Consider the following 144,179-nt stretch of genomic DNA (forward strand, 5'->3'; position numbering starts at 1 on the left):
TCCAGCAAATCTTGCATTGAAAAGTCAAATGGCGCTCCTTCCCTTCCGAGCTCTGCCATGTGCCCAATCAATGGTTTACCCCAACATGTGGGGTATCGGCGTACTCAGGACAAATTGTACAACGACTTTTTTGGTCCAAATTCTCCTGTTACCCTTGGTAAAATAAAACAAATTGGATCTGAAGTAAAAATTTTGTGAAAAAAAAGTTAAATGTTCAATTTTTTTTAAACATTCCAAAAATTCCTGTGAAGCACCTGAAGGGTTAATAAACTTTTTGAATGTGGTTTAGAGTACCTTGAGGGGTGCAGTTTTTAGAATGGTGTCACTTTTGGACATTTTCTGTCATATAGACCCCTCAAAGTCACTTCAAGTGTGAGGTGGTCCGTAAAAAAAATGGTTTTGCAAATTTTGTTGCAAAAATGAGAAATCGCTGGTCAACTTTTAACCCTTATAACTCCCTAACAAAAAAAAATTATGTTTCCAAAATTGTGCTGATGTAAAGCAGACATGTGGGAAATGTTGTTTATTAACTATATTATGTGATATAACTCTCTAATTTAAGGGCATAAAAATGAAAAATTTAAAAATTGCTAAATTTTCATAATTTTTGACAAATTTCTGTTTTTTTCACAAATAAATGCAAGTCATATCGAAGAAGTTTTACCACTATCATAAAGTACAATATGTCACGAGAAAACAATCTCAGAATCACCAGGATCCGTTGAAGCGTTTCAGAGTTATGACCTCATAAAGTGACAGTGGTCAGAATTGTAAAAATTGGCCGTGTCACTTAGGTGAAAACAGGCTTTGGGGTGAAGGGGTTAAACTTTTACATATTTTTTGTTTTTATAATATTTTTAAAACTATGTTTTGTAAAGTTTGGCTAGAAGCTGTCATAGCCCGATCAGCTCTGCTACATAGAGGCGATGATCAGATTGCCTCTATATAGCAGAATTACCTGCTATGAGCGCCGACCACTGGGTGGCACTCACAGCAGACCTCCGGTTGTCATGCCAACACATCGGTGACCCGCGATGACTTGACGGGGTCACCGGTGTGCGTATTTTTGGCGCGATAGGCGGAAGCGCTTGTTAAATGCCGCAGTCTGAATTTTACAGCGGTATTTAACTAGTTAATAGCCGTGGGTGGATCGCGATTCCATCTGCTGCTATTTTGGGCACATGTCCCGGGAAAGATGTGGGATCACCGCCAGAGCCCACATCAAAGGAAGGGAGTCCAACATGAGCGTACTATTACGCCTGATGTCAGAAAGGGGTTAAAAATAAAAAAGTAAACAAGAATATCTTTTTGGTGAATATATTAATATTAGTGTGTTCTTTGGATCTCTTAGTACATTCCTCTTGTGGTTGATATTTTAATTTTGGCTTCTGCTATATAAGGTCCCATCACAGTCCCCTATCATGTTGGACTGCTCATTCAGGCCCGAATATATATCAATGGCCTGATTGCAGGTGTTTTGTTGTAGTAATAGGTTGTGTTATTGGGTACGTTACTACAAGTTAAGTAGGGACTTCGATGGTTACCAGGGTGAGCCACCATTGAGCGGGGGCGCCAATTTGCATTAGAGGAACTCGTCCAAGCTGCTGGAAGTATTGAGACTAGGGTTGAGCGAAACGGATTGGACAAATTCAAAAATCGCCGACTTTCGGCAAAGTCGGGTTTCATGAAACCCGACCCGATCCTAGTGTGGGATCGGCCATGCGGTCGGCTATCTGCGCCCCAAAATCGCGTTTCGTATGACGCTTTCAGCGCCATTTTTCAGCCAATGAAGGAGGACGCAGAGTGTGGGCAGCGTGATGACATAGGTCTCGGTCCCCACCATCTTAGAGAAGGGCATGACAGTAATTGGCTTGCTTTCTGCGGCATCACAGGGGCTATAAAGGGGCATGCACGCTGACGCCATCTTACTTCTGCCAATCTTAGCATAGGGAGAGGTTGCTGCAGCTTCATCAGAAGAAGGGATATAGTTAGGGAGGGAAGATTAACCCCCAAACTGCTTGTGCTGTAGTGATTTCCACTGTCCAACACCACCTTTTTTTTTGCAGGGACAGTGGAGGCTATATTTTTGTGCATCAGCTCTGTAGCTTATTAGGCTGCCTTATAAGGCTCCCTGATAGCTGCATTGCTGTTTGCACGCTGCTGTGCAAACCAACTGCTTTTTTAAAAGCAAAAATCCTGTTGCTCCTTTCTGCACAGTTATCTTGTTTATTTGTCCACACTTTTGTGTGCAGCAGTCCTTTTTATTGCTGCCATACTTGCCCTCAGATCATTGTAGGGAGACTGAAATTGTACTACAGTCCTTGTATTTTTTCATATACCTTCCAGTCACTTTCTGCCACTTACATTGTGTTGTTTTATACACTGTGCCTGAGTTTTGGTTCAGTCTCCCCCCAAAAAAAGTGAGATTCAAATTCTCTCAAAGTGGATATACTTCTGTCCTGTTAGTTTGTTGTATATCAGCCAGCCACTTTCTGCCACTTACATTGTGTTGTTTTATACACTGGGCCTGAGTTTTGGTTCAGTCTCCCCCCAAAAAAGGGAGATTCAAATTCTCACAAAGTGGATATACTTCTGTCCTGTTAGTTTGTCGTATATCAGCCAGCCACTTTCTGCCACTTTCATTGTGTTGTTTTATACACTGGGCCTGAGTTTTGGTTCTGTCTCCCAAAAAAAAGGTAAGATTCAAATTCTCACAAAGTGGATAAACTTCAGTCCTGTTAGTTTGTCGTATATCAGCCACCCACTTTCTGCCACTTACATTGTGTTGTTTTATACACTGGGCCTGAGTTTTGGTTCAGTCTCCCCCCAAAAAAAGGTGAGATTCAAATTCTCACAAAGTGGATAAACTTCAGTCCTGTTAGTTTGTCGTATATCAGCCAGCCACTTTCTGCCACTTACATTGTGTTGTTTTAAGTTAATATACACCTTCTACCTTGTTTTACAGTACCATATAACAGTTGTTATTTTGGTTAGATTTTCCAAAAAATGAGGAAGTCTGGTGGAAGAGCCTGTGGGCTTAGGTCGCCAGCTGGTACTGATGGTGGTGGTGGTGGTAGTGCATCTGGTGGTAGTGGCAAAAGCACTATAGCACCTAAGGCTGGAGGTGTTGAGCCAGCATCATCGTCTGGCTACACAAGGCCTCGAAGGCTCCCTTACCTGGGAGTAGGAAAACAGCTTTTAAAGCCGGAGCAGCAGGAAAAAGTTTTGGCTTTCCTTGCTGACTCAGCCTCTAGCTCTTTCGCCTCCTCTTCAGAAAGTTCCAAATATAAAAGCAGCGAGTCGTCAGTGGATGCTCCCGGTCAGGAACAAGACGTTTCCTTGTGTCCTTCACCCAAACCAAAAGTGAAGGATGCATCAGGCGACACTACAGCTTACTCCATGGAGCTCTTTACACATACCGTGCCTGGGTTAGAAAGGGAAATTGTTAACTACCCATTACAAGATGAATCGGACATGGAGTGCACTGATGCACAGCCACAGCTAGATTATTATGCTGTTTCATTGACTCAGATCACTACATTGCCCTCGCAGTGTACTGAGCCAGAATCTGACCCTGATGAGACTATGGTGCCCCATCCCGAACGCTATAGCACCTTACACGGTGACACAGAGGAAGGTGCACATGACATTGAAGAGGAGGTGATAGATGACCCAGTTGTTGACCCAGATTGGCAGCCATTGGGGGAAGAGGGTGCCGCTGCCAGTAGCTCAGAAGCAGAGGAGGATGATCTGCAGCAGCCATCTACATCGCAATAGCTGTCATCTGGCAGGCCCGTATCAGGCCAAAAACGTTTGTCAAAAACAAAAACAGTTTTAGGACAGCGTGGCCATCAGGTGAAAGTAGCACAGCGTGCAATGCCTGAAAAGGTATTCCATAGTAGGAAGAGTGTAGTGTGGCAATTTTTTAACCAAGATCCGAATGATCAGTGCAAAGTTATCTGTAAGAAATGCTCAAAGACCTTTAGCAGAGGGAAGAATCTTCAAAATTTAAATACAATGTGCATGCCTAATCATTTAACCAGCATGCACTTGCAAGCCTGGACTAACTACCAAACGTCCCGTACCATTGGTGCACCTGCTCAGAATGAAGGTAGTCAGCAACGCTACATTGCTTCCCTCACTGTAAGCCCACCGGTTAGGACACCACCAGCAGCAAATGTGGAGGTATCGTCGCAAGGCCAAATCAGTCGGAATCACAAGGTTATAAGTAGGAAACACTGTATGTAGGCCAACATCAAGAATACCATCACCAACCCACTCTCAATCCGCCATGTCCACAACCACTACCACCGCTAGTTCCACCATATGCAGCTCTCCAGTCCAGCTCACCCTACAAGAGACTCTCATTAGGAAAAAAAAGTACTCATCCTCTCATCTGCGTACACAGGGTTTGAACGCCCACATTGCTAGACTAATCTCCTTAGAGATGATGCCCTACCAGTTGTTTGAAAGCAAAGCTTTCAAAGCCCTGATGGCCTACGCAGTACCACGCTATGACCTACCCAGTCGACACTTCTTTGTGAGAAAAGCCATCCCAGCCCTCCATCAGCATGTCAAAGACCGCATTGTCCATGCACTGAGGCAATCAGTAAGTAGAAAGGTGCACCTCACAACAGATGCATGGACCAGTAGGCATGGCCAGGGATGTTACATGTCCATCACGGCGCACTTGGCTAATGTGGTGGATGCAGAGTCCACAGGGAACAGCAATAGTGGGACAGTTCTGCATAGCCCACGGTCTAGGAAACAGTTGGTTGTAGGCATTCGCCACCCCTCCTCCTCCTCCAGAAGCGAAAGCTCATCCACACAGCACAGTCGCATGACCACTCCATCCGCAGCTGCCAGTGTTGCACATGAGGTGTCCCATTATGGAACAGCTAATGGTAAGCGTCAGTAGGCTGTGTTACAAATGAAGTGTTTGGGCGACAACAGACACACCGCGGAAGTACTGGCCGAGTACTTGCAGCAAGAAAGTGAGTCATGGCTGGGCAGTGTACATCTTGAGGCAGGCAAGGTAGTCAGTGATAACGGAAGGAATTTTATGGCTGCCATAGCCCTTTCAGAACTGAAACACATACCTTGCCTGGCTCACACCTTGAACCTGGTGGTGCAGTGCTTCTTCAAAAATTGCAACAAGGTGGAACTCCACACTGCACATGGTTCAGAGGCTGTGCGAACAGAGGCATGCTGTAATTAATTTGTGGGAGGATACACAAACACGGGCAGGCACTTGGATAGCAGACATGGAGTTGTCTGGTGTGCAGTGGTCGAAGCTACAAGACCTCTGTCAAGTCCTTCAGTGTTTTGAGGAATGCACACGGCTGGTAAGTGCAGACGACGCCATCATAAGCATGAGCATCCCACTTATGCATCTGCTGATGCAAAGTTTGACACACACTAAGGAGCAGGCGTCTGCTGCCGAGGAGGAGGGAAGCCTTGATGACAGTCAGCCATTGTCTGCTCAGAGAACTCTCCTGGACGAAGTGGGGGACAAAGAGAAGGAGGAGGAGGATGATGGGGATGAATATTTATGGGAGGAGGATGCTTCTCAGGGGGCAATAGAAACTGGTGGCGTTGCAAGGTCAGGTGCAGGGTTTTTGCGGGACACAAGTGATATTGATTTGCAAGAAAGTGCTCCTCAACCCAACACAAGCAGTGAATTGACACCTGGAACATTAGCCCACATGGCTGAGTTTGCCTTGCGTATCCTAAAAAGGGACCCCTGCATTTTCATAATGATGACCGATGATGATTACTGGTTGGCCTGCCTCCTGGATCCACGATATCAAGGAAAATTACAAAATATCATGCCATATGAGAACCTTGAGCAAATATTGGCTACCAAACATGCAACTCTTGTAGACCATTTGGTTCAGGCATTCCCAGCACACAGCGGCGGTGATGGTTCTCACACGAGCCATAGGGGGCAACATGGCAGAGGTGTTAGAGGTGCACAAATCCAAAATGGCGTTGGACAGAGGGGTTTTATGACCAGGTTGTGGAGTGATTTCGCAATGACCGCTGACACGACAGGTACTGCTGCATCGATTCAAAGAGATAGGAGACAGCATTTGTCCAGTATGGTTATGAACTACTTTTCCTCCCTTATCAATGTTCTCCCTCACAGGTCATTCCCCTTTGATTACTGGGCATCTAAAATAGACACCTGGCCTGATTTGGCAGAATATGCATTACAGGAGCTCACTTGCCCTGCTGCTAGTGTGCTATCAGAAAGAGTCTTCAGTGCTGCTGGTTCAGTACTGACCGAAAAAAGGACACGTCTGGCTACCCGAAATGTTGATGATCTAACCTTCATTAAAATGAACCAATCATGGATTTCAAATTATTTGGCCCCACCTTCCCCTGCTGACACGTAGCTTGCCTGAAAAATGTCTTGCTTTTGGCCTCCTCTTACTGACTTCTCCAATTCCTCCTTTTGCAGCTGCTGAATGTTCACCATAGGCCATTTTCATACCTCCCTAAATGGGCTGACTCCCCCCACAGGGCCATGGTCACCATCTGGCGCAAACACCCATGCAAGTGCCGTTTGCCTGGACAGGTGGGTGTGCCCACTCTTGGGCGACAGCACTGGCACAGGGTCCCTCATAGTACAATGAAGTGTCTCTGATGGTGGTGGTGCACAACCAACGTCAGACACACCGTCGTAAAATGAGGGGCCCTGTGCCAGTACCGCCGCCCATGAGAGAGTATTCCCCCCAGCTTGAACAGTACCTTACCACTTGCAATACTTACCTCTCCCTGCTCCACCACTGTGTAGTCTGTGCTGTTAAATCCTTCAATGGCACTGCCAATACAAATTTGTTGAAATGATAGATGTTAGTTAAAATATACAGGGGCCCTGGCCTCCATTTAGACCAGTTAATAATTTGTGCCTACTACCACCGTCTGCTACTCAGAAGAGGAGCCCATCCCTGTACCTAGCTTTGCCACCTGTTTATTTATGAACAATTTTTTGGCAGACATTTAGCCCACTTTATTATTTGGGCCTACTAGCTGTGTCTGCCACTCATTACAGTTGTCCTCCACTGAACAAAGCAATGCCGCCTGTTTAGTCCTGTTACTAATTTTGAACTGCATTTAGCCTACTTTATTATTTGGGCCTACTAACTGTGTGTGCCACTCATTACAGTTGTCCTCCACTGAACAAAGCAATGCCGCCTGTTTAGTCCTGTTTCCAATTTTGAACTTCATTTAGGCTTCTTTATTATTTGGGCCTACTAACTGTGTCTGCCACTCATTACAGTTGTCCTCCACTGAACAAAGCAATGCCGCCTGTTTAGTCCTGTTACCAATTTTGAACTGCATTTAGCCTACTTTATTATTTGGGTCTACTTACTGTGCCTGCCACTCATTACAGTTGTCCTCCGCTGAACAAAGCAATGCCGCCTGTTTAGTCCTGTTACCAATTTTGAACAGCATTTAGCCTACTTTATTATTTGGGCCTACTAACTGTGTCTGCCACTCATTACAGTTGTCCTCCACTGAACAAAGCAATGCCGCCTGTTTAGTCCTGTTACCAATTTTTAACTGCCTTTAGGCTACTTTATTATTTGGGCCTACTAACTGTGTCAGCCACTCCTTACAATTGTCCTCTGCTAAACAAAGCAATGCCACCAGTTTAGTCCTGTTACCAATTTTGAACTGCATTTAGCCTACTTACTTATTTGGGCCTACTCACTGTGTCAGCCTCTCATTACAGTTGTCCTCCGCTGAACAAAGCAATGACGCCTGGTTAGTCCTGTTACCAATTTTGAACTGCATTTAGCCTACTTACTTATTTGGGCCTACTCACTGTGTCAGCCTCTCAATACAGTTGTCCTCCGCTGAACAAAGCAATGCCGCCTGGTTAGTCCTGTTACCAATTTTGAACTGCATTTAGCCTACTTACTTATTTGGGCCTACTCATTGGGTCAGCCTCTCATTACAGTTGTCCTCCGCTGAACAAATCAATGCCACCAGTTTAGTCCTGTTACCAATTTTGAACTGCATTTAGCCCACTTTATTATTTTGGCCTATATCTGTGTTTCCTCCTCATCCTGCCCATTGCCCAGCCACTTCTAGATGAGTCTGCTTGTACATTGACCCAGACCACTACATTCCCCTTGCACTCTACACAGCCAGAATCTGACCCTGCTGAAAGTCAGGTTCCCCTTCCCGCATACTATACCACCTTACACGGGGACAAAGAGGAAGGTGCAGATGAAAGTGCAGTTTCCTTCATCAGGTGGGGGGGCATACTCATTGGCGACGTCACTGGCACAGGGCCCCTCATAGTACACAAAAGTGTCTCTGCTGGTGGGAGGCGCCACCCACCGTCAAACACACTGCCGTACTATGAGGGGCCCTGTGCCAGTGCCAATGCCAACGAGTGCCCCCCCCCCCGCTTGCTCAGGATCACAGCACTTGCAAAGTTGAAATACTTACCTCTCCCTGCTCCACCGCCGTGACGTATTCCGCGTTTCCTGGGCCCATGAAAATCTTGAGCCAGCCCTACCCCCCCCCACAACTTTAGCCAAATGACCCCCAGTTTTCAATGCCTAACTATTATTATAAAGTAAATTAAGATTGACAAGCTTCAGTAATAAGAATTGATGTTTTTGGCATTAAAATGTGCACTGTAGGTGTTTTCCTGTCCTCCACTCACTGCCGACTTTGATTCCCCATTGACTTGCATCGGGTTTCGTGTTTCAGTCGGCCCCCGACTTTTCACAATAATCGGCCGATTTCACCCGACCCGACTTTTTACAAAGTCGGGTTTCACGAAACCCAACTCGATCTGAAAAAAGTAAAAGTCGCTCAACTCTAATTGAGACGTATATTCCAGTAAAGTTAAAATAATCTACGCGTTTCAAAGTACAGAGTTACTTCTTTTTTAGGAAAGACCACTTCAAAACACTTGGAATAAACCACTACTTATTTTACCTTTACTGGAATATACATCTCAATACTTCCAGCAGCGCGGAAACCATCCACTGATCTCTTTTATTCTTGATCTCAGAGTAATCCTTTGACAGGAGGCTTCCTTGCAGACAGAAAGAGCTTTTGCATGTACGAGCACTTTAGTAAATATGTTTAACACTACCCATGCGAGATGGTAAAGACTGTCACAAAGTGAAGCATACTGCATGCCTACAGATAGGAGAGAAAAAAAAAATATTATTCCCTTGTGAGTATTATGTGTTTTGAAACAATTGGTCTATTTCTGTAGTATAATAATTAAATAAAAGTTATGTTTTATTAGGGGCTGTAAGATGGCCGCTGCACAGGTCCTTTAGGGGAGATATGTATCATCGAGGTTATGGCCAGGTTTTACGAGCAGTCAAAGAGATGGGTGGCACTGACTGCTCACATGTGTCACCCCTGGGGCATGGTATGGCAGATAAAATGGAGACCAGTTTTCTCATTCAATGTCTGTGACTGGAGCTCTGGAGATATTCAGTGTATTTTTTAAAGAATTCTGAACTGAGTTATCTCGCAATGCTGTATGAACTATTTACTTTGTTTTATCACTATGTGCAGGAAAGGCTGTCTTTTTGTTTACTTGTGCTGAGCAGTTTATAAACTCTTAAATAAACCATCCTGGACATTTAAAGGAAACTGCTTCCCAAGCCTACATCAACAACAACTAAGTGAGTAGAAACCCTACAGATCTTTAATAATGGATCTTTAGTTGCCTTAGGAAAATTGTGTGTAATTATAAATAATTTTATGCTGACCCCTTTAAAAATATTCTTCTAGTAAATGTGTGTGGTTGGCACCTGAGAATCATGGTCATCCAGTTTCCACCTCACCCCCTTGCAAATTAGCCAAGCAGTCTGAGTCTCAAGTCATGCAACAATCTCTTTTGCTTTTTGATGACTCTGCTTACTGGGGTTCAGTTGTCCATCTGCCCGCCCTTGGTCCAAAAGTGGAAGAGAATGAGTGCACTGATGCCCAACCATATATTAGGTTGGATGATGAGTAAGTGGGATGGCTAGTACACACCATCAGTGGACCACCGCAGTACTTGTCACATGATCACACAGCTCAGTTGCCAACTGCAACATCTTTATGCAGTGTGCAGATTGACAAAGAGGGCAGTGTTAAAGAGTTGGTGGAAGATGATGAGTTCCTAGACCCCGCATGGAGTGAAGGCCATCCTACTGATGTGTACAGTTCAAAAGGAAAAGAAGATTGCCACACTGCCACTACAGCACAGTAAAAGAGGAAGAAGGACAGACAAAGACACAGCGGGTAGCCCCTAGCCAGTACACCTGCTGCTAATTCCCACCATGCTGCTGCTATAAGCACACCAAAGACAGCTCAAAAAAGCTTCCTGGAGTTACATTCCTTTAGTGAATGTGCTGCCAACAACTGACAGGTAGTTTGCACTCTGTGCCGTCAGACTCTGAAGCAAGGCATAAATGTTCTGAACCTGAGCCCTACCTGTATGACGAGGCATCTCAATTTCAAGCACGAAATACAGTGGTGCACACAACTTATGAACCATGATAGATCTGAGCCTCCTCCTACTCCCTTCAACAGGAACACCTGTCTTCCTACATTTAGAGGATACAACAGCATCACCACCACCACAAGTGTCATCAAGCATCTCCACACCATCCCAAAGAAGTGTTCAGCTTTCCATCTCCCAAATCCTTGAGATAAAGAGAAGATATTAACCTAGCCACCCACAAGCCATGGTCCTGAATGGCAACATTTCAAAATTACTGGACTTTGAAATGTTACAATTCCGGCTGGTGGGCTTAGACAGATTTTTAAAAAAATTATGTTGGTGGCTGTCACCCAGTACATTGTTCCCAGCCACCACTACTTTTCTTGGAGGGCCATCCCTGCCCTGCATATGTTGCAGACCAAATCAAGTGTGCACTGTGCAACGCCATCAGTGGCAAGGTCCACATAACAATTGATACGTTTACCAGAAAGCATGGCCAGGGACATTATATTTCCCTAACTGCCCACTGGGTAAGTGTAGTGGAGGCTGGGGCAGAGGCAAAAGGCATTCTACCTTATGTTCTACCACCCCCTAGTCTTGTTGGACATTCACGTGTACAGATTACCTCTTCCTTCTACTCTTCTTCCTTCACCATCTCCTATCCTCATTCAGTCATAGGAATACTTGCACCTCCAGCTTGATTACAACCAGGGGAATAAACAGCAGGCTATTCTTAAACTCCTCTGTTTGGGGAACAAATCTCACAACGTGCAGGAGTTGTGGACTGGGATCAAACAGCAGCCAGATGAGTGGTTACTGCCTGTAAACCTCTTGCTCAGGCCTGGTGGTGTGTGATAACAGAATACTCATAGCAGCTCTGGGCCCAGCTATTTGCCTGGTGCATATGCTAAACATGATGGTGCAAAGCTTCAAAAAAAACTATCCACACATGGTGGAACTGCTGCTGAAAGTGCGGGCAGTGTGTGCACAATTTTGGTGTTCTTATCCTGCTGCTACTCACCTGTCTGGGCTGCAGCATCAGTTCTGACTTCCTGCTCGTCACCAACTGATATGCGACATACCAACAAGGTGAAACTCCACCTTGCATATGTTGGAGAGATTGTGCAAATAGCTGCAGGCAATAGTAGAATTTCAGCTGCAGCACACATGGATGAATCACACTGTAGAACAACACTACTTTACCACCAATGAGTGGGTCTCCATGTGGTGCCGTTTTGTGCTGCTTTGAATATTCCAGCAACATGACCAGTGCTGATGACGCCATCCTCAGAATTATTATACCACTTATATGCCTACTGGAAAAACAATTCAGCTGATGATGGATGAGGTGGTTGCACAGGAGTAAAAGGACCAGATCCAATTCACACCGCTATCAGAGCTGTCATCCACACATGGCTCGGAGGGTGGGTTTCTATCCCAACATTGGCCAGGTACTCAACTGTACAGGCAGGGGACAGTTTGAGAGGATGATGTGGAGGAGGCAGAGTGGCACTTAAATCAGCTGACAGGCATCGCTGGATCATGGCCAGGGGATGCAGAGTACCCAGATGATAAACCTCCCACCAAGAACACTGTTGTGAATTTACCTTTTTGGCTCCCTCTAGTGGTTACTAGTGATTTGACTCTGGGAATGTCTGCCATCCCTTGTATGCTCACCTGGGTCGTTAGGTCAGGGGTGTTGCTATATAAGCTCCCTGGACCTTCAGTTCAATGCCTGGCAACGTTGTAATCAGAGCTAATCTGTTGTGCTCTTGTCTACTGATCCTGGTTCCTGCTAGATTAAGCTAAGTCTGCTTTCTTGCTTTTTGCTATTTGTTTTTGTTTGCATTTTTGTCCAGCTTGTACATAATCTGTATCCTAACCTTGCTGGAAGCTCTAGGGAGGCTGGAGTTCTCCCCCCGGGCCGTTAGACGGTTCGGGGGTTCTTGAATTTCCAGTGTGGATTTTTGATAGGGTTTTTGTTGACCATATAAGTTATCTTACTACATTCTGCTATTAGTAAGTGGGCCTCTCTTTGCTAAACCTAGTTCATCTCTGTGTTTGTCATTTCCTCTTACCTCACCATTATTATTTGTGGGGGGCTTGTATCCAACTTTTGGGGTCTATTCTCTGGAGGCAAGAGAGGTCTTTGTTTTCCTCTTCTAGGGGTAGTTAGTCCTCCGGCTGGCGCGAGACATCTAGCGACCAACGTAGGCATGTTCCCCGGCTACTTCTTGTGTTGGCGTTAGGAGTAGATATATGGTCAACCCAGTTACCACTGCCCTATGAGCTGGATTTTTGTACTTCGCAGACTTACTTGTTCCTCTGAGACCCTCGCCATTGGGGTCATAACAGAACACGTTGTCATTTTCTCTGGGCAGCCTGGCATGCATGAGCCAATATATGCTGCATTGCCTGTGGAATGACCTCCAAGTTGCCCATATTGTTACCAGTGCAGATTGTTAGGTAGCCACCCTGATGGATCCCTGCTACAAGGACAATATACTATCATTACTTCCATCACTGGAGAAGGATCATAACATTTGCGAATGCAACCAGACGCTAGTAGAAAATTACCAATGGCTTTCCCACCAGACAGCAGGGGCTCAGTGGAACAGCAAGGTGGAGGAGGTAGTCCCCAGCACAGCTGGGATACCGCCAACACCTCGGAATGCAACGTTAGCATGGCCGAAACGTTGAAAAACTTTATGAGCACACCACAACATTCATCGCCCCACCATATGATAGGGTCCATATTAGCAGTAGGCCATATTACAGCAACATGGCGGAAGACTACCCCATGGCCTGTGGGTGAAATTTGTAAGCTGCTTCTGAGGGGGGATGCTGCCCCATGGTCTGTGGTTCGAATTTGTAAGCTGCTTCTTAGGGGGTACTCGGTACCATGGTCTGTGTTGGAAATTTGTAAGCTGCTTCTTAGGGGTAGTAGCTATAGCAAAAAAAAGGGGAATCTTTAAAACATAACTTTAATATGCTGGTTTAAAGATTAAAAAGAAGACACTCACACCATCTACTATATAATTTTCTAAGGGGTACTTCCGTCTGTCTGTCTGTCCCGGATATTCATTGGTCGCAGCCTCTGTCTGTCATGGAATCCAAGTCGATGATTGGTCATGGCAAAACGCCCACGACCATTGCCACGACCAATCAGCGACGGGCACAGTCCAGGCAATGGCCGCTCTTTCCTCCCTGCAGTCAGTGCCCACTCCATACTCCCCTCCAGTCAGCGCTCACACAGGGTTAATGGCAGCGCTAACGGACCGCGTTATGCCGCAGTGTAATGCACTCCATTAACGCTGCTAATAACCCTGTGTGACCAAATTTTTACTATTGATGCTGCCTATGCAGCATCAATAGTAAAAAGATCTAATGTTAAAAATAATATATATTATATACTCACCTTCTGCCGCCTTTCCCGCTCCTCGCGACGCTCCGGTGACCGCTCCATGCAAGCGGCAGGTTCCGGTGCCAAGGATGATATGCGAGAAGGACCTGCCATCACGTCATGGTCATGTGACCGCAACGTAATCACAGGTCCTACGAGAAGGACCTGCCATCACGTCACGGTCATGTGACCACGACGTCATCACAGGTCCTGCGCTCATACTAACCCTAATTCTTTAGCCTTCTGACCGAGCACTCCGCCTCCTAGTCACAGGCGTCTTAATTGCAGCAGGTCCAGTACCCCTCCACAGAGAGAGAGAATGTTGTCTAAGAAGAGGTTTTCATAGGTACCTATTCACATGGAGACGTTTATTCTCAGCGAGTAAGGAAAGCATAGGACCTGGTATAAGAGAGATGCCGTAAAGTGGCTACCAGGTACACATAAAATTGGCCTTTTTTATGCGCTAAACGCTCTCGTTTTTCATATTTCTAGTGTAGTAAAGCAATTCAATTTATGTGTTTCATGTTTGCATGTGTTAGTGCTGCAGTGTGCTGCCTTTTTTCCTTGACTGTAGCTGCAGTGTGCTGCCTTTTTTCCTTGACTGTATAAGAGTTGGTGACTCTAAGGTTCAGCACCTGTTCACACTTAATCTATGTTTGGATGTGACGGTCAGTTTTTTGAAATATATTCTTTAGCCTTCTGACCGAGCACTCCGCCTCCTCGTCACAGGTGTCTTAATTGCAGCAGGTCCAGTACCCCTCCACAGAGAGAGAGAATGTTGTCTAAGAAGAGGTTTTCATAGGTACCCATTCACATGGAGACGTTTATTCTCAGCGAGGAAAGAAAGCATAGGACCTGGTATAAGAGAGATGCCGTAAAGTGGCTACCAGGTACACATAAAATTGGCCTTTTTTATGCTTTAAACGGTCTCATTTTTCATATTTCTAGTGCAGTAATGCAATTCAATTTCTGTGTTTCATGTTTGCATGTGTTAGCGCTGCAGTGTGCTGCCTTTTTTCATTGACTGTATAGGAGTTGGTGACTCTAAGGTTCAGCACCTGTTCACACTTAATCTATGTTTGGATGTGACGGTCAGTTTTTTGAAATGTATTCTTTAGCCTTCTGACCGAGCACTCCCCCTCCTAGTCACAGGTGTCTTAATTGCAGCAGGTCCAGTACCCCTCCACAGAGAGAGAGAACGTTGTCTAAGAAGAGGTTTTCATAGGTACCCATTCACATGGAGACGTTTGTTCTCAGCGAGGAAGGAAAGCATAGGACCTGGTATAAGAGAGATGCCGTAAAGTGGCTACCAGGTACACATAAAATTGGCCTTTTTTATGTGCTAAACGCTCTCATTTTTCATATTTCTAGTGCAGTAATGCAATTCAATTTCTGTGTTTCATGTTTGCATGTGTTAGCGCTGCAGTGTGCTGCCTTTTTTGCTTGAACATACTAACCCTGGGACCGGAAGCTGCCGTGTGCACCGCACACAGGTCCAGGACATCAACGGGCCTTCGGAAGGTGAGTATATGTTTATTTTTTATTTTAAGTCTGTATACTAGGTGGCTCTGTGCTGTATACTCCATCGCTGTGCAATATACTACGTGGCTGGGCAATATACTACGTGGCTGGGCAATATACTACGTGACTGGGCAATATACTACGTGACTGGGCAATATACTACATCGCTGGGCAATATACTACGTGACTGGGCAATATACAACGTGGCTGGGCAATATACTACGTGACTGGGCAATATACTACATGGCTGGACAATATACTATGTGGCTGGGCAATATACTATGTGGCTGGGCAATATACTATGTGACTGGGCAATATACTATGTAGCTGGGCAATATACTATGTGACTGGGCAATATACTATGTGACTGGGCAATATACAACGTGGCTGGGCAATATACTACATGACTGGGCAATATACTACGTGGCTGGCCAATATACTACGTGGACATGCATATTCTAGAATACCCGATGCGTTAGAATCGGGCCACCATCTAGTATAACATGAACGTCCTTGATCCAGTAACACAGACTAGTGCCACTACATGGCAATCAGAGGAAAGGACCTATAATACTATCCCTCACCTTCTGATTGCACATGATCTATGAAATATGAGGTATAGTGAGAAAATATGTACCACTTCCCTTAGCCAAGTATCACCACTAGTGTTGAGCGATACCGTCCGATACTTGAAAGTATCGGTATCGGAAAGTATCGGCCGATACCGGCAAAGTATCGGATCCAATCCGATACCGATACCCGATACCAATACAAGTCAATGGGACTCAAGTATCGGACGGTATTCCTGATGGTTCCCAGGGTCTGAAGGAGAGGAAACTCTCCTTCAGACCCTGGGATCCATATAAATGTGTAAAATAAAGAATTAAAATAAAAAATATTGCTATACTCACCTGTCCGACGCAGCCTGGACCTCAGCGAGGAAACCGGCAGCGTTGTTTGTTTAAAATTTGCGCTTTTACTTGGTTACGTGAAGTCCCGGCTTGTGATTGGTCAGGGCGGCCATGTTGCCGGGACGCGGACCAATCACAGCAAGCCGTGACGAAATTACATCACGGCTTGCTGTGATTGGTCCGCGTCCCGGCAACGTGGCCGCCATTAACCAATCACAAGCCGTGACGTCACGGGAGGCTGGACACGCGCGCTTTTTAAAATACGCGCATGTCCAGCCTCCCGTGACGTCACGGCTTGTGATTGGTCCGCGTCCCGGCAACATGGCCGCCATTAACCAATCACAGCAAGCCGTGACGTAATTTCGTCACGGCTTGCTGTGATTGGTCCGCGTCCCGGCAACATGGCGCCGTGACCAATCATAAGCCGGGACGTCACTGGAGGCTGGACATGCGCGCTTTTTAAAATACGCGCATGTCCAGCCTCCCGTGACGTCACGGCTTGTGATTGGTTAATGGCGGCCATGTTGCCGGGACGCGGACCAATCACAGCAAGCCGTGACGTAATTTCGTCACGGCTTGCTGTGATTGGTCCGCGTCCCGGCAACATGGCCGCCCTGACCAATCACAAGCCGGGACTTCACGTAACCAAGTAAAAGCGCGAAATTTAAACAAACAACGCTGCCGGTTCCCTCGCTGAGGTCCAGGCTGCGTCGGACAGGTGAGTATAGCAATATTTTTTATTTTAATTCTCTCTTTTACACATTATTACATTAATGTTGTTGCGATACCCGATACCCGATACCACAAAAGTATCGGATCTCGGTATCGGAAATTCCGATACAGCAAATATCGGCCGATACCCGATACTTGCAGTATCGGAATGCTCAACACTAATCACCACAAACAGTCAGAGGTCTCTCAGCCCTTGCTATGCTGTAATTACAGCTGAAAATGGAAACTTAATGGATTCTAACAACTTTTTCCACAATAACTTGCATTTGAGACCCAGAAATTCACATAAGTGGTATATGGCTAATAATTAGGAATAGATGAGTATTACATTACTCAATAAACACAGAACAATCTCACCCATGTTTTGATTGAAGTCCTGTTTCAAAATATACCAGCCCCTATTAACAGCCCATCAGGGTGCAAATGCCAGCAGATATCCGTTTTTTATGCATTCATTCTTAAGGGCAGTATAGGGGTAAATTCTTTTTAGCAGCTATCAGGTCATGAGCACGCTCAGACTCACCATAGATGTATAGACCTGAGTCACATCACTTTCGCCATTTGTAATGCAAGCACTGCACGATTGAGCCACACAATTTCTATTATCATACTGAGGATTTCTTATTGCAGAATTTAATTCTCAAAACCTGAAATTGGGCATAACGGTCATCTTAATTAAGGAGTCTGCCCCATGGTCAGTGAGGGAAATATTTAAGCTGCTTCTTAGGGGATACTCTGTGCCATGATCTGTGGGTGAAAATTATAAGCTGTGTCTTAATGGGTTCTTTGCCCCTTGGTCTGTAGTTGAAATTTATAAGCTAGTTCTTTGCGGCCTGGTCTGCAGTTGAAATTGGCAAGCTGCTAATGTAGGAGTTTAGGCCCAATATTTGTGGGTAAGATTTTGAACTGGACTGGAAGTAGCTAGCACAGTCTCTGAACCTTTTACTTTATGTTAATCGAAGTTGAACATCCAAGGGTTCTCTCGTCTTTAATGCTTATGGAACCTTATTTTGGATTCACACAGTAAGTACACTGTAGTACATTTTTGTACCAATCATAAACAGAATCACTGAATGGGAAGATTCATTTTCACAATGTATTATTTTCTTCTGTAATATAGCAAGAAATGTTGCACCTTCTCCAGTTTTATCAACCACAAAAAGCTTCAAGTTGTGCTATTTTGGATCCTTTAACTGTTTGACATTACAGGCAGTCCCCAACTCATGCACATCAAACTTAAGTATTATACCTAGTTACAATTGTTTGATGTAAAAAAACCCTCATATACTGACCTTTATAGAGGTTGCCAAGTCCTCTTCTTTCCTCATTCACATGCCGCATCTCCAGCATCTTCATAAGGTTGTGTCTTCATTCAGAATATTCTGGGCTGGATGGAGCCAGAACTCCTGGCCTATAGTGTAGAGGCCATAAACGCAGAGCATCTGATAATGAAAAGAAGAGGAATTGATAGTGTAGTGAGTATATAAAAAAAAAATTACTTCTACGGCCACCCCATTGCTCTCCAGCTGACCCTATTTTCTCTATCCCCATGATGGCACCACGGAGAGAGGGGTCCGCCCCCAGGGACAGGAAACCTACAGGTGAAAAAGGGCGTACCTCTCTCCCACATCAGTTGGTTTCCTGTCCCTGACGGGGAACCTACAGCACGTACCTAAAGGATCTTCGTGGGATTCCAGGAGCTGGTACAGTCGACTTCATAACAGGGAGCGCCCTGTTACGGCTGGATCAAGCGTTTTTTTCCCCTCTTTTTCTCCCTTGCCTGAAGCACCACCACAGAGGTCGGCGGGCCTCATGGGTGAGTGGAGGGAAGGTAGTGAAAGGAAAAAGTCTGCCTTCCTCAAAAAAAAAAAAAAAAGGGGGGATGAAGGAGCGGGTGACGGCGGTCACCGTAGGGCTCTACAAATAACATGGAGGTAGCGGCGGCTATCTTCCATAAAGCCCAGCTGAGTTCGGGGAGACACCCGTGGGCAGAGACGCCGGCGCCATCACCGCCAAGTCAGGTGCAGGCGCCGACAGCAAGCGCTGGTATGCACTCGCAGGCGCCATTACCGCAAAAGCGCCGACAACTGAACGCTAGTGCGCGCTCGCCGACGCCATTACCGGCGACAACTGAACGTTAGTGCGCAACGGAACGCTAGTGCGTGCGCGCCGGTGCCCCAGCGTTTACATCCCCTCATATGAGGCTGGAACCGGAAGTTGGGCGGGCGCATGCGCGGACCGTCACTTCCGGTGTCGCCGGCACAATACAATAAAAGAAGCGCCTAGCAAACGGAAAGTGTGGCAAATTCAAACTCCAGTGCACCAGACAGTGCGGAGGCCACTATGAGCGAAAACGAGGAGCAGGTTATGCAGGAAGCTGTCCAGCGATTACCTGAGCAGACACAAGTGCAGCGGCGTCTGCACTCACAGCATCAGCGAAAAGGAAACGCTTCCTCTGTACAGCGCAGTAGCAGCGGACGATCAGAGTCTCAACGCAGTCGGGGGTCTGCAAAAACCACACGGCCGGCGGCGATTCCAGCGGATACGGTCCCCAGGCCTGAGACGGTATCTCTGATCCACAGGGGGTGAGTGATCTACGTGAAAGTGCTGAGTTTAATACCGGGTTACTCTTTTTTCCTAGGGGAGAAAAAGTACAGGCAAAACTAAGCACAGGGAATGTGCCATATGTTCAGACGAGCTGCCTTCCTCCTGGGAGAAGAGACTATGCAGCGACTGTATAAAAAAGACGATTCAGGAGGAAACCCCATCATTTACCTCAGAATTAAAGTCATTGATAAAAAGCCAGGTAGAAAGTGCCATTAAAGGCATTAAAACCGCAAAGAAAAAACATATAAAAAGTCCCGAGTTCCCTGAGTCTAGTGCGGACGAGTCGAAAAGCGAGTTATCAGACTCGAATAATTCATCAGCCTCTGACACCTCTTCAGTATCCTCAGAGGGGGGGCGCAGTTGCTTCCCTATCGAGGAAACAGACGCTTTGGTAAAAGCGGTCAGAGCAACAATGGGGCTAGTAGATGAGCGACCTAAAAGAACAGCGCAGGACATAATGTTCAGCGGTCTGGAACAAAAAAGGAAAAGAGCATTTCCCGTAAATGAGAAAATTCACTCTCTAATCAAAAGAGAATGGAAAAAGCCAGACAAAAAAGCTCTCCTGACCCCCAAAAGGAAGTACCCGTTTGATGACCCAGCCTGCTCATCCTGGAGTAAGGCACCAAAGTTAGATGTGGCCATAGCAAAGGCCTCAAAAAAGTTTGCCCTGCCTTTTGAGGACATGGGTACCCTAAAAGACCCGATGGACAAAAAAGCCGAGACTTTCCTAAAAAACTCCTGGGAAGCAGCAGGAGGCGGGCTTAAACCAGCTGTCGCGGCCACCTGCACGGCCCGCGCGCTAATGGTGTGGCTCGAGCACTTGGATTCCCAATTAAAGGAGAAAGTCTCAAGAGACACAATTCAAAAATCAGTGTCCGTAATGAAAGGTGCAGCAGCTTTTTTGGCGGATGCATCTGTAGATTCGGCCAGACTAGCAGCCAGGGCTGCCGCCTTCTCAAACGCCGCAAGACGTGCTCTGTGGCTAAAATGTTGGCCAGGGGACCTTCAGACAAAAACAAGACTGTGTTCAATACCCTGTGAGGGTGAATTCTTGTTCGGCGCAACGCTAGATGATATCCTCGAGAAAGCCGAGGACAAGAAAAAATCTTTCCCTGGTTTCTCCAACCAGTCTTACAGACGTTCCTTTCGGAATAAAAAATTCATGCGGAGAAAACCTCCGAAAGGGAACAAAGAAACATGGGAGGACAAAAGAAACAAAACTAGAGGTTTTCTATTCAACAAACCCACTCCCGATAATAAAAAAACTCAATGAAGGTGTCCCCCAGGTTGGCGGGAGACTGACCGGGTTTCTTCCAGCCTGGGAAAAAATTTCAAGCAGTCCCTGGATACTAGGCATAGTACGAGAAGGACTCAAGCTAAAGTTCCGCATTCCCCCCATCAACCTCTTCATGGTGACACCACAGAGACAGTCTCAAGAACAGTCGGCTCTCCAGGAAGAAATTCTAGGCCTAGTTCAGAAGGGAGTCTTACAGGAAGTCCCACACCAGGAAAGAGGCATGGGCTTCTACTCTCCCCTCTTCCTCCGAAAGAAGCCAGACGGATCATACAGGACGATAATAAATCTCAAAAAATTAAACAGTTTTCTCGAGATCCCACACTTCAAAATGGAGACAATAAAATCTTGCGTAAAAATACTCTTTCCCAGGTGTTTCATGACTGTTCTAGATCTACGAGATGCATATTATCATGTACCGATCCACAAGGATCATCAAAAGTACCTCCGGCTAGCAGTGAATATCCAGGGGGAGGTGAAACATTATCAGTTTCGGGCCCTCCCATTTGGGTTAGCTATCGCACCCCGGGTATTCACGAAAATAATGTCGGAAGTGATGGCTCATATACGGGAACAGAATGTCCTGATAGTTCCCTACCTAGACGACCTCCTGGTAGCAGGGACATCATTCCATCACTGCAAACAACAGTTGGATTTGGTTATGACTTCTCTGTCAAGCCTAGGTTGGCTGTTGAACCTTACCAAATCAAAAGTGGTCCCATCACAGGTACAGGAGTACTTAGGGATAGTCCTCGACTCAACCACACAAGTGTGCTATCTTCCTCAGGGGAAGATTCAAAAAATGACACAGGCTGCGGTGCACTTGTCAGCATCTCCAGTCACCACGCTCAGGAAAGCCATGTCCCTGCTGGGCTCCATGACAGCCTGTATCCTGGCCGTACAGTGGGCACAGTGCCATTCCCGGGACTTACAATGGGAGACTTTAAGTTCAACCCTGTGTCTGGGAGGAAATTTAGACGGGCAGTTAAGTATATCACCAACTACGATACACTCCCTACAGTGGTGGGCGGACCCGATAAATTTTACCAAGGGGGTTCCTTGGGCACTGCCGATAGAAAAAATCCTGACGACGGATGCAAGCCCCTGGGGGTGGGGTGCTCATGTAGACGGTCAGGTGGCACAAGGAAACTGGAGCAAAAATCAAGAGCTAACCTCATCAAACATGAAAGAACTGCTAGCGGTAAAACTCGCCCTAACACACTTCCTAAAACTCCTCCGCTCCTACCACGTAAAAGTCTTCTCAGACAATCAGGTAGTGGTGGCATACCTAAACCACCAAGGGGGTACCAGGTCGCAAACACTGATGGAAGAAACCCGATCCATCTTTCATATCGCAGAACACAATCTGAAGTCCCTAACAGCCCTTTACATAAAGGGTTCAGAAAACCAGACCGCAGACTTCCTCAGCAGAACTTGCTTGAAACAGGGGGAGTGGGAGCTGAAACAGTCGGTGTTCAACCAAATAGTGAGGCGTTGGGGAGAGCCAGAAATAGACCTATTCGCGGACTATCAAAACCGGAAAGTGAGAAAGTTCTGCTCAATCGATCCCCGGGGAGGGCCAGTAGCTCTGGACGCTCTTACAGTCCCCTGGAACTATCGTCTCGCCTACGCGTTCCCTCCAATATCCCTCATTCCCCTAGTCTTGAGGAAAATTCGGGAGGAGGGGGCAACAGTGATAATAATAGCTCCATTCTGGCCTCGCAGGATATGGTTTTCTTGGCTGAGAAAGATGTCCATAGACAGCCCGTGGGTTCTACCAGACACAAAAAATCTGTTGTCCCAGGGCCCAGTGTGTCACCCCAGTGTAAAAAGCCTACATATGACAGCTTGGCTTTTGAAAGGAAGCTATTAAGCAACAAAGGGTTTTCATCCAACCTGGTGTCCACATTGCTACAGAGTAGGAAACTCGTAACCACCAAAATATATGGCAAAGTGTGGAAAAAATTCATGTCTGTATCGGGGGTTGACCCAGGGGGGGAAATCCCAATAGGGAAAATTCTTGAGTTCCTGCAAAAGGGTTTGGAAAAAGGTCTAGCTACAAGTACACTAAAGGTTCAGGTAGCAGCCCTGGGGGCGCTGTATAATTATGATTTAGCCAGAAACCGATGGATCGTGAGATTCATCAAAGCCTCGGGTAGATCAAGACCTGTTTCTTTGCATAATGCCCCTCCATGGGATCTAAACCTTTTTCTAAATGCGCTAACCAAATCTCCTTTCGAACCCCTGGCAGACGCACCCCTAAAGATTCTATCTTTAAAAACAACACTCCTAGTGGCCCTAACCTCAGCCCGCCGTGTTAGTGACATACAAGCATTGTCCGCGTGTCCTCCCTTCACTCAAATTCTCGAGGACAGAGTCATTCTAAAAACAGACCCGGCTTACCTCCCAAAAATCGCATCACAATTTCACAGGGCACAAGAGATCTCCCTGCCCTCATTCTGTCCCAACCCCAAGAATGAGGGAGAAAAAACACTACATACCCTTGATGTTAGAAGGTGCCTACTCCAATACTTGTCAGCCACTAGGGAGTGCAGGAAGGATAGGGCTCTGTTTGTCTGCTTCCAGGGTCCACGGAAAGGACAGAAAGCGTCAAAAGCTACGCTAGCGAGGTGGATAAGAGATGCCATCGCCTTATCCTACTCATCCAGCGGGGCGGCCATCCCGGAGAATATAAAAGCGCACTCGACCAGAGCAGTAGCATCATCCTAGGCGGAAAGAGCTGGCGCTTCAATACAACAGATATGTAGAGCGGCCACTTGGTCTTCCCAGTCTACATTTTTCAAACACTACCGCTTAGACTTGACCTCCTCTGATCTCACCTTTGGTCGAAGGGTTCTAGAGGCAGTGGTCCCTCCCTAAAAAGTTACAAATCTATGTAAATCTCTCCGTGGTGCCATCATGGGGATAGAGAAAATTGTAGTTACTTACCGATAACGGTATTTCTCTGATCCCATGATGGCACCCGTATATTCCCTCCCTTTTCACACACAGGTGTGCACATTATAATAATATTGATAATTAGTTTAGTCACGGTGCCTCTGTTAAGTTAAAATTGTTAAGCTTAATTTGTGTAAATATTAAGTTGCAGCTGAAGTTCTGTATAAGGCTCTGTAAACCAACTGATGTGGGAGAGAGGTACGCCCTTTTTCACCTGTAGGTTTCCTGTCCCTGGGGGCGGACCCCTCTCTCCGTGGTGCCATCATGGGATCAGAGAAATACCGTTATCGGTAAGTAACTACAATTTTTTTCTGCAATCGTGTACCTTATCTCCAAGACTTCTGGATGTGTCAGGACCCTGGAGGTCACATAGACATTGCAACCTAATGATGTTCAGTAATCTTTGAGGTTTAATTTAAAGTTTAATGAGACAAAAACAAAGAGCATTCAAAATCTCGAAGGCTGAGAAAACAGAAATTGCATTCCAGGAGTATAAAGATCTAAATAATAAATGTAAAAAAGAAATCAAGCTAGCAAAGTTAGCTACAGAGAAGCAAAGAGCCAGCGACATTAAAAGCAATCCCCCAAATTTTATAAATACATCAATTACAAAAAGAAATAAAACAGATGGTATTGGCCACTTAAAAGATAACAATAACAGAATAATTCTAGAGGACAAAGAAAAGGCTAAGCTATTAAATAGACATTTTTCATTAATGTTCACCAATAACCTGTTTGTTCGAGTGATCTTTCAACAAGGCAAAAATCAATGTTCACCACCTGATATAACTAGTTCAAGAAAAAGAAGTACGCTTGTATCTGAGCAAATTAAACATTGACAAATCCACCGACCCAGATTACATTCATCCAAGGATACGGATGGAATTGAGCTCAGTAATAGAGAGACTGCTGTATCTCTTATTCTTAGACTCTCTTGTAACGGGGGGTACCACAGGATTGGAAGATGGCTCATGTATTACCAATAATTAAGGAATGTAAGAAGGTGGATCCTGGTAACTACCATCCGGTAAGTCTGACATCAGTAGTGTGAAAAGCTTTTAAGGGCATCACAAGAGGTTAACCACAGAGATATATTGCAGACATTAATATAATATATGACAACCAGTACGGATTCATGAAAGATAGGTTGTGTCTAACCAACATGTTGGCTTTCTATGAGGAGATAAGTGTAAATCTGGATATTGATAATGTGGCTGATGTGATTTATCTGGACTTTGCAAAGTGATACTGTACCATATAGCATCCTTATATTAATTCTACAGAAGCAATTCAGGGACACTGTACACAGATGAGTAAGCAAAAGCAAACAAAATTTTACAAGTTATAAAAAAGAGAGAAAATCCTGCGATCCCAGCGTATTGTTATTCTTCTACAATTCCCTTGTAAGGCCACATTTAGAATATGGAATCCAGTTTTGAGCTCCACATTTTAAAAAAAGATATTCAGAACTAAAAATCAGTTTAAAGGCAGGAAAATAGATTATTACAAGGAATGGAAGGCCTCTCATACGATGTGAGGTTGGAAAAGTTGGGCTTGTTTAGCTTAAAAAGAAGACTTCTCAGAGGAGATCTCATGTATAAATATATGTGTGGTCCGTACAATGGACTTGCACATGACTTATTCCTTCCAAAGACCATACTAAAGACCAGGGGGCACTCATTATGGGTGGAAGAAAGGCAATTCCTACAGCTAAATAGGAAAAGGTTCATTACAGCTAGAGCAGACTGTGGAATGCCTTACCACAAGAGGTAGTACTGGCAGACACTGACAGTTTTTTAAAAAAAAGGCTGAATTATTTCCTTGATACACATAACATTATGTATGGGTTAGAGTTAAATTAGTGACAAAATGAACAGTGGGTGGAGAAAGGTTGAACTTGATGGACCTAGTTCTTTTATTAAAGTATCCCACTAGGTAACTATGTGGCACTGTAATTTTATCAGTTGATGGTGTGTTTTACTATTGATAAAGTATTTGTTCTTCAACGCTTCAATAAGTCTTAACTTATGTCTTACCCTTCCCATGTGGTTTTGTCAGTTTGTTTTCATCTCATATGCAAGTTACATTTACAAGTTTATATCAAGGAGAAAGAAACATATGCCTCCTTGAACACCAAATTTGATGTGAGGTCAAATATTTAAAGGATACCTGTCAGCTAATTCATTCAGCCAAACTCCTGATGGGATGAATCAGAGTACGACTGCACAAGGAAGCCAGGCACTGTGTATTCTGCAATGCACCAATGTTTCAGAAAAAATATTGTTTGAGGATCAATCATCCCTAACAGGTCTGGGTTTCTCCTCATGCTATTAGAGGTGACTGACAGGTCTCTCACATAGCAAGAGGCCTGTCAAATGCCTGAAATGGCTCTGGGAAAAACAGCTACCGGACTAATCTTAAAATCATGAAATGCCAGAGCATTTTAACAGAAAAATATACCTGGCTGCAATCATGCAGCCAGGCTCTCATTCATGCTGTCCGCATTTTGGGCAGCATCAACAAGCTGACATGTTCTCTTTTAATTTCTGTATGTAGGGCTCAAGGAACAATTATCTCTAAATGTCTTGATTAATAATATTATCTATTTGAAAATACAGGAGATCCATTTTTTGGGCCACGTAAATTTTAATATTCTGTCTTTTTTCATATTTTTATGTATAAATTTAGAGCCTCCATTGAATTCTTTGAAACAGTTGATATGAACTATGTGCGACATTATTCAGCATGTCTATCTGCTAGGTAGTTTACTAGAAGAGAGCTATCATTGCTTGTCTTTATTCTACGCTGCCTGTTCTTTCAATACATACATACATTATTTATGTGAATTTTATATATTTAATTATTTACAGGGTATCTGAAAATGTTGTAGAACTATTGGGCCCAACAGGCTGTAACACTTTTCATTGTATGCTGCCGTGCTGAAGATCAGCAGGCAGTGAACGATATAGGAATGTACACACCTCACACATTAAGAATAGTATATACTTTGGCCCATATTTTCAATATCTCACATTTGTAGTGATGAACAGTTATGATAAACTTTAGACAGGACAGGTATACATAATATTTGGCATTTCTGTAAACAGTGATAAGGGAAAGTAGTCAATACGATTGTAGTTGTGAACTACGATTAGACTCCAGGATCGACTATATAACAAGCTTAGAGGTTTGCCTTTTGGACAGTCAAAGTGTCTAGAAAACTCAATCTGATGCCTCAGGATTTCGTAGCTCAATGAGTTCTGTAATTATGCATGATTACCTCGTCATTGTTCAATGGATAATATGGCTATATGTAAAACACAATATATAGTATGCAGATATGATGAGGTAGATGAGAAGTGCACAATATGCTACTGTTAAGCACTGAGATTTATGGCCTGTATGAAAGTGATGGATCATTATTGAGCAAAATGGCACAACAGCTTTCTGCGTTCATTGTATAATGACAGAAATCTGCTAATCAATGCTAGTAATGTGCCATGGATCATAGGCCCATTGCAAAATGGGCCTGGTTTACCCTGGAGGGGCATAAGCAAGAAGCTACCTGTTTTTCACTGGAGACTCTGATGGTTAGGTCAGGTTTAAGCTGCAAGCAGCCACCAGGCACCACCCCAGTGCAGGGTCCGGAGCTGTAGTAGGTGACACAAGTGTCAGAGATGCTGGTATAGATTCGGAGTTTCAGGCAGGGCCGGATACTGGTCCAGGTACAAGCAGTGTGGCTTATAAATTTAAGACATGATAGCTTCTGGTATGGCTTCAGACTTTGCGTCTTTTTCTAGATACAAGACAGGATGGTAACTGGTACTGTGCGGCTTCGGGATACAAGATAGGACAGCTCCTGTTATGGATTCAGACTGTTCGGCATCTGAATAGAAGACAGGATAGCCACTCGCACAGGTTCAGACTGGGGAGCTTCCAGATACTAAACAGGCCTGGACAAGACCGTTTCAGGTTCGGGACTTGGTAATGGAAAGTCAGGTACAGGAACAGGTTAAGACAGGACGGTACAGGATAAGGTTCAGGTAGGATGAACACAGGGACCTAAGAACAAGGAAGCGAGTACAAAGTAATAATGTACTAAAGTTGCTGAGGAACATTCCAACAGTTGAAGGTGCCTTAAGTACTAAGTGCCTCCCAGCTATTATGAACACAACAGGTACCCACGCGCTGTCACTTTAAGAGCCAGGGAGCGCACAAGAGCCCTGAGTGTGTGCAATGCCAGGAGATCTGCATGGTGTGCGCATGGTTCCGGGGCAGAGGACACAGTTGGGCTGCTGGGGAAGTGATTATAACTGTGTCTCTGCCGGGAGGGAAGAGAGAATGCATGCAGGGACACCAGCATCACATAATGTATAATACAATAGCAATAGTTGTACACTATACAGTGATGTTATCTGGGTATTGTATTCTAATATTATTTTGAGTTTTTGGTTGCTATAAAGCAGGTTGTATTATTTAAAAAATGTATCACATAATTATATTTTCAATGTATACAGTATACAGCCTCTTCCCGTATGTATGATTCTCTATTTTTATACTTCTGATCTTATCTCTGCTTCTTGTGACATTCATATCTTTTGGTTGTTGTGGGATTAGCAGAAGAGATGAGCAAGCACTAAAATGCTTTGATGCTTGTTACTCGAACTGAGCAATTCCTAATGCTCATTTTGAGTAACAAGTATAATGGGAGTCAATTTTTCTGGCAGACCCTACAAAGATGTATGGGGGCAGTGAAAATGTTTAAATGGATGGAAAAGTGCTGAATGGAAGGAGAGCAGCATTAGGAAGATGCCTGGAAGCATTTCTGACTCCCATATTGTCACTGAGAACAATGGTGTCACACTTTTACTCCACTAATTTAAGTAAACCAAAACTGAAATACATTTTTAGTTAAAAAATTGTACATTTTAGTGTAATTTATGAAGGAAGCAAGAATTGCTAAATGTGATGTAATACGGATTCAGATTCAACCTGTATTTAACATAAAGAAGGGTCTCACATAGTTCAAATTGTCATGTAGTGGTACTCCTAGACTCATAAAGTCTATGCACTAAGTGCAAAGTCTTTCAAAAATGACAAGTAGGATCATCTATACTCCCTTGAAGGACACAACTGGATGGCCTCATGAAAATTTTCAGAAAATGTACATTTGTAGCAGACCAATTTTGGTTTTTATTTTAATCCATTGAAATTTCATGCAAAACATATACAGTAAATATGACAATAGATAATTTTTTGACCAAAAATATGTTGTGAACTGTATCAGGCCAAGCATTTTTTAAACATTTTTAACCCACCATAGAATTATACAAAGCACCTAAACAGTATGCATGAATCATTGAATCCATAAAATTTTTTGTACCCTTTCTTTTTAGAGTTTATTATACCAGCAAAAAGTAACAAGTAGTGTTGAGCGATACCGTCCGATACTTGAAAGTATCGGTATCGGATAGTATCGGCCGATACCCGAAAAGTATCGGATATCGCCGATACCGATACCCGATACCAATACAAGTCAATGGGACACCAAGTATCGGAAGGTATCCTGATGGTTCCCAGGGTCTGAAGGAGAGGAAACTCCCCTTCAGGCCCTGGGATCCATATTAATGTGTAAAATAAAGAATAAAAATAAAAAATATTGATATACTCACCCTCTGACGCGCCCTGGTTGTAACCGCCAGCCTCCGGTCATAAGAATGAGCGCTTGAAAGTCCTTAGATGACGTCGCGGCCTGTGATTGGTCGCGGAGCGGTCACGTGACCGCAACGCGACCAATCACAAGCCGTGACGTCATCTAAGGTCTTTCAAGCGCTTGAAAGTCCTTAGATGACGTCGCGGCCTGTAATTGGTCGCGTTGCGGTCACGTGACCGCTCCGCGACCAATCACAGGCCGCGACGTCATCTAAGGACTTTCAAGCGCTTGAAAGACCTTAGTGTTGTGAATTTGGATTCTGGGCTCCCCCGGTGGCCGCTTGTGGAATTGGACTTGTCATCCTCTTTCCTGTTTCACCTGGTTCCATCAGTAGTGGGTGTCGCTATTTAAGCTCATTTCTCTGGTGGTTTCTTGCCGGTCAACAATGTTATCTGATGCCTCTCAGTGCTTGTTCCTGCTTCTAGACTACTACTAGATAAGTTGGACTTTTGTCCTTGTTTTGTTTTGCCTATTTGTTCCAGTTCACAGCTGAAGTTTTGTTACTGTGTCTGGAAAGCTCTCGTTGATCAGGGATTGCTACTCTGGCGTTATGAGTTAATGCCAGAGTTTAAGGTAATCTCTGGATGGTGTTTTGTTAGTGTTTTTCTGCTGACCATGAAAGTATACTATCTGTCTTCTGCTATCTAGTAAGCGGACCTCAAATTTGCTAAGACTATTTTCCTGCTGCGTTTGTTGTTTCATCTGAACTCACCGTTATTATATGTGGGGGGCTACTGTCTTCTTTTGAAATATTTCTCTAGAGGTGAGCCAGGTCTTATATTTCCCTCTGCTAGCTATTTAGGTCTTAGGCCAGAGCTGGGCATCTAGCGATAAATAGGAAATGCTACCTGGCTATTTCTAGTTGCGCGGCAGGCTTAGTTCATGGTCAGTATAGTTCCATCTTTCGAGAGCTTGTCCCTCTATAGGCTTGCTATGATCTCTGCCTGCAGAGATCATGACAGTTTGACCGGCCACTAAAGTGTTAAAGACCCAGGTTTAGAAAGGAGAGTTATAAGAAGTCTGCTGGAATTTTTTTTTTTTTTTTTTTTTCCTCCAGTCTGCCTTGCTGCAGTCTTTTTTCTCTCTCTCCTCCTAATCTCTGTATGCTCTGTGTGCACCTGACAATAATGGATCTCCAGAGTGTAACTGCGGGTTTGAATAATCTCATCACGAAAGTACAAAATTTACAAGATTTTGTGGTACATGCTCCGGTATCTGAGCCGAGAATTCCTTTGCCGGAGTTCTTCACAGGGAATAGAGCTAGCTTCCAGAATTTCCGAAATAATTGTAAGCTTTATTTGTCCCTGAAGTCTCGTTCAGCTGGAGACCCTGCTCAGCAGGTTAGGATTGTGATTTCCTTGCTCAGGGGTGACCCTCAAGATTGGGCCTTCTCATTGCCAGCAGGGGATCCTGCGTTACGCGATGTGGATGCGTTTTTTCTGGCCTTGGGCTTGCTTTATGAGGAACCTCATTTGGAACTTCAGGCAGAAAAAACTTTGATGGCACTATCTCAGGGGCAAGACGAAGCTGAAGTTTTCTGCCAAAAATTCCGTAAATGGTCTGTGCTTACTCAGTGGAATGAGTGCGCCTTGGCGGCAACTTTCAGAGAAGGTCTCTCTGATGCCATTAAGGATGTTATGGTGGGGTTCCCTTTGCCTGCAGGTCTGAATGAGTCCATGACAATGGCTATTCAGATTGATAGGCGTCTGCGGGAGCGCAAACCGGTGCACCATCTGGCGGTGTCTATGGAAAAGACGCCAGAAAGTATGCAGTGTGATAGAATTCTGTCCAGGAGCGAGCGACAGAATTTTAGACGGAAGAATGGATTGTGTTTCTATTGTGGGGATTCTACTCATGTTATTTCAGCATGCTCTAAGCGTACAAAGAAGCTTGATAAGTCTGTTTCCATTGGCACCATTCAGTCTAAGTTTATTTTGTCTGTAACCCTGATTTGCTCTTTGTCATCCATTGCCACGGACGCCTATGTTGACTCTGGCGCCGCTCTGAGTCTTATGGATTGGTCCTTTGCCAATCGTTGTGGTTTTGATTTAGAGCCTTTGGAGACTCTTATTCCTCTGAAGGGGATTGACTCCACCCCATTGGCTAATAATAAACCACAATACTGGACACAAGTAACCATGCGTATCAATCCGGATCACCAGGAGATTATTCGTTTCCTGGTGCTGTATAATTTACATGACGATTTGGTACTGGGATTGTCATGGTTGCAGTCTCACAACCCAGTCTTGGACTGGAGAGCAATGTCTGTGTTGAGCTGGGGATGTAAGGGTATTCATGGGGACGTACCTTTGGTTTCTATTTCGTCGTCCATTCCCTCTGAAGTCCCTGAGTTCCTCTCTGATTATCAAGACGTCTTTGACGAACCCAAGCTTGGGTCGTTACCTCCGCACCGTGAGTGCGATTGTGCCATAGATTTGATACCGGGTTGTAAATATCCAAAGGGTCGTTTGTTTAATTTGTCTGTGCCGGAACATGCTGCTATGCGGGAATATATAAAGGAGTCTTTGGAAAAGGGACATATTCGTCCATCTTCTTCTCCCTTGGGAGCTGGGTTTTTCTTTGTCTCAAAAAAAGACGGCTCTTTGAGACCATGTATTGATTATCGGCTTCTGAATAAGATCACTGTTAAGTATCAATACCCATTGCCATTGCTTACTGATTTGTTTGCTCGTATAGAGGGTGCTAAGTGGTTCTCTAAAATTGATCTTCGTGGGGCGTATAATTTGGTGCGGATCAGGCAGGGGGATGAGTGGAAGACCGCATTTAATACGCCCGAGGGCCACTTTGAGTATTTGGTCATGCCTTTTGGTCTTTCTAATGCCCCTTCAGTTTTCCAGTCTTTTATGCATGATATCTTCCGCGATTTTCTGGATAAATTTATGATAATATATCTGGATGATATTCTGATTTTTTCTGATGACTGGGACTCTCATGTCCAGCAGGTCAGGAGAGTTTTTCAGGTTCTGCAGTCTAATTCTTTATGTGTGAAGGGGTCTAAGTGCGTTTTTGGGGTCCAGAAAATTTCCTTTTTGGGGTATATTTTTTCTCCCTCTTCCATTGAGATGGATCCCGTCAAGGTGCAAGCTATTTGTGACTGGACTCAGCCCTCCTCTCTTAAGGGTCTTCAGAGATTTTTGGGCTTTGCCAACTTTTACCGCCGATTTATTGCTGGTTTTTCGGATGTCGTTAAACCACTGACTGATTTGACCAGACAAGGCGCTGATGTTGCTAATTGGTCCCCTCATGCTGTAGAGGCCTTTCAGGAGCTTAAGCGCCGTTTTGCCTCTGCCCCTGTGTTGCGTCAGCCTGATGTGAATCTGCCTTTTCAGGTTGAGGTGGACGCTTCGGAGATCGGAGCTGGGGCAGTGTTGTCGCAGAAAGGTTCCGACTGCTCCGTCATTAGGCCTTGTGCCTTCTTTTCTCGCAAATTTTCGCCCGCAGAGCGGAATTATGATGTTGGGAATCGGGAGCTTTTGGCCATGAAGTGGGCGTTTGAGGAGTGGCGCCATTGGCTCGAGGGGGCTAGGCATCAGGTGGTGGTATTGACTGACCACAAAAATTTGATTTATCTTGAGACTGCCAGACGCCTGAATCCTAGACAGGCGCGCTGGTCTTTATTTTTTTCTCGCTTTAATTTTGTGGTGTCATACCTACCGGGTTCTAAGAATGTTAAGGCAGATGCCCTTTCTAGGAGTTTTGACCCGGACTCTCCTGGTAATTCTGAACCCACAGGTATCCTTAGGGAGGGAGTAATTTTGTCGGCCGTTTCTCCTGATCTGCGGCGGTCCTTGCAAGAGTTTCAGGCGGATAGACCGGATCGTTGTCCGCCTGATAGACTGTTTGTTCCGGATGATTGGACCAGCAGAGTCATCTCTGAGGTACATTCTTCTGCATTGGCAGGTCATCCCGGAATTTTTGGTACCAGGGATTTGGTGGCAAGATCCTTCTGGTGGCCTTCCCTGTCACGAGATGTGCGAGTCTTTGTGCAGTCATGTGACGTTTGTGCTCGGGCCAAGTCTTGTAGTTCTCGGGCTAGCGGACTGCTGTTGCCCTTGCCTATTCCTAAGAGGCCTTGGACACACATCTCGATGGATTTTATTTCAGATCTGCCTGTTTCCCAGAAGATGTCTGTCATCTGGGTGGTCTGTGACCGTTTCTCTAAAATGGTCCATTTGGTTCCTCTGCCCAAGTTGCCTTCTTCTTCTGAGTTGGTTCCTCTGTTTTTTCAGAATGTTGTCCGATTGCACGGTATTCCTGAGAATATTGTTTCTGACAGAGGTACCCAATTTGTGTCTAGATTTTGGCGGGCATTCTGTGCTAGGATGGGCATAGATTTGTCTTTTTCATCTGCTTTTCACCCTCAGACTAATGGCCAGACCGAGCGGACTAATCAGACCCTTGAGACATATCTGAGGTGTTTTGTCTCTGCTGACCAGGATGATTGGGTTGCTTTTTTGCCATTGGCAGAGTTCGCCCTCAATAATCGGGCCAGTTCTTCCACCTTGGTGTCCCCGTTTTTCTGTAATTCGGGGTTTCACCCTCGATTTTCCTCCGGTCAGGTGGAATCCTCGGATTGTCCTGGAGTGGATGCGGTGGTGGAGAGATTGCATCACATCTGGGGGCAGGTTATGGACAATTTGAAGTTGTCCCAGGAGAAGACTCAGCGTTTTGCCAACCGTTATCGTCGTGTTGGTTCTCGGCTTTGTGTTGGAGATTTAGTGTGGTTGTCTTCTCGTTTTGTCCCTATGAGGGTCTCTTCTCCTAAGTTTAAACCTCGGTTCATCGGCCCTTATAGAATATTGGAGATTCTTAATCCTGTTTCTTTCCGTTTGGACCTCCCTGCGTCCTTTTCCATTCATAACGTTTTTCATCGGTCGTTATTGCGCAGGTATGAGGTACCTGTTGTACCTTCAGTTGAGCCTCCTGCTCCGGTGTTGGTTGAGGGTGAGTTGGAGTACGTTGTGGAGAAAATTTTGGACTCTCGTGTTTCCAGACGGAAACTCCAGTATCTGGTTAACTGGAAGGGTTACGGCCAGGAGGATAATTCTTGGGTCAATGCATCTGATGTTCATGCTTCTGATCTTGTTCGTGCCTTCCATAGGGCTCATCCTGGTCGCCCTGGTGGATCTGGTGAGGGTTCGGTGCCCCCTCCTTGAGGGGGGGGTACTGTTGTGAATTTGGATTCTGGGCTCCCCCGGTGGCCGCTTGTGGAATTGGACTTGTCATCCTCTTTCCTGTTTCACCTGGTTCCATCAGTAGTGGGTGTCGCTATTTAAGCTCATTTCTCTGGTGGTTTCTTGCCGGTCAACAATGTTATCTGATGCCTCTCAGTGCTTGTTCCTGCTTCTAGACTACTACTAGATAAGTTGGACTTTTGTCCTTGTTTTGTTTTGCCTATTTGTTCCAGTTCACAGCTGAAGTTTTGTTACTGTGTCTGGAAAGCTCTCGTTGATCAGGGATTGCTACTCTGGCGTTATGAGTTAATGCCAGAGTTTAAGGTAATCTCTGGATGGTGTTTTGTTAGTGTTTTTCTGCTGACCATGAAAGTATACTATCTGTCTTCTGCTATCTAGTAAGCGGACCTCAAATTTGCTAAGACTATTTTCCTGCTGCGTTTGTTGTTTCATCTGAACTCACCGTTATTATATGTGGGGGGCTACTGTCTTCTTTTGAAATATTTCTCTAGAGGTGAGCCAGGTCTTATATTTCCCTCTGCTAGCTATTTAGGTCTTAGGCCAGAGCTGGGCATCTAGCGATAAATAGGAAATGCTACCTGGCTATTTCTAGTTGCGCGGCAGGCTTAGTTCATGGTCAGTATAGTTCCATCTTTCGAGAGCTTGTCCCTCTATAGGCTTGCTATGATCTCTGCCTGCAGAGATCATGACACCTTAGATGACGTCACGGCTTGTGATTGGTCGCGTTGCGGTCACGTGACCGCTCCGCGACCAATCACAGGCCGCGACGTCATCTAAGGACTTTCAAGCGCTCATTCTTATGAACGGAGGCTGGCGGTTACATCGGTAAGGTCCAGGCTGTGTCGGAGAGGTGAGTATATCAATATTTTTTATTTTTATTCTTTATTTTACACATTAATATCGATCCCGATACCGATTCCCGATATCACAAAAGTATCGGATCTCGGTATCGGAATTAGCTTTTCACATATTAGCGAAATGTAAATACAACCATGTTAGGGTGCATGGATGAATCATTGAATCCATAAAAAATTTTTCAAGGTTTTTATATATAAAAATATATATATCAACAAAATAAAACAGAAAACATATAATACTGTGTCGAGCAGTAATTAAATCAATAGCAATATTTTCAATGTTTTTTTGGAGTTTATATAACACTGATGTCATGTGTTTACTGCAACAGAGAAGAGTCAGAAGACCACAACGTCTGATTTCTACTATTCCTTCATTGATTAGAAACATTTCACCTTCTTATTAAAAGGTGTAAATATATTTTGGCAGTGCAGGGGGTAAAATGCTCCATTGAGAGATCCTGGAGCATTTAGGCTCTCAGCTGTGCACTGTTATTCCCTCCCATCTCCTATATATAATCTGGGTCCTGGCCAATGCCAGAGTAGGAGCAATAAGACACTGCGGTCTTTTGGCTCCACACTGTTGCAGAAACCCTGCGACAGTACCACCTCTTCAGCAAGGGAGCTCCGGAACCTCAGGGCCAGGCTTATCAGGGTGTGCCACGTGAAAAGCCTGGACCAGTCTGGCTGTATGAACATCAGGTTGCAGATGCTGGTACACACATCCTCTCCTCAGGACCATACTCCCTCCAATGTACCAGATACTGAAGCGACCGGCAAACAAGATGAAAGTCCAAAGTTTTCATAATCTGAAACTCTAAATTACCATCGACAATGACAGTAGATGATGGTAGAGGTGATGGTTAGTGTTGAGCATTCCGGGTATCGGCCGATATTCGCTGTATCGGAATTCCAATACTGAGTTCCTATACTTTTGCGATATTTGATACCGGAATTGGAAGTTCCTATAGTGCAATTATGCACTATAATGGAGTGTGGGCAGTGTGTGGGTGGTGCGTAGGTGGAGACTGTGTGTGTGTGTGTGTGTGTGCGGGCGGGGTCTGTGCGTGACCATGGGGGGTCTGTACGTGCCTGCTGGGGGTCTGTGCGGGCTGCCGGGGGTCTGTGCGGGCCTTCTGGGGCTGTGTGCGAGCTGCAGGGGGTCTGTGCGTGCCTGCCAGGGGTCTGTGTGGGCTGCCGGGGCTCTGTGCAGGCTGCTGGGGGTCTGTGTGGACCTGCCGGGGCTCTATATGGGCTGCTGGGGGTCTGTGCGGGCTGCCGGGGGTCTGTGCGGGCTGCCGGGGGTCTGTGCAGGCTGCCGGGGGTCTGTGCGGGCCTGCCAGGGCTCTGTGCGGGCTGTCGGGGGGTCTGTGCAGGCTGCCGGGGGTCTGTGCGGGCTGCTGAGGGTCTGTGAGTGCCTGCCGGGGGTCTGTGTGGGCCTGCCTGGGGTCTGTGCGGGCTTCTGGGGGTCTGTGCAGGCTGCCGGGGGTCTGTGCGGGCCTGCTGGGGGTCTGTTTGGGCTACCGGGGGTCTGGGCGAGCTGCCGGGGGTCTGTGTGGGCCTGCTGGGGGTCTGTGCGGGCCTGCCGGGGGTCTGTGCGGGCTGCCGGGGCCTGCCGGGGCTCTGTGCGGGCTGCCAGAGGTCTGTGCATGTGTGCAGGCATCGTCCGATGGGACTACAAGTCCCATCAGATGATGCCTGCTACAGTGGCAGTGATTGGCACACTAGCCGATGATGGGACAGTAGTAGTCCCATTATCCGGCTACTACATACTATATACATACTACAAACATACAATACATACAACATATGACATACATACTACATACATACAACACATACTACATACATATAACATACATACTACATACATACATGCAACATACTACATACATACAACATACATACATACATACTACATACATACTACATACACACTACATACATACACACTACATACATACAACATACTACATACATACTAAATACATACATGCATTCTACATGCATACTACATGCATACTACATACATACATATATACATACATACATACAATACATTTATAAATTACATACAATACATACATATAGACATGCAGTACATTAAACATAGATTACATACTCACCATTACTTGTCATTTTGATCCCTGAAGCCAGTGTCATCTAAAAAAGATTAAAATAACAAACAACCAATATACTCACTGTCCGCAGAATCCACGAGTGTCCCACGATGATCTCCCGTGGAGAACAGCAGCATAAGCTGATGCGACCACTCTCCAGGGGCTCCAGGAACACAAGGACGGGAGGAAGGTATCCTTCCGCACTGTATTCCTCCGCCGCTGTAAAAAAAATAGTCCCTAGTCTCACTTATTGCTGTGTGAGAAATTTTCCCATACAGCAATTGCCATAAAGTGAGACAGAGGTTACTATAGTTCAGTGATGCACTGCAAGAGCCATTGTCTCTTGTCAGTGTGTCACTGAAGGTCCTATAGAGCAGTGACATCACCCGATGTCACTGTTCTATAGGGGAGATCGTCGTGGGACACTCGTTATTAATTGGACTACGGCGGACAGGTAGTATACGATTTATTATTTTATGTTTTTTGCAGGCGCTGAAGTATGGTAAGTATGGTTAAATGAAGAATATTACAATTATTTTTTCCTAATGTGTGTGTGTTTTATTAACCCTTTACTAGTATTGGATTAATAATGGATAGGCGTCTTATTGACGCATCTCCGTTATTAACCCGGCTTAATACCACTTTACAATAGCAAGGTGACATTAACCCCTTATTACCCCATATCCCACCGCTACACAGGAGTGGGAAGAGAGGGGCTAAGTGCCGGAATTGGCGCATCTTAAAGATGCACCATTTCCGGGGCTGCTGCGTACTAGTATTTGTAGCCGGGGGGGGCCAATATCCATGGCCCCTCTCTAGGCTATGAATATCAGCCCGCAGCTGTCTGCATAGCCTTTCTGGCTATAAAATATAGGGAGACCCCACGTCATTTTTTTGGGGGGCCCCCCTATCTTAATAGCCAGTAAAGGCTACGCAGACAGCTGCGGGCTGATATTCATAGCAGGCTACAAATATTGGCCTCCGGCCGTTGGCTTTCCCCCTCTGGTGCAGAAAATTGCGCGGGAGCCCACACCATTTTTTTCCTTTTTTCTTTAAATTCAATGCTCATTAAGGCCTCCTTCACACTTGCGTTGGTATGGGTCCGTCGCGATGCGTCGAGCCGACGTACCGATGCACGTTGTGAAATTTGTGCACGACATGGGCAGCAGGTGCAGTTTTTCAACGCATCCGCTGCCCACTCTAAAGTCCGGGGAGGAGGGGGCGGAGTTTCAGCTACGCATGCGCGGTAGAAAATGGCGGACGTGATGGACAAAAAACGTTCACTTGAACGTTTTTTCGTGCCGAAGGTCCGCCAAAACACGACAGATCCGTTGCACGACTGACGCGACGTGTGGCCATCCGTCGCTAATACAAGTCTATGGGTAAAAAGGCATCCTGCGAGCACATTTGCAGGATCCGTTTTTTTCCGCCGGATCCATTTTTTTCTCATAGAGTTGTATTAGCGCCGGATTGCGCCTGATGGAAACACGTTTCATCCGTTTTTTGCAGGATCTGTCAAAAAAGCTGTTTCCGCCTGATGGAAAACACATACAGAGGAACGGTTTTTCTGTCCGGCGCAGTTTTGGTGCAGTTTTGATGCAGTTTTTGGTGCGGTTTTTGATGCTGTTTTTGATGCTGTTTTTGATGCTGTTTTTGATGCAGTTTTGGTGCAGTTTTGATGCAGTTTTTGGTGCGGTTTTTGATGCTGTTTTTTGATGCTGTTTTTGATGCAGGTATTTGGTGCGGTTTTTGATGCGGTTTTTGGTGCCGTTTTTGATGCAGTTTTTGGTGCAGGTTTTTGATGCGGTTTTTGGTGCAGTTTTGATGCAGTTTTTGATGCAGGTTTTGATGCAGTTTTTGGAAATAAATAAATAAACAGAAAATGTGCATGATTTGAATTGAAACATTCATGAAAAAACGGATCCGGCAGAAAAAAACGGATCTGGTGAAAAAAAACGAATCCAGAGGAAAAAAAACGGATCAGGCGGAAAAAAATTGATCCGGCTGAAAAAAGGATCCGTTTTTCCCGCCAGTTCCGTTTTATTCCGCCAGATCCATTTTTTTCCACCGGATCAGTTTTCTTCAGTCGGATCCGTTTTTTCAAAACTCGCTGGATTGTGCCTGACGGCAAAAACCTGATGTGTGAAAGCAGCCAGATATATGGATAGATACATCTATGTATGTATAGATGTATCTATAAATATATCTAGATAGATATATCCATAGATATATGCTAGAAAGGCTGATGTTTCTAAGGCTACTTTCACACTTGCATTTTTAGCAATCCGTTGCAATCCGTCGTTTTGGGAAAAATCGGATCCTGCAAATGTACTTGCAGGATGCGTTTTTTACCCATAGACTTGTATTAGCGACGGATCGCGACGGATGGCCACTCATCGTGTCCGTCGTGCAACGGTTCCATCGTGTTTTGGCAGACCATCGGCAACAAAAAACGTTCAAGTGAACTTTTTTGTCTGTCGCATCTGCCATTTTCTAAGGCACATGCGCGGCCGAAACTCCACCCCATCCTCCCTGGACTTCAGAATGGGCAGCGGATGCGTTGAAAAACTGCATCTGCTGCCCACATCGTGCACAAATTTCACAACGTGCATTGGTACGTCGGCCCGACGCATAGCGACGGACCCGTACCGGCACAAGTGTGAAAGAGGTCTTAATGAGCGTCTAATTTAAAAAAAAAAATGGTGTGGGCTCCCGCACAATTTTCTGTGCCAGCGGGGGAAAGCCGACGGCCGGGGGCCAATATTTGTAGCCTGCTATGAATATCAGCCCACAGCTATTAAAATAGGGGGCCCCCAAAAAAATGACGTGGGGTCCCCCTATATTTTATAGCCAGAAAGGCTACGCAGACAGCTGCGGGCTGATATTCATAGCCTAGAGAGGGGCCATGGATATTGCCCCCCCGGCTACAAATACCAGTCCGCGGCCACCCCGGAAATGGCGCATCTGTAAGATGTATGTAGTATGCATGTATGTAGTATGCATGTATGTCGTATGTATGTATGTAGTATGTATGTAGTATGTATGTATGTAGTATGTATGTAGCATGTATGTATGTAGCATGTATGTATGTATGTATGTAGCATGTATGTATGTAGCATATTTTTTTTTTTTTACATTCAACACATTAGCCGGATGATGGGACTGCTACTGTCCCATCATTGGCTAATGTGTCAATCACTGTCACTGTAGCAGGCATCGACTTGCAGTCCCATCGGACGATGCCTGCACACATGCACAGAGCCCCGGCAGCCCACACAGAGCCCCGGCAGCCCGCACAGAGCCCAGGAAGCCCGCACAGAGCCCCGGCAGGCCCGCACAGAGCCCTGGCAGCCTGTACAGAGCCCTGGCAGCCCGAACAGAGCCCCAGCAACCCGCACAGAGCCCCGGCAGGCCCGCACAGACCCCCGGCAGCCTGTACAGAGCCCTGGCAGCCCAAACAGCCCCAGCAACCCACACAGAGCCCCGGCAGGCATGCACAGACCCCTGGCAGCCCACACAGACCCCCAGCAGGCATGCACAGACCCCCGGCAAGCCCGTACAGACCCCGCCTGCACACACAGACACGCACAGTGTCTGCCCACACACTGCCCACACTCTTCCCCTCTCCGGAACAGGAAGGACAAGGACAGAAAGGGCTTATTTACATTCCGATATTTGTGTCCCAATGACATGCATTGATATCGGGTATCGGTATCGGCGATATCTGATATTTTTTGGATATCAGCCGATCCAATCCGATACCAATACTTCTGGATATCGGAAGGTATCGCTCAACACTAGTGATGGTACAAAAAAATTCAACGCGAGAACAATGAAATACATTATGAATCCTAAAGGTAGGTGGTAAAGCAAGGCAAAATTCTACAGGACTGACGATGGCTATGATCTTATAAGGACCAATAAACCTGGGACCCAGTTTCCAAGACAGAACCTTCAGCTTAAAGGTCCTAGAGGACAACCACATCAAGTCACCAACACACAGGTCCGGACCCACCACACATCATCAATCAGACACACTCTTATATTTGGATCCCATCTTCCTCAAACAATTTGTAACTCCCTGCCATATGGTAGAAATGGAAGATGAAAACTGTTCTTTCTCTGGTAATCCAGAAGGGCGATTACCATTAAAAGGACTAAACTGAGGATGGAACCCATATGCCCTGAAAAATGGGGACTTACTGGTCGATTCCTGACAACAATTATTTAAGAATGAATTTGGCTACCGGTAAATAGGTAACCCAGTCCTCCTGATTTTCATATACAAAACACCTGAGTTATATATCTAGATTCTGGTTAACCCGTTCAGTCTGCCCATTAGACTGCGGGTGAAAAGTGGAAGAAAATGACAAATGGATCCCCAGTTGGGTGCAAAATGCCCTACAAAACTTGGAGACAAACTGCACCCCCCGATCAGAAACGATATCAGTCGGAATTCCATGTAATCTAATTATTTCCATGATGAAAACTTGAACCAAGGATTTGGCATTCTTTTACAGTGGCGGGCACCACTACTAGGGATCACCTATTGCATGCTGGGAATAGGCACAATAAGCAAAGAAAGAGAAAAGATAGCATGCATTTCACGGGGATCACCACACATGAGTATCTGAAAGATAATACATTTTATTGGATAAAAGCACAAACACTGCAAAAAAGTTAAAAACATTTAAAATTGCAAACCACAACAAATACACAGACCCATAATAGGGTCATACCCTTGTCGCACCCCAAACAAAAATCAATACGTATGATGCTGATAATCACTCACAAATAACTACACAGAGAAAGCGAAGTCATCCTATCAAAATAATATAGCAAACGCATATATAAAGGAAGTCCATACTCATAGAATACATACTCCGAGCCTGTGAGAGACAGCGATCGTCCTTTAAGGAATGGTACTGGACAATAAACTGACCTATACAACCTGAGCCTATGAAAAGGGCTTCCTGAATAGGATCCCTGTGAGGAGCATCAATGCAATAAGAGGTAAAGAAGATTGGGGAGACGAGGGCACTGAACGCCCAACGCGTGTCGCCAGGAACTCTGGCTTCTTCAGGGGCAGTAGTTGCAGTGAACGTGTAACAGTCTTAAATACCTTAATAATTAACACTAGTCAGGAAACAGCTGTAGTCCAGGAGCGCGTGGGTAAACAATCTAATAGCGCCGGCTTTGGCCGGAAAACCGGAAGTGGTCAGGACGCCGACGCTTGCGCAGAGCTATAGAAGAAGCCAAAACTCCTGTTTAAAGATGTCTGACAATGAATCCTGTGCGCATGTGCCGATCGGCGTGTGCGCAATACACACAGGAACAGAAATTACATGGCTAAGGAGCCTACTCCAGCCGGAGATACACACAGTATGTTAGCGCCATCAGGCGCATGCGCAGTACCAACCAAGATTATCCATCTTACAAGGATGAAGAACATCCAGACATTTGTTAAAATAGATGCAGCACAGACATGATGGATACGAGGACAGGGGAAGTTTAAGGAGAGAATGAGGTCACTGGGTATTTGAAGAAATAGTGAGAAAAAACACCCCAATACTTCAAACCTGGCATATTTAGAAGGAGAGGTTTAAAAGAATAAATGTATAATGTAGCGCCCCCACCTCCGCAGGGCCGTAGGGGCTACCCAGTACCGGGCCTCTGAGTCTCTGGGGTTGTCACGGTGGCTAGGCCCGGTCCGTGACCCTGCCGAGGGGCGTACAGTGATAGATATGATGGATGATGGTAGTGGTGGTGCTGTAGTAGTGCGGTGCAGTAAATAACGAGGACACCAGGTTGCAGTCTCTTTACCTCTTTACTGAAGGTCTCTGGGTCCTCAGTCCAGAACACGGTTCACCAGGCTGCGCAAGTCCGGCCGGTCCAATGGCACCTCCAGAGTTCTCTTCACAGGTGGAAATCGGTGCCTTCCTTCTAGCGCTATGTGTTGTGGTCCTTCCCTGCTGTGCTTACAGAAATTCCCCACAACTGTTGTGTCTGTTTCTTAAGTTCCCTCACAACTCGATTAGATGATGTTCTGCTAATCCTCCGTCCCTCCCTGCTGTTCTGGTTGGGATGGCACCCGTTTGACGGGTAGGCTCGGAGCTCTTCCGGGACCCTAGAGTCGCCCCTCTCCACAAGTTGCCCCCCAAGACTGCATAGGTGATTAAAGTTAGACAGCCCGCCTTAGACTGACTGTCCTGCCGCTGTTTGGAGTATTGCTTGAAGCTGAATGTTATGATACTCCCTGTTGTGATCCGCTTTTTGGGCTCCCCTAGTGGTGGCTGGTGGTACTGGAGACTTGTGTGTTCTTTTCTGCCTCAGCTCACCTGCTTCCATCAGTTTTGGGAGTTCCCTATTTAGCCTTGCTCTCCAGTCACTTCCTTGCCGGTCATCATTGTAACCTGAGTCTTTCAGTTGCATGTTCCTGCTACCAGTCTGCTGATCAGCTAAGTGGACTCTTGTCCTTTTGTTTTGTATTTTTTTGTCCAGTTTACAGTTTGTCATTTCCTGTTCCTGGAAGCTCTTGTGGACTGAAATTGCCACTCCTGTGTCATGAGTTGACACAGGAGTCTTAAAGTAATTTCAGGATGGGTTTTTGAAAGGGTTTTTCAGCTGACCGTGAAGTCCTCTTTTGTATCCTTCCTCTATCTAGTAAGTGGACCTCGCTTTGCTAAATCTACCTTCATACTGTGTATGTCTTTTCCTCTGAACTCACCGTTAATATATGTGGGGGCTACTATCATCTTTGGGGAATTTCACTAGAGGTAAGCCAGGTCTGTTCCTTCCTCTTCCAGGCGTAGTTAGTTCTCCGGCTGGCGCATGGCATCTAGGCAGCCGTAGGAATGCTTCCTGGCTACTGTTAGTTGTGTGGTAGATTTAGGTCACGGTCAGCTTGAGTTTCCATCACCCGAGGGCTAGTCTGTTATTTTGTGTTTCTGATGTTCCCATGCCATTGGGGAATCATGACAGTATGACCGGACCCACTGTTAAAATAATTGGCAGAAGAAAGGAGAGTAAAAGAAGTCTGTAGATTTTTTTTTTTTTTTTCCCCTCACATGTTTGCTACTTAGTTGGCTCAGTTGTATTTCTGCTCTATTTACAGCTTTGCCTTTCTCTCCTTCTAATCCTTGAATGGCTCTGATCTCTCCGGTGTAAGGATGGACTCTCAGAGTTTGGTTGCAGGTTTAAATAATCTTGCTACGAAGGTTCAGAATTTACAAGATTATGTTATACGTACTCCTATTTCTGAACCTAAGATTCCTACACCAGAGGTATTTTCCGGAGATAGATCTCGGTTTCTGAATTTCAAATGTAATTGTAAATTATTCCTCATTCAGACCTGTGGAATCCTGCGTTGCTCAATGTGGATGCGTTTTTTCTGGCCTTAGGGTTGCTGTATGAGGAACCTAATTTGGAGATTCAAGCTGAAAAAGCTTTAATAACCCTGTCTCAAGGGCAAGATGAAGCTGAGATATACTGCCAAAAATTTTGTGAATGGCTTGTGCTTCTACTGTGGTGATTCCGCGCATGTTATATCAGCATGTTCTAAACGTACTAGGAAGGTTGACAAGTCTGTTTCTATTGGCACTTTACAGTCTAAATTTCTTCTGTCTGTAACTCTGATTTGTTCATTATCAGTTATTACCGTGGATGCCTATGTGGTCTCTGGCGCCGCTCTGAGTCTCATGGATTGGTCCTTCGCCAGGCGCTGTGGGTTTGATTTGGAGCCTCTGGAAGTTCCTATACCTCTGAAGGGTATTGATTCTACACCTCTGGCTTGTAATAGACCACAGTTCTGGACGCAAGTGACTATGCGTATGACTCCAGACCATCAGGAGATGATTCGCTTCCTCGTGTTGTATAATTTACATGATGTTTTAGTGCTTGGATTACCATGGTTGCAATCTCATAACCCAGTACTGGACTGGAAAACTATGTCTGTGTTAAGCTGGGGATGTCGGGAGGCTCATGGGGACATACCTTTGGTTTCTATCTCGTCATCTATTCCCTCTGAGGTTCCGGCATTTTTGTCGGATTTTGGGGATATTTTTGAAGAGCCTAAAATTGGTTCTCTCCCTCCCCACAGAGAGTGTGATTGCGCCATAGATCTGATTCCAGGCAGTAAATTTCCAAAGGGTCGTTTGTTTAACCTATCTGTACCTGAGCATGCTGCCATGCGAGAGTATGTTAAGGAGTCCCTGGAAAAGGGACATATTCGTCCTTCTTCATCACCTTTAGGAGCTGGGTTTTTCTTTGTCTCTAAAAAGGATGGCTCGCTGAGGCCTTGTATTGATTATCGACTCCTGAATAAAATTACTGTCAAATATCAGTATCCGTTGCCGCTGCTTTCTGATTTGTTTGCTCGCATAAGGGGGGCTAAGTGGTTCTCCAAGATTGATCTCCGTGGGGCGTATAATTTGGTGCGAATTAAGCAAGGGGATGAGTGGAAAACCGCATTTAATACGCCTGAGGGCCACTTTGAGTATTTAGTAATGCCTTTCGGCCTTTCTAATGCACCTTCAGTTTTTCAGTCCTTTATGCATGATATTTTCCGTGAATATCTGGATAAATTTATGATTGTGTATTTGGACGATATTTTGATTTTTTCTGAGGACTGGGAGTCTCATGTTCAGCAGGTCAGGAAGGTTTTTCAGGTCTTGCGGGAGAATTCTCTGTGTGTAAAGGGTTCTAAGTGTGTTTTTGGGGTTCAAAAGATTTCCTTTTTGGGGTACATTTTTTCCCCTTCTTCTGTTGAGATGGACCCTGTCAAGGTTTGGGCTATTTGTGACTGGACGCAGCCTACTTCTCTAAAGGGTCTTCAGAAGTTCTTGGGCTTTGCTAATTTTTATCGTCGATTTATAACTGGTTTTTCTGGTGTTGCTAAGCCTCTTACGGATTTGACTAAGAAGGGTGCTGATGTTGCCAATTGGTCCTCTGCCGCTGTGGAGGCCTTTCGGGAACTTAAGCGCCGCTTTTCGTCTGCCCCTGTGTTGCGCCAGCCTGATGTCTCTCTCCCCTTTCAGGTTGAGGTCGATGCTTCCGAGATCGGAGCGGGGGCGGTTTTGTCGCAGAAAAGTTCCGATTGCTCAGTGATGAGACCTTGTGCGTTCTTTTCTCGAAAATTTTCTGCCGCCGAAAGAAATTATGATGTCGGTAATCGGGAGCTTTTGGCCATGAAGTGGGCATTTGAGGAGTGGCGTCATTGGCTTGAGGGTGCTAGACATCAGGTGGTGGTTTTGACTGATCACAAGAATCTGATTTATCTTGAGTCTGCCAGGCGCCTGAATCCTAGACAGGCGCGCTGGTCGTTGTTTTTCTCTCGGTTTAATTTTGTGGTCTCATATCTACCAGGTTCTAAGAATGTGAAGGCAGATGCCCTTTCTAGGAGTTTTGAGCCTGATTCCCCTGGTGATTCGGAACCTACAGGTATCCTTAAGGATGGGGTGATATTATCCGCTATTTCCCCAGATCTGCGACGTGCTTTGCAAGAGTTTCAGGCGGATAGACCTGATCGCTGTCCACCTGGTAGACTGTTTGTTCCTGATGATTGGACCAGTAGAGTCATCTCGGAGGTTCATTCTTCTACGCTGGCGGGTCATCCTGGAATTTTTGGTACCAGGGATTTGGTGGCTAGATCCTTCTGGTGGCCATCTCTGTCTCGAGATGTGCGTGTTTTTGTGCAGTCTTGTGATGTGTGTGCTCGGGCCAAGCCTTGTTGTTCTAGGGCTAGCGGGTTGTTGTTGCCCTTGCCTATTCCGAAGAGGCCTTGGACACACATCTCGATGGACTTTATTTCTGATCTTCCTGTCTCTCAGAGGATGTCTGTTATCTGGGTGGTGTGTGACCGTTTTTCTAAGATGGTTCATTTGGTGCCATTGCCGAAGTTGCCTTCCTCGTCTGAGTTGGTTCCTTTGTTTTTTCAAAATGTGGTTCGCTTGCATGGTATTCCTGAAAATATCGTTTCTGATAGGGGTACCCAGTTCGTTTCTAGATTTTGGCGGGCATTCTGTGCCAGGTTGGGCATTGATTTGTCTTTTTCGTCTGCCTTCCATCCTCAGACTAATGGCCAGACGGAGCGAACTAATCAGACTTTGGAGACGTATTTGAGGTGTTTTGTGTCTGCGGATCAGGATGATTGGGTTGCCTTTTTGCCGTTGGCGGAGTTTGCTCTTAATAATCGGGCTAGTTCGGCCACTTTGGTTTCCCCTTTCTTTTGCAATTCGGGGTTTCATCCCCGTTTTTCTTCTGGTCAGGCGGAGTCTTCGGATTGTCCTGGAGTAGATGCTGTGGTGGATCGGTTGTATCGGATTTGGGAACAAGTGGTGGACAATTTGAATTTGTCCCAGGAGAGGACTCAGCGGTTTGCTAACCGCCAGCGTCGGGTTGGTCCTCGCCTTCGTGTTGGGGACTTGGTGTGGTTGTCTTCCCGTTTTGTCCCAATGAGGGTTTCTTCTCCTAAATTTAAGCCTCGGTTCATCGGTCCCTATAGGATTTTGGAGATTATTAACCCTGTTTCCTTTCGTTTGGACCTCCCGGCATCTTTCGCTATCCATAATGTGTTCCATCGGTCGTTGTTGCGGAGATACGAGGTGCCGGTGGTTCCTTCTGCTGAGCCTCCTGCTCCTGTGCTGGTTGAGGATGAGTTGGAGTACGTTATAGAGAAGATCTTGGACTCCCGTATTTCCAGGCGGAGACTCCAGTATCTGGTTAAATGGAAGGGCTATGGTCAGGAAGATAATTCTTGGGTAACTGCCTCTGATGTTCATGCCTCGGATTTGGTTCGTGCCTTTCATAGGGCTCATCCAGGTCGCCCTGGCGGTTCTTGTGAGGGTTCGGTGCCCCCTCCTTAAGGGGGGGTACTGTTGTGATCCGCTTTTTGGGCTCCCCTAATGGTGGCTGGTGGTACTGGAGACTTGTGTGTTCTTTTCTGCCTCAGCTCACCTGCTTCCATCAGTTTTGGGAGTTCCCTATTTAGCCTTGCTCTCCAGTCACTTCCTTGCCGGTCATCATTGTAACCTGAGTCTTTCAGTTGCATGTTCCTGCTACCAGTCTGCTGATCAGCTAAGTGGACTCTTGTCCTTTTGTTTTGTATTTTTTTGTCCAGTTTACAGTTTGTCATTTCCTGTTACTGGAAGCTCTTGTGGACTGAAATTGCCACTCCTGTGTCATGAGTTGACACAGGAGTCTTAAAGTAATTTCAGGATGGGTTTTTGAAAGGGTTTTTCAGCTGACCGTGAAGTCCTCTTTTGTATCCTTCCTCTATCTAGTAAGTGGACCTCGCTTTGCTAAATCTACCTTCATACTGTGTATGTCTTTTCCTCTGAACTCACCGTTAATATATGTGGGGGCTACTATCATCTTTGGGGAATTTCACTAGAGGTAAGCCAGGTCTGTTCCTTCCTCTTCCAGGCATAGTTTGTTCTCCGGATGGCGCATGGCATCTAGGCAGCCGTAGGAATGCTTCCTGGCTACTGTTAGTTGTGTGGTAGATTTAGGTCACGGTCAGCTTGAGTTTCCATCACCCGAGGGCTAGTCTGTTATTTTGTGTTTCTGATGTTCCCATGCCATTGGGGAATCATGACAACTCCCTCGGCGTTCCGGCCACTGGTAGTGCGCCTCAGTAGGATGTTGCTTCGGTCTTACAGCACGACTCCTACTGGTATTTCTCCTTTTGTGTGATCTCGTTTCTCACTCAGCACAATCTATCTCTCTTCTAATCCTTCCTTGGGCACCGCCGCTACCCGGAGCAGGCACGGTCCCGTTACGTTCGTTCAAGTTGCCAAGCCTCTGTCAGGATCCCACCCCTGACAGAGACCCTACTGCATCTTCCCCTACAACATCCTCTGCCACAAGGTGTTGCCTGGTTCCAACCCAGTCAGCTTTCTCATCTAACTTCCTGCCTGACCCCCAGTTTACCCACTATGGTGGGGAGTGGCCTAGTGAATAGAACCCTTAGCTCCCCCCGGAGGCCCGACTGTGAAATATATTGGTGTCTGTGATACCTGATCAGATGAACTCCTTCAGTGCCATCAAACGTACCATAGCTCCCCATAGTGGCGGAGCCACAGTACTGCAACGACCAGGACTCTGGGGCGCTGCACTCCCCCCTGGTTAAGCACAGTACTCCGGGACTGAGAAGAAAACAACAATACAAGTTAGCAAAAAGACATACAATTTTGTTGAGTACAATAACAATAAGCATACTTGAACAGAGCTTCCCTTTATGGGAGGTGAGGACACTTGAACGTTACAAACATGGTTAAATATCATAGCAACATGCTATAAATAACTTTTTCTTACCCAACCGGGTATTCTACTAGTACAAACTTGTTGAACAATAACTTAACATTGCCTTTAAGGACGTACACTCTGAATCCGCTAAAGACCTTCTTATAATCACATTATAAGGCAATTTAACTTTTACATTCTCCTTCTTTAAATCTGCAGGACCGCCTGTCCTAACGGCGCCAGACCTACTGCCTCTCCTTCCTTACAGGACCGCTCCTTTCAGCCCGAGCCTTCTGTCTTTTCAACTACTATACACAGTATAGAACATAACATTACTTTCAGTTTAAGAGCACTGAGCCATCTCTACATGACTCCTGTGAGGACTCAGGGTTTACCTTCTGTCCTCGTTGTCTATCAACATTATTAAACATTTTCTATAGAACATTAAACCTTCTCATTATTTTCTTACTAACACGTATGCAGGACACTACGTCTACCCCTACGGGCCCACTGCATCCTTCTTCTAGCTTTCACTTTCTTTCAGGGAACATTATCAGCATTTCTTTACAATTAACTAGTTGGATACATTTAACTTTCTCATACAAACATTATCATCACTTTCTTTTCGTCAAAACATTATTGCTACCTATCTTAAAGCAATATTACCATTTAAGTGCAACAAATGAACATCCCCTTTAAGGGGGGACCAAGTCTCTATGAGGTTGCATATCTCCTCAAGCTACCAGTCCGTATTCATCAAAGGTTCCAGTATGGTATCTTCACAAAGAGTTCTTTTTGAAGTAAAACCAGTAGGGAGCACCTTTAAGAAGGTGCAAACTATTTACAAAAAGTTTGTATCATGCACTGTTCATGATTCAGCAGTTCTTTTCAACAATGAGGAAACAGGAAACAAAAGCAAAAGCAGAGGAAGGGATCCCGGGTAAACAAAGGGATCCCTTTAAGAGTTAACCCTAGTCGGGTTTAAAGCAGCAAAAAGCAGGGAAACAAACAGTTAACTATGTACAGTTTCAGGTTTCCGAGGTTTAGTGGGACGGCTTCCAGGGCTGCACCTGGCACTTAACCCTTCTTGGCCTGGGAAGAGTGAGGTCCAGGGTTACACCCAGTGCTGGACAAACGCCGTTAATCCGTCTTGCATGTACTGTTAAATCGGGCGCAGCGATGGAGGTCTGCGCAGCTTGAGTAGGGGCATTTGCTGCAGCAGAGGTAGCGGCTGCTGCAAGACCAGTCACTGGGATGGAGTCAGCAGTTGCGGCACTAGCAGTCACTGGAGTGGTGTCGGTCGTCAGGGCAGGGTCGTCCTTCATACCTGCTTCAGATGCGGTCCCTCCGGTGTCGATCTGCTCCGTCTCCGCTGGGGTCTGGAACGCTGGTTGCGGGGCCTTGTGCTGCGACATTGTCATCTCTGCTCGCAGCATCTCGCTTTCCGGCAGGGCCTTGCTTTCCAGCTTCGGAGCGCTGGGACTTCTTTCCTGCTCCGGACCAGATGAGGCTGCCGACAGATGTCTGGTAAGGCTCCTGATGATGGCCTTCTTCCACCCGGCCTCAGTGCTCAGCTGCGTCCGCCGGGGTCGGTTGCTGAGCTCGTCCACTCCGGCCTGCAGGAATTCAGCATCAGCGGTGGAGGCCTGGTTGCGGTGCCCCTCCGGGTGGCTGGGGGGGTCCTCTGCTCCGACCCCACGCTCCGGCTCCGGGCGGCTCGCCATGGCGTCCTCCATGTCGCTCACTTCTTCTTCCTGGTCCTTTTCCCGCTCTCTCCTTCGTGGGCGGTTTCGTTTTCTTTGTCTCTGCCCACCATTGAGGATCAGGAGGCGGATCTCGGCTGCTGACGGACACGTCCTCAAGGGGCCGAGATATTTAGACTGGGCAGCCATTGTCTTTCACGCTCTTCAGCTTGTTCACGCCCACTTCCACACCCTTCTTCTTCTCCTGCGCTCTCCTTAGCGCCGTAATGGCGGCGGTTTTGGCGCGAACTTTTGGCGGCAAGTGACAATCCACAGTCTTTGCAATAAAGTACAGTCCAAGCACAGTAAATCACAGTAAATCACAGTTCCAAGGCACACATGACCTGATTCTTCAGGCTTAAGTAGATCCTGTTCGTGACGCCAAGTTGTAGCGCCCCCACCTCCGCAGGGCCGTAGGGGCTACCCGGTACCGGGCCTCCGAGTCTCTGCTCTGGGGTTGTCACGGTGGCTAGGCCCGGTCCGTGACCCTGCCGAGGGGCGTACAGTGATAGATATGATGGATGATGGTAGTGGTGGTGCTGTAGTAGTGCGGTGCAGTAAATAACGAGGACACCAGGTTGCAGTCTCTTTACCTCTTTACTGAAGGTCTCTGGGTCCTCAGTCCAGAACACGGTTCACCAGGCTGCGCAAGTCCGGCCGGTCCAATGGCACCTCCAGAGTTCTCTTCACAGGTGGAAATCGGTGCCTTCCTTCTAGCGCTATGTGTTGTGGTCCTTCCCTGCTGTGCTTACAGAAAGTCCCCACAACTGTTGTGTCTGTTTCTTAAGTTCCCTCACAACTCAATTAGATGATGTTCTGCTAATCCTCCGTCCCTCCCTGCTGTTCTGGTTGGGATGGCACCCGTTTGACGGGTAGGCTCGGAGCTCTTCCGGGACCCTAGAGTCGCCCCTCTCCACAAGTTGCCCCCCAAGACTGCATAGGTGATTAAAGTTAGACAGCCCGCCTTAGACTGACTGTCCTGCTGCTGTTTGGAGTATTGCTTGAAGCTGAATGTTATGATACTCCCTCGGCGTTCCGGCCACCGGTAGTGCGCCTCAGTAGGATGTTGCTTCGGTCTTACAGCACGACTCCTACTGGTATTTCTCCTTTTGCGTGATCTCGTTTCTCACTCAGCACAATCTATCTCTCTTCTAATCCTTCCTTGGGCACCGCCGCTACCCGGAGCAGGCACGGTCCCGTTACATTCGTTCAAGTTGCCAAGCCTCTGTCAGGATCCCACCCCTGACAGAGACCCTACTGCATCTTCCCCTACAACACCCTCTGCCACAAGGTGTTGCCTGGTTCCAACCCAGTCAGCTTTCTCATCTAACTTCCTGCCTGACCCCCAGTTTACCCACTATGGTGGGGAGTGGCCTAGTGAATAGAACCCTTAGCTCCCCCCGGAGGCCCGACTGTGAAATGTATTGGTGTCTGTGATACCTGATCAGATGAACTCCTTCAGTGCCATCAAACGTACCATAGCTCCCCATAGTGGCGGAGCCACAGTACTGCAACGACCAGGACTCTGGGGCGCTGCAATAACATGGTACATCATATAAATAATTGCATAACCACCTACATATGGAAAAACAAGGCTTTCACCGGATAGAAACTAGTTCATCCGTAAAAATATCTATACCAAAATGGGAGGTAAACACACACAACAACCCAAACAATGTCAATCAAAAAATGACAATATTGATTGATGAAAAAGGATTCTTTTTTCTTTCAAGAATATGTAGTCACTCATTTATATCATAGCATGCTTGCAAGATGCTCCATAAAGGTGAACCTAGAAAGGGAAGGAAAAGAAGGGGAGGGAGGGGAAAAAAAGGAAGAAAAGAAAAGAGGGGGAGGGGAGAAGGGACGAGAGGAAAGGGGAAGTAAACCAAGGGAAAGAAGGAAGAAGGGTCAAGGTTAGGTGGGAGATTGTACAGTATAATGTATATTGGACATTGTTTTAATTTCCTTAGAGACCAATCCTGCTAAAGCTGTTTATAATAACCGGTAAAAAGCAGTTCCTCATTCAGTCCATGTGGGGTGAGGCTATTCAGATTGTGAATCCATTTGGACTCACATCTAAGCAGTTTCCTTAACGCATCACCACCTCTGATGTTTAGTGGGACCTACTCCAGCCCCATCACCTTCAGTCCTCTGGTACGTCCAATATGAAAGTCCAAAAAGTGTGTGGCCACAGATGAGATGCCTTTGCCCTTCTCATGGTACTTCTGGGCTGTGGAAATGTTTGACAGGTGTTGCTGTACTCTTCTCCATAATTCTTGAGTAGTTTGTCCCATGTAGACCTTTGGGCAATCGCAAATTAAAGCGTAGACGAGTGAGTGGGTCTTGCATTTGAAGAAGGACTTTTTCGGCCTAGTCTAAAAAGGAGAGACAGTGAGCAAAAGACCATCTTGGGCAATTGTATGTTAACAAATATTGCAATTGCCACAAGGATAGGTACCAAAAACCCTAGTTCCCCTATTTAGCTTGGTTGTTGAGCATACATAGTGGCTATGGCATAGCAAATCTTTCAAATTTTTTGCCCTTCTAGCTAACAGTTTGGGTGTAGCCGAAATGTGGGGTGCCAATTTGGGTTCGCTCAATAAGATGCCCCAACTCTGATCCAAGATTCTGTATACGTCCCGCCATTGATTGTTAAAAGTAGTAACAATGCCCAAAGGTCTAGATAACTCACGTGTCTGTCTATGAAGTAACTCCGAGCATTCACTGGTCTTGGCCCTCTGGTATGCGGAGGAAATAATTATTTTTGGATATCCCCGATGTCTAAAGCGGTCCGTCAACTTTTTAGCTTCAGATTGGAAATCCAACGTCAAACTGCAATTCCTTTTCAACCACAAAAATTGGCCTGTTGGAATACCATTTTTTAAATGCCTAGGGTGGAAGCTCGAATAATGTAATAGGCTATTAGTGGCTGTCGGTTTCCGATAGAGGGTGGTAGCAATGAATGAACCTTCCAGACTCAGCTTGAGATCCAAAAATTCCACTGAAGTCCATGACATATTTGAAGTGAGTCTAATGTTGAAGGGATTAGTGTTTAGATCCACAATGAATTGATTGCAATCCTCCTCGGTACCTGTCCAAGACATTACAATGTCATCAATAAACCAAAGCCATTTCTGGCATCGTTCCCCCAAGGCCTCGTGCTTGTAGACCACCGACTCCTCCCACCACCCTAAAAACAGATTTGTGTAGGAGGGTGCGCACTGTGCCCCATTGGCAGTACCCTTTGTCTGTCTGTAAAAATTCCTATCAAAAATAAAATAGTTTTTATCAAGGACAAAAAACAGAAGGTCCAGGAGGAATTGATCATGCTCTCAAGAGACTGCTTTCAAGCCAATGTCATGGTTAATACTCTTATAAAGGGACTCGACATCCAATGTAATCAAAATTGTATCTGGTGGTAAATAGAGATCATGAAGAAGTAGGATCAGATGTGTCGAGTCCCCTATAAAGGACTTGAGTGCCATAGCCATTGGCTGTAGAAAAAAATCAAGGTAGGTGCAAGGTTTTTCAAAGAGGCCATTCACACCAGATACTATTGGCCTACCTAGGGGGTAAACCAAAGACTTATGGACCTTCGGAAGAAGGTAGAAGGTTGGTACCACAGGATGGTCTGTTGTCAGAAAATCCACCTCCTTCTTGCTCAGAATGCCATGTCGCAATGCTCATCCAAAAAGTCTAACTGGTCTAACTTTCCCTTAAAGATATCCATAGGATCAGCTGGAAGACGTAAATAACAAGAAGAATCCCCCAGTTGGCGTCCACCTTCCTGTAAATAAAGGGAGTTAGGCCACAAAACAATATTGCCTCCCTTATCCGCTTCACAAATCAGAAATTCTTTGTTGTTCTGCAGACCCAGGAGTGCCCTAGGTTCAATTGGGCTCAAATTCTTGTTTTTATTACCATCAAGATGAAGGGCCTGTATGTATCTGCCTGCCTCCCATCATTCGGGAGTTGATCAACTGAGGAGGGATGATGGTATAAAAGTTTAAACGTTAATTGACGACAAAATAAATAAACATCCTTCACAAGGGTAAATTTGTCAAGGGTACTCATAGGGGCAAAAGTAAGCCCCTTCCCCAAAATCTTTTCTTCTGCTGATGTCAGTTCATATGTTGTTAAGTTAATGATTTGTAGATTACCTGAGCCCTGAAGGTTCTGATACTCTGGGAGAGATTGAGAAGTCAGTACTGGAGTTGGCATTCGGTAAAACTAGCAAAGCGATAAAGTGAGACATTTTAGTAAATCTATTGAGAATTTCTTGGGAATACTAGTTAATGATAAACTTACCTGGATAATCCAGTGTCAGGCAGCGGCTGCCAAGGCAAACAGAATCATGAGGTGCATTAAAAGAAGTCTGGATACACATGATGAGAGCATTATACTTCCTCTGTACAAATTCCTGGTTAGACTGCATGCAGATTACTTTGTACAGTTTTGGGCATGGGTGCACAAGAAGGATATAATGGAACTAGAGTGAGTACAAAGGAGGGTAACAAAATTAATAAAGATGATGGGGGAACTACAATACCCAGAGAGATTAGCAAAATTAGGATTATTTATTCTAGAAAAAAGATGAGTGAGGGGTGATCTAATAACCATGTATAATTATATAAGGGGACAATACAAATATTTCTCCAAGGATCTGTTTATACCAAGGAATTTGACGGTCACAAGGGGGCATTCTCTGCTTCTGGAGGGCAGAAGGTTTTTCCACCAACATAGAAGAGGATTCTTTACTGTTTGGGCAGTGAGAATTTGGAATTCCTTGCCTTAGGAGGTGGTGATGGCGAACTCAGTTGAGGGGTTCAAGAGAGGCCTGGATGTCTTCCTGGAGCATAACAATTTTGTATCTTACAGTTATTAGGTTCTTTAGAAGGACATAGATCTGGGGATTTATTCTGACAGAATACAGGTTGAACTGGATTGACAAATGTCTTTTATCGGCCTTGCTAACTATGTTACTATGTTACTATCTATCAGCACCAGAATTACAGTATTACACTTCGACACGTGATAAAATCGACCAACTAATGAGTCCAAGGTCTACTGGGAATCTCCAATGGTTGCCTTGTGCAGGCATGTAGTATGGAGGACAGAGAATGAACTTCAATCCAATATTGCAGCCAGCATGCAGCCAGCGGGTAAGGAAAGGGTGAATCAAACAGCCGAAAACCCCGCCTCTATGGCTGAAAATTGTTCCCTCCAAATTCAGGTGACAGAGTCCCTTTAAGTGACAAAAAGGTAAACCTGGTAAAGAACAATGCCCATTTTGCCTGTTGAGGTGTTAAATGTTTCACAGATTTCAATTATACCAGATTCTTATGATCCTTGATTACCATCACTGGGTGAATGTTAGGTGTCGAGTTCCCACCGCTGTACAGGGGGAATCTTGAACCGTGTCAACTGTGGTCTCCCATTCTTCTCCAACCACAATGGAACCTGCTCCGCAGAGACGTCGGTCCCAGCATCTGGTTGAAGCTGATATTGTGCGACTGGTTACTGCTGCCTTTCCAGGCTCTGTTTTTGTAGCCAATACTGATCATCAGCAAGCAGGCCTTTCTGGGACTAAGTGCCGCTTTTCTCATAATGAGCATGCCCACTGGACGACCTCCCATTGGAGGTCGGGGATCACATGTTCAGGTCCTGTTGCGGCTCCTATTGGACCATCTGGAAGGTCCCGGTCTGCTACTGCTATAAAAGGTTTGCATGGCCGCTCGGCCATGCGCTAGTGTAAACTTGTCAACGTGTGTGTGCAGATGAATGTCTGTCGATGGATGAAAGCTCCTTAATCATTCCCATTCCTTGTGTTGATGACTGCTGACGAATGGTGGAAGCTACCTAGCACCTGACAGTGCTACGTGCAGACTCAGCACACGTTACAGTGTCTCTTTGCAGTCTCTGCACTTTCCTGACAGCCGGTCAGTGTAGGGTGGGAATTCCCGCTTGGACTCTGCATCTGACTCAGGGCATCCTCAGGCGCGGGCTCAAAAGCTACCGAGGGTCAGAGCGGGTCCAATCACCAGTTTAGTGGGGGTGATACATAGGGATCCCACAAGTGTCTTTCAGCTGCACCCTGTGACTGCTAACAGGGCGCAGCGTATTTGTGACAACTCTGTGAAGCAACAGAGTTTGCTTCTATTCACACTGGATGAGGTCTAACCCACGTGTGAGCAAGCGTCCGTCCGCCATTACTCAGCAGCAGGTGTCATCTTTGCAGGGTGCACCTCGGAATGTGAACGCACCTCATATTCTCTATTACTATTATTTGGTGCGTTCCGCCAGTCCTAACAGTGAACTGCTCCCTCCAAAAATTATGCCACTCCTCAAAAGCCCATTTGATAGCTAAAAGTACCCTGTTACCAATGCTATAACTTTTTTCAACCAGTGACAGTTTTTTAGTAAGATAGGCACATGGTTGCCATTTACCTAAAGACGCGCCCTGTGACAATACAGCCCTTACTCCCACCTCAGACGGATCGACCTCAGTAATAAAAGGCTGAGAAACATCAGGCTGAATAAGAATCGGCACAGAAAAAAACACCTTTTCAACATATAAAATGCCTTTTGGACCACTTGGAGAAGTCCGTCCCCTTCCTGGTCATATCAGGTAAGAGGTTTATCTACCACTGAAAAGTTTTTTATGAACTTACAGTAGTAGTTGGCAAAACCTAAAAATCTTTGTAACGCCTTCAAATCCTCTGGAGGATCCCAATCCAATACCACCCTGACTTTTGCCGCATACATGCAAAAACCGGTGGAAGGCAACACAAATCCTAGGAAAGGAATCCCTTCAACTGAGAACAAACACTTCTCGGGTTTGACATGTAATTTATTGTCTCAGAGTATATATAAGATCTGCCTGACATGTACCTGTTGTGACTCAAGGTCAGGTGAATACATGAGTATGTCATCCAGATAGATGGCTACAAATCTGCCTACCAGGTTACTAAATATGTAATTTATAAAGTGTTGAAAGATGGCGGGCTTGTTTGTCAACCCAAAATGCATCAACAGATTCTCATAGTGTCCCTCAGGCATATTGAATGCTGTTTTCCCATTCATTCCCCTCTTTAATGCGGATGAGATTATACACCCCCTGAGGTCCATCTTAGAGAATCATTTTTCCCCTACAATCTCATTAAAGAGGTCTGGAATGAGAGGGAGCAGATACAGATCATGGACAGTGATCATATAGAGTTCCTGGAAATCCAGGCAAGGGTGTAACCTCCCATCTTTTTCTTTACAAAAAGAACCCCACAGCAATGGGGAATGAGGAAGGTCTGATATGACCCATAGCTAGGCTTTCTGTGATGTAGTCCTTCATGGCCTGTCTCTCTGGACCAGAGATATTATAGAGTCTGCTCTTGGGCAGCTTGACACCAGGAACAAGATTAATGGCACAATCATAAGGATGATGGGGAGGGAGTTCTTGACTCCCCTGCTCAGAAAACACCTCCCCAAAATCTGACAGGTAACTAGGCACAGACTGCGTATCTACCCTTGCCAACTGGGTATCCAAGCAATGTCATTGACAATGCACACTCCATTTAGCTACTTCCTGAGTATGTCAGTATATTACATGATTGTGGAGAGTGAGCCAAGGAAGTCCCAGTACCACAGGTGAGAGCAGACCCTCTAGCACATAACAGTCCAATGCCTCAGTGTGCAAGGGCTCGACCTGAAGCCACAAGTCTCTGACTACTTGAATATTGTGCCCCTGTCTCCAGGGGGAAGAGTTGATGGCAATTATGGTTATGGGTCTGGACAGAGTATGTGGGATGAGTCCTTGGACCAGGACGAACCTAGCGTCAATCAAATTTTTTCCTGCCCCACTGTCCAGAAATGCACCACCTTAATTCCAGCCACTTGATTATGACTGATAGAGAAAACTGTGTCCTACCCACAGAGGTGATAAGTACACCCGAGTTGCTATCCTCCCTGCACCGTGGGCCATCTAGTTTTTCAGGCGGTTATTTACTATAAGTTGGGAAGGACATGTGCCTACGAAATGGCCCATTTTCCCATAAAAAACACACTCCCCCTTATGCCAGGCAACAGACAATTTACCAGAGTGGGATGCCACACCCACCTGCATGGGTTCCACAGTAGGCTCAGTGCTGACCTCTTTTGACCATGGACCTCCATCACTCAGAGGTCGATAAACTCAGATCACATGGCTGCCTCAAGGGAGTCAGGAGTCTCATGCAGAGCTAAAGGCATTCTTCACCCTTACTGTAAGCCCCTCACAGAACTGACTATGGAGTGAGGGGTTATTCCAATATTCCTCTGTTGACCAGTCTCCTTGATGAAGTTAGCGGTGTGGACTCAGCTAAGGAGACTTGATTGGATTCATCATATATTAGGCCCAGTGCCTGAAAGAATCCCTCCACTGTCGGAAGCGACTGAACATCAGACGGGAGAGAAAACGCCCATGCTTGGGGATCCCCTTGTAGGAGCGGGAAACCGGGCATAACCTGTACAGTACAGTACTGTTTACAGGCCTCTCTGAAAACAACAAACTTGTCATGCCCCAGAGAACCAGTCAGGGAACACGAGCTTGGGCTCCACTGTGGTTTTCTGGAAGATGGGAGTCCCACACCAGATGCATTAAAGTGCTGCAAAACCACTGTGCATAAATCCACCACCTCCTGACTGATCTGCTGCAATTGCCCCATCAAAGAAGAGATTGGAACCATCATGGATCAAAGAAAATGGTAGCGGTCAGAGCTAATGTCATGACACCACTGTCGGGTGACCCTTGGCCTCGGGCTCCTTTCCTGTCCCTAACACTCGGGGGAGCCCTAGTTTTCCCTGCTCCCCGGGATACCTAAAATGGCAAGGATGCCAGGGTCTACGCCCTTGCCTTATCTCCAAAGTTAGCCCTCCATCTGTTCTCCACCACTCAGGGAAGAGGGAGTGCTACTCTGCACCATAGTACACCAACCGAACCAACAAGGCAATACCGACAAAAGTTAACAGGGTTGTGTCGTGACACAATTTTTTTTATAAGGAAGTTATAAGGGTTAAAATTTGAGCAGCGATTTTATTTTTCCAACAAAATTTGCAAAACCATTTTTTTAGGGACCACATCATAGTTGAAGTCACTTTGAGGGGTCTACATGGCAGCAAATGCCAAAAAGTGACACCATTCTAAAAATTGCACCCCTCAAGGTGCTCAAAACCACATTCAATAAGAGTATTAACCCTTCAGGTGCTCCTCACAAATTTTTGGAACGTGGAAAAATGAACATTTAGCTTTTTTTCACCAGAAATTTACTTCAGATCTAATTTTTTTATTTTGGCAGGTGTAACAAGAAAAAAAGGATCCCAAAATGTGTTGTATAATTTATTCTGAGCATGCCAATACCCCATATCAGGGAGAAAAGCACTGTTTTGGAGCACAACAGAGCTCGAAAGGGAAGGAGCGCCATTTGACTTTTTGAATGCAAAATTTGCTGGAAGAATTGGTGGACACCATGTTGCGTCTGGAGAGCCTCTGATATGCTTAAATGTGAAAATCCCCCACAAGTGACACCATTTTGGAAATTAGACCCCTCAAGGTATGTATTTATATGTGTTGAACCCCCAGGTGCTTCACAGACGTTTTTAATGTTGAACCGTGAAAATATATAAAATCACATTTTCCCCACAAAAATGTTATTTTAGCCTCAAATTTTTCATTTTTATAAGGGTAACAGGAGAAATTGCACCATAAAATGTGTTGTGAAATTTCTCCTGAGTACCCCATATGTGGGGGAATACTACCTTTGAGGCACAGTGCAAAGTTTAGAAGGGAACAGGCACCATATTGGAGTTCAGAATGGTTTGAGTGTGCCATGTCACATTGGCAGAGCCCCTGAGATGCCAGAACAGCAGAAACCCACTATGCAGTACAGACCAAAAGTTTGTACACACCTTCTCATTTAAAGATTTTTCTGTATTTTCATAACTATGAAAATTGTACATTCACACTGAAGGCATCAAAACTATGAATTAACACATGTGGAATTATATACTTAACAAAAAAGTGTGAACAACTGAAATTATGTCTTATATTCTAGGTTCTTCAAAGTAGCCACCTTCTGCTTTGTTGACTGCTTTGCACACTCTTGGCATTCTCTTGATGAGCTTCAAGAGGTAGTCATCGGGAATGGTCTTCCAACAATCTTGAAGGAGTTCCCAGAGATGCTTAGCACTTGTTGGCCCTTTTGCCTTCACTCTGCCGTCCAGCTCACCCCAAACCTTCTTGATTCAGGTCTGGTGACTGTGGAGGCCAGGTCATCTGGCATAGCACCCCATCACTCTCCTTCTTGGTCAAATAGCTCTTACACAGCCTGGAGGTGTGTTTGGGGTCATTGTCCTGTTGAAAAATAAATGATGGCCCAACTAAACGCAAACCGGATGGAATAGCATGCCGCTGCAAGATGCTGTAGTAGCCATGCTGATTCAGTATGCCTTCAATTTTGAATAAATCCCCAACAGTGTCACCAGCAAAGCACTCCCACACCATCACACCTCCTCCTCCATGCTTCACAATGGGAACTAGGCATGTAGAGTCCATCCGTTCACCTTTTCTGCGTCGCACAAAGACACGGTGGTTGAAACCAAAGATCTCAAATTTGGACTCATCAGACCAAAGCACACTTCCACTGGTCTAATGTCCATTCCTTGTGTTATTTAGCCCAATGAATCTCTTCTGCTTGTTGCCTGTCCTTAGTAGTGGTTTCCTAGCAGCTACTTAACCATGAAGGCCTGCTGCACAAAGTCTCCTTTTAACAGTTGTTGTAGAGATGTGTTTGCTGCAAGAATTCTGTGTGGCATTGACCTGGTCTCTAATCTGAGCTGCTGTTAACCTGCGATTTCTGAGGCTGGTGACTCGGATAAACTTATCCTCAGAAGCAGAGGTGACTCTTGGTCTTCCTTTCCTGGGGCGGTCCTCATGTGAGACAATTTCTTTGTAGCGCTTGATTGTTTTTGCAACTGCACTTGGGGACACTTTCAAAGTTTTCCCAATTTTTCGGACTGACTGACCTTTATTTCTTAAAGTAATGATGGCCACTCGTTTTTCTTTACTTAGCTGCTTTTTCTTGCCATAATACAAATTCTAACAGTCTATTCAGTAGGACTATCAGCTGTGTACCCACCAGACTTCTACACAACACAACTCATGGTCCCAACTCCATTTACAAGGCAAGAAATCCCACTTATTAAACCTGACAGGGCACACCTGTGAAGTGAAAACCATCCCCAGTGACTACCTCTTGAAGCTCATCAAGAGAATGCCAAGAGTGTGCAAAGCAGTCATCAAAGCAAAAGGTGGCTACTTTGAAGTATCTTTGTTAAGTATATAATTCCACATGTGTTAATTCATAGTTTTGATGCCTTCAGTGTGAGTTTACAATTTTCGTAGTCATGAAAATACAGAAAGATCTTTAAATGAGAAGGTGTGTCCAAACTTTTGGTCTGTACTGTATATACTGCATAAGCCCCACACAGCCTCCTTATATATACTGCATGAGCCCCAAACAGCTTTCCTATATATACTGCATGAGCCCTACACAGCCTCCCTATATACTGCATGAGCCCCAAACAGCCTTGCTATATACAGCTGGAGCCTCGCACAGCTTCCCCATATACAGCGTGAGCTTAACACAGCCTCTCCATATATACAGCATGAGCCCCACACAGTCTTCCCATATACTAACCAAGCCCCACACAGCCTTCACTTGTGCAGCACGACTCCCCCATAGACTCCCCTTATGCAGCACGATGCCTCCATAGCCTCCCCTTGTACAGCATGTCACTCTCATAGCTTCCCCTTCTGCACCAAGAGGCCCCCATAGCCTCCCCATGTGCAGCAAGACACCCCATAGCCTCTCCATGTGCAGAACAACGTCCCCATAGCTTTCCCATGTGCAGCATGGCACCCCCATAGCCTCCCCTTGTGCAGAACGATGCCCCCATAGCCTCACCGTGTACAGTACAATGCCCCATAGCCTCCCCATGTGCAGCACAACACTCCCATAGCCTCCCCTTGTGCAGTATGACAACCCCATAGCCTCCCCATGTGCAGCAAAATACCCCCATAGGCTCCCCTTGTGCAATACTATGCCCCCATAGCCTCTTCATGTGCAGCATGATGCCCCCATAACTTCCCCATGTGTGGCACAATGCTCCCATAGCCTCCCCTTGTGCAGCACGATGCCCCCATAGCCTCCCCTTGTGCAGCACGATACCCCATAGTCTCCCCTTGTGCAGCACAAGGCCCCCATAGCCTTCCTTTGTGCAGTACAACACCCCCATAGCCTCCCCAAGTGCAGGATGAACCCATAGCCTCCCCTTGTGCAGAACGACACCCCAATAGCCTCCTCATGTGCAGAACAACAACCCCATAGCCTCCCCTTGTGCAGCATGACAACCTCATATGCTCCCCTTGTGCAGCACGATGCCCCATAGCCTCCCCATGTGTAGCACAGCACCCCCATAGCCGCCCCTTGTGCAGCACGAGGCCCCCATAGCCTCCCCTTGTACAGCAAAAACACCCCCATAGCCCATAGCCCCCCCATGTGCAGGATGCCCCCATCGCCTCCCTAAGTGCAGCACAAGACCCCCATAGACTGCCCTTGTACATCTATTGCTTTGCTTTAGGCTCTTGTGGTCAGTGCATGTAAGGGCGCAACCTCTTCCTTTGAGATGGGCTTTAGGTTTATGGTATATAGCCTCCCATTGTTGAATGTCCATAGTTTGGCACCGGTCCTACTCAGCTTTTTTTTACATATGGCAAGGTTTTAAGATTAGAGGTTAGGACAGTCCTGACTGGGTATATGACAGCAAATCAGACTAGAATGTATCTCTCCTAGACAATCTGACTACTCAAGGATTAGACAAAACAGCATAGCCAGCCTCTAACTATATAAAACTTAACATTTAATATGTATACCTAAAAGAAAAACATTTTTTAAAAAACACTCAGTAGAACTCGTGCTCATGATTAACAGTGCACTAGAGAAAAATGGCACAATCTCACCCAATTGTCGCCTCTCGATCTGTTGAGGATTCCTGTGATCAGGATCCGTGAGGTTTTTCCACATGGGGAGCTGGAGATACACGGGGGGGGGGGGGGGAGAGAATACCACTGGGGCCTGCTTTCCCTGTCGTGCCCAGTGCAAAAGACTCCCGCCCTTACAAGGGCGGTACCCAAGTATGAGCCTGTTTTCGTGATGCCCTTGACAAATATAGCCACCCTGGAAAATGTGTCTCCCTTCTTCCCAACGCGTTTCCTCCCCTGTTCAGGGGGTTCATCAGGGGAAGTTGTCCAGGTTTTTAAATGGGGTATTCTGCAGTGGCAGACATAACCTCAGTCTGTATCGCGTTCCTCAGTATGAGGGTAAATCAGTCTCTCCAGTCCTGACTGGGAACAACTTGGAGCTAGTGAGATGGCTTTTATGCTTTTTTTTTTATCAAAAACAGTGTTTAGTAAGTAAACTATGTTATTTAGAGGAACTATTGCTTTTTATGGTGCATGTTCACCTTGTTTCTATGTTATAATAGTGTGTGTTTGTATATATAATACATTTACTTCTTTATAAACATTATATGTGCTGTGTATATATATATATATATATATATATATATATATATATATATATATATATATATATATATATATATATAAAAATAAATAAAATATTTTGCTCATAATCTTTTTGACCCAGATGATTAATTAAAACCTCTATACTAATTAATCTGACCTATTTGAAATATATCAAAATGCAATAGTTCACTATAAAAAGCTTTATAACACATATACTAAGTACATGATTTCAGAATTGAGCCTTCTTCTGTCATTTTTTTTAATAATGGTATTTAAAATAATTACCTCTTAAAAGCATAAAACTTGATATTTCTGATAGAGATTATCTTGTTATCTGACTTTGTTTAATGCTCTAATTATCGGTAATGCTTCCGACATGATTGCTCCACTATTAACAAATATGGGTGTGGTAACTTTCAAATATTTCAGTTCTGAAAATTGCTTTAAAATGTGAAATTTTTATTTTTTGTAACATTATACTTTTCAAGAAAGGCATCCAGTCCCCTCTTAAATGTTAGTAATGAATCACTCATTACAACGCCATGCAGCAGAGAGTTCCATAGTCTCACTGCTCTTACAGTAAAGAATCCACGTCTGTGATTATGATTAAACCATCTTTCCTCCAGACGTAGAGGATGCCCCCTTGTCCCCATCTCAGGTCTGCGAGTAAAAAGATCATTAGAAAGGTCTTTGTACTGTCCCCTCATATATTTATACATTAAAATAAGATCACCCCTTAGTCTTCGTTTTTCCAAACTAAAGAGCCCCTAGTGTAATAACCTATCTTGGTAGTGCAGACCCCCCAGTCCTCTAATAACCCTGGTCGCTCTTCTCTGCACCCACTCCAGTTCAGCTATGTCTTTCTTATACACCGGAGACCAGAATTGTGCACAGTATTCTAAGTGTGGTCGAACTAGTGACTTGTATAGAGGTAAAATTATGTTCTCCTCATGTGCATCTATGCCTCTTTTAATGCATCCTATTATTTTATTTGCCTTTGTAGCAGCTGCCTGACACTGGCCAGTGGCCACTGAATATGAGTTTGTCATCCACCCATACACCCAGGTCTTTTTCATTCACGGTTTTGCCCAGAGTTTAGTGTTGTGAAGAAACCAGATTGTATCTTAATTTCCCAGACAACCATGTTTTGCAAAAACAAAAGAACTGGCTTTTTATCTGTCTATTGGCTTGTGAATTTAAGTGTTTATGTCTGGTGGGTCAAGAATACAGACTTGCCCACTGATATACTATCTAACATACTGTGTAAAGGTACCGTCACACTCAGCAACTTTGCAACGAGAAGGACAACGATCCATGACGTTGCAGCGTCCTGGATAGCGATCTCGTTGTGTTTGACATGCAGCAGCGATCTGGATCCCGCTGTGATATCGCTGGTCGGAGCTAGAAGTCCAGAACTTTATTTCGTCGTCAGGTCGGCGTGTATCGTCATGTTTGACATCAAAAGCAACAATGTCATCAATGTTTTACATGGAGCTAACAACCAGCGAGAACGATAAGTGAGTCGCCGTTACGTCACTGGATCGCTCCTGCGTCGTTCTGGAGCTGCTGTGTTTGACGTCTCTACAGTGACCAAAACAGCGACGCTCCAGCGATCAGCTCGTTGTCTATATCGCAGCAGCATCGCTGAGTGTGATGGTACCTTAAGTCTGTAATAGTGACTGTACATTGAGTGGGTTAAGCTTTGTTTATTGATTTGTGCTTATATGCTAATAGTGCTACTTAATCTCATCACCCTTGTTTACCTTATCTGATGTTGAACTGAAAGACCCTGGGCAATTCTAAAAATAGCTTACATGCCTTGGGTATAAAATGACTCAGAGTTCACATCCTGAGTCTGAAGTAACACAGAGCTACCAGCCAGACATTCTGCAAACCACCCAACAGACAAGAGAAAGGACTGCAGCCAATTCATCATGGCACCATCACGTGGGACACTGATCTAGGATTCTATAGGATACAACCTAGGGGTTTTTGGCTCCGGTTGGAAGGACACAGATCTGATCCAGTGACCATCTCTGAACCATGGATATTTTTGGAGAAAGCCAGGGTTGGGACCCGCTGGTCGCCTGGTTCCATGGAGATGGTCAGATAAGTCAGGTGGTGACTCTCGTGTCAACTGCCTTTGGACCTTGTATGGACTCTATGGACAGTTCTGGGTCATCTCCCTATGCTTGTTGTTACCCCTTCTCTGTGCGTTCATCCACAGATGAAGTAGTGACCCTGGGAGCTCTGACATCATGTCATCTTGCTTTGGACCTTGTATGGACTCTATGGACAGTTCTTGGTCATCTCCCTATGCTTGTCGTTACCCCTTCTCTGTGCATTCATCCACAGATGGAGTAGTGACCCTGGGAGCTCTGACATGTCATACTGGAAATATGTGGAGATGCAGTGATATTTTATATGCGCCCATGTAACCAAACAATTCCAGTCATGGTGGGATTGTTCAGTTTGCTATTGTGTGTGGTGGTTCAATAAAGTATTGCCACACTGTTTTACCTTAACCATGTGTTGTCTGTGTAGTGTATTGCCCACGGGGAGATAGAGCGGGCGTTCAGTGGTATGAGCCGTGGTCCATGCAGTCTTGCTAAAGACAGCCGGGCCAGCGGACGAGAGCACCCACTGACCCCGTTTCTCCACAATTGGTGGCAGCAGTGGGACACTACTCAGCCCGGCGGAACCGGGGGAGGTGCAGGGGACTGGTGTTCGTATACACCGTCCAGGGCTTCACAAACAGGGAGGTATACAGACAGACCCAGCAGACCATTGATGAGGCATGCACAGCAGGTTTCAGATGCCACTATGTCCAACCCCACCAAATTGGCCTTGGGAAGAGGACCAGAGTAGCTATATGACCTCAACAAGAAATGGAAACTACAGGAGATGTTCCAGCTTCAACGGATTAAATAGAATTTAATGCAGGAGCTACGAAATACGTGGACAAGCAGTGATCTTTTATATGCGTCCATGTAACCAAGGAGTTCCAGCCAGCATCCTTATATTCTGTGTCCTGTGAGTGGAGTGTTGTCTCACTGGAAATACTTGGAGAAGCAGTGACCTTTTATATGCGCCCATGTAATCAAGGAATTCCAGCCAGCGTCCTTCATTCAGACTCCAGCTAAAGCAGAGTGGACCTCCTGAAACACTGGGTGGTATTGAAAGAGGTACTCCAGCACGGTAGACCCCGTTACACCAGTTGTTACTCTTCAATTACTTATGGAGTTTATTTTCGTAAGGAGCATATGGAATATGCTCTAAGAAAACTGGATGATCGGAAGCCTATCATGTCTGGTTAAATAAGATGGGGGAGGAATGTGAAGAAACCAGATTGTATCTTAGTTTTCCCAGACAACCATGTTTTGCAAAAACAAAAGAACTGGCTTTTTATCTGTATATTGTTTTGTGAATTTAAGTGTTTATGTCTGGTGGGTCAAGAATACAGACTTGCCCACTGATATACTATCTAACATACTGTGTAAAGGTACTGTTACACTAAACGACTTGCCAACAATCACGACCAGCGATACGACCTGGCCGTGATCGTTGGTAAGTCGTTGTGTGGTCACTGGGGAGCTGTCACACAGACAGCTCTCTCCAGTGCCCAACGATCAGGGGAACGACTTCGGCATAGTTGAAACTGTCTTCAATGATGCCGAAGTCCCCCTGCAGCACCCGAGTAACCAGGGTAAACATCGGGTTACTAAGCGCAGGGCCGCGCTTAGTAACCCGATATTTACCCTGGTTACCATTGTAAAAGTAAAAAAAAAAAACAGTACATACTCATATTCTGATGTCTGTCACGTCCCCCGGTGTCCACAGGGTTATGCGCTGCTGCTCAGAGCTTCCTGCACTGAGTGTTTCAGCGCCAGCAGTAAAGCAGAGCACAGCGGTGACATCACCGCCGTGCTCTGCTTTACGGCCGGCGCTGACACAGTCAGTGCAGGAAGCTCTGAGCAGCAGCGCATAACCCTGTGGACGCCGGGGGACGTGACAGACATCAGAATGTGAGTATGTACTGTTTTTTTTTTTTACTTTTACAATGGTAACCAGGGTAAATATCGGGTTACTAAGCGCGGCCCTGCGCTTAGTAACCCGATATTTACCCTGGTTACAAGTGAACACATCGCTGGATCGGCGTCACACACGCCGATCCAGCGATGGACAGTGGGTGATCAGCGACTAAATTAAGTTCTGGACTTCTAGCTCCGACCAGCGATATCACAGCGGGATCCAGATTGCTGCTGCGTGTCAAACACAACGAGATCGCTATCCAGGACGCTGCAACGTCACGGATCGTTGTCGTTCTCGCTGTAAAGTCGCTTAGTATGAAGGTACCTGAAGTCTGTAATAGTGACTGTACATTGAGTGGGTTAAGCTTTGTTTATTGATTTGTGCTTATATGCTAATAGTGCTACTTAATCCCATCACCCTTGTTTACCTTATCTGAAGTTGGACTGAAAGACCCTGGGTAATTCTAAAAATAGCTTACATGCCTTGGGAATAAAATGACTCAGAGTTCACATCCTGAGTCTAAAGTAACACAGAGCTACCAGCCAGACATTCTGCAAACCACCCAACAGACAAGAGAAAGGACTGCAGCCAATTCATCATGGCACCATCATGAGGGACACTGATCTAGGATTCTATAGGATACAACCTAGGGGTTTTCGGCTCCGGTTGGAAGGACACAGATCTGATCCAGTGGCCATCTCTGAACCATGGATATGTTTGGAGAAAGCCAGTTTTGGGACCCGCTGGTCGCCTGGTTCCATGGAGATGGTCAGATAAGTCAGGTAGTGACTCTCGTGTCAACTGGCTTTGGACCTTGTATGGACTCTATGGACAGTTCTTGGTCATCTCCCTATGCTTGTCGTTACTCCTTCTCTGTGCGTTCATCCACAGATGGAGTAGCGACCCTGGGAGCTCTGACATCATGTCATCTGGCTTTGGACCTTGTATGGATTCTATGGACAGTTCTTGGTCATCTCCCTATGCTTGTCATTACCCCTCCTCTGTGCGTTCATCCACAGATGGAGTAGTGACCCTGGGAGCTCTGACATGTCATACTGGAAATACGTGGAGACGCTGTGATATTTTATATGTGCTCATGTAACCAAACAATTCCAGTCATGGTGGGATTGTTCAGTTTGATATTGTGTTGTGGTTCAATAAAGTATTGCCACACTGTTTTACCTTAACCCTGTGTTGTCTGTGTAGTGTATTGCCCACGGGGAGATAGAGCGGGCATTCAGTGGTATGAGCCGTGGTCCATGCAGTCTTGCTAAAGACAGCCGGGCCAGCGGATGAGAGCACCCACTGACCCCGTTTCTCCACAAGTGTCATCTGCAAATATTTAAATTCTACTCTGTATGCCCCCTACAAGGTCATTAATAAATATGTTAAAAAAAAGGGCCCAATACGGACCTCTGTGGTACCCCGCTGCTAACTGTGACCCAGTTCGAGTGTGCTCCATTAATTACCATCCTTTGTTTCCTATCCCTGAGCCAGTTCTTAACCCACTCACACATATTTTCCCCTATTTCCATTGTTCTCATTTTATGAATCAACCTTTTGTGTGGCACTGTATCAAAAGCTTTTGAAAAGTCCATATACACTACGTCCACTGCGTTCCTTTTGTCCAGGCTGGAACTTACCTTTTCATAGAAACTAATCAGATTAGTCTGACAGGAACGGTCTCTATTAAACCCATGTTGATATTGGGTCATGATGAGGTTATTCCTCTTCAGATACTCCTGTATAGTATCTCTTAGAATACCCTCCAGGATTTTGCCCACAGTAGAGGTTAAGCTTACTGGCCTATAATTTCCTAGTTGAGTTTTTGTCCCCTTTTTGAATATTGGCACCACATTTGCTATATTCCAGTCCTGTGGTACAGACCCTGCTATTATGGAGTCTTTAAAGACTAAAAATAATGGTCTATTAATGACAGTACTTAATTCCTGCAGTTCTCAGGGGTGTATCCCATCTGGGTCCGAGGATTTGTCAATTTTAGTGATTTTCAGATGCCGCCATATTTCCTGCTGGGTTAAGCAGGTGACATTTATTGGGGATTTTTTTTTATCACTGATCATATTGTCTGCCATGGGATTTTCTTGAGTAAATACTGTTGAATAAAGTAATTTAGCTTATTGGCTTTTTCCTCATCCTCATCCACCATTTCACCCAGACTATGTTTAAGGGGGCCAACACTATCATTTTTTAGTTTCTTACTATTTATGTAGTTAAAGAATATTTTGGGATTATTTTTACTCTCTCTGGCATTGAGTCTCTCTGTCTCAATTTTTGCTGCCTTGATTTTCTTTTTGCAGAATTTATTTATTTTTCTGTATTTATTTAATGCCTCATCACTACCTGTTTTAATTCCCTAAATACTTTCTTTTTGTCACTTATTGCGCCCCTTACAGCTCTTTTCAGCCATATTGGTTTCATTCTATTTCTAGCATGTTTTTTCCTATACGGTATATAGTCCTATTCAGGACGCTAATAAACGTCTCCCATTTTCTTTGTGTAATAGGAATGAAAAAGTAACTTTTAACCATGCCGAGTTAAAAAGAAAAGTCTTGAGTGAGGAAAAGAAGGGCTCAATTCTGGCTTTACTAGCAGAGGGACACAGTCAGCTTCATGTTGCCTTCAGCATAGACTGAGCAAAAAGAAGTTTGTGCCATGCGCGGCTTTGCTGGTCATATGGCGCATGTGCGGTAGCTCAACTTGTGCTCCATTCCATGCTTGTGCACAGCTTCCCCTGGTGCTTATGTCAGCCACGGCTCTTTCCATGGGGCTTCTGCATCCTGGACTGATTGCTGCGGCCTACACGGTAAGCTATTAGGCACTAGGCCTTTGGGATATTTATTCACTGGTTGGTCACAAGTTTTCTACTTCCCCTAGCAAAGTCTCACTTGCTGGGGCAATATGCGTGGGGCCACGTCCTGTCTTCCACCCAGGGTCCTGATCCTGGTTAATTGCTCATACATTGCTACTTACTGGGTAATATATTCCGGTCTTACTGGGTTCTTACCTTAGGTTACTCTTCCATGCAGGTGCTGGGGCTTTCAGTGCACCAGTTATTAGGCTGGTGGCTTGGATTGCTTGCTGTGGTTAGGGCGCTTTCCCAGTAGCCCCCGTTTGGGGTGCATTTTTTCAGTCCTTATTCATTTGGGCTCCCCTACAGAGAGTCCTCGTTTGGATATTTGCATATTGCGCCCCATGACCCATTATATAAGGGGGTTGTTTTGCATTTATGCATGTATATAATTATTATTACTATGTACCAGGTTTATGTATCAGACTAATGTGTTAATTACCCGGGGTGGTGCCAGCTGCATGGTGTTTTTTAATTGTATTTTAATGGTTATTGTGCACCAATAAAATGGAAATTTTATAGTTTAAATGCTGCTGTGGTGTGCATAATTTCCAGTAGTGTCTTTTTCTTCTAATATTAATATTCTATTTTCTACTGGTTGCATCCCGGTTCTTACATATTTCATATGGCGGTGTGCCTGGTTCTTTCATAGTGTCTTCATGTTGCCTCCATCCTTAAAATTTCTATGATGGCAGTCCATTACAACAAGGTCAAGCGGCAGACATAGGGGACAACAAAGCTACAGATCAGCAGAGAGCGAAAACGACTCTCCATTGACGGGTATGACCGTCATCTTATTCAAATGTCACTAAGCAACCGCAGGATGACATCAAGTGACCTACAAAAGGAATGGCAGATGGCAGCTGGGGTGAAGTGCATGGCAAGAACAGTTTGTAAAAGGCTCCTAGAGGCAGGACTCCAGTCATGTAAAGCTAGAAAAAAGCATTTAATCAATGAGAAGCAAAGGAGAGCCAGGCTGAAGTTTGCCAAAGACCATAAGGATTGGACCATAGAAGACTTGAGTAAGGTAATCTTCTATGATTAGTCTAATGTTCAGCTTTGCCCAGCACCTGGTCATGTAATGGTTAGACGGAGACCTGGAGAGTAGTGTTGAGCATTCCGATGCTGCAAGTATCGGGTATCGGCCGATACTTGCTGTATCGGAATTTCCGATACCGAGATCCGATATTTTTGTAATATCGGATATCGGTATCGAAACAACATTAATGTAAAAAGGTGTAAAAGAAAGAATTAAAATAAAAAAAATCGCTATACTCACCTGTCCGACGCAGCCGGGACCTCGGCGATTGTAAGCGGCAGCGTTGTTTCTTTAAAATTCGCGCTTTTACTTGCTTACGTGAATTCCCGGCTTCTGATTGGTCAGGGCGGCCATGTTGCCGGGACTCGGACCAATCACAGCAAGCCGTGACGAAATTACGTCACGGCTTGCTGTGATTGGTCCGCGTCCCGGCAACATGGCCGCCATTAACCAATCACAAGCCGTGACGTCACGGGAGGCTGGACACGCGCTTATTTTGAAAAGCGCGCGTGTCCAGCCTCCCGTGACGTCACGGCTTGTGATTGGTCACGGCGCCATATTGCCGGGATGCGGACCAATCACAGCAAGCCGTGACGAAATTACGTCACGGCTTGCTGTGATTGGTCCGCGTCCCAGGAACATGGCCGCCATTAACCAATCACAAGCCGTGACGTCACGGGAGGCTGGACACGCGCTTATTTTGAAAAGCGCGCGTGTCCAGCCTCCCGTGACGTCACGGCTTGTGATTGGTCACGGCGCCATATTGCCGGGACGCGGACCAATCACAGCAAGCCGTGACGTAATTTCGTCACGGCTTGCTGTGATTGGTCCGAGTCCCGGCAACATGGCCGCCCTGACCAATCAGAAGCCGGGAATTCACATAAGCAAGTAAAAGCGCGAATTTTAAAGAAACAACGCTGCCGCTTACAATCGCCGAGGTCCCGGCTGCGTCGGACAGGTGAGTATAGCGATATTTTTTATTTTAATTCTTTATTTTACACATTTATATGGTTCCCAGGGCCTGAAGGAGAGTTTCCTCTCCTTCAGACCCTGGGAACCATCAGGAATACCGTCCGATACCTGAGTCCCATTGACTTGTATTGGTATCGGGTATCGGTATCGGATTGGATCCGATATTTTGCCGGTATCGGCCGATACTTTCCGATACCGATACTTTCAAGTATCGGACGGTATCGCTCAACACTACTGGAGAGGCGTACAAGCCACAGTGCTTTGCACCCACTGTGAAATTTGGTGGAGGATCGGAGATGATCTGGGGATGCTTCATCAAGGCTGGAATTGAGCAGGTTGTTCTTTGCGAAGGACATATGAATCAAGCCACATACAAGTTTATTCTGGAAAAACAGTTGATTCCCTCTGCTCAGGCAATGTTCCTCAACTCTGTGGACAGTTTTTTCCAGCAGGACAATGCTCCATGTCGCATAGCTAGGTTAATCAAGGTGTGGATGAAGGACTACCACTTCAAATCCCTGTAATGGCCAGCCCAATCTCCAGACTCCCATTGAAAACCTCTAAAATATACTCAAGAGGAAGATGGATAGTCATTGGATAGCCACAAGCCATCAAACAAAGAACAACTGCTTACATTTTTGTACCAGGAGTGGGATAAGGTCACCCAAAAGCAGTGTGAAAGACTGGTGGAAAGCATGCCAAGATACATGAAAGCTGTGATTAAAAATCATGGATATTTCACAAAATATTGATTTCTGAACTCTTCCTGAGTTAAAACATTAGTATTGTTGTTTCTAATTGATTATTAACTTTTTTTTGCATTATTTGAGGTCTGCAAACAATTCATTTTTTTTATATTATGACCATTTCTCATTTTACAGAAAATAAAAACAAAATGTATTGCTTGGAACTTCAGAGACATGTTGTCAGTAGTGTTGAGCATTCTGATACTGCAAATATCGGGTATCGGCCGATATTCGCTGTATAGTAATTCCGATACCGAGTTCCGATATTTTTGTGATATCAGAAATCGGAATCGGAAGTTCCTATAACTTCCCAGGCGTGTGCGGTGCATATGGTTCTCAGGGTCTGGAAGAGAGGAGACTCTCCTTCAGGCCCTGGGATCCATATTCATGTAAAAAATAAAGAATAAAAATAAAAAATATGGATATACTCGCCCCTCCGACGGACCTCAGCGGTGCAACTGGCAGCCTCCGTTCTTAAGAATGCAGTGAGTGTAGGACCTGCGATGACGTCGCGGTCTTGTGATTGGTCGTATGACCGCTCATGAGACCGCTCACGTGACCGTGACGTCATCGAAGGTCCTTCACTCTCTGCATTCTTAGGAACGGAGGCAGACGCTTGCAGCGGTGACAGCCAGGGCTCGTCCGAGGGTGAGTATATCCATATTTTTTATTTTTATTCTTTATTTTTTACATGAATATGGATCCCAGGGCCTGAAGGAGAGTTTCCTCTCCTTCAGACCCTGGGAACCATCCAGGATCACTTCCGATATTTGTGTCCCATTGACTTGTATTGATATCGGGTATCGGTATCGGCGATATCCAATATTTTTTGGATATCGGCCGATCCAATCCGATACCGATACTTTCAAATATCGGAAGGTATCGCTCAACACTAGTTGTCAGTAGTTTATATTTTACTCAAAAATATACCTATAAAGAGAAAAATCAGACAAACTGAAAATTTTGCAGTGGTCTCTTAATTTTTGCCAGAGCTGTATGGTATCTGGCAATAATATTGTCAGACTATTGCGCCGGATTTATGGATTTATAAATAGACCTACAAAACCAAACCTAATTTTCTTTTTAAAGGGAAAAATGCCAAGAAACATTTTTTTCCTGCATAATTACATGTATATAATGCAAATTTTTTTTTAAAAAAAATTATATCTATCTATCTATCTATCTATCTATCTATCTATCTATCTATCTATCTATCTATCTATCTATCTATCTATCTATCTACCTCCCCTTTAGCATATGTTCAGATGGAGCGTTTTGGGTTTAGTTTTTCCTTTTTCTTTTGTAAGGGCTGTCCCTCCTGCATTTGGAAGGTCCCTCCCTCCTTGTAAATTGTTAGCTAGATAGTGGATTACAAGTTCCACATCACTTTACAATGACAGCTAAAACATACCCATTTGAATTTTAGAATTAGCCCGCCACCACATCCACTGTCAAATTATTATGCAGATCTCTCTTGACATTTTCAGAGGGCCGGCAGGTACCGTGAAACCTGAGTTTGGGATGGGCCATCAGGTAGCCCTGTATCATACATTTTGGAGGGCTCTCACTCCTATATTTGGGAGGTCCCTCTCTCCTTCCAATTTGTTAGCTAGATAGTGAAATACCCATCATTTTACAATGTCAGCTAAAATATGGCCTTTTGAATTTTGTACTTAGCCTGCCACCACGTCCATGTCCACTACCATGTCATTATGCGTCCCTTGCTTCAAATTTTCAGAGGGCCAGCAGGTGCCATGAAACATGAGTTTTGTGAGCTCCACAGTTCATTTTGGCCACCGGATTCCAATGGAGCCACTGTCATAGCAGGAGAAGCCTTTGTAAGGTGAATATATACAGGAGTTAGGGGAGCTGTAAGGTCAGTGTCGGTAAATTGGATTCTACCAGACACCAAAAGCATTAGAATTCAATGCTGAATACAGTGTATGCAAGTGAGGGCCTCTATTGTGGTCAGTCTGTCAGGCCTGAAACCCATGTCAGGAACATGTACAAGCCTCATTTTACTTAGAACCAGCCTCCTCAAGGGAAAGAGATTGACCAATCTGCACAAGCCTATGCACTTCTTCTGGAAACTACCCAACCAGTCAGAATTTATATTTTGCATGGTTTTGAGCAACAATGGCGTAATTACAGGATATGTCCGAGTGAATGACGAGGTCTGTGGAGTGCAATACTCAGATGACAGGCAGTGCTGCAGAGCTCAGGTAAAGGCAATGGCAATGACCATGTTCCAATATGTGCAAGGCTGCATCCTGAATAGGTCTGTGGAGGCAGGGCTTGATTCAGATATTGGAAAAGGATCTGTCAGTACAGACTCTGGAACATTAACCAGAGGAAACACTTGCCGGTTCAAGTACCGTCAGAACAGTTTCAGGTTCAGGTACCGCCATTGAGATTACAGAGTTCAGACTCCGCTGGTGCAGTCTAATGGTTCAGGTACTGCGGATGCTGCTTCAGAATTCTGGTACCATTGGTGTGGCTTCAGGGTTCAGGTACCGTGGCTGCGGCTTTAGGATTCATGTACCACAGGGAGCCATGTAAGGGTTCAGGTGCCGCCGAAGCAGCTTCAGTCTCAGGTGCCGCAGGGAGCAAGTCAAGGTTTAGGTACCACCGATGCTGGTTCAGGCTTAGGTAGCACAGAGAGTGGTGTCAGGTTCAGGTGCTGCCGGTGCGGCTTCAGGCACAGGTACTACAGGGAGTGGTGTCATGGTTCAGATTCTAACAGTATGGCATCAGGCTCAGATACCACAGGGTTTTTCAGGGTTTAGGTAAAACAGGCAATGGAAAAGGTTTTGTATTAAACAACACGGGTAATGGGCACAGGTTCAGGTACTGACAATTAACTTAGCAGAAAAGAATAAACAAACAGAAAGGAAGGCGTTGTTTAGTCTTTTGGATGGCTGCATTTTCAAAGTATGGGAGCTGCCTCTTTAAGAATCGGGGAGCACATGTGCATCACCAAGAGACCTAAGAAATCACTTACATATTTGAATCCAATTGTGCATTTGCACATCATAATTTTCATGTATTAGGCACTCCTTCTTTCTTCTTTTTTCCCATATTGTCATCGTAGTAGCTTTATTCTACCATGTCCCCCCTTGTTACACGGTTTTCTCACACATATACAGTGGGGCAAAAAAGTATTTAGTCAGTCAGCAATAGTGCAAGTTCCACCACTTAAAAAGATGAGAGGCGTCTGTAATTTACATCATAGTTAGACCTCAACTATGGGAGACAAACTGAGAAAAAAAAATCCAGAAAATCACATTGTCTGTTTTTTTATCATTTTATTTGCATATTATGGTGGAAAATAAGTATTTGGTCCGAAACAAAATCTCAATACTTTGTAATACATCCTTTGTTGGCAATGACAGAGGTCAAACGTTTTCTGTAAGTCTTCACAAGGTTGCCACACACTGTTGTTGGTATGTTGGCCCATTCCTCCATGCAGATCTCCTCTAGAGCAGTGATGTTTTTGGCTTTTCGCTTGGCAACACGGACTTTCAACTCCCTCCAAAGGTTTTCTATAGGGTTGAGATCTGGAGACTGGCTAGGCCACTCCAGGACCTTGAAATGCTTCTTACGAAGCCACTCCTTCGTTGCCCTGGCGGTGTGCTTTGGATCATTGTCATGTTGAAAGACCCAGCCACGTTTCATCTTCAATGCCCTTGCTGATGGAAGGAGGTTTGCACTCAAAATCTCACGATACATGGCCCCATTCATTCTTTCATGTACCCGGATCAGTCGTCCTGGCCCCTTTGCAGAGAAACAGCCCCAAAGCATGATGTTTCCACCACCATGCTTTACAGTAGGTATGGTGTTTGATGGATGCAACTCAGTATTCTTTTTCCTCCAAACACGACAAGTTGTGTTTCAACCAAACAGTTCCAGTTTGGTTTCATCAGACCATAGGACATTCTCCCAAAACTCCTCTGGATCATCCAAATGCTCTCTAGCAAACTTCACACGGGCCCGGACATGTACTGGCTTAAGCAGTGGGACACGTCTGGCACTGCAGGATCTGAGTCCATGGTGGCGTAGTGTGTTACTTATTGTAGGCCTTGTTACATTGGTCCCAGCTCTCTGCAGTTCATTCACTAGGTCCCCCCGCGTGGTTCTGGGATTTTTGCTCACCGTTCTTGTGATCATCCTGACCCCACGGGGTGGGATTTTGCATGGAGCCCCAGATCGAGGGAGATTATCAGTGGTCTTGAATGTCTTCCATTTTCTAATTATTGCTCCCACTGTTGATTTCTTCACTCCAAGCTGGTTGGCTATTGCAGATTCAGTCTTCCCAGCCTGGTGCAGGGCTACAATTTTGTTTCTGTTGTCCTTTGACAGCTCTTTGGTCTTCACCATAGTGGAGTTTGGAGTCAGACTGTTTGAGGATGTGCACAGGTGTCTTTTTATACTGATAACAAGTTTAAACAGGTGCCATTACTACAGGTAATGAGTGGAGGAAAGAGGTGACTCTTAAAGAAGAAGTTACAGGTCTGTGAGAGCCAGAAATCTTGATTGTTTGTTTCTGACCAAATACTTATTTTCCACCATAATATGCAAATAAAATGATAAAAAAACAGACAATGTGATTTTCTGGATTTTTTTTTCTCAGCTTGTCTCCCATAGTTGAGGTCTACCTATGATGTAAATTACAAACGCCTCTCGTCTTTTTAAGTGGTGGAACTTGCACTATTGCTGACTGACTAAATACTTTTTTGCCCCACTGTGTATATATATATATATATATATATATATATATATATATATATATATATATATATATATATATATATATATATATATATATACATACATTCTATTTATTTTTTATTTTTTATTTTGTATTCATTTTTTATTATTATTGATTATTTTTTATTTTTATTTATTTATTTTTGTTATTTTTGATACACTTCATCATTTATATTATTATTATTATTATTTTTAGTTTATTTTTCTTTAGTATTCATACTATACACCATCACTGTTTTTTCCACTTTGGTTCTTTATATTTATTTTTGCTTGTATTGATTATTAGCACTAGTCTCAGATTCACTTACCGATTATCACTTTTGCATATGTACTTATTTGTTTTCCAAGTATTTTGTTATGTTTCCCTTTTTCCCTTTAGGACCTTTCACATTATATGGTTTTACCCTTTTTCATTAGTTTCCACACTCCGTTTAGACTTACCTTTACCCTTTCAGGACCAGCGGCATCACATGGTCTCTTCTATCCAATGACAGTGGGCCAGGTGGAACGCACGCTGGCATTGCGTTCCGGTTGGCTCCGCCCCCTCTCCCATGTTCCCCTGTGTCGCGTCAGCTGATCGCGGCGCTGGGGCTGCATGAGTTTGTGGGTCAGCGCCTTCTGGTGACCTCCTATGTCGGCGCGCGTTGCTCCACACCCGCTCCCCCTCTCATTGGCCGCTCATTATATAAATACCTAGCTTCCCTTGGATGTAGCCACCCCCTGACGAAGGCAGATGCCGAAACGCGCGTCCGGGCTCGGCACATCCCAAGGACGTTCATTTCACATAGCAGGTAATACCAGGTGGCCTTCTTTGACCGTTATTCTTATCTTTATTTTGTTTTTTGGGCATTTTCATTTGCTGGCCCGATTGGGTGCTTTATAGCTTACTGGTCACCATACCTATTATACTACATATTGGCCGGACTTAGTGCCATTAGCCTGCACAATATTCAGTATTATTATTTCTATTTGGTCTCCTTTTTCCACTTTTTAATCAAGTTTGCACATGCACTTTATAATATTGATTCGGTATATCTGCTTGTTATATTTTACTTTATGGCTGATAGACACAGACATGCACATAGATGTTAACCTTACACTGTGGTTATATATTTAATTCTTTTCAGTGCCATATATATGTCCCTGGTGTTGTGCTTTTTATGGTATTGTTTCCACTGCTCCATTATACTATATATTTTAATAAATATTGTAATTTATACTTCATTTTGGACTTTGCTTCGGTTTTTCTTCGTTTTCTATCACCAAGAGACCTGCATGTCGTACGCAGGCCCCAGGGAACTGAGAAGCCATGCAGGATGCAAAGACATCACAAAGCAGTCTGGACAGTAGGTATGTTGAGAAGAGATTGAGGGATCATACATGAATGCCGGAATAGGATTATATTCCCAGTCCTCTTACCATACTGTCTTAAAACATTTCCTCCCTACCCATACTGCTTCCTTTCACATTTCCCCTTCCCCACCCTATGTTGTTGCCTTACACTTTCCTCATTTCCCCATAGTGTACTCTCACAAGAAGATTCTCCCCGCCAATAAAACTTCAGTTTCTTCGACTCCATGGGAGTGCTTATATTGAACAGGCAGGACTGACATCAACAGCATCAGTAGCTGACCTGATCACACTGCAGATGTAGCCCTTACCTGGAAGTGCCATTGATCAAGACTTCAATTGTGTTCACACCAGAAATATGCAAGAACAATTTAATAGTGATAGGTTTAACATGTTCTTCTTGCCTGCTGTCAGTTTGATTTCCTGCTCAGAAATGGACAAAATCAACCTCTGGGGAGGTTACTGTAAAATGCTGCCACCTGGGAGACCCCTCACATTGCTACATAAGGTTGCCCAATGGCACCCCTCTGTTTATTTAAAACAGAAAATGAAATGTGAAAACAAAACAAAGAAATATTAAAATGGAAAAATCTTAGATCATAGAATATTTTTGGAAGGGACCTTCAGGGTCATGCAGGATTCACTAAACCATCTCAAGCAAATGTCTGTCCAGCCTCTGTGTCACCATGTGACTGTACAGAAATAGGAAAAGGGGCCCTACACTGTCCCTAGGGCTGGCACCCTAACTATTCCTGCTCCCCAAAAAACCTCTACAGTTGAGGAGGTTTGGACACAAGCCTTACTGTTCTCCTGTAATACCTTAGCTGTCTTCTCCCCCTGGAGTCCAGGGACTGAAATGCTAGTGTATACACACATAAGACAAACAGGGATAAAGAAAAACAATTAACATACAAAACACTCACCAAAGGAAGTCTAGGAATGTACAAACTAAATGGGAAATTGGACAAGGAGGAAAGCTTACACCAAAAAACAGTATGCAACGATCTCCAGCAGCAACAAGGATGTGCAACTCAGCACAACGACTCCAAGGAGCTAGGAAGTAGAGCTTTCACTGACCAGGAATAGAATGTCTGGACAGATTTTTTAGAGAGGAAATGACAAGGTCAGGAACAGCTGTGAGTTGGAGCTGCAAGTTTCTAACCAGCATAGAAAGTGTTGTTAACCTCTTCATCACTATAAGAAATAAAATCTATTTAATATGAACACACAAACAAACAGGCTAAATGGAAGATCTGCGATTCACAGTACATAGTGATTTTCTAACCCCAGATCTCCCAGGAGGACATGACCCAATCATGACACTCTGTTTGAAGACTTCCATTAAGGAGAACTCACCATCTCTCGTGGCAGCCTGATCCACAATTAATTGATTGATGTTGTCTAAGGTGTCAAGAACTAGTTAGACTTGTTCAATTTTGCTGAGAATTGGCTTAATCTAAGAATAGGAAATCGTGATTGTACAGACATCCCGGAGCCAGGTCATTGAAAAGAGATAAATTATGTTAGTATTAATAATACAATGCATTTAGTTAGAAAAACAGGCTCAGACAGAGGTTTTCTGAAAGGAAAGGTGCTAAATACATAATTGAGTTGTTGTTACTTAATCTAAACTTCAGCACAATTGTAGACGCAGTGTGTAACCCTGTATTCTGTGTACATTAAAATCTTTTATTTGTAAGTCCCACAAATCCTGAAATTTATTCAAATTCAATACCTTCTATAAAATCAATATGCATTTTGTTTATACTGGATAAGTAATAATAATTAAAATGTAAAATCATCACTGATTATTTAATCAATCTACCATTCTATACTATACATATCTTTTACAGTAACAAATTGGTTTAGTATCATTTTTATTAGCCCTTTAGTGACAAAGTCAATTTTGATGCAAATCAATTATCACCAGCATGTGTCAGTTGTATATTATAGCTGACATTCTTCTATAATGGTGAGGATCAGTGCTTGTATATAAATAAATAACTAGCCAAAAATGTCTTTTTTCCATCATCCTCACACAAAAAAAGAAAAACATTATATATATATATATATATATATATATATATATATAATGTATATAAGTGGTATAACTGCAAAAAAACAAATCCATTATTTGGCTCTCTAGACAAAAATATGTAATGGCTATTAGAATATGGTGATGAAAAAGCAATTTATTTGGAAAAAAATAGTGTTTAGTTTGTAAAAGAAGCAAAATATTAAAAAAGCTATTTAAATGTGGTATCATTATGATTGACTGGCTGACCCAAAGAATCAAGTTTTCTTATAACTTGTACAACATGGCCTATGCATTTCTAAGTTTTGTCCACTGTCAGAGCAGTGTTCATTGATGACATTTGATGAACTATCTCAAAATGAGAGATTGTTGAGCAATTTATGGTGTACGTGTTTCCAGAAGTTAAAAACTGGGAACTGTGTATCAGGCATAAAAATGGCATATTTGCAATTTTCACTTTGCAACAACCACTGTGCATTAATTTATTTCATTTGCTACCCCGATCAAAATAGCCTCTACATCTGGAGATTAATTCTTATAGTGTAATTTGCGAAAAATTGCCACTAAGTGAAAATTTCTGCTGTTTTAGCACATTAGGGTTTAGCAAGTGATGTCCACAGATGACTCCATGACAGTCTGAGCTCCTATAAGGTGATCCTCCTCTACTGAGCCATGGCATTTGACAATATAGTAGTGTATGACCATATACAGGGAATTGTTGTACTTCAGAAACATAGCATAGTGGTAAAGCTGAAACAATGGGAGCTAAATCAACTTATTATTGCAATTTTTCATTTTTTCATAGCCATTGGCAAAACTCTTTTGGGATACAATTGCTCACTAGACCCCTAAATGGGGAATCTTTGGTTGTTTTTTGCTGTTCTGGCACCTCGCGGATTTTGCAAGTGCTGCTCACAAACTATTATGTTTAAATTTGTGCTACAAAAGTCAAATAGCGATTCTTCCAACCCTCCCATGTGCACAAAGAGTAGTTTTTAACAATATGTTGGATATTGTTGCATTTAAGAAAAATTGTTTCATAAATGACAAAAAAGATTTTGTTCTACTACTTGTGAAAATAAAAGATTGCTGACTAATGCAATATTTTAATGGAAAATACTTATTTTTTTGTTTCTATGATCGAGCATTACAAAATTTTATGGAGCACTTTTGTTATTAATAAGCTTAACACACTCCTATATGAATTTCTTGAAAAGCATAGAATCCGAAATGTGATCACTTTTTGGAGGCTTTCTGCTGTTTTGTCAATTTGAGTATTCTGCAACTTAAGACTACAAACTATTCCAGACAAATTTGCACTCGAAAAAACAAATAGCGTTTCTTCCATTCCTACTGTCCTGCTGTGTGTCCAAAGAGTTATTTTTGACCAAATGAAAGGTTTTGCAGTGATCAGGATAAATTGCTTTACAAATTATTGAATCCATTTTCTCCTAATAGCCATTGTGAATAGTTTTGGACTATAGCATCATTTTAGTGGAAATGTTTTTTATTTTTTTTAATTTTCGGTGCCAATGTTATAGAGTTTTGAGCTTAATTTTAAATACTTGGCACCCAGGTGAATTGAAGCTGAATAACTTTAATTTATGTTAGCAACTATGAGCAAACCCAAGCTGACAAGTTTGGGGTCTCTACTGGATTCTTAGTGCCCAAGCACGGACCCCAAACACAAACTTTTAACCAGAATTTTGGCTTCTTGATCGGGTTCGCAAGCCAAATAAAGCTGATTGAAAGGCTGCAGTTCAACCAATCAACAAGCATTTAAGCTGTGGGCATTTCCAGAGTCATCACAGCCATGCCTGTTATGACCCCAATGGCGAGGGTCTCAGAGGAACAAGTAAGTCTGCGAAGTACAAAAATCCAGCTCATAGGGCAGTGGTAACTGGGTTGACCATATATCTACTCCTAACGCCAACACTAGAAGTAGCCGGGGAACATGCCTACGTTGGTCGCTAGATGTCTCGCGCCAGCCGGAGGACTAACTACCCCTAGAAGAGGAAAACAAAGACCTCTCTTGCCTCCAGATAATAGACCCCAAAAGTTGGATACAAGCCCCCCACAAATAATAACGGTGAGGTAAGAGGAAATGACAAACACAGAGATGAACTAGGTTTAGCAAAGAGAGGCCCACTTACTAATAGCAGAATGTAGTAAGATAACTTATATGGTCAACAAAAACCCTATCAAAAATCCACACTGGAAATTCAAGAACCCCCGAACCGTCTAACGGCCCGGGGGGAGAACTCCAGCCTCCCTAGAGCTTCCAGCAAGGTTAGGATACAGATTATGTACAAGCTGGATAAAAATGCAAACAAATAGCAAAAACTAAGAAAGCAGACTTAGCTTAATCTAGCAAGAACCAGGATCAGTAGACAAGAGCACAACAGATTAGCTCTGATTACAACGTTGCCAGGCATTGAACTGAAGGTCCAGGGAGCTTATATAGCAACACCCCTGAACTAACGGCCCAGGTGAGCATACAAGGGATGACTGACATACCCAGAGTCAAATCACTAGTAACCACTAGAGGGAGCCAAAAAGCAAATTCACAACACATGCCAACTACTAGCATAGCTGTGATTTGTAGGCGCACCATGTGACCCTGCCTGTATAAAACACGGGTCACGAGTTGTGCCGCCAGTCCCATTTTGGTGCACAATCTATCTGGTTCTCTGTGCCATTTCAGCCTCCTGTTGCGTGACATATAAGCCTTGTACTCTGTGTCCGAAAACACTGTTCCTGTATGCCATAGCAGCATTGTGTAGACTGCACTATAAGCCTGTTCCTGTGTATAATACAATTGTTGTGTAGCCTAGTGCACTAAACCTCAACTGTTCAAAAAGGATCAATGCAGTGTATTTTTAACTTATTTACAAATTGCCATAAGGCAAATACACCCTAACTAAAATTTCTATGATAATTAATAAATATAACTTTCATTCATCAACTTAATTTAAATTGTATTTTATGTAAACCATAGTGTTCGTGTTGGTCACTATGCAGAGTTCTGTTTGTCTTGAGCTATCAATTAAATTTAACTTTAAAAGAATAATTTTACCAACCCCTTCATGGTTCCACAATTTTTAAATTATACAATATATACAACCACTTCAATTAAACCCACTGGGTGATGTGGGACTATCTGATCGTATTATTCCCACTGGCTAAATATTATCAAACACATTGATTGTCAGTCCAATAATACATATTCTCACATGGTCATAATATCCCATTATATGGGAATAAAATAGCCGTGAGTACAATGCCCGAATCTAGCCTTTAGCCTATGAGGTTTGTTTTTAAGGTGGAAAATATGAGGAGAGCAGCAAATAGCAGATGTGGACATGGTCGTGGTGCTACTAGTAGTGATGTTGTAGCTGCTGCACAGAGAGGATTTGGTCTATTTGCTCCTGTTATGTGTCCAATTGCAACACCTTCCTCAGGTGCATGTAGGCGACAGCACGTTCAGCATTATTTAGTAGTCTGCACTACTGCAGAACGAACATGTGGAGGCCATGTTAGATTGGATGGCTAAGAATGCTTCCAGTTCCTTCACATTTTCTTCTATCCAGTTTCCTGCAGAAAGCGTTCAGTTGGCACCTGAGAATCTTAGTTATTGTTCTTCCACCTCAACCCCTTGCAAAGCATTTAAGCAGACTTGCTGGGGTTCCATGGCCCATCCACCTGGTCTTGCCCCAGAAATGAAAGAAACTGAGTGCACTGATTCCCAACCACTCATTCTGTTGGAAGATGAGTACATGGGAGGGCCACTGCACACAGGCAGCATATCACTGCGGCACATTTCTTGGGCTTAGGAAACCCAGTCGCCAACTGCAGCTTTTATTCCATGTGCCGACCATCAAGGAGGGCAGGGTTCAGGACTGGGTGGAAGATAATGCAGGGGATGCCGATGTATTGTGCCATCAGACGCTTTGGAAGGCTATAAATATTTTGCACCTGATCACCACCTACATGATTAGGCATTTCAAATCTAAGTACAAAGTGCAGTGGAGTACACAACTTAAAAAGCATGACAAATTTGAGCCTCCTCCTGACCCTCTTTTGCTGTGCACTTGGCCTCTTCATCTCAGTCATGTTCAAAAGGACCATCTGCCTTCCCGCAAAGAGAAAATGGGACAGAAACACCACTATCACCAGTAGTGTCACCGGCCATGTCCATACTGTCCCATGGAAGATTTCAGCTTTCCATTCCCCAAACCCTTGAGAGAAAGGGGAAATTCCACCCTACCCTCTCACAAGCCTGAATGCCAGAATTTCTAAATTACTGGAGTGAATTTGAAATGCTGCTATTCAGGCTGGTGAGGACCACCAGTTTAAAAAAACTGATGTTCGTGGATGTCCCGCAGTATGTGGCTATGTGATTTCCAGACGCACCTACTTTGTGAGGCCAGCCATCAATTCCCTGCACTCATGTTTCTGACCAGATAAATTTTGCACTGCACAATGCCAACACTGGCAATGTGCAAGTTACAACAGATATGTGGACTATTTCCCATTGGGTCAATGAAATGGCAACTGCAACAGAGGCAGAAGGCATTGCAGCAAATGTCCTACCACCATCGAGGATTTCTGAATGTTTCTTTGGCCATGTTACCTCCTCCTCCTACTCCCCTTCCTCCACCTCCTCCTCCTCTTTTGGTCACAGTTAGCCCTGCACCACCAATTTCAGTGCAGCCAGAGGGAAATGCCAGCAGGTTCTTCTGCACCTCATTCGTTTGGGGGGCAGATCCCACACCGCATAGGAGCTGTAGATCACGGCCTGATGGGCTTGCGATTAAAGGTGAAATCTGGTAGCAGCTCTGGGCCTAGCTGGTTTGATGCATAACATTGCCTAGTGCATGTACTTAACTTGGTGATGCAGAGCTTCCTGAAGAACTACCAAAATATATCTAATTTGCTGTCCTGAAAGTGCATGCAGTGTGTGCATGCTTTCGGCGTTTCACCCTGCTGCTGCATGCCTGTCTGTGCTGCAGTGTCACTTCTACCTTCCAGCTCACCACCTCATATGTAACGTACCAACAAGGTGGAACTCCACCTTACATATGCTGCGGAAGGTGCGCGAGAAGCGGCAGGCAAAAGTGGATATTCAGCTGCAGAACGCGCAAGTCGCTCGGCAGAACACCTCTTCACCACAAGTGAGCGGGCAACCATGCAGGATGCGTGTGCCATGTTGCACTGCTTCAAGTACTTCACCAACCTGGCCAGTGCTTATGAAGCTATCATCGACTTTACTATCCACTTCAATGTGTGCTTTATAAAAAAAAACTTTAGGCAATGAAGAATGAGTTGGTGGCACAGGAGGAAAAGGAGCAGGAGGACCAGGTAATATTCACACCTTTATCAGGCCTGTCATTCACACATGGCTCGGAGGGTGGGTTCCTATACCCACAGTGGCCTGGTACACAAAGTTCCAGCTAAAAGACAGTTTTGGAGGATAAGGGGGACAAGGAGGATTCTGAGGAAACATGTTTCCAGTAGGGTGGCACTCCAAACTGCTCACTGACATCAGCCACAGCATAGAGAGTATCCAAGCAATACACCTCTCACTGAGGACAGCTTGTCGTTGCTTCTGGGCAGCCTGGCACACATGAGCCAATACATGCTGCAGTGCCTATGCAACAAACACAGAGTTGCCTATATTATTACCAGTTTTTATTACTGTGTTGCCACCTTGCTGGATCCCCGCTACACGGACAACATACCATACTTCCGTCCTTTGACAGGGATCACAAAATGCGTGATTACAAGTGTACGCTGTTAGAGGCACTTCTTATGGCGTTTCCACCTGACAGCAGGGGCTCAGTGGAAGAACAAAGAAGAGTAGGAGGAGGAAGTCACCAACACACCTGGTGCACCGCCACCAGGTCAGATGGCAGGGTTAGCATGACTGAAATGTGGAAACACTCCGCACGCCACAATATCCGACACCACCATATGATGTGATCCATATCACCAGGAGGCAGCATTTCCACAACATGGAAGAGTCGTTTCCACTTGTCTCCACCATCTAACTTTAGGGTCTACCTCATTTAACTTTTAGGTCTCAAAATTGAACACATGGCCTGAACTTGCCCTTTACGCCTTGGAGGTGCTGACTTACCCTGCACCCCTTCTGAGGAAGAGAATCTGGAAATGCACATCAAGGGGTACATTGCAGCAGTCTGGACCTTGGGTAATTATGTGCACCTTTTAACCATACATATCCTGTACCTTCTCCCATTGTCATGCAGTTTCTATTATGTTTATTTCCTTTGATCGGCTATGATGTGCAAATAAATGTCCTTTCTTTTTAAGCTCCCAAGTGATTTTGCTTACCATGCATTATACTTTGTTTCTTGAACTTTATGGAGTCTTTTATTGAGACAAAAATAATCTAGCCTTGTCCTGTAGGATGTGTTTAGTCCTTATTTACTGAATTTTGCTTTTTTCCTTTGTCCATTCAAAGCACTTTGCTTTTATTTACTTATTTAGGGACCTTACTGCAAGTTTTTATGTATTTGCCATTATTGTTGGACATAATTCATCCTTCTGCTCAATGTTTGCTTGTTTTCTCATTTTTTTCCTCTGTGATGTCATCCCTTTTTTAAATATATTTTAGACATGGTTCAATAAAATTGATCCCTTTATATGAATTCATTGTAGGATTTTTTCTTTGTGTAGGTTTTTCTAATTTCACGGTCCTCCGTGTTTATGCTTTGGGGCATTTTTTGTGTTTACCCTGCAGCCAGTGTACTGTCAGACTGTGTGCTGAGCATGGCAGGGGGTGTTATCACAGACATGCACACCCACCTGTCCACAGACAATGTGGGTAAGCTCACATTTATAAAAATGAACCAGACATGGATCACAAAGGTGGATGACTGACTAGACAACTATGTCAGACACACACAACCATGGTCAGATTCTAAACTTTGAGTTATTTCCCTCAAAAAAGTCTAAAAAATGTGTTGGATACCTCCTGCTCTGCCTCTGCCCTCTGCCACGTCCACCTCCATTTCCTACTCAGCCTCCACTTGGACCCCAGCCTCCTTGTTCAAGATAATATTTTTTTTGTTATTTTCATTAGTTCCCCTGATAAATTAATACAAAAATAAAATAAAAAATTACCAAAAAACAGAAAAAAACTGTTGGATAACTCTCACTACAGATATTGAACCTACATAACAACATCTAGCTTATCCTCCACTTTGAACTCTACTTCCTGGTTCAAGATAATTGCTTTGTTTTATATTTTTTTCTCTGTTATTTCTATTAGTTCCCTTTAAAAAAAAAAGTTAGCTAACTCCTTCTTTGCCTCACCATTTCTACTTCCATCTCTGCTTAGACCTCGGCCTTCTGGTTCAAAATTTTTATTTATTGTCGTTTTCAAGTCAGTACCTTATCCCCATTTGTAGAGGGGTGCAAGAACTTTTGTCCATCCAATAACATCAGAAATCCTTTAAGCAATTTCCCTATCTACATTTCTTTGCAGGGCAATTGTCCTGCTCTTACCCCATTTTGCTTTTTGTTGCAGCACCCTACCCCTTACTATGACCATTTTACAGAACAACATTTTAGGCCCTTATTGCCTCTAGGAGTGAAATTTTGAATCAGCGTATTTTGGTGTATTGTTCCCCATTTTCTGAGGGTGAAATTTTAAGGGGCCCAACAAAAAAGGTGCATATTCGTTTAATCGAGACAGGTGATAATAGGCCCTAATTCAGTTCTGGTTGAGTGGTTTATACAGTAACTTTTTCAAGGTAAACTGTTTGTCACCTACTAAGTTTTCCTCAGATGCTTTTACTGTACATGCAGCTGGAGCGTAAATGTTACAACAGTGGCGGTATCATGCCACCAGGGGCGGACCCAGACAGCTTTGGGCCCCTGTGCAGGAAATGTGTCTGGGCCCCCCTACTTTTAAGGCAACAAAGCTACATATAAATATATATAGCCACACACATACATGTATATATTACATAGTCTCCTTTATTATGTATATTATGTCCATTGTTACACAGTGCTCTCTCTTGTTATGTACAGCACCATCCCTTGGATATTGGATTTTATAGAGCCCTGTTTTTTGTTAAATACTGTCCTGTCTTGTTAGCTGTATACTTTAATGATGGCTGATGGAGCATGGGAAAGCTTCTTTTCTAAAAGAGGAGCTGATGGACTGGTTGTCTGGTCACCAGCTCCTCCATGAGTAGTCATTTTATATCTAACAAGATAGGGGACTATGTAATAAAAGAGGGCGCTGTGAATAACAAAAATATTGAGAATACACTATGTAAGGGACAGCACTGTACATAACAACAGAGGAAGCTATATAATAAGGGAGGGCATCATATATAACTAGAGAGTATGGTATGTAATAAGGAACAGTGTTATACATAACAAAAGAGGAAACTGTGTAACTAAGGATGGTGTTATACATAATAAGTGAGTACACTAAACACTAAGTGACTGTGCTATACATAAGTGAGTATACTATATACTAAGGGACTGTGCTATACATAATAAGTGAGTACACTTTATACTAAGGGACTATGTTAGACACAATAAACAATAATAACGTCTTCCTCCACCCCCCATTCCTAAATCCATTATAAATCTCCCATCCCAATCCCCCACCCCTCATTGTCCTCCTCCCCCCTGCATGCCAGTATTGCCCTCTCCCCCACTCCCATGATTGCCCTCTTCACCACCTCCATCATTTCTTCCCACCACCCTATTATTGCCCATTCCACCACCTCCATCATTGCCTCCTCCCCACCACCCCATCATTGTCCATTCCACTGCCACCATCATTGCCTTCTCCCCCACCACCCCATCATTACCCATTGCACCACCTCCATCATTTTCACCTCCCCCACCACCCCATCGTCCTTTCACCGCCATCATCATTGTCTTCCCCGACCAGCCATCATTACCATTCCATGACCTCCATCATTTCCTCTTCCCCCACCACCCCAACATTGCCCATTACACCACCTTCATCATTTCCTCCTCCACACCACCCCCATTATTGCCCATTCACCACCTCCATCATTTCCTCCCCCACCCCCCCATTGTGTCCTTTCCACCACCCCATCATTGCTTTCTCCCCCACCACCCCTATCATTGCCCTCTCTGTCAACCCAATCATTGCCTTCTACCCCATCACCCCCATCATTGCCCTCTCTGTCAACCCAATCATTGCCTACTGCCCCATCACACCCTCTCCTCCACCTACACACACTCAGACACACACAGCACTATTCACCTCTCTGCATACACACATTCACACTCATCTCACCTCTGCGCACGGTGTCCTGAAGACACACCATTGCCGGCAGCTTCCTGTCTCACACAGCCGTTATTAGCCACCCTGCAGGGGCCCCCCAGAGAATCCAGGCCCTGGTGCAGCCGCATCGGTTGAACAGGCGCTATGTCCGCCCATGCATGCCACATACTCTTATGCTGAAATTTATTAAAATCTTCATTGAGGGTAATGCTCACCATGTTCTGAGGCTTAAATTGATTTCAAACTTACATGTGGGTTTTGTTCCCCATGCTCTGAGGCTAACATTTATTGCAATCTTCTGTGAGGGTAGTGTTCCCCATGTTCTGATGAAGAAATGTATTCCCATCTTCTATGGGGGTATTGTTCTCCATGCTCTGTTGTGTACATTTTAAGGAGCGCAACAAAAAAGGTGCCTAATCATCTAATCGAGAAAGGTGCTAATAAGCCTTAATTCAGGACTTGTTTCCTGCTCTAAACAGTAATTTTTTCAAGGCAAACTCTTTGTCACCTATTTTTTCCTCACATGTTTTTGCTGTACATGCTTCTGGAGCATAAATTTTACAACAGTGGAGGTATCATGCAACAAACTCTGATGCTGAAAATATTATTATTATTATTATTGCTATTAAAAACGTTTGTTAGGATTGTATTCACCATGTTTTCAGGCTTAAATTTATTCCTCTCTTCTGCATGGGTATTGTTCCCCATGCTCTGAGGCTGAAAGTTTTTTAAATCTTCTGTGGGGGTAGTGTTCCCCATGTTATTATTAGGAAATCTATTTATATAATTGCCTTGTAATGTTTTAATTTTCTATTCTGTCCAGATGTCACCGTATCCCAGAATTCCAAGTGGAGGAAGTTCACCGACCGCCATATTGTGACACCCAAGTGATGGGTGTCTTAATATGGAAACTGCTGCTGGCACCAACCTATTGCGCTGTACCACCAGCAGAACATCATTGCACCACACACACACACACTGTACGCCACATGCACCACACACACACTCACACTCACGCAGCCTCTTGCACGGTACCACCAGCAGAACACCGTCGCGAACACGACGCCACCGGGATCAGCCATATGATTCACTGACTGCCACCATCTTTGTACAGGAGGAGCGCATGTGCAGTTTTAATGTGACCGCTGATATCTGTCTGCACAAAGATGGCGGTGGTCTGATTTACTGCACCTGCGTGAATTAGGTGCAGGTGCAGTGAATCATTCGCCTGATCCTGGCAGCAAATGCGCGACGTGTCTACAGGCAGAGGAAGCCGGTCACATTAAAGGGGTTTTCCCATGAACGAAAGTTAATTTTAAAAATTGACTGTGTCTGACCATGTACGGAGCATACCACATCTTCTGGGCAGGGGAGGAAGCAAAAGATAATACTGACATTACAGCAGGGGATCACAGTGGATTCATTTTGTGAGGTAAAATATTTCACTGACTGTTTATAAAAAATGTTTTACTTCACAAAATGTATCCTCTGCGATCTCCTGCTGTAATGTCAGTGTTATCTTTTGCTTCCTCCTCTGCCAGGAGCTGTGGTATGTTTGGTACACAGTCAGACACAGACAATATTTAAAATGAACTTTTGTTCATGGGAAAACCCCTTTAAAAAGCTAATATTAATGCCAACATGGCTCCTCCTAAAAAGTACGGCAATGACAATGAAAGGAAAGCAGCAAAGGCACAATGTCGAAGATAACAAAGGGCAAATGAGACTTTTAAAGTGCAACAGCATCGCTGGGACAAAAACATTGCATATAAGTGTAGGCATTAAGCACTTGAATCCCCTGATGCAAAAGTCATTAGATTATCACAGGATGCCATTAGACAACAACAGCGCTGCATGCCTTCTCCCTTCGTGGCATTACCGCCCTCCCGATGAGATAGCGTCGGGCCTCCATCAAGTTTATTATAATCTACTGTGGGGGTAGAGTTCACCAAGTTCTGAGGCAAAAATGTATTCCAGTCTTCAGTGTGGATATTGTTCCCATAATCTGAGGCTGAAATTTATTTCAATCTTCTGTGGGTTTAGTGTTCCCCATGTTTTAAGAAAGCAATTTATTAAAATCTTCTGTTGGGGTATTGTTCCCTATACTCTGAGGCTGAAATATATTACAATCTTCTTGGGGGTAGTGCTCCCCATGTTCTGAGGAAGAAATTTTGAACTGGAATGGTGGTAACAAACCTTAGTATTTGTGGGGGCACTGTCATGACTGATTTTGCTCCTGAAGGCACGTTTCTGCTTTTTATACCATGGAAGAAAGTTGTCAGTCACAAACTCTATATACTTTGCAGAGGTAATTTTCACACCTTCAGGAAACTTAAAGGGCCCTACCATCTGTTTCCCCATTATTCCGGCCCAAAACATGACTCCTCCACCTCCTTTCTGACGTCACAGCCTTGTTGGGATATGGTGGCAATCCACCAACAATCCACTACTCCATCCATGTGGACCATCCAGGGTTGCTCGACACTCATCAGCAAACAAGACTGTTTGAAAATTAGTCTTCATGTATGTGTGGGCCCACTGCAACCGTTTCTGCTTGTGAACACTGTTAAGGGTGGCCGAATAGTAGGTTTATGCACCACAGCAAGCCTTTGAAGCATCCTACACCTTGAGGTTCGAGGGACTGCAGAAGCAGCAGCAGCTTCAAATAATTGTTTGCTGCTTTGTAATGGCTTTTTAGCAGCTGCTCTCTTAATCCAATGAATTTGTCTGGCAGAAATCTCATTATGCCTTTATCTGCATGAACTCTGTCTATTTCAGTCACAAATCTCTTCACAGTATGATGATCACTCTTAAGTTTTCATGAAATATCTAATGTTTTCATACCTTGTCCAAGGCACTATTTAACACTTTTCAGCAGCAGAGAGATCCTTTTATTTCCCATATTGCTTGAAACCTGTGGCCTGTTTAATAATGTGGAACATCATTTTTCAGTAGTTTTCCTTAAAATAGAATCACCTGGAAAACTAATTATCACGTGTTTAAGATTGATTTCAGTGATCCATTGAGCCCTGAGACACAATACCATCCATGAGTTTATTTGAAAAATAAAACATTTAAATCTTTATGATACTTAAATCCAATTTGTACAATAATTTGGAACACAGTGTAGTAATTTTACAGCACAGAAGTTTGGGCCCCTAATGACTTATATGGGAGTCGGGGGCCGGAGTTAAGTTTGGGTCTAGTTTGCGACCCAAATTGGACTTTAACTGCTTTCCGACATTAGATTTAATAGCGCTCCAATGTCAAACTCTCCCTGTTTGGTGCAGGCTCTGGCCCTGAGTTCGCACATTTCTGGGCACATGACAGCTGATATACACAGCTGACATGTGCATGCAACAGCCATGGGAGGAATCGTGATCCACCCACAGTTGTTAACTAGTTAAATGCTGCTGACAATCTCTGACAGCAGCGCTTAACTCACGCTAAACCAGAAGCATGTCTCTAAACCCACCCATCGGAGACCCCAGATTGCTATGAGCATCACCCGGTTGTCGGCGCTCATAGCAAGTGAGCATTTCTGCTACATGCAGGCGATCTGATCATCGCCTGTATGTAGGAGAGCCGATCAGACAACTGCAGCTTCTAGTCTCTCATGGAGACTACTGAAGCATACAAAAATTTTAAAAAAATATTTTTAAAATATAAAAAATATAAAATTTCACCCCCCTTTTGCCCCATTCAAAATAAATCAATAAAAAAAATCAAATTTACACATATTTGGTATTGTCGCATTCAAAATTGCCCAATCTATCAATATAAATAAAAACTAACCCGATTGTTAAACGGCGTAATGAGAAAAAACATCAAAACTCCAGAATTACGTTTTTTTTGGTAGCTGCAACATTGCACTAAAATGCAATATCGGCCAATCAAAAGATCATATCTGCACCACAATGATATCATTAAAAATGTCAACTAGGCAAGCAAAAAATAAGCCCTCACCCAACCCCAGATCACAAAAAACGGAGACGCTACGGGTATCAGAATATGGTGCAATTTTTTTTTTTTGTTAACAAATTTTGGAATTTTTTTTCTCCACGTAAATAAAAAAGAACCTATACATGTGTAGTGTCTTTGAACTTGTAATGACCAGTAGAACCATAATGACAGGTTAGATATAGCATTTAGTGAACAACTGTGGTATTGCACTTTTTTGTAATTTCACCACACTTGGAATTTTGTTCCTGTTTTCCAGTACGCAATATATTAAAACCAATGGTGTCTTTCAAAAGTACAAATCATCCCGCAAAAAAACAAGCCCTCACATGGCCATTTTGAAGAAAAAAATAAAAAGTTATGGCTCTGGGAATAAGGAGAACAAAAGAACAGAAAGAAAAAGCAAAAATACCTCTGGTCGTTAAGGGGTTAAAAAAATCTACCCTAACTAGCCAAACATGGATATCCACAGGTTTGCTCATCTCTATTAGCAACATCAGAAATGTACAAACATTTCAATCTATATTAGACCTTCATGAGTGTGCTGTAAGACATACAGTGGGGAAAATAAGTATTTGATGCACTGCTGAATTTGCAAGTTTCCCCACCTACAAAGAATGGACATATCTGTAGGTACACTTCAACTGTGAAGAACATGAAAAAAATCCAGAAAATTACATTGTATGATTCTTACATAATTAATTTGCAGTTTATGGCATGAAATAAGTATTTGATGCCATAGAAAAACAGAACTTATTTTTGGTACAGAAACCTTTGTTTATATTTACAAAGGTCAGATGTTTCCTGTAGTTCTTGAGCAGGTTTGTACACACAGCAGCAGGGATTTTGGCTCACTCCTCCAAGCATATCTTCTCCAGATCTTTCAGGTTTCGGGCTGTCCCTAGACAACATTGCCTTGACCAATCATCAATGTTCTTACTGAGGGAAGGAGGTTGTTGGCCAAAATTTTGCTATACATGACCCCATCCATCCTCTTTTCAATATGGTACAGTCGTCCTGTCCCATTATCAGAAAAGCACCACAAAGAATGATGTTTCACCACCATTTTACATGGTTGGGATGGTATTCTTGGGGTTTTATTTATCCCTCTTCTTCTTGCAAACACAGCAAGTGGCATTGATACCAAAAAGGTCTATTTTGGTCTCATTTGACTACATGACCTTCTCCCATGCCTCCTCTGAATCATCCCGATGGTTATTGGTGGACTTCAAATGGGCCTGCATGACTGTGGTCCCAGCTCTCTTCTCCAGGTCATTGACCAAGTCCTACCATTGTAGTTCTGGGCTGATTCCTGACCTTGCTCAGAATCATCCTTACCTCATGAGGTGAGATCTTGCATGGAGCCCCAGATCAAGGAAGATTGACAGGATTATGTTTCTTCTATTTTTTAAAATGTATGATAACAGTTGTTGCATTCTCACCAAGCTACTTGCCTATTGTCCTGTAGCTCATCGCAGAATTGTGCTGGTCTACAATTTTGTCCATGGTGTCCTTAGACAATTCTTTGGTCTTGACTGTGGTGGAGAGGTTGGAGCATGATTGATTTTAGTGTGTGGACTGGTGTCTTTTATACAGGTAACAAGTTCAAACAGGTGCAATTAATATAGATAATGAATGCAGAGTAGGAGGGTTTCTTATAGAAAAACTAACAGATCTGTTAGCACCAGAATTCTTTCTGGTTGGTAGGTGATCAAATACTTATTTAATGGAATAAAATGCAATGTAACTAGGGTTGAGCGACTTTTGCTTTTTTAGGATCGAGTCGTGTCTCGTGAAACCCGACTGTCTCGAAAGTCGGATCGTGTGAAATCGGCCGATTATTGTGAAAAGTCGGGGGCCAACCAAAACACAAAACCCAACGCAGGTCAATGGGTATTTTTTTTTTTTTTCTCTCTCTCTCTCTCTTTCTCTCTCTCTCTCCTCCGTCCCTGCAAAGTTTGTGTTTCACTGTGCAAATCGCTATATCCCAAACGTTAAGATGGCGGTTTTACCCCCTGTGACGCCGCACAAAGCAAGCCGGAACCTATGCCATCACGCTGCCCACACTCCTTCATTGGCTGAAAAAATGGCGGGGAAAGCGTCATATGAAACGCGACTTTGGCGCGAAGATCGCCGACCGCATGGCCGATCCCACAGTGGGATCGGGTCGGGTTTCATGAAACCCGACTTTGCTGAAAGTCGGCGACTTTTGAAAATGTCCGATCCGTTTCGCTCAACCCTAAATGTAACTATTTACAAATCATACAGTTTTTGCATTTTTGTTTTTTCCTCCCTTTCTTCACAGTGCCATAACTTTTTAATTTTTCTTCAATATGCTCTTATGACTGCTTGTTTTTGTGGGACGAGTTGTACTCTTAAATGACATAATTGATTTTACCACATAGTTTACTGGAAACAGGAAAACAATTCCAAGTGCTGTGAAAGTGCAAAAAAGTGCAGTTTCTCACTTATTCTTTTTTTTATTTATTTACCATGTTCACTAAATTCTAAAACTGACCTGCCATTATGAATCTCCAGGTTATTACAAGTTTGCAGATACCGAACATGTATATGTTGTCTTTTATTTAAGTGAAAAAAAGTTTGTAAGAAAAATAAAATGGCAGCATTTTTCGAGACCATAATGTCTCCATTTTTTGGACTCAGGGACTGTTTAAGGGCTTACTTTTGCGCACCAAGCGGGCATTTTTATTTATACAATTTTGGGGGTAGATACGATGTTTTGATTGCCTGTTATTGCATTTTATTGCAATGTTGTGGCAACAAAAAAACGTAATTCTGGTGTTTCAATTTGTTTTCTCGTAACACCATTTACCAATTGAATTAATTTAGTTTATATTTTGATAGTTGGGGCTTATGTGAACTCAGCGATACCAAATATGTGTATTTTATTTTATTTGTAATTGTTTTATTTTGAACGTGGCAAAAGGGGGATGAATTGAACTTTTATGTTTTTTTAATTTTTCTAACATTTTTTAAAACATTTTTTTCCTATTTTTTACTTTCTTCCAATGTCTCTTTAGGTGACTTGAAGCTGTGATCATTAAATGGTTTGTGCTGCACATACACTTTGTAAAAATCATACAATCTCATTTTCTGGATTTTTTTTAAGATTCAGACTCTAAGGCCGGGGTCACACTAGAATGGAATACGGACGTATGAGAGGCGCAAAAACAACGCATTGAACATGGACCAATGTTTCTCATTGGGGTAGCTCCTATCTGCCGTATATTTCTTGGCCATATTTTATGGTCTGAGAAAATCACAGCATGCTGCGTTTGTCAGCGTATTGCGCAAAAAATCCCCCAATGAAAGTCTATTGGGGCGAGAAAAATACGGATTACACATGGACCATGCGTGTGACTTGCGAGAAATACGCACCGGTGTTCAATAGAAAAGCCGGTAATTCAGTGCGGTGTACAGTATAATCACACTGACAGGTTAGAATAGAATAGCTAAAATAAGTGTGTACACATAGAATAGGTATGTATATATATATATATATATATATATATGTATATATATATATATATATATATATATATATATATATATATATATATATATATATATATATATATATATATATATGTATATATATATATATATATATATATAAAGCTGAATGTGTGTGTGTATGTATGTGTGTGTGTATGTCCGGGATTGGCATCTGCACCGTCACAGCTAAAGCCACAAAATTTTGCACAGTCACACATCTGGACCCCGAGAGCGTCATAGGCTATGTTGTGAGGCAAAATTTTAACCCCGCGCGTTCCAATTCACCAAACAATTTTGCCCCTATCTACATAAAGGGGAAAAAGTGAAAGGAAAAGTGTTGGAGGCAAATTAACAGCTGCCAGCTGCGAACAAGGGGGACTTAAAGAGTGAGAGTGATGGCGCCAAAGAGTATATACTGTACAGTTGCTAAGGTGGGGCCCCGACATGGGATACTCACCACACACGGGGATATGAACACACACACAAAATGCGCCACACACTACCACGTGCTTGAAAACATTTACCACCCTCAGCACACATTTCACCACACATACACCAACCTCGCCACATAAAAGTCGAAACACAAAAGTCGCCACTCAAAACTCACCATGCGCAAAATTGGCCACATGCAAAACTCGCCACCTGCAAAACTAGGCTCATGCAAAACTCGCCACACTTGCAAAACTCACCTCATGGAAAACTCGCCACACGCAAAACTTGCACACGCAGAAAAATTGCCACATGCACAAAAGTTGCAACACATGCAAAAGTTGCGTCACACAAAACTAGCACACAGTCAAAACGCACCACACATAAAACTCACCATGCACAAAGCTTGCTGCACACAACTTGCTACACTAACCTGTCACATGCAACTCAACACACAAAAAGTAACTACACCCATGTCGCCACACAAAACTCATCTCTCAAAAGTCGCTACATGCATGTCGCCACACGCAACTCAACACACACAACTTGACACATGAAACTCGCCCTAAAACACACACAAGTCTGGTATTATCCTTCAAAAATAAAAATCTGATTAATAAGCAGACAAACTACAAGAGTAGCAAATGTACCATATAGGAAATACGACAGCTGTCAGTCACATGACCTGTTTATTATGTGTATGTGTGAGCTAATATACACTGCCAGGGGGGAGGGATTCCTGTTGGCTGCGGATTTATCAGACTGCCAATTTAGCTTACAAATACTGAGGTGAAAATACTGACCAAATAATGTGTGAAAGAGGTCTAATACAGGAGGAGATGACACACACACATATATACTATATACAGGAGGAGATGACATACAGGTACATACTATATACAGGGGAGATGACACACAGGTATGTACTATATACAGGAGTAGATGACACACAGGTATATACTATATACAGGAGGAGATGACTTACAGGTATATACTATATACAGGAGGAGATGAAATACAGGTATATACTATATATAAGAGGAGATGACATACAGGTATATACTATATACAGGAGGAGATGAAACAGGTATATACTATATACAGGAGGAGATGACTTACAGGTATATACTATATACAGAAGGAGATGACATACAGGTATATACTATATACTAGACTGTGGCCCGATTCTAATGCATCGGGTATTCTAGAATATGCATGTCCTCGTAGTATATGGACAATGATGATTCCGACTGTGCCCGTCGCTGATTGTGGCCCGATTCTAATGCATCGGGTATTCTAGAATATGCATGTCCCCGTAGTATATGGACAATGATGATTCCAGAATTCGCGGCAGACTGTGCCCGTCGCTGATTGGTCGAGGCAACCTTTATGACATCATCGTCGCCATGGCAACCATTATGACATCTACGTCGATACTGTGCCCGTCGCTGATTGGTTGAGGCCTGGCGGCCTCGACCAATCAGAGACGCGGGATTTCTACGTCGATACTGTGCCCGTCGCTGATTGGTCGAGGTCCAGGCGGCCTCGACCAATCAGTGAATGAATAAACAGGACAGACAGACAGACAGAAAAACCCTTAGACAATTATATATATAGATAAGAGGAGATGACACACAGGTATATACTATATACAGGAGGAGATGACATACAGGTATATACTATATAAAAGAGGAGATGACACACAGGTATATACAGGAGGAGATTACATACAGCAGGTACATACTATATACAGGGGAGATGACATACAGGTATATACTATATACAGGAGATGACATACATATATATATATATTGGAGCAGATGACATACAGGTATATACTATATACAGAAGAGATGACATACAGGTATATACTATATACAGGAGGAGTTGACACATAGGCATATACAATATACAGGAGGAGATGACATACAGCAGTTATATACTATTTACAAGGGAGATATACAATATACAGGAGGAGATGACATACAGCAGGTATATACTATATACAGGGGAGATGACATACAGGTATATACTATATACAGGAGATGACATACAGGTGTATACTATATAAGGGAGATGACAAACATGTATATACCGAGGGGAAAATGAGAGGTGTGAGGTGAAAATGAGAGGTGTGAAGTGAAAATGAAAAGGTGTGAGTGCAAAATGAGAGAAATGAGGGAAAATAGTGGAGTGATCAGAAAATGACAGATGTGAGGTCGAAATGACAAGTCTTAGGTGGGAATGAGAGGAGTGAGGGGGGAATGAGAGGAGGGGGAAAATAAGAGGAGTGAGGGGGTATATGAGAGGTGTGAGGGAGAAAATGAGAGATGTGAGGGGAAAATGAAAGATATGAGAGGGAAAATGAGAGGCGTGATGGGAAAATGAGAGAACTGAGGTTCTAAATGAGAGGCGTGATGGGAAAATAAGAGAAGTGAGGTGCTATAACTAACCACAGATATTTACTATGCCCAGGCAATGCTGGGCTCTTCAGCTAGAATATATATATATATATATATATATATATATATATATATATATATATACTAGATTGTGGCCCGATTCTAACGCATCGGGTATTCTAGAATATGCATGTCCCCGTAGTATATGGACAATGATGATTCCAGAATTCGCGGCAGACTGTGCCCGTCGCTGATTGGTCGAGGCAACCTTTATGACATCATCGTCGCCATGGCAACCATTATGACATCTACGTCGATATTGTGCCCGTCACTGATTGGTCGAGGCAACCTTTATGACATCATCGTCACCATGCTGTGCCCGTCTCTGATTGGTCGAGGCGTGGCCGCCTCGACCAATCAGAGACGCAGGATTTCCAGGACAGACAGACAGACAGAAAAACCCTTAGACAAATATATATATATATATATATATATATATATATATATATATATATATATATATATATATATATATTTAATTGCCGGCTTTTGCTAACTCCTTATCAAACCTGACAGGGTATGAGACATGGTTTACATACAGTAAACCATTTCATATCCCTTATTTTTTTTACGTATTCCTCACTAATGTAAGAAGTGTCTTTGTGCAACATTTGTGAGCTCTAGGTGTTAAAATAAAGGGTTAAAACTGGCGTGGGCTCCCGCACAATTTTCTCTGCCAGAGTGGGAAAGCCATTGACTGAGGACAGATATTAATAGCCTAGAGGGACCATGGTTATTGGCCCTCCCTTGGCTAAAAACATCTGCCCCCAGCCACCCCAGAAAAGGCACATCTGTAAGATTCACATAAAGTATTTTAATGAAACTCTGGCATGAGAAAATATTCAGAAAAATTCCCACGCTAGAGTTCATATAAGTTTATGTCACCAGGGGGCGCATCACTGCAAGTCTACAAAGCTACGTTCCCCTGCAATCCATTCATTCCTCAGTTTTCACAGCCAGGCGCAGCTGCATTAGCAGGCTCCTGGTTGTAAAATTATTCAACCCCTTCAGATGCATTTACATCGTGGGACATGACTGTATGGTGGACAGGTATGGGATATTGTTGCTTTTTTATTTTCCCTTTTTTTCAAATGACAAGGGTCGTCAATTGGATTGAAAGTACAATAAAGATATTAAAATCCCATGTGTATTTATTTCATTAAAATACTTTATTCATAATATGCATTTTTTTAACCCTTTATTACTATTGGATTAACCCCTTCATGACCTTGGGATTTTCCGTTTTTCCGTGTTCGTTTTTTGCTCCCCTCCTTCCCAGAGCCATAACTTTTGTATTTTTGCGTCAATATGGCCATGTGAGGGCTTATTTTTTGCGAAACAAGTTGTACTTTGAATGTCATCATTGGTTTTAGCATGTCGTGTACTAGAAAATGGGAAAAAAATTCCAAGTGCGGTGAAATTGCAGAAAAAAGTGCAATCCCACACTTGTGTTTTGTTTGGCTTTTTTGCTAGGTTCACTAAATGCTAAAACTGACCTGCCATTTTGATTCTCCAGGTCATTATGAGTTCATAGACACTTAACATGTCTAGATTATTTTTTATCTAAGCGGTGAAAAAAAATTCCAAACTTTGTTAAAAAAAAAATTAAAAAATTACGCCATTTTCCGATACCCGTAGCGTCTCCATTTTTCAGGATCTGGGGTCAGTTGAGGGCTTATTTTTTGTGTGCTGAGCTGGCATTTTTAATGATACCATTTTGGTGCAGATACGCTCTTTTGATCGCCCGTTACTGCATTTTAATGCAATGTCGCGGAGACCAAAAAAACGTAATTCTGCGTTTCGAATATTTTTCTTGCCACGCCGTTTAGCGATCAGGTTAATCCTTTTTTATTGATAGATCGGGCGATTCTGAATGTGGCAATACCAAATATGTGTAGGTTTGATTTTTTTATTGATTTATTTTGAATGGGGCTTAAGGGGGGTGATTTACACTTTTATATATTTTTATTTTTTTCACATTTTTTTTACTTTTTTTTATTACTTTTGCCATGCTTCAATAGCCTCCATAGGAGACTAGAAGCTGGCACAACTCAATCGGCTCTGCTACATAGCAGCGATCATCGGATCGCTGCTATGTAGCTTAATAAAAGGCTTGCTATGAGCGCTGACCACAGGGTGGTGCTCACAGCTAGCTGAGATGAGTAACCGTAGAGGTCTCAAGGACCTCTAGGGTTACCATTCTGATGCATCGCTGACCCCCGATCATGTGACGGGTCGGCGATGCGCTCACTTCCGGCCACGCGGCCGGAAGCGCCGGTTAAAAGCCGCTATCAGCGTTTGACAGCGGCATTTAACTAGTTAATAGCGGCGGGTGAATCGCGATTTCACACGCCATTATTGCGGGCACATATCATCTGTTCAAAACAGCTGACATGTCCCGGCTTTGATGCGGGCTCACCGCCGGAGCCCTGCATCAAAGCGGGGTATCTGACCTCGGACATACTATCCCGTCCGAGGTCAGAAAGGGGTTAATAATGGATAGGTGTCTTATTGATATATCTCCATTATTAACCAGGCTTATTGTCACCTTACATTAGCAAGGTGACATTAACCCTTTATTATCTCATATCCCACCGCTACTCGGGAGTGGGAAGTTAGTGGCTAAGTGCCAGAATAGGCAAATCTTACAGATGTGCCTTTTCTGGGGTGGCTGAAGGCAAATGTTTTTACCCCAGGGGGGCAATAACCACGGTCCCTCTCTAAGCTAATAATATCTGCCCTCAGTCACTTGCTTTCCCACTCTGGCGGAGAAAATTGCGCCGGAGCCCATGCCAGTTTTTTCCGTGACTTAACCCTTTTTTTAACACCTAGAGCTCCCAAATTTTGCACACAGACACTTCTAACATTAGTAGTGAAGAATATTTAAAAAAATAAGGGATATGAAATGGATTACTGTATGTAAACCATGTCTCATATCCTATCGGGTTTGATAAGGGGACAGCAAATGTCGGCAATTGAATTACCGGCTTTTCTGCTATCTAGCTCTGTATTAAATATATATATGTGTGTCTCACTGATATATATATATATATATATATATATATATATATATATACACTCACCGGCCACTTTATTAGGTACACCATGCTAGTAACGGGTTGGACCCCCTTTTGCCTTCAGAACTGCCTCAATTCTTCGTGGCATAGATTCAACAAGGTGTTGGAAGCATTCCTCAGAGATTTTGGTCCATATTGACATGATGGCATCACACAGTTGCCGCAGATTTGTCGGCTGCACATCCCAAAGATGCTTCATACAAGGCAGGATGGATCCATGCTTTCATGTTGTTTATGCCAAATTCTGACCCTACCATCCGAATGTCGCAGCAGAAATCGAGACTCATCAGACCAAGCAACGTTTTTCCAATCTTCTACTGTCCAATTTCGATGAGCTTGTACAAATTGTAGCCTCAGTTTCCTGTTCTTAGCTGAAAGGAGTGGTACCCGGTGTGGTCTTCTGCTGCTGTAGCCCATCTGCCTCAAAGTTCGACGCACTGTGCGTTCAGAGATGCTCTTAGGCCTACCTTGGTTGTAACGGGTGGCGATTTGAGTCACTGTTGCCTTTCTATCAGCTCGAACCAGTCTGCCCATTCTCCTCTGACCTCTGGCATCAACAAGGCATTTCCGCCCACAGAACTGCCGCTCACTGGATTTTTTTTCTTTTTCGGACCATTCTCTGTAAACCCTAGAGATGGTTGTGCGTGAAAATCCCAGTAGATCAGCAGTTTCTGACATACTCAGACCAGCCCTTCTGGCACCAACAACCATGCCACGTTCAAAGGCACTCAAATCACCTTTCTTCCCCATACTGATGCTCGGTTTGAACTGCAGGAGATTGTCTTGACCATGTCTACATGCCTAAATGCACTGAGTTGCCGCCATGTGATTGGCTGATTAGAAATTAAGTGTTAACAAGAATTTGGACAGGTGTACCTAATAAAGTGGCCGGTGAGTGTATATATATATATATATATAGTACAGACCAAAAGTTTGGACACACCTTCTCATTTAAAGATTTTTCTGTATTTTTATGACTATGAAAATTGTACATTCACACTGAAGGCATCAAAACTATGAATTAACACATGTGGAATTATATACTTAACAAAAAAGTGTGAAACAACTGAAAATATGCCTTATATTCTAAGTTCTTCAAAGTAGCCAACTTTTGCTTTGATGACTGCTTTGCACACTCTTGGCATTCTATTGATGAGCTTTAAGAGGTAGTCACCGGGAATGGTTTTCACTTCACAGGTGTGCCCTTTCAGGTTTAATAAATGGGATTTCTTGTCTTGTAAATGGGGTTGGGACCATCAGTTGTGTAGTGCAGATGTCTGGTGGATACACAGCTGATAGTCCTACTGAATAGACTGTTAGAATTTGTATTATAGCAAGAAAATTGCAGCTAAGTAAAGAAAAATGAGTGGCCATCATTACTTTAAGAAATGAAGGTCAGTCAGTCTGAAAAAATTTGGGAAAACTTTGAAAGTTTCCCTAAGTGCAGTGGCAAAAACCATCAAGCGTTACAAAGAAACTGGCTCACATGAGGACCACCCCAGGACAGGAAGACCAAGAGTCACCTCTGGTTCTGAGGATAAGTTTATCCAAGTCACCAGCCTCAGAAATCGCAGGTTAACAGCAGCTCAGATTAGAGACCAAGTCAATGCCACACAGAGTTCTAGCAGCAGACACATCTCTACAACTGTTAAGAGGAGACTTTGTGCAGCAGGCCTTCATGGTAAAATAGCTGCTAGGAAACCACTGCTAAGGACAGGCAACAAGCAGAAGAGACTTGTTTGGGCTAAAGAACACAAGGAATGGACATTAGACCAGTGGAAATCTGTGCTTTGGTTTGATGAGTCCAAATTTGAGATCTTAGTTCCAACCACCGTGTCTTTGTGCGACACAGAAAAGGTGAACGGATGGACTCTACATGCCTGGTTCCCACCGTGAAGCATGGAAGAGGAGGTGTGATGGTGTGGGGGTGCTTTGCTGGTGACACTGTTGGGGCTTTATTAAAAATTGAAGGCATACTGAACCAGCATGGCTACCACAGCATCCTGCAGCGGCATGCAATTCCATTCAGTTTGCATTTAGTTGGACCATCATTTTTCAACAGGACAATGACCCCAAACACGCCTCCAGGCTGTGTAAGGGCTATTTGACCAAGAAGGAGAGTGATGGGGTGCTACGCCAGATGGCCTGGCCTCCACAGTCACCTGACCTGAACTTAATCGAGATGGTTTTGGGTGAGCTGGACCGCAGAGTGAAGGCAAAAGGGCAGACAAGTGCAAAGCATCTCTCGGAACTCCTTCAACATTGTTGGAAGACCATTCCCGCTGACTACCTCTTGAAGCTCTTAATGAGAATGCCAAGATTCTGCAAAGCAGTTATCAAAGCTAAAGGTGGCTACTTGGAAGAACCCAAAATATAAGACATCATTTCAGTTGTTTCACACTTTTTTGTTAAGTATATAATTCCACATGTGTTAATTCATACTTTTAATGCCTTCAGTGTGAATGTACAATTTTCATAGTCATGAAAATACAGAAAAATCTTTTAATTAGAAGGTGTGTCCAAACTTTTGGTCTGTGCTATATATATATATATATATATATATATATATATATATATATATATATATATATATATATATATATATATATATATATATATATATATATACACACTCAACGGCCACTTTATTAGGTTCACCTGTCCAACTTCTTGTTAACACTTAATTTCTAATCAGCCAATCACATGGCGGCAACTCAGTGCATTTAGGCATGTAGACATGGTCAAGACAATCTCCTGCAGTTCAAACCGAGCATCAGTATGGGGAAGAAAGGTGATTTGAGTGCCTTTGAACGTGGCACGGTTGTTGGTGCCAGAAGGGCTGGTCTGAGTATTTCAGAAACTGCTGATCTACTGGGATTTTCACGCACAACCATCTCTAGGGTTTACAGAGAATGGTCCGAAAAAGAAAGAAAATCCAGTGAGCGGCAGTTCTGTGGGCGGAAATGCCTTGTTGATGCCAGAGGTCAGAGGAGAATGGGCAGACTGGTTCGAGCTGATAGAAAGGCAACAGTGACTCAAATCGCCACCCGTTACAACCAAGGTAGGCCTAAGAGCATCTCTGAACGCACAGTGCGTCGAACTTTGAGGCAGATGGGCTACAGCAGCAGAAGACCACACTGGGTACCACTCCTTTCAGCTAAGAACAGGAAACTGAGGCTACAATTTGTACAAGCTCATCGAAATTGGACAGTAGAAGATTGGAAAAACGTTGCTTGGTCTGATGAGTCTCGATTTCTGCTGCGACATTCGGATGGTAGGGTCAGAATTTGGCGTAAACAACATGAAAGCATGGATCCATCCTGCCTTGTATGGAGCATCTTTGTGATGTGCAGCCGACAAATCTGCAGCAACTGTGTGATGCCATCATGTCAATATGGACCAAAATCTCTGAGGAATGCTTCCAGCACCTTGTTGAATCTATGCCACGAAGAATTGAGGCAGTTCTGAAGGCAAAAGGGGGTCCAACCCGTTACTAGCATGGTGTACCTAATAAAGTGGCCGGTGAGTGTATATATATATATAAACTCAAGAAAAGGAAAAGCAGCACAAAATAATTGAAAAAAAGTGGACTTTGACAAAGGATAACACATCCGAAACGTTGCCACGCCTTTCAGGCATTAAAGTCCACTTTTTTTCAATTATTTTGTGCTGCTTTTCCTTTTTTTGAGTTTATTACTTTTTGACCATTGGATTGCTGGTCGGAAGAGCTCTGCATGCCTTGTAAGGTAGTAATTTGATGCTGTTCCAATTTATTCACTATATATATATATATATATATATATATATATATATATATATATATATATAGACTGTATATATGCTTTCATGAATATTTGAGCCCATGGATCCATTCTATGTCCATTTTGCAAGCTGGCGAGAAAATCTCGCCGTACGGATGCCATTCAGAGGTTTACACGTGCAAAATACTCAGCCACACCTTGCCTACAGATGACATACGGATCACTGTTCAGGGAACATTTCTTCGTATTTGGTCTATAAAAAACTGACCATATTTTTAGACCTTGTGTGTGACTCCAGCCTAACAGTTGAAGTGTATCTACGATAAAAGTTACATATCTCTCCATTCTTTGTAGGTGGGAAAACTTGCAAAATTGGCAGTGTATCCAATACTTATTTTCCCTGCTGTAAATATTGAGATGGGAGAAAGAGCTGTTACTGCTAAGATTCTTTGAAGACAAGATGGAGAGTTGCCAACTGCTGTCTACTAGCTCAGGAATGTCAATTTGTTACCCATGAATTTAGAATTTTGAGAATGAAAGGGAGAAAAGAAGCAGATTTCTCTGATAATCTGATAAGATACACAGCAAATTTCCTTATTTCCATACACATTATTGATTTATGGAATAAATATTAAAACAAGTCACTCTTTAAGTTTTTTTTTCTGCATTCAAACAATGTCTTTTTACTTTTTATAGGGTTTTCTAGATTAATTAGTTAAGGAAGTTCTAGCCATCAAAGTTTTTTTATCCTCTTAATATTGCAATCACTATATTATATGGAGCTGTGCATTTACAATATCTCATTACGGTAATTCCATATGGTGCCTCCATCAACAGATATCTCACGATAAGGGTGAGAGCCTTCCATTTTTTTTATCTTGCACTGATTACTTTGTGGGCACTTTATATGTTATTTTTGCGTCTTCATGAAAACACATACAGGTGCATCTCACAAAATTAGAATATGATCAAAAAGTTAATTTGTTACAGTTTTTCAAAACAAAAAGTGAAACTCATATATTAGATAGAGTCATTACAAACAGTGATCTATTTCAAGTGTTTATTTAGCGGCCTGGACTCAGGGCATGTAAATGCAACCGAAATGCTTCGGCGTGATGTGCAATATGTTAGCATTTGGGGCCCCGTTTTAAACTTTGCCTAGGGCCCCACTTTGTCTAAAACCAGCCCTGTGTATACCCTTTTGGGTATGAATGTGTTAAACTAGTGTGTCAAAGGTAAACTTTCTTTTGCATTGTGTATTGCAACACCAGTCTCTTTGTGTTACCTTTCCTAATAAATTACAATTCTGAAAATCTGTGTTAATACGACTGACAAATACAGTATATTTGTTGTACATGCATGTTTTCAAAGTCCTAGGATATGCTTTCTAATTACACATTTCCTCAATGATTCATGAAGATTGAGCCAAAAGAGCATTACCAAAGATAATAAGATCTGCACAGAACACCGAGAGTACACCTGCTGTAATCCATGAATGAAAAGGCAGAGAATTTGTGAAGCCTGCACGCAATGGAAATTTGTAAATTGAAGTCTAATAAAAGTCAACATGTTTAAGCAAAAATGTTTTAGCATTTCCCATTAGTCTCACTGCTAAAAGTTTTCATGTTGTTGCCTGCCTTGAAGTAGAAGTTTCCTTCTGAAGTCAAATGAAACTAACATAGATATTATTATTATTATTATTATTATTATTATTTTTTGTTTTTTTTATTTATTTATATAGCACCATTGATTCCATGGTGCTGTACATGAGAAGGGTTACATACAAATTACAGTAAACAGATATGAACTCAATAAAAAAAAAAATGTATTCACAGAAGAGAGAAACTAAACTACTCTACATATTTAATGAAATTGTTACTGTTTATAACAACCTTTCTGAATAACATTTTTCTTTATTTGGTTGAAAGATGTTAGCCTTGTGGGCGTAAATTATGGACCAAGCCATCAAAGTGCGCCTCTGATGGATTTCAAATAGAAGAGTACTGAGCATAAAGCAAAATATGAGAGTATATAAAATAAAAGATTGGACATATTTAATAAAAACCAGTATAGAAAATATAAAAATTATTGTTAACAGACTCTTTTGCCCCTTTTAACCTCCAAAAATCCTTTATCCCCTTTTCCTTGCAGCAAGTTTGGGCTTTTGTAATGTAAGTACTATTTTTCTATTCATCAGTTTTTGCTTCAACATAATATGCTAGTGAATCTTGAATTGCTTTCTTTCCAAGACACATTGCACTTTATGATTGTAGTAAATTTAGGTCAGCATATGTTCCGTTCATTTATGAAAATACCGTAAACTTTCTGAAAATTGAGATACATTAAATAGTTTTACACTTTAAATTGTTATACACTTAAAACAAATATCCATAACACAAAGTAGATAACCCCTTCACGTCGCTGAATTTGTTACAGGCTTGCACGCCCAGCCTGCATTTTTAAGCACATATGATGGATGATTTAATCAGCCCTCATGCATTTATTAACAGCTGAGGGTGGAGCATAGCACAGCCATGGCTGCTAACCTATGAAATTCTGGTGTCAATCTCTGACAGCATCATTTAACAGGTGCCAACAGGGAAGCAAATCCCTTTACGCTAAAATCAGTGCACCCAAGATGTGATTGTGGGGTGCCAATGGGTTGTTATTACAGCTGTTGTTCTGTGGAGAAGCCCTGTTATGATCCGGTTGTTATGATCCGGTGACCCTGGAGCCGCATGAGACTATCTCTGGAGTAGGTGGTACCTGTACTGACCGCAATCCTAATACTGACACCGCAACTAGAAGTAGCCGTGGGATGTACCTAACCAGGCCTAGACACCTCAACACAGCCGGAGGACTAAATACCCCTAAAGATGGAAATGGGAAATCCTATCTTGCCTCAGAGCAGAGCCCCAAAGGATAGGCAGCCCCCCACAAATATTGACTGTGAGTTTAAGAGGAAATACGTACACAGGCAGAAAAAACAGAGTTTAGCAAAAGAGGCCCTTCTAGCTAGATAGAAAGGATAGGACAGAGTTCTAAGCGGTCAGTATTAAAACACTAGAAAATTCCACAGCAGAAAATACTATATACTAGGGTTGAGCGAAACGGATCGTTCATTTTCAAAAGTCGCCGACTTTTGGCAAAGTCGGGTTTCGTGAAACCCGACCCGACTCCAGCGTGGGATCGGCCACGTGGTCGGCGATCTTGGCGCCAAAGTCGTGTTTTATATGACGCCTTCCCCGCCATTTTTTCAGCCAATTAAGGAGTGTGGGCAGCGTGATGACATAGGTTCCGGCCTGGTTTCTGCGGCGTCATAGAGCCATATTACCGTTTGGGCTGCAGTGATTTCCGCAGTCAAACACAACATATGCTTTGCACGGAGGGGAGAGAGAGAGAGAGAGAGAGAATGAATAAAAAATCCACATTGACTTGCATTGGGTTTCGTGTTCCGGTCCGGAACCCGACTTTACAGTAGAATCGTCCGATTTCACGCGATCCGACTTTCGAGAAGGTCGGGTTTCACAAAACCCAACTCGATCCTAAAAAAGCAAAAGTCGCTCAACCCTACTATATACTACATCTAACTAAAGACATAGGGTGTATATCTGCATCTCCAGAGAAACCAGCATGACAGAAAAATCCAAACAAGTCAAGCTGGACAAAAACACAATAGATTGCACTGCACATAAAAGCACACTGCATGCGTGCTACAGAGAACCAAAACAAGGCACTTATCTTAGCTGAAATGACAGCAGGGCAGTGGAGCCAGACAGAGATACAATCCCTCCAAGATACCATGGACAACTGGCAGGGATTGATGGATCCTACAAACCTAAATACCTAATAGAGCTGCAATAAGCAGAAACACCTGCCCTGGCCTATAATCCAGAGACCACTGCACTACCACTAACAACCACCGGAGGGAGCCCCAGAGCAGAATTCACAACAGTACCCCCCCCTTGAAGAGGGGTCACTGAAACCTCACCAGAGCCCCCATGCCGATCAGGACGAGCCAGATGAAAGGCCCGAACCAAATCAGCAGCATGGACATCAGAGGCAAAAACCCAAGAATTATCCTCCTGGCCGTAACCTTTCCATTTGACAAGGTACTGAAGCTTCCGTCTCGAAAAACGAGAATCCAAAATCTTCTCAACCACATACTCCAACTCCCCATCAACCAACACAGGAGCAGGAGGATCAACAGAGGGAAGAACGGGCACCACATATTTCCGCAATAAAGATCTATGGAAAACATTATGGATAGCAAAAGATGCCGGAAGGGTCAAACGAAAAGACACCGGATTGATAATCTCAGAAATCCTATAAGGACCAATAAACCGAGGTTTAAACTTGCGCCTCCTCCTGAGACAACACCAAATTGTCCACCACATGAGCCCAAATTTGCTGCAACCTGTCCACCACAGAATCCACACCAGGACAATCAGAAGGCTCAACTTGCCCTGAAGAAAAACGAGGATGAAAACCTAAATTACAAAAAAAAGGCGAAACCAAAGTAGCCGAACTAGCCCGATTATTAAGGGCAAACTCGGCCAATGGCAAAAAGGCCACCCAATCATCCTGATCGGCAGACACAAAGCATCTCAAATAAGTCTCCAAAGTCTGATTAGTTTGCTCGGTCTGGCCATTTGTCTGAGGATGAAATGCAGAAGAAAAAGACAAATCAATGCCCAGCCTAGCACAAAAGGCCCGCCAAAACCTAGAAACAAACTGGGAACCTCTGTCGGACACAATATTCTCCGGAATACCATGCAAACGAACCACATGCTGAAAAAACAAGACTCTGAAGAGGAAGGCAATTTAGGCAAAGGCACCAAATAAACCATCTTAGAAAACCGGTCACAAACAACCCAGATAACCGACATCCTCTGGGAAACAGGAAGATCAGAAATAAAATCCATAGAAATATGCGTCCAGGGCCTCTCAGGGACCGGCAATGGCAAAAGTAACCCACTAGCATGGGAACAACAAGGCTTGGCCCGCGCACAAGTCCCACAGGACTGCACAAAAGAACGCACATCACGTGACAATGAAGGCCACCAAAAGGACCTACCAACCAAATCTCTGGTACCAAAAATACCAGGATGACCAGCCAACACAGAACAGTGAACCTCAGAAATCACTCTACTAGTCCATCTGTCAGGAACAAACAATTTCCCCACAGGACAGCGGTCAGGTCTATCAGCCTGAAATTCCTGAAGAACCCGCCGTAAATCAGGGGAAATGGCAGAAAGGACCACCCCTTCTTTCAGAATGCCGACCGGTTCAAGGACCTCAGGAGAATCAGGCAAAAAACTCCTAGAAAGGGCATCAGCCTTAATATTCTTAGAACCCGGAAGATACGAAACCACAAAATCAAAACGGGAAAAAAACAAGGACCATCGAGCCTGTCTAGGACAGGTAAATCAAATTCTTATGATTGGTCAGGACCATAATACGGTAATACGGTGCTTAGCTCCCTCAAGCCAATGTCGCCACTCCTCAAACGCCCACTTCATAGCCAACAACTCCCGATTGCCGACATCATAATTGCGTTCAGCAGGCGAAAACTTGCGGGAGAAGAAGGCACACGGTTTCATCAAAGAACCAACAGAATCCCTCTGAGACAAAACGGCCCCTGCCCCAATCTCAGAAGCGTCAACCTCAACCTGAAACGGAAGAGAAACATCTGGTTGGCGCAACACTGGAGCAGAAGTAAATCGGCGTTTAACCCCTTCACCCCCAAGGGTGGTTTGCACGTTAATGACCGGGCCAATTTTTACAATTCTGACCACTGTCCCTTTATGAGGTTATAACTCTGGAACGCTTCAACGGATCTTGGCGATTCTGACATTGTTTTCTCGTGACATATTGTACTTCATGATAGTGGTAAAATTTCTTTGATATTACCTGCGTTTATTTGCAGAAAAAATGGAAATTTGGCGAAAATTTTGAAAATTTTGCAATTTTCCAACTTTGAATTTTTATGCCCTTAAATCACAGAGATATGTCATGCAAAATACTTAATAAGTAACATTTCCCACATGTCTACTTTACATCAGCACAATTTTGGAACCAACATTTTTTTTTGTTAGGGAGTTATAAGGGTTAAAAGTTGACCAGCAATTTCTCATTTTTACAACACCATTTTTTTTTAGGGACCACATCTCATTTGAAGTCATTTTGAGGGGTCTATATGATAGAAAATACCCATGTGTGACACCATTCTAAAAACTGCACCCCTCAAGGTGCTCAAAACCATATTCAAGAAGTTTATTAACCCTTCTGGTGCTTCACAGGAATTTTTGGAATGTTTAAATAAAAATGAACATTTAACTTTTTTTCACAAAAAATTTACTTCAGCTCCAATTTGTTTTATTTTACCAAGGGTAACAGGAGAAAATGGACCCCAAAATTTGTTGTACAATTTGTCCTGAGTACGCCGATACCCCATATGTGGGGGTAAACCACTGTTTGGGCGCATGACAGAGCTCGGAAGCGAAGGAGCGCCATTTGACTTTTCAATGCAAAATTGACTGGAATTGAGATGGGACGCCATGTTGCGTTTGGGGAGCCCCTGATGTGCCTAAACATTGAAACCCCCCACAAGTGATACCATTTTGGAAAGTAGACCCCATAAGGAACTTATCTAGAGGTGTGGTGAGCACTTTGACCCACCAAGTACTTCACAGAAGTTTATAATGCAGAACCGTAAAAATAAAAAATCATATTTTTCACAAAAATTATTTTTCGCCCCCAATTTTTTATTTTCCCAAGGGTAAGAGAAGAAATTGGACCCCAAAAGTTGTTGTACAATTTGTCCTGAGTACGCTGATACCCCATATGTGGCGATAAACCACTGTTTGGGTGCATGGGAGAGCTCGGAAGGGAAGTAGCACCGTTTGACTTTTCAATGCAAAATTGACTGGAATTGAGATGGGACGCCATGTTGCGTTTGGGGAGCCCCTGATGTGCCTAAACATTGAAACCCCCCACAAGTGACACCATTTTGGAAAGTAGACCCCCTAAGGAACTTATCTAGAGGTGTGGTGAGCACTTTGACCCACCAAGTACTTCACAGAAGTTTATAATGCAGAACCGTAAAAATAAAAAATCATATTTTTTCACAAAAATTATTTTTCGCCCCCAATTTTTTATTTTCCCAAGGGTAAGAGAAGAAATTGGACCCCAACATTTGTTGCACAATTTGTCCTGAGTACGCTGATACCCCATATGTGGCGATAAACCACTGTTTGAGCGCATGGGAGAGCTCGGAAGGGAAGTAGCACCGTTTGACTTTTCAATGCAAAATTGACAGGAATTGAGATGGGACGCCATGTTGCGTTTGGAGAGCCACTGATGTGCCTAAACATTGAAACCCCCCACAAGTGACACCATTTTGGAAAGTAGACCCCCTAAGGAACTTATCTAGATGTGTTTTGAGCGCTTTGACCCACCAAGGGCTTCACAGAAGTTAATAATGCAGAGCCGTAAAAATAAAACAAAAATTTTTTCCCACAAAAATTATTTTTTTAGCCCCCAGTTTTGTATTTTCCCGAGGGTAGCAGGAGAAATTGGACCCCAAAATCTGTTGTCCAAGTTGTCCTGAATGCGATGATATACCATATGTGGGGAGAACCACTGTTTGGGCGCATGGGAGGGCTCGGAAAGGAAGGAGCGCCATTTGGAATGCAGACTTAGATGGAATGGTCTGCAGGCGTCACATTGCGTTTGCAGAGCCCCTAATGTACCTAAACAGTAGAAACCCCCCACAAGTGACACCATGTTGGAAAGTAGACCCCCTAAGGAACTTATCTAGATGTGTGATGAGCGCTTTGACCCACCAAGGGCTTCACAGAAGTTTATAATGCAGAGCCGTAAAAATAAAACAAAAATTTTTTCCCACAAAAATTATTTTTCAGCCCCCAGTTTTGTATTTTCCCGAGGGTAACAGGAGAAATTGGACCCCAAAAGTTGTTGTCCAATTTGTCCTGAGTGCGCTGATACCCCATATGTGGGGGGAAACCACCGTTTGGACGCATGGAAGGGCTCGGAAGTGAAGGAGCGCCATTTGGAATGCAGACTTAGATGGAATGGTCTGCAGGCGTCACATTGCGTTTGCAGAGCCCCTAATGTACCTAAACAGTAGAAACCCCCCACAAGTGACACCATGTTGGAAAGTAGACCCCCTAAGGAACTTATCTAGATGTGTGGTGAGCGCTTTGACCCACCAAGGGCTTCACAGAAGTTTATAATGCAGAGCCGTAAAAATAAAACAAAAATTTTTTCCCACAAAAATTATTTTTCAGCCCCCAGTTTTGTATTTTCCCGAGGGTAACAGGAGAAATTGGACCCTAAAAGTTGTTGTCCAATTTGTCCTGAGTGCGCTGATACCCCATATGTGGGGGGAACCACCGTTTGGATGCATGGGAGGGCTCGGAAGGGAAGGAGCGCCATTTGGAATGCAGACTTAGATGGAATGGTCTGCAGGCGTCACATTGCGTTTGCAGAGCCCCTAATGTACCTAAACAGTAGAAGCCCCGCACAAGTGACCCCATTTTGGAAACTAGACCCCCCAAGGAACTTATCTAGATGTGTTGTAAGAACTTTGAACCCCCAAGTGTTTCACTACAGTTTATAACGCAGAGCCGTGAAAATAAAAAATCCTTTTTTTTCCCACAAAAATTATTTTTTAGCCCCCAGTTTTGTATTTTCCTAGGGGTAACAGGAGAAATTGGACCCCAAAGGTTGTTGTTCTATTTGTCCTGAGTACGCTGATACCCCATATGTTGGGGTAAACCCCTGTTTGGGCACACGGGAGAGCTCGGAAGGGAAGGAGCACTGTTTTACTTTTTCAACGCAGAATTGGCTGGAATTGAGATCGGACGCCATGTCGCGTTTGGAGAGCCCCTGATGTGCCGAAACAGTGGAAACCCCCCAATTATAACTGAAACCCTAATCCAAACACACCCCTAACCCTAATCCCAACAGTAACCCTAACCACTCCTCTAACCCTGACACACCCCTAACCCTAATCCCAACCCTATTCCCAACCGTAAATGTAATCTAAACCCTAACCGTAACTTTAGCCCCAACCCTAACCCTAACTTTAGCCCCAACCCTAACTGTAGCCTTAACCCTAGCCCCAACCCTAGCGCTAACCCTAGCCCTAACCCTAGCCTTAATGGGAAAATGGAAATAAATACATTTTTTTTATTTTTCCCTAACTAAGGGGGTGATGAAGGGGGGTTTGATTTACTTTTATAGCGGGTTTTTTAGCGGATTTTTATGATTGGCAGCCGTCACACACTGAAAGACGCTTTTTATTGCAAAAAATATTTTTTGCGTTACCACATTTTGAGAGCTATAAATTTTCCATATTTTGGTCCACAGAGTCATGTGAGGTCTTGTTTTTTGCGGGACGAGTTGACGTTTTTATTGGTAACATTTTTGGGCACGTCACATTTTTTGATCGCTTTTTATTCCGATTTTTGTGAGGCAGAATGACCAAAAACCAGCTATTCATGAATTTCTTTTGGGGGAGGCGTTTATACCGTTCCGCGTTTGGTAAAATTGATAAAGCAGTTTTATTCTTCGGGTCAGTACGATTACAGCGATATCTCATTTATATTATTTTTTTTATGTTTTGGCGCTTTTATACGATAAAAACTATTTTATGGAAAAAATAATTATTTTTGCATCGCTTTATTCTCAGAACTATAACTTTTTTATTTTTCTGCTGATGATGCTGTATGGTGGCTCGTTATTTGCGGGACAAGATGACGCTTTCAGCGGTACCATGGTTATTTATATCTGTCTTTTTGATCGCGTGTTATTCCACTTTTTGTTCGGCGGTATGATAATAAAGCGTTGTTTTTTGCCTCGTTTTTTTTTTTTTTTTCTTACGGTGTTTACTGAAGGGGTTAACGAGTGGGCCAGTTTTATAGGTCGGGTCGTTACGGACGCGGCAATACTAAATATGTGTACTTTTATTGTTTTTTTTTTTTATATTTAGGTAAAGAAATGTATTTATGGGAATAATATTTTTTTTTTTTTCATTATTTTGGAATATTTTTTTTTATTTTTTTTTACACATTTGGAATTTTTTTTTTTTACTTTTTTACTTTGCCCCAGGGGGGGACAATACAGATCGGTGATCTGTCAGTTTGCATAGCACTCTGACAGATCACCGATCTGATTGAAGTGCAGGCTGCTTCACAGTGCCTGCTCTGAGCAGGCTTCTGTGAAGCCACCTCCCTCCCTGCAGGACCCGGATCCGCGGCCATCTTGGATCCGGGTCTGGAGCAGGCAGGGAGGGAGGTAAGACCCTCGCAGCAACGCGATCACATCGCGTTGCTGCGGGGGGCTCAGGGAAGCCCGCAGGGAGCCCTCTCCCTGCGCGATGCTTCCCTGCATCGCCGGCACATCGCGATCATGTTTGATCGCGGTGTGCCGGGGGTTAATGTGCCGGGGGCGGTCCGTGACCGCTCCTGGCACATAGTGCCGGATGTCAGCTGCGATATGCAGCTGACACCCGGCCGCGATCGGCCGCGCTCCCCCCGTGAGCGCGGCCGATCGGCTATGACGTACTATCCCGTCAAGGGTCAGATAGGCCCAGGTCACCTCGACGGGATAGTACGTCAAAGGTCACAGAGGGGTTAAGCTCCTGAAAGGCAGAGACAGCCGCAGAGGACCAATTCGCCACATCAGCGCCTTTTTTTGTCAAATCAGTCAAGGGTTTAACCACGCTGGAGAAGTTAGCAATGAAACGGCGATAAAAATTTGCAAAACCCAAACATTTCTGAAGGCTCTTCATTGATGTAGGTTGAATCCAATCATGAATGGCCTGAACCTTAACAGGATCCATCTCCATAGATGAGGGAGAAAAAATAAAGCCCAAAAAAGAAACCTTCTGCACCCCAAAGAGACACTTAGACCCCTTCACAAACAAAGCATTGTCACGAAGGATCTGAAATACCATCCTGACCTGTTCCACATGAGACTTCCAATCATCGGAAAAAATCAAAATATCATCCAAATATACAATCAAGAATTTATCAATATAAGTCCGGAAGATATCATGCATGAAGGATTGAAAAACAGATGGAGCGTTAGTGAGCCCGAATGGCATCACAAGGTATTCAAAATGGCCTTCGGGCGTATTAAACGCAGTTTTCCATTCATCACGCTGCTTAATACGAACAAGATTATATGCCCCCGGAAGGTCAATCTTCATAAACCAACTAGCCCCCTTAATCCTAGCAAACAAATCGGAAAGCAAAGGTGTTATGGTTCTCAATGGCAAGAGAACATAGCCCAGCAAACATAAGAACTAGCTCTTGGAAGGATGGAAACTAAACTGACCATGAACTAAACCTGCCGCACAACTAACAGTAGCCGGGTAGCGTAGCCTACGTTTTATCCCTAGACGCCCAGCGCCGGCCGGAGGACTAACTAATCCTGGCAGAGGAAAATATAGTCCTGGCTCACCTCTAGAGAAATTTCCCCGAAAGGCAGACAGAGGCCCCCACAAATATTGGCGGTGATTTTAGATGAAATGACAAACGTAGTATGAAAATAGGTTTAGCAAAATTGAGGTCCGCTTACTAGATAGCAGGAAGACAGAAAGGGCACTTTCATGGTCAGCTGAAAACCCTATCAAAAGACCATCCTGAAATTACTTTAAGACTCTAGTATTAACTCATAACATCAGAGTGGCAATTTCAGATCACAAGAGCTTTCCAGACACAGAAACAAAACTACAGCTGTGAACTGGAACAAAATGCAAAATCAAACAAGGACTAAAGTCCAACTTAGCTGGGAGTTGTCTAGCAGCAGGAACATGCACAGAAAGGCTTCTGATTACAATGTTGACCGGCATGGAAGTGACAGAGGAGCAAGGCTAAATAGCGACTCCCACATCCTGATGGAAACAGGTGAACAGAGAGGATGATGCACACCAGTTCAATTCCACCAGTGGCCACCGGGGGAGCCCAAAATCCAATTTCACAACAGTACCCCCCCCTCAAGGAGGGGGCACCGAACCCTCACCAGAACCACCAGGGCGATCAGGATGAGCCCTATGAAAGGCACGGACCAAATCGGCGGCATGAACATCAGAGGCAGTCACCCAAGAATTATCCTCCTGACCGTATCCCTTCCATTTGACCAGATACTGGAGTCTCCGTCTGGAAACACGGGAGTCCAAGATTTTTTCCACAACGTACTCCAACTCGCCCTCAACCAACACCAGAGCAGGAGGCTCAACGGAAGGCACAACCGGTACCTCATACCTGCGCAATAATGACCGATGAAAAACATTATGAATAGAAAAAGATGCAGGGAGGTCCAAACGGAAGGACACAGGGTTAAGAATCTCCAATATCTTGTACGGGCCGATGAACCGAGGCTTAAACTTGGGAGAAGAAACCCTCATAGGGACAAAACGAGAAGACAACCACACCAAGTCCCCAACACAAAGCCGAGGACCAACCCGACGCCGGCGGTTGGCAAAAAGCTGAGTCTTCTCCTGGGACAACTTCAAATTGTCCACTACCTGCCCCCAAATCTGATGCAACCTCTCCACCACAGCATCCACTCCAGGACAATCCGAAGATTCCACCTGACCAGAAGAAAATCGAGGATGAAACCCCGAATTACAGAAAAAGGGAGACACCAAGGTGGCAGAGCTGGCCCGATTATTGAGGGCAAACTCCGCTAAAGGCAAAAAAGCAACCCAATCATCCTGATCTGCAGACACAAAACACCTCAAATATGTCTCCAAGGTCTGATTCGTCCGCTCGGTCTGGCCATTAGTCTGAGGATGGAAAGCAGACGAGAAAGACAAATCTATGCCCATCCTAGCACAGAATGCTCGCCAAAATCTAGACACGAATTGGGTACCTCTGTCAGAAACGATATTCTCCGGAATACCATGCAAACGGACCACATTTTGAAAAAACAGAGGAACCAACTCGGAAGAAGAAGGCAACTTAGGCAGGGGAACCAAATGGACCATCTTAGAGAAACGATCACACACCACCCAGATGACAGACATCTTCTGAGAAACAGGAAGATCCGAAATAAAATCCATCGAGATGTGCGTCCAGGGCCTCTTCGGGATAGGCAAGGGCAACAACAATCCACTAGCCCGAGAACAACAAGGCTTGGCCCGAGCACAAACGTCACAAGACTGCACGAAGCCTCGCACATCTCGAGACAGGGAAGGCCACCAGAAGGACCTTGCCACCAAATCCCTGGTACCAAAGATTCCAGGATGACCTGCCAACGCAGAAGAATGAACCTCAGAAATGACTTTACTGGTCCAATCATCAGGAACAAACAGTCTACCAGGTGGGCAACGATCAGGTCTATCCGCCTGAAACTCCTGCAAGGCCCGCCGCAGGTCTGGAGAAACGGCAGACAATATCACTCCATCCTTAAGGATACCTGTAGGTTCAGAATTACCAGGGGAGTCAGGCTCAAAACTCCTAGAAAGGGCATCCGCCTTAACATTCTTAGAACCCGGCAGGTAGGACACCACAAAATTAAACCGAGAGAAAAACAACGACCAGCGCGCCTGTCTAGGATTCAGGCGTCTGGCGGACTCAAGATAAATTAGATTTTTGTGGTCAGTCAATACCACCACCTGATGTCTAGCCCCCTCAAGCCAATGACGCCACTCCTCAAAAGCCCACTTCATGGCCAAAAGCTCCCGATTCCCAACATCATAATTCCGCTCGGCGGGTGAAAATTTACGCGAGAAAAAAGCACAAGGTCTCATCACGGAGCAATCGGAACTTCTCTGCGACAAAACCGCCCCAGCTCCGATTTCAGAAGCGTCGACCTCAACCTGAAAAGGAAGAGCAACATCAGGCTGACGCAACACAGGGGCGGAAGAAAAGCGGCGCTTAAGCTCCCGAAAGGCCTCCACAGCAGCAGGGGACCAATCAGCAACATCAGCACCCTTCTTAGTCAAATCAGTCAATGGTTTAACAACATCAGAAAAACCAGCAATAAATCGACGATAAAAGTTAGCAAAGCCCCAAAATTTCTGAAGACTCTTAAGAGAAGAGGGTTGCGTCCAATCACAAATAGCCTGAACCTTGACAGGATCCATCTCGATGGAAGAGGGGGAAAAAATATATCCCAAAAAGGAAATCTTTTGAACCCCAAAAACGCACTTAGAACCCTTCACACACAAGGAATTAGACCGCAAAACCTGAAAAACCCTCCTGACCTGCTGGACATGAGAGTCCCAGTCATCCGAAAAAATCAAAATATCATCCAGATACACAATCATAAATTTATCCAAATAATCACGGAAAATGTCATGCATAAAGGACTGAAAGACTGAAGGGGCATTTGAAAGACCAAAAGGCATCACCAAATACTCAAAGTGGCCCTCGGGCGTATTAAATGCGGTTTTCCACTCATCCCCCTGCTTAATTCGCACCAAATTATACGCCCCACGGAGATCTATCTTAGAGAACCACTTGGCCCCCTTTATGCGAGCAAACAAATCAGTCAGCAGTGGCAACGGATATTGATATTTAACCGTGATTTTATTCAAAAGCCGATAATCAATGCACGGCCTCAAAGAGCCATCTTTCTTAGCCACAAAGAAAAAACCGGCTCCTAAGGGAGATGACGAAGGACGAATATGTCCCTTTTCCAAGGACTCCTTTATATATTCTCGCATAGCAGCATGTTCAGGCACAGACAGATTAAATAAACGACCCTTAGGGTATTTACTACCCGGAATCAAATCTATGGCACAATCGCACTCCCGGTGCGGAGGTAATGAACCAAGCTTAGGTTCTTCAAAAACGTCACGATATTCAGTCAAGAATTCAGGAATCTCAGAGGGAATAGATGATGAAATGGAAACCACAGGTACGTCCCCATGCGTCCCCTTACATCCCCAGCTTAACACAGACATAGCTTTCCAGTCAAGGACTGGGTTATGAGATTGCAGCCATGGCAATCCAAGCACCAACACATCATGTAGGTTATACAGCACAAGAAAGCGAATAATCTCCTGGTGATCCGGATTAATCCGCATAGTTACTTGTGTCCAGTATTGTGGTTTATTGCTAGCCAATGGGGTGGAGTCAATCCCCTTCAGGGGTATAGGAGTTTCAAGAGGCTCCAAATCATACCCACAGCGTTTGGCAAAGGACCAATCCATAAGACTCAAAGCGGCGCCAGAGTCGACATAGGCATCCGCGGTAATAGATGATAAAGAACAAATCAGGGTCACAGATAGAATAAACTTAGACTGTAAAGTGCCAATTGAAACAGACTTATCAAGCTTCTTAGTACGCTTAGAGCATGCTGATATAACATGAGTTGAATCACCGCAATAGAAGCACAACCCATTTTTTCGTCTAAAATTCTGCCGTTCACTTCTGGACAGAATTCTATCACATTGCATATTCTCTGGCGTCTTCTCAGTAGACACCGCCAAATGGTGCACAGGTTTGCGCTCCCGCAGACGCCTATCGATCTGGATAGCCATTGTCATGGACTCATTCAGACCCGCAGGCACAGGGAACCCCACCATAACATCCTTAATGGCATCAGAGAGACCCTCTCTGAAATTCGCCGCCAGGGCGCACTCATTCCACTGAGTAAGCACAGACCATTTACGGAATTTCTGGCAGTATATTTCAGCTTCGTCTTGCCCCTGAGATAGGGACATCAAGGCCTTTTCCGCCTGAAGTTCTAACTGAGGTTCCTCATAAAGTAACCCCAAGGCCAGAAAAAACGCATCCACATTGAGCAACGCAGGATCCCCTGGAGCCAATGCAAAAGCCCAATCCTGAGGGTCACCCCGGAGCAAGGAAATCACAATCCTGACCTGCTGAGCAGGATCTCCAGCAGAGCGAGATTTCAGGGACAAAAACAACTTGCAATTATTTTTGAAATTTTGAAAGCAAGATCTATTCCCCGAGAAAAATTCAGGCAAAGGAATTCTAGGTTCAGATATAGGAACATGAACAACAAAATCTTGTAAATTTTGAACTTTCGTGGTGAGATTATTCAAACCTGCAGCTAAACTCTGAATATCCATTTTAAACAGGTGAACACAGAGCCATTCCAGGATTAGAAGGAGAGAGAGAGAGAAAGGCTGCAATATAGGCAGACTTGCAAGAGATTCAATTACAAGCACACACAGAACTGAAGGAAAAAAAAAAAAAATCTTCAGCAGACTTCTCTTTTCTCTCCTTTCTCTGTCAATTAATTTAACCCTTTGTGGCCGGTCAAACTGTTATGGTTCTCAATGGCAAGAGAACATAGCCCAGCAAACATAAGAACTAGCTCTTGGAAGGATGGAAACTAAACTGACCATGAACTAAACCTGCCGCACAACTAACAGTAGCCGGGTAGCGTAGCCTGCGTTTTATCCCTAGACGCCCAGCGCCGGCCGGAGGACTAACTAATCCTGGCAGAGGAAAATATAGTCCTGGCTCACCTCTAGAGAAATTTCCCCGAAAGGCAGACAGAGGCCCCCACAAATATTGGCGGTGATTTTAGATGAAATGACAAACGTAGTATGAAAATAGGTTTAGCAAAATTGAGGTCCGCTTACTAGATAGCAGGAAGACAGAAAGGGCACTTTCATGGTCAGCTGAAAACCCTATCAAAAGACCATCCTGAAATTACTTTAAGACTCTAGTATTAACTCATAACATCAGAGTGGCAATTTCAGATCACAAGAGCTTTCCAGACACAGAAACGAAACTACAGCTGTGAACTGGAACAAAATGCAAAATCAAACAAGGACTAAAGTCCAACTTAGCTGGGAGTTGTCTAGCAGCAGGAACATGCACAGAAAGGCTTCTGATTACAATGTTGACCGGCATGGAAGTGACAGAGGAGCAAGGCTAAATAGCGACTCCCACATCCTGATGGAAACAGGTGAACAGAGAGGATGATGCACACCAGTTCAATTCCACCAGTGGCCACCGGGGGAGCCCAAAATCCAATTTCACAACACAAAGGTAAAGGGTATTGAAACTTGACCGTGATCTTATTCAAGAGGCGATAATCAATACAAGGTCTCAAGGAGCCATCCTTCTTAGCAACAAAGAAAAAACCCGCTCCCAATGGTGAAGAAGAGGGCCGAATATGCCCTTTCTCCAAAGACTCCTTAACATAACTCCGCATGGCGGTATGTTCAGGCACAGACAGGTTTAAAATTAGGCCCTTAGGAAACTTACTGCCTGGAATCAAGTCTATCGCACAATCACAGTCCCTGTGCGGTGGAAGGGAACTGGACTTGGGCTCATCAAATACATCCTGAAAATCAGACAAAAACTCTTGAATTTCAGAAGAGGAAGAAGAGGAGATTGACATCAAAGGAACATCATTATGAACCCCCTGACAACCCAACTAGTCACAGACATAGATTTCCAATCCAACACAGGATTATGTACCTGCAACCACGGAAAACCCAGTACGATAACATCATGCAAATTATGCAACACCAGAAATCGACAATCTTCCTGATGGTCTGGTGCCATGTGCATGGTCACCTGTGTCCAAAACTGGGGCTTATTTTTAGCCAAAGGTGTAGCATCAATCCCCCTTAACCCCTTAAGCCCCGAGGGTGGTTTGCACGTTAATGACCGGGCCAACTTTTACAATTCTGACCACTGTCCCTTTATGAGGTTATAACTCTGGAACGCTTTAACGGATCTTGGCGATTCTGACACTGTTTTCTCGGGACATATTCTACTTCATGTTAGTGGTAAAATTTATTCGATATAACTTGCGTTTATTAGTAAAAAAATGGAAATTTGGCGAAAATTTTGAAAATTTTGCAATTTTCCAACTTTGAATTTTTATGCCCTTAAATCACAGAGATATGTCACACAAAATAATTAATAAGTAACATTTCCCACATGTCTACTTTACATTAGCACAATTTTGGAACCAATTTTTATTTTCTTAGGGAGTTATAAGGGTTAAAAGTTGACCAGAAATTTCTCATTTTTACAACACCATTTTTTTTAGGGACCACATCTCATTTGAAGTCATTTTGAGGGGTCTATATGATAGAAAATACCCAAGTGTGACACCATTCTAAAAAATGCACCCCTCAAGGTGCTCAAAACCACATTCAAGAAGTTTATTAACCCTTCAGGTGTTTCACAGGAATTTTTGGAATGTTTAAATAAAAATGAACATTTAACTTTTTTTCACACAAAATTTATTTCAGCTCCAATTTGTTTTATTTTACCAAGGGTAACAGGAGAAAATGGACCCCTAAAGTTGTTGTACAATTTGTCCTGAGTACGCTGATACCCCATATGTGGGGGTAAACCACTGTTTGGGCGCATGGCAGAGCTCGGAAGGAAAGGAGCGCCATTTGACTTTTCAATGCAAAATTGACTGGAATTGAGATGGGACACCATGTTGCGTTTGGAGAGCCCCTGATGTGCCTAAACATTGAAACCACCCACAAGTGACACCATTTTAGAAAGTAGACCCCCTAAGGAACTTATCTAGATGTGTGGTGAGCACTTTGACCCACCAAGTGCTTCACAGAAGTTTATAATGCAGAGCCGTAAAAATAAAAAATCATATTTTTTCACAAAAATGATCTTTTCACCCCCAATTTTTTATTTTCCCAAGGGTAAGAGAAAAAATTGGACCACAAAAAATGTTGTGCAATTTGTCCTGAGTACGCTGATACCCCATATGTGGGTGTAAACCATTGTTTGGGCGCATGGCAGAGCTTGTAAGGGAAGGAGCGCCATTTTACTTTTGAATGCAAAATTGACTGGAATTGAGATGGGACGCCATGTTCCGTTTGGAGAGCCCCTGATGTGCCTAAACATTGAAACCCCCTACAAGTGACACCATTTTGGAAAGTAGACCCCCTAAGGAACTTATCTAGATGTGTGGTGAGCACTTTGACCCACCAGGTGCTTCACAGAAGTTTATAATGCAGAGCCGTAAAAATAAAAAATCATATTTTTTCACAAAAATGATCTTTTCGCCCCCAATTTTTTATTTTCCCAAGGGTAAGAGAAGAAATTGGACCCCAAAAAATATTGTGCAATTTGTCCTGAGTGCGACGACTCCCCATATGTGGGGGTAAACCACTGTTTGGGCGCATAGCAGAGCTCGGAAGGGAAGGAGCGCCATTTGACTTTTCAATGCAAAATTGACTGGAATTGAGATGGGACGCCATGTTGCGTTTGGAGAGCCCCTGATGTGCCTAAACATTGAAACCCCCCACAAGTGACACCATTTTGGAAAGTAGACCCCCTAAGGAACTTATCTAGATGTGTTTTGAGAGCTTTGAACCCCCAAGTGTTTCACTACAGATTATAACGCAGAGCCGTGAAAATAAAAATTATTTTTTTTTCACAAAAATGATTTTTTAGCCCCCAGTTTTGTATTTTCACAAGGGTAACAGGATAAATTAGACCCCAAAAGTTGTTGTCCAATTTGTCCTGAGTACGCTGATGCCCCATATGTGGGGGGGAGCCACTGTTTGTGTGCATGACAGAGCTCGGAAGGGAAGGAGCGCCATTTGGAATGCAGACTTAAATGGATTGGTCTGCAGGCGTCACGTTGCATTTGCAGAGCCCCTGATGTACCCAAACAGTACAAACCCCCCACAAGTGACCCCATATTGGAAACTAGACCTCCCAAGGAACTTATCTAGATATGTTGTGAGAACATTGAACCCCCAAGTGTTTCACTACAGTTTATAACGCAAAGCCATGAAAATAAAAATTCTTTTTTTTTTCACAAAAATGATTTTTAGCCCCCAGTTTTGTATTTTCACAAGGGTAACAGGATAAATTAGACCCCAAAAGTTGTTGTCCAATTTGTCCTGAGTACGCTGATACCCCATATGTGGGGGGGGGAACCACTGTTTGGGCGCATGACAGAGCTCGGAAGGGAAGGAGCGCCATTTGGAATGCAGACTTAAATGGATTGGTCTGCAGGCGTCACGTTGCATTTGCAGAGCCCCTGATGTACCCAAACAGTACAAACCCCCCACAAGTGACCCCATATTGGAAACTAGACCTCCGAAGGAACTTATCTAGATGTGTTGTGAGAACTTTGAACCCCAAAGTGTTTCACTACAGTTTATAACGCAAAGCCGTGAAAATAAAAATTCTTTTTTTTTTCACAAAAATGATTTTTTAGCCCCCAGTTTTGTATTTTCACAAGGGTAACAGGATAAATTAGACCACAAAAGTTCTTGTCCAATTTGTCCTGAGTACGCTGATACCCCACATGTGGGGGGGAACCACTGTTTGGGCGCATGACAGAGCTCGGAAGGGAAGGAGCGCCATTTGGAATGCAGACTTAAATGGATTGGTCTGCAGGCGTCACGTTGCATTTGCAGAGCCCCTGATGTACCCAAACAGTACAAACCCCACACAAGTGACCCCATATTGGAAACTAGACCTCCCAAGGAACTTATCTAGATGTGTTGTGAGAACTTTGAACCCCAAGTGTTTCACTACAGTTTACAACGCAGAGCCGTGAAAATAAAACATCTTTTTTTTTCCCACAAAAATGATTTTTAGCCCCCCAAATTTTTATTTTCCCAAGGGTAACGAGAACTTGGACCCCAGAAGTTGTTGCTCAATTTGTCCTGAGTATGCTGATAACCCATATGTTGGGGTAAACCCCTTTTTGGGCGCACGGGAGAGCTCGGAAGGGAAGGAGCACTGTTTTACTTTTTCAACGCAGAATTGGCTGGAATTGAGATCGGACGCCATGTCGCGTTTGGAGAGCCCCTGATGTGCCTGGACAGTGGAAACTCCCCAATTCTACCTGAAACCCTAACCCAAACACACCCCTAACCCTAATCCCAACGGTAGCCCTAACCACACCCCTAGCCCTGACACACCCATAATTCTAATCCCAACCCTAATCTCAACCGTAAATGTAATCCAAACCCTAACCCTAACTTTAGCCCCAACCCTAACCCTAACTTTAGCCCGAACCCTAACTTTACCTCCAACCCTAGCCCTAACCCTAACCCTAACTTTAGCCCCAACCCTAGCCCTAACCCTAGCCCTAACCCTAGCCCTAATGAGAAAATGGAAATAAATACATTTTTTTAATTTTATTATTTTTCCCTAACTAAGGGGGTGATGAAGGGGGGTTTGATTTACTTATATAGCGTTTTTTATATCGGATTTTTATGATTGGCAGCTGTCACACACTAAAAGACGCTTTTTATAGCAAAAAAGTTTTTGCGTCTCCACATTTTGAGACCTATAATTTTTCCACATTTTGGTCCACAGAGTCATGTGAGGTCTTGTTTTTTGCGGGACGAGTTGACGTTTTTATTGGTAAAATTTTCGGACACGTGACCGTTTTTGTTCAGATTTTTGTGAGACAGAATGACCAAAAACCAGCTATTCATGAATTTCTTTTGGGGGAGGCGTTTATACCGTTCCGTGTTTGGTAAAATTGATAAAGCAGTTTTATTCGACGGGTCAGTACGATTACAGCGATACCTCATTTATATCATTTTTTTATGTTTTGGAGCTTTTATATGATAAAAACTATTTTATAGAAAAAATAATTATTTTGGTATTGCTTTATTCTCAGGACTATAACTTTTTTATTTTTTTGCTGATGATTCTGTTTGGTGGCTCGTTTTTTGCGGTACAAGATGTAGTTTTCAGCAGTACCATGGTTATTTATATCCGTCTTTTTGATCGCGTGTTATTCCACTTTTTGTTCGGCGGTATGGTAATAAAGCGTTGTTTTTTGCCTCGTTTTTGTTTTTTTTTCTTACGGTGTTTACTGAAGGGGTTAACTATTGGGACAGTTTTATAGGTTGGGTCGTTTCGGACGCGGCGATACCAAATATGTGTACTTTTACAGTTTCGTTTTTTTATATTTAGATAAAGAAATGTATTTATGGGAATAATATTTTTTTTATTATTATTATTTATTTAGGATTTTTTTTTTTTTTTTTTTTTTTTTACACATGTGGAATTTTTTTTTTTTAACTTTTTTACTTTGTCCCAGGGGGGGACATCACAGATCGATGATCTGATAGTGTGCACAGCACTCTATCAGATCACCGATCTCACTGACAGGGCTGCAGGCTTACCAGCGTCTGCACTGAGCAGGCACTCAGTAAGCCACCTCCTTCCCTGCAGGACCCGGATTCCGCGGCCATCTTGGATCCGGGACCTGCAGCGAGGAAGGAGGTAGGAGACCCTCGGAGCAACGCGATCACATCGCGTTGCTCCGGGGGTCTCAGGGAAGCCCGCAGGGAGCCCCCTCCCTGCGCGATGCTTCCCTATACCGCCGGTACACTGCGATCATGTTTGATCGCGGTGTGCCGGGGGTTAATGTGCCGGGGGCGGTCCGTGACCGCTCCTGGCACATAGTGCCGAATGTCAGCTGCGATAGGCAGCTGACACCCGGCCGCGATCGGCCGCGCTCCCCCCGTGAGCGCGGCCGATCGCGTATGACGTACTATCCCGTCACTGGGAATTAAGTCCCAGGTCACCTTGATGGGATAGTACGTCAGATGGGATTCAGGGGTTAAAGGGATAGGGTTCTGCAAAGGCTGCAAGGGAAAACCACAACACCTGCAAACTCAAATTCCATTAAGTTCAATGCGGCGCCTGAATCCACAAACGCCATGATAGAAAATGATGACAATGAGCAGATCAAGGACACCGATAACAGAAATTTAGGTTGTACAGTACTGATAGTAAATGAACTAGCGATCCTTTTTGTCCGCTTAGGGCAGACTGAAATGACATGATAAGCGTCGCCACAATAATAACAGAACCTATTCTGACGTCTGAATCCTTGTCGTTCCGTTCTAGACAAAATCCTATCACACTGCATTGGCTCAGGACCTTGCTCTAAGGACGACGCCACAGCAAGCACAGTTTGACGCTCCCGCAAGCGCCGATCAATCTGAATGGCCAGAGACATAGAATCACTCAGACCGGAAGGCGTGGGAAACCCCACCATAACATCTTTAACGGATTCAGAAAGACCCTTTCTGAAAATTGCCGCCAAAGCATCATCATTCCATTTAGTCAACACAGACCATTTTCTAAATTTCTGACAATACAATTCTGCCGCCTCTTGACCCTGAGACAGGGCCAACAAGGTTTTCTCCGCTTGATCCACAGAATTCGGTTCATCATATAATAATCCTAAAGCCTGAAAAAAGGAATCTACATTAAGCAAGGCAGGATTCCCAGATTCCAGGGAAAATGCCCAATCCTGAGGATCGCCACGCAGCAGGGAGATGACAATTTTAACCTGCTGAATAGAATCACCGGAGGATCGCGGTCTCAGAGCAAAAAACAGTTTACAATTGTTTTTAAAACCCCAAAATTTGGACCTATCACCAAAAAACAAATCAGGAGTAGGAATCTTCGGCTCTAAAGCAGGAGTCTGAACAATATAATCAGAAATACCCTGTACCCTAGCAGCAAGCTGATCTACACGAGAAGCTAATTCCTGAACATCCATGCTGGCACAAGACTCCTCAGCCACCCATAGATAAAGAGGGAAAAAAAGACAAAACAGACTGCAGAAAAAAAAATGGCTCAACACCTTTCTTCCCTTCTTCTGAGATGCATTTAACTCATTATTGGCCAGTTGTACTGTTATGATCCGGTGACCTTGGAGCCGCATGAAACTTTCTCTGGAGTTGGTGGAACCTGTACTGACCGCAATCCTGAACTAACACCGCAACTAGAAGTAGCCGTAGGGTGTGCCTAACACGAACCTAGACACCTCGACACAGCCGGAGGACTAAATATTCCCTATAGAGTGAAATAGGAATGCTACCTTGCCTCAGAGCAGACCCCCAAAGGATAGGCAGCCCCCCACGAATAATGACTGTGAGTAGGAGAAGAATAGACACACGCAGGTAGAAACAGGATTTAGCAAAAGAGGCCACTCTAGCTAAATAGGAAAGGATAGGACAGATTACTAGGCGGTCAGTATTAAAACCCTTCCAAAAATATCCACAGCAGATAATACAAAAAGTTCCACAATCTAACTAAAGACATGGAATGTATATCTGCCACTCCAGAGAATCCAACAAGACTGAGAAAATACTGACACAATCAAAGCTGGACAAGAAAACACAAAGAATAGCACTGAATTGTGAAGCACACTGCATGTGTGCCACAGGAAAAAAAACCCAGACACTTATCTTTGCTGATTTGGCAGAAAGGCAGGAGGAACCAGGCAGAGGTCCATAACCTCCCAAGAACAATTGACAACTGGCAAGGACAAATGAATCCTGCACGCCTAAATAACCCAGTCAGAACTGCAATCAGCAGATACACCTGACCAGGGCTGCAACTCAGGGGCAACTGCATTACCACGTACAACCACCGGAGGGAGCCCAAAAGCAGAATTCACAACAGAGCCCCACGCCTGTCTTTACAATCCTACTGTGAAAGCCAGCTCATGGCTAATGTTGATAGGATACCACAGGCAATCAGACAATTGAAGCATCAAGTCCCCTAAATCAATTATTAAAGGGAATCTGTCATCTCCTTTGACCAGGTTTGTCCTGATGAAGAGGTCCTGCGTAACCTCAAAACACGTTGACTTTTAAACCTGTTTTAATAAATGTTTTAATTTCACTGAATATTGGATTACAGCAGCGCATAAGTGATAGCTCCATTCTTCTTTTCTGTATCTGTGATCATCCTCACGACTGGTATCTGTGCAGAAGCTGTTATATGCCTGTTATGTGCTGCCACTCAGCAACTTATCAAGATGAGTATATTCTCCCCTTTTCCTGACAACCTTTTGTCATTGAATAAGACCCTATTGCGCTTTCTCTGTTTCCCAGTCTTTTTTCGTAAACTATTACTATGAACATACAGGTAATAGAATGGTTAAACTAATCTTACCTGCATACCTCATACCTGCGGTATAGATTTTGAGAAATGCACTTTTAAATCTTTTATGTTAATGATTTCTTCCAGACTACAGGGAGTGTGGTGCTGGGAAGAAATCCCTGCTTCTTCTTTAAATTACAATACCACCCTCCTCATGGCACGCCACACTGCCCTGCCCTGAAAAACTTGCTTTAATTTTTCAATGTCTTTTTTAAAATGTGATGCCCATAACTGGACACAGTATTCCAGATGAGACCTGACCAAGGAGGAGTAGAGGGAGATAACTACTTCACGTGATCTAGACTCTATGCTTCTCTTAATACATCATAGAACTGTGCTTGCTTTTTTACTACTGTATCACACTGTTGACTCATGTGCAGTCTGTGATCCATTAGTATACCCAAGTCTTTGTCACACGTGCTATTGCTTGGTTCTATTCCACCCATTCTGTAGATGTAATTTTTGTTTTTCTTGTGCATATATAGAATCTTGCAGTTTTTCCTGTTGCCAGGAAATTGATGCCACTTTTTTAGTGTGTAAAAATAATTTTTGGAAATGTGGAGACTCCAAGAAGGGTCTCAATCTGGTGTGTTTCTTATTAAGGGGGGTGTCAGAGGTCCGTTATACTATTTATCCTCTCAGGAAATTGATGTCACTTTAGTGGTGTGTGACAATAGTTTTTGCAGATGTACATACTCCAAGTTGTGTCATCATCTGGTTGGTTGCCTGTAGTTGAAGGGGTGTCAGAGGCCCATAATACTGTTTCTACTCTGGGTAAATTTATGCCATATTAGTGGTGTGTGACAATAATTTTTGAAATTGTGGAAAATCCAAGTTGGGTGTCCTTCTCGTGTGTTGCCTGTAGTGGGAGGGGTGTCAGAGGTCCATTATACTATTTCTACTCTGGGTAAATTCATGACACTTTAGTGATGCATGAAAATAGTTTTTGTAAATTTGGAGACTCCAAATTGTGTCTCCATCTGGTGTGTTGCATTTAATGGAATTTGTGTTAGATGCCCATGATACTATTTCTGTTTTTGGGAAATTGATGCCACTTTAGTGGTGTATGACAATAATTTTTGGAAATGTGAAGAGTCCAAGTTCAGTCTCCATCTGGTGTGTTGCCTGCAATGGAAGGGATGTCAGGGGCCAAGAAAACTTTACAGAGAAGAGAAAAAATATGCCACTTTATTGGTGTTTGACAATATTTTTTTAAAATTTTGGAGGCTCTAAGGTGGGTCTCAATCTTGTGTGCTGCCTGTAGTGGAAGGGGAATTAGAGGCCCCTTATACTATTTCTTCTCTGGGGAAATTGATGCCACTTTTTCGATGTGTTGCAATCATTTTTGCAAATTTGGAGACTCCAAGTTGGGTCTCCATCTGGTGTTTTGCCTGTAGTAGAAGGTGTGTCAGAGGCCCATTATACTATTCTTACTTTAGGGAATTTGATGCCACTTTATGTGACAATAATTTTGAGTTTCGGGTATGTTCGACAAACAGAACCTTGAAAGGTTCACATTTTTCCAATGGATTATTCTGTGGTCTGGACCACATTTATTTGCTAAATAAGCCTCCAAAAACTTGTTATAAATTTATCGGTTTCATATTGCTCACGCATAGCATGTAACATCTTCTTTTGTTCATTTTGTTGCTGTAAAAGCCTCAAAAACCTTTTTTTTTTTATTTATTGATATCATAAAGCTCACCTATAGAATATTCTGTGGCCTGGAGTACATTTCATTGCTATATAAGCTTCGAAAGACTTGTTCAAAATGTATCAGTATCATAATGCTCACCCATAGGGTATTACATCTTATTGGGTATATTTACTTGCTGTATAAACCTCCAAAACCTTCCTCCAAATTTATAGGTATCATTTCTTACTAGGGTTGAGTGACCTTTACTTTTATAGGATCGGGTCGGGTTTCATGAAACCCGACTTTTTCAAAAGTCGGGTCGAGTGAAATCGTCCGATCCTATAAAAAAGTCGGGGTCGGGGTCGGCCGAAACTCGAAACCCAATGCAGTGCATTGGGTTTCCAATGGTTCCCAGGGTCTGAAGGAGCGGAAACTCTCCTTCAGGCCCTGGGATCCATATTTAAGTGTAAAATAAAGAATTAAAATAAAAAATATTGCTATACTTACACTCTGACGGGCCCTGGTACTAACTGGGAACCTTCCTTCCTTAGAATCAGCCTTCCAAGACCTGCGGTGACGTCGCGGTGACGTCGCGGCTTGTGATTGGTCGCGCGGCCCCCATGTGACCGCTCGCGCGACCAATCACAAGCCGCGACGTCTCCGTGACGTCACCGAAGGCCCTGGAAGGGCTGATTCTTAGGAAGGAAGGCTGCCGGAACGAAGCCGAGGGTGAGTATATTCCTATTAGGTATATACTCACCCTCGGACACGCCCTGCTTCTTTCTGACAGCCTTCCTTCCTAAGAATCAGCCCTTCCAGGGCCTTCGGTGACGTCACGGTGACGTCGCGGCTTGTGATTGGTCGCGCGAGCAGTCACATGGGGGCCGCGCAACCAATCACAAGCCGCGACGTCACCGCGACGTCACCGCAGGTCTTGGAAGGCTGATTCTAAGGAAGGAAGGTTCCCGGTTAGTACCAGGGCCCGTCAGAGGGTAAGTATAGCGATATTTTTTATTTTAATTCTTTATTTTACACTTAAATCTGAATTCCGATACCAATTCCCGATATCTTAAACATATCGGGAATCAGTATCGGAATTCCGATTCCAGATTCAGAAGATCGCCGACTTCATGGCCGACCCCACACAGGGGTCGGGTCGGGTTTCATGAAACCCGACTTTGCCAAAAGTCGGCGACTTCTGAAAATTGTCGACCCGTTTCGCTCAACCCTATTTCTTACTAATAGCGTACTTTATCTTCTATATAAGCTTCCAAAAACTAGTTCCAAATCTATCGGTATCATATTGCTCATCCATAGGGTATTGCATCTTCTTGGGTACATTTAGTTGATATATAAATCTCTAACAACTTTCTTGAAAATGTATTGATATTATAAAGCTCTCTACATACTATTCTGTCATCTGGAGAACATTTTGTTGCTATATAAGCCTCCTAAAACTTGTTCAAAATGAATCAGTATCATAATGCTCCTCTATAGTGTATTACATTTTCTTGAGTACATTTCATTGCTATATAACCCTCAAAAAAATGTCAAAATGTTTTGGTATTAAATTGCTCACCCACAGCAGATTACATCTGTTTGACTACATTTTGTTGCTATAAAAGCCTCAAAAACTTTTTTCAAATTTATCTGTATCATATTGCTCATTCATAAGGGATTACATATTCTTGGGTACATTTCGTTGCTATAAAAGGCTGAAAAAACAAGTTTCAAATTTATTGGTATCATATTGCTCACTCAAAGGGCAATACATCTTCTTGGGCACATTTAATTGCTATATATGCCTCAAAAATAGAATTAGTCTTACCGGTAGTTTGGTTTCTAGGAATCTTCCACGACAGCATAGGAGGTTGTCTCCACGCCCTAATGGGGGACAGGAAGCACAAAGAGGTTTAAACACCCTCCCACCTCATACAGTGACTTCTAGCGAATCCCATAGCACCGGTTATTTTAAAATTCCAAGAATTAACCAAAGAACATAGGGAGAGAAATTAACGTAGTCGTAGAAGGTTCCTAGAAACTGAATTACTGGTAAGACTAATTCTATTTTTTCTAGTCACCTTCCACAACAGCATAGGAGGACTACCATCCTATTCTATAGTTAAGGGAGGACAATGGCCTGGAGAACCTTCCGGCCGAAGGCTAGGTCCTTGTTGGATAGTAAATCCAATCTATAATGTTTTGTAAAGGTATGGATGGACGACCATGTGGCGGCCCTACAAATCTGCTCTGTAGATGCACCAGCTTTTTCTACCCAGGAGGCTGAGGTAGCTCTTGTAGGGTGAGCTCTGATGCCATCTGGAGGTGTCATATCTTGAGCCAGGTATGATTCAGAAATAGCTCTTCTGATCCATCCTGTGATGGTACTCTTCGCTACCTTCCTATCTTTATTTTGCCCTGAGGGGTTAATTTAGTAAATTCTCCACAATCTGTTTTTTTCTATATAATATAGAACCGTCCGCCGGACGTCGAGAATATGAAATTCTCTCTCCCCTGCATTTTTTGGATTTTGGCAGGAGGGGAGCAGTATTTCTTGTGAGCGGTGGAAATCCGAAACTACCTTAGGCAGGGAGGATGGATCAAGTCGTATTACTAAGCAGTCATCTCTAATTGTAAAATAAGGCTCCCCGGATAGCGCTTGTATTTCTCCCACACGTATTGCTGTGGTAATGGCCACCAAAAAGGCTGCTTTAAAGGAAAGGAGTTGAGGAGTACATGACGACAGAGGTTCGAATGGAGCTTGCATGAGACCCCTAAGAACTATATTTAAGTAACATGGCAGGATGGTAGGCAGCTTTCTGGGATAATTCCTGAGGGCTGACACCATGAATCTTATAATCCAGCGATGGTCATAGTCAAAGTCGGAACTAAGGGCCGAGACCTGAACCTTTAAGGTACTAGGCTTAAGGCCTAGTTCTAGTCCTCTCTGTAAGAAGTCCAAAATCTGAGATATATTGGGGTGAAAGGGGTCTGGTGGGTCAGGCATGCACCAGGATGAGAATTTTTTTCCACATTTTATTATATATTGCAGTGGTGACAGGTTTTCTGGACATTTATAGAGTGGCAATTGCCTTGCCTGACAGCACCTTCGCACGTAATACCTGGGCTTCAGAAGCCAGGCAGCTAACCTCAGTCTTCTGGGATCTGGGTGATGTATGGGTCCCTGAGATGGAAGACCCATGATGGAAGTTAGCTGTATTGGACCATCCACCTGGAGATTGATTACTAGACTGTACCTGCTTCGTTTTGGCCACATTGGTGCCACCAGGAAGGTTGGAAGCCGATCCTCCCTGATCTTTTGAAGGGTTTTGGCTAACACTGGGTTTGGGGGGGAACGCTAGATGAAAGTTCCATTGTTGAATGAACGCATTTACTCCCTTGGAATTGTCCCTGGGATTTAGGGAAAAGTAATTGCTGAGCTGTGAGTTTTGAGCCGAGGCAAACAGGTCGATGTCTGGTAGACTCCATCTGGACACTAGCATGGCAAAAATTTCCTGATTCAGGCTCCATTCCCCCGGATACATATCCTGACGGCTCAAAAAGTCTGCCTGCAGGTTGGAGGATCCTCTCAAATGAACAGCTGTCAGGGACAGGAGATGCCTTTAGACCCAACAAAATATACGGCTTGATATAGTTCTTAGGTTGTCGGACCTTGTGCTCCCCTGATGATTGAGGTGAGCTACTGTGGTGACATTGTTCAAATATACTCTTATATGATGACCTGTAATCATCCTGCTTGCTGCCAGAAAGGGTTCCTCTACTGCCTTTAGTTCTCTAACATTGGATGATTTGGCAGCCATCTCCGGACTCCAGAGACCCTGAAAAGGGGTATGTAACACTAAACCTCCCCACCCACTCTGACTGGCGTCTGTGGTTACCGTGATTAGGGGAGACTGACACCATGCTACCCTTTTCCGTAGATTCCACCATGCCATAGATGCCTTTACTCTGCCAGGGGTCTGAACTCTTTTGTTCAAGGAATTGGGGTTCCCATTCCAGTTTTTAAAAATGTGAGCTTGTAGAATCCTGGAGTGTGCTTGGGCCACGGTACTGACTGAATGCAGGCTGTAATTGGGCCTAATACAGTCATTGCCGCTCGGAGGGTAGGAGATCTCAGTTTCTTGAAATCCAGAATTTTTGCTATCAGGTTGAGGCAATGGTCCTCTGGGAGGAAGGACATCTGTCTCTTGGAATCGAGAATCACTCCTAGAAATTTCCTTACTGTGGAGGATTGGAGCTCTGATATTTTTACATTTGGGATCCACCCTAGGGACTGAAGGATGCCTAGCACTCTCTGTACATGATCTCTGAGGATCTGAGTGGACAGGGCTATGATTAATAGGTTATCTAAGTATGGTACTATACAGATGTCCTGTCCGCGAACGTAGGTCACTGTCTCTGCCATAATTTTTGAAAATATCCTTGGCACTGATGATATGCCGAATGGAAGCACATTGTATTGATAGTGTTTCACCTGTTGATTTTGGAGAATCTCAAATCTTAGATATTTTTTGTGACGGCATGAATGGGAATATGAAAATAAGCATCTTTTAGATCGATTGTTGCCATCACAAAATGTAACATGCCAGTTGAGATCCTTCAGGTTTATTATTATACGTGCACCCCCAGAAGGTTTCTTTACTATACAGAGTTGAGAGTAGTTACCTCTCCCAACTCCTGATTTGGTGCCATGGAGATTACTTTCATGTTTAGAAGACTCTGAAGACCTGATATCAAAAGGTACTGAGCACCTGGGGACAGAAGAGAGGTGACTCACAAACTCTGAGGGGGACAGGACTGATTCTATTAAGAGGCCCTCCCTGATGTTGAGAACCAACATCCACTGGTGAAGAAACCTTGAGAGCCTCCCCCTACAGTGTCCGAGTCATTGCTTGTCTTCCTGCTGTTTTTGGGAGACAAGAATATTCTTGCCCCTCCAATTGGCATAGCTCCACCTTCCCGTTTTTCCTTTCCCTCTAATTTGAGAGGTCTGAGGCAAGGAGGGATGGAAAAAACACTTCTTTGTTGGTTTCTGTTCAGGTAGAGACTTCTTATCAGACTTCTTTTCTAAAATCTCGTCTAGGAGAGGCCCAAAGACATATTCACCCTTCAATGGGATGGAGCAGAGCTTGATTTTTATGTGACTCTCCGCTTCACATTTTTAGCCATAGGGCCCTCCTAGCAGAGTTGAACTGGGCCATAGCTCTGGCAGCTATGCGGACAGACTAGGCTAAGACATCAGCCAGAAACCCTGTTGAATTTCTCAGTAACTGAAGGGTGTCCAATATCTGCCCTCTAGAAGTCCCCTGATATATATGGCTCTCCGGGTTGATCCATTCATCTACAAAGGCATCGACCAACACATGTGGAGGCAATATTAGTTTTGAGGGAGAAAGCAGAGTTCTCCCAAGATTTTATCAAGAGGCTCTCTACCTTCATATCCATCGGGTCCATTAGCTGAGAGGAATCCTGAAAGGGGGAGAGAGGTTCTCTTAGCTACTCTTGCCACCTGCATATCCACTTTAGTGATCTCCCAATTAACTGATTCTCCCTCCAAGGGAAATCTATGTTTTAGTTCAGAGGTTGTACTTTAGCGTTCTTCTGGAGATTCCCACTTCTGGGCAATTATGTTTAAGATATTCTCATGGACAGGGAATCCTATCTGTTTTTCCACTTTCAGACCACCAAACAACTCATCCTGGATCGTTTTTGGGGTTTGTTCCTCCTCAAAGCCCATGGTATTATGTACTGAGCTAATTAAGTCCTCCATGAATTCAGTGGAGAAAAAATATTTACTTTTTTCGGTAGATCTACGAGGTGAAGATTCCTCCCATCTCCCCTAGGCTGAGCTGTAGGTTTCCTCAGAAACTGAGTCATAGGGCTCAACATATATCTTCCTTTTCTTGGGGGCAGATGGACCTGGAGACAGGTGCATAGGAGGGGGAGGTGTCAAAGTGGCAAGGGAGGATTGAACCTCATGTTTCACAAGGGTCTGAATTTCCTCTAATAGAGAGTGGTGTTAAGCCCTAACCACTGTGTCAGTACAATCACGGCACAATTTCTTCTCCCATCTGGATGGGAGTTTCTTGAAACAGATGGCACATTTTAGTACTGTTTTGGGGTTTTTGTGTGTCGACTTGTCTCCCTAAAACAAAGAAAGGGGAGAGAAGAGACACACAGGGACTGAAATAAAAAACCCTTGCACTTGGTCTCCCCCATTTCCCACACACTTACTGGGGCAGGGGTAGCGCTGAGCTCTGCAGACGCAGGTCTGGTTGCAGAAACACCTTCCCTTGTTAAAAGTCTTACCTGAAGGCGTCTTCTGGAAGGTTTATATAGGCCATAAACCCTCCCTCAGTGCAGTCAATTTTCCCCTCCTCCTCCCTGGGTCGAGAGCAGGCTTCCGCTTGCTTCAGCATGCTCTGCATGCCATTCAGTCTTCCGTAGGCCAAAAGGGCTGAAACCGGAAATGCATGCGCTCCACAGTGGAACGCAAGGCCCTGAAATGAAATGCTATGACGCCACTTCTGGGACGCTGTACAGCGCGCGCAGGAGAAGGAAGGCCGGAGGGCTGTAGGAGGCCTCCGACTGGGGGTTATTGGCCCACTTTACCCCTAGAGAAGGCGCAGGTGGGCCAGGAAAGGTCCCTGAATCCACTGAAGTCGGGAAGATGGGAGCAGCCTTTTGCGGAGGAGGACCCTCAACCATTACTGGCCAGCTAATTATCAAAAGGTAACACTGTAGTAACCGGCCACACAACATACCCTATAACCTCTCCATGCCCCATGGGGGACAGGAAAGACACTGGTGACTAGGAGCTGGGAGGGTCTATTAACCTCTTTGTGCTTCCTGTGCCCCATTAGGGTGTGGAGACAACCTCATATGCTGTTATGGATGGTGACTAGAGAAAAACATGTTTCAAGTTTATCAGTATTATATTGCTCACCCATAGGGATTACGTGTTCTTGAATACATTTTGTTGCTATAAAAGGCTCAAAAAAGGCTAAATAAAACCTTTCAAATTTATGAGTATCATATTGCTCACTTAACAGGTATTGCATCTTCTTGGGTACATTTATTTTCTATACATTGTGGGGGAAAAAAGTAATCCCTTATGATTTTGTAAGTTTTCCCACTGACAAAGACATGAATAGTCGTTAAATTTAAGGGTAGATTAATTTTAACATTGACAGATAGAATATCAAAAATAAAATCCAAAAATTCACAATGTATAAATTATATAAATTTATTAGCATTTTGCAGTAAGAAATAAGTATTTGATCCCCTACCAACCATTAAGAGTTCTGGCTCCTACAGACCAGTTAGACGCTCCTAATCAAGTCGTTACATGCACTAAAGACAGCTGTCTTACATAGTCACCTTTACAAAAGACTCCTGTCCACAGACTCTTATAATCAGTCGGATCCTAACCTCCACAACACGGGCAAGACCAAAGAGCTTTATAAGGATGTCAAGGACAAGATCATAGACCTGCACAAAGCTGGGATGGGCTACAAAACCATAAGTAAGATGCTGGGTGAGATGGAGATATCTGTTAGTGCAATAGTAAGAAAATGGAAGAAATGCAAATTACTTTCAATCGACATCGATCTGGGGCACCATGCAAAATCTCACCTCGTGGGGTATCCTTGATCATGTAGAAGGTGAGATATCAGTCTAAAACTACAAAGACAGGCTGGTTAATTATCTCAAGGCAGCTGGGACCACAGTCACCAAGAAAACCATTGGTACCGAGCAGCGACCACACAAGCATTTTAGTGTTTGCTTATCCCTAATCAGGACCTATGTTCAGTGTTTTTAGCATATATGGAATACATTTTCAATAAACATGGAGTTTTCTCAAAGAAAGAGTGCTGGCTATTGTCTTACTTGATAGTAATGTGGAT

Source organism: Ranitomeya variabilis, chromosome 3 (genome assembly GCF_051348905.1).
Source record: "Ranitomeya variabilis isolate aRanVar5 chromosome 3, aRanVar5.hap1, whole genome shotgun sequence".
NCBI lineage: Eukaryota > Metazoa > Chordata > Amphibia > Anura > Dendrobatidae > Ranitomeya > Ranitomeya variabilis.